This window comes from Balearica regulorum, chromosome 3 (genome assembly GCF_011004875.1).
Source record: "Balearica regulorum gibbericeps isolate bBalReg1 chromosome 3, bBalReg1.pri, whole genome shotgun sequence".
Lineage (NCBI taxonomy): Eukaryota > Metazoa > Chordata > Aves > Gruiformes > Gruidae > Balearica > Balearica regulorum.
In genome coordinates, this window is record NC_046186.1 from 32,846,929 (window position 1) to 32,967,142 (window position 120,214).

The 120,214-nt window shown below is 39.8% G+C and overlaps 1 protein-coding gene across 1 annotated transcript; it reads right to left on the bottom strand.

Annotated features, from left to right (window-relative positions):
* Positions 1 to 1,743: 1,743 nt before the first annotated feature.
* On the bottom strand, positions 1,744 to 77,473 carry COL9A1 (collagen type IX alpha 1 chain). The gene is made up of 38 exons (XM_075750050.1): positions 77,460 to 77,473; positions 77,062 to 77,135; positions 75,595 to 75,672; positions 75,322 to 75,454; positions 66,932 to 67,328; positions 57,454 to 57,531; positions 56,635 to 56,655; positions 55,460 to 55,534; positions 54,838 to 54,873; positions 54,674 to 54,736; positions 52,066 to 52,119; positions 51,437 to 51,472; positions 46,637 to 46,660; positions 46,277 to 46,330; positions 44,537 to 44,590; positions 42,837 to 42,869; positions 42,678 to 42,734; positions 41,790 to 41,843; positions 40,426 to 40,479; positions 38,365 to 38,418; positions 36,922 to 36,975; positions 36,207 to 36,260; positions 35,970 to 36,023; positions 35,789 to 35,842; positions 35,509 to 35,562; positions 34,499 to 34,543; positions 33,648 to 33,701; positions 33,489 to 33,542; positions 24,286 to 24,339; positions 23,452 to 23,523; positions 12,881 to 12,916; positions 12,729 to 12,773; positions 10,908 to 10,940; positions 8,535 to 8,681; positions 8,058 to 8,112; positions 6,892 to 7,080; positions 4,096 to 4,173; positions 1,744 to 2,913 (listed from the first exon to the last, which is right to left on the bottom strand). The coding sequence occupies exons 1-38, from the start codon at positions 77,471 to 77,473 to the stop codon at positions 2,729 to 2,731; spliced, it is 2,760 nt and encodes a 919-aa protein (XP_075606165.1). The 3' UTR covers positions 1,744 to 2,728.
* Between the last annotated feature and the right edge of the window lie 42,741 nt (positions 77,474 to 120,214).

A 120,214-nucleotide genomic window follows, 5' to 3' on the forward strand; every position in this document is an offset into this window, starting at 1 on the left:
TGGATTGTGAAGAACTGGTGATCATTCTGAGGACAGTTGTTAAACATTTTTCTCTTGGTTCCTGCCTACGCTGAAGTAATGAGGAGCTAAAATATTTCTTTCTCTCAGTGCAATATCAGACCTCCAGAATTAGGAGTGGCGATGGAGATCCTGATGGGTAAAAGTGATTTTTCACTAGTCTTTTGTTCAAAAAAAAAAAATCTTATGGCATTTTAAGATGATGATCCAGAGGGAAATGAGAACAAGATTTACTCCAGACTTCACCGAGATTTCAAGGAGCATCTGGTTAGAATGGGAGGCACGCTGTCAGTGGCTTGTGAAACCTCTCAATCAATCTCTTCGCTTTGTGCTTTCTAAATATATTTATTTAAACTAGCACTATTTTTTTCTGTATCACCATATTTGATACGCCTCTTTCAAATTCAAAATCCTGTCCTTGTTTTCCACATCTTTATTTACTTGAATGTGCTGTTACTAAAATTCAGTTCCTGGTATTTTTGGTATAGGCTCTACCGTTCTTTAGATAAAATTTGTCCACTCTTGCACAAGATTTGGAATTGTTAAATCCTTAAGATTAACCAGTGCATCCATGACTTACCATGGGCCTTAGGATTTATTCTGCAGTTCTGTATTTTAAGTTAAATCTCACGAATCAGCTTGAAGGCAGAAAACCTGTCGCAATCTGAAGCTATCCACTTAGACGGATTCTGCATTGAACTGACCCTCAGTGTTGGATTTCTGGATTGTAGTAGTTCTGATTTGGTTTTTACATATGAATGTGTTCTCTCCTACGTGAGTTTCTTTCCCTTGTGGAATTTTATGCATTTTTCAGACTATACTTTTTAAAGCACTTCACATTTGTATTTAAATGTTGGGGGGTTTTTTGCTTCATTTGATTCACTATGTTTATGCATTACATATGGAAAATAATATTTTCATTCTAAGTTGTTTGGGTTTTTTTTTTTCCTTTTTAACAGTTTTACACACTTTATAGGCAAAATAAAAGTTTGCTGGTGAAACTGCAGTTTGTCATTACCACTGATGATTTATTCATTGCGCTATGTATGAGTACTATTGAGGACCATGCCCTAAATCGGTAAAAAACTGACCCAGTTGTAAAATTTTATGGAATACCCTTATGTGCGAACAAGCTAATCACCTTGTATGCAATTGTCTGTATTTGTTTCTTAAGAATGAAATTCTTTGCACTCATCTATTCTGATGACAACTGGTAGGATTAAAGTAGGCGATGTGGGTTTTGAGAGAGTTTGGACAAACTAGAGGTGCAGAAAAACCATTCTGCCTCATGCTGTGCCCAGAGTCTCTGGGGAGGAGGACAGATGCAGCTGGAGCATCAGGGTTGCTTTGGGAAAGGCTTAGCTATTGTGGGATTTTTTTTTTTTTTTCCAATAATTCCTTTTAGAGTATGTGTTATACCAGTACCTTTCCCTTTAGTGTTCTCTTATACATTACACACAAAATGCACAGCTCAAATCATCGTGTTATTTCTTTATATTCTCTCATGGCATACAAGTCAACTATTTTGAACATAAAGAGACAATTAAGGGCTAGGAAAAAAAAAAAAATCAATGCTTAAAACAAGTGTGCCAAATTTGTATTTGAAAATTTGGACGACTAACAATGAAATGAAAGGGAACATTGTAGGATGGTTTCTTTGTTGTCTTTGAGAGAGAATACACTTCAGAGAAGGTAAAGTCAAAACCACAAATAGTTTAATTTATACAGAGAGAAACAAAATATCCACATTGCACATTTTCCTCTAAAAATTGAGTTTATCTAAAAAAGGCAACTTGGAATGTCTAATGGCAGTCTTCTAGCTGTTATTTATTGGTATCAAATGTAACCATACATACAAAAACATACGGGGTTTAAAACATTATTTATTTGGTTTTTGTACAACCACAGATGTTACTTCAAAATCTGTAATGTCTACTATAAAATTTTTCTATTTCTGGGACTTAAAATTCGCTCAACAGTGGCTTCTAGCCTTTTATTTTAATTTCACATAGGAGGAGGCAAGATGGAATAGGCTTCATACAAAATTATGAATGCAACACAAATTGGAGTGGAAACTGAAGAGGTTATTCCACATGGCTTATTCATGAGAACCCAGCAATCACATAAAAGGTGTCAGAGGGGTGGGGGGCAGGTTTTCATAAGAACCGCCTCCCGTCTCTGTTGCTGCAATTGAAGAGCTGAGGGAGGCTTAGTATATCCTGTACAGCACGAACATACAATGAAATGACTGCGTGTGAACTGATGTAATTTGCACAGGAGTGCTCTGGAATTTATTTTATAAGCATAAAAGAATAGCTACGACTGAAGTAAATAAAACTGTTCCTTCTTTTATTTGATGGCTGAAGACACGTTATTTCACTGGATGTCATACATAGGAATTAAGTAGGGGAGGAAGAGAAATCACAGAAACTCTTTATTAAAAAAAAAAAAAATAAAAATAGACAAGTGCCTTTTTTCCCCCCAAAGGAAGAAAGAGCCAGAAGGCATCACCTGTGTATTTCTGTAAGCACCATTGTTCCAGCTTGTGTTGCTAAGTACACCTTTAGAAAGAATGTACAACCACTGTGTTAAAAACCTTGGTTGAAAGGTTTCTCCTTGTTTGTATTTCTCCTTCATTCCTTATTTTTTCTCAGCTGTCTGTGCAGGAAGTAAATTGATGCTGACACTTTGTGGCAGTTGTGTTGCCCACTCATGGCCCTTTCACATTCTTACCAGCTCTCTGTCCAGCCTGCATCCTGCAAGACGATGGCTCGCAGTACCCAGGAGGGCCGGGAGGGCCAGGAGGACCTGGAACCCCAGGCTGACCGGCCACCCCAGGGAGACCTCGTTCACCATCACGGCCTTCCCTGCCATAGCTGGGTTTGCCTGGTTCACCTAGAAAAGTGGATGCAGGTCAAAAAATCTGAAGCATATGTCTTGCTTAGCATACATGTAACTTTACTGAACATCCTGGTCTTAAAAGCTGTATGAAGATGGCTTTTTACTGCTCTCGGTGGATTCCCTGGAGAGGTGTCTACTTAGAGGGAGAGTTTTCCTCCTTTCAGACTGTTTACACATCTACAGCCATACTGGTACAGATTGCCGCTATAAAAAGCTATGCAGTGTAACTGGTTGCAGCCCTGTTGGCGATGCATATGAAGGCGTAGATGCTACTGGTACCTCAGGGTTATGTTAGCGCTCCAGAAAGAGACCTACTGAGAATTTATTTTCGTTCTCCACTCAGATGTGTTGGGGAAATAGATGTATAGAGTGGAACTGCTGAGCACTAATGTATCTTTTTATTTCTAAATCTTCGATGAAGGGATGAATTATAGTGATTTTAGTAAGCCTCATCCAATGATAAATTTCTAAAGACAACTCCAAGTTTCACAGATGTCCTAGGTATCAGTATATACTCAACTGATTATTTTTTTCCTCCTTTTTACAAAGAGAACACATTTTGATAGTTTCTGTCTATATACACACACAGAAATGCACTGTAGAGAGACACCAATGGAACTAGCACGGTTATTTTCATTCACTGGCCACTAGATGCCAGTTGTGCTGCATTTATCAGCAAGAATCTGTCCTGGACCCCTATTACATAAGGCTGCAATTAATTACCACAAAAATAAAGGAGAATTGTATTTTGAATGTCCTAAATTATGAATGGAGATTTTGAAGACTGCTGTGGCTGCCACTGAGATAATCTGGGGTTTGTGGCCTTTTTTGTTTCATTTTATAAATATATTTATAAATATATTTATTTTATAAATACTTAAAGAAGAAAAAGGCTATCACACATATACACACATGTGATTGCCTCTTTTTTTTAATGCTTTCTATACACTTTTCCTACCTTTCCTACCCTGAGATAAATGGGGTGGTAGCTCTTTAGTAAAAGAGCTTTTAATTCTGATTTGTGATTGTTTTATTACCTACAAAGTAAAAATTATGACATACTGCTATTATTGCTTAATGGACATCTTCTACCTTTCCAAGGCAGCTTGAGATAACGGTTCTGAACAAATTTTTACTACATCTTCTCTTCTTTATCCCCATCCTTGTTATATTTACCTGGAAGACCTCTTGGTCCAGGGTAACCTTTCGGTCCTCTGCCTGGAAATCCTCTTTCTCCTCTTTCTCCTGGTTCACCTAAAGCAAATCCATGAAATATTAGTTACAGCCTGCTTGGAGTATTAGTTTCGGTAAGTTCCCTCTCAGAGGTGAACAGCTAATAGGCAAAGAATTCAGGTGGCTGTATATATTCTTAGCATCTTTGCATGATGTCCTGACACGTGTCCTTATAAGAGGTTTAGGGTTTGTTTGGGGGGTTTTCCCCCATTTGAGTTACACTCAGAAGCAGCCATGTTGGAGGGGAAAAAAACCAGCCACCTGGGGCTGGATAACAAGTACCACATGAAATATGTCATAGGCTATACAACAGAAATAAACCAAACTCTCAGAACTACACAGGCTATTTTGGGATACAGACTGAGGTTACGGGCAAATGGCTTTTGCAAGACCACGTGAAGTCTGCTAATAAGTAAAAATTCTCAAATGCTGGTCCTTGAGACAGCTAGAGCAAGAGAAGAAAAGAGGAGCTGGCTTGCACACATTAGAGTGTTCTGTTGACATCCACATAAGATGTTCATAAAAGCAAAACAAAGGACTTTTCTTCAAACTCATACGTTGCTCTAAACAAGAAGCATCTTAATAAGGGAACACTTTTTTTGTTGTAAAGTGCAAATTCTGTTCACTGTATATATTCCATAAAAGTACCTATATCTACCACTCATGAACACCCTATGTAAACTCTTGATTTTATTTTTTTTTTGCTGCAAGTCAAAAGTCACAAGTATATGCCTAACAATGTTTGAATGAGCTTTATTTTATACTTCCACACATTCCTGTACTCCAGTGAGGAGAGTTGGGATAGACTGTTAAGTTTGGGGCTTGCCTAGAACTGGCACAGCAGAAAATGAGGAAGCTATGTAACAGAACACAGGAGTCAGTACCAAAGTCCAGGTTTCAATAAAAGAGGCACACAGGGTACCAGAGGAGGAATCTTATCTCTACACTGCAGACTGCCTAGTCAACAGGAGATTGAGCCTGTCTTTGGAAATGCAGCTACTGGAAGCACCAATGGCAGGTTACCCATGTGTACTGCTGTTTCCAGCTACTGAACACTCTGGAATAGTGTTTACTGCTGGTTACCCCAAACTGCTCCAGCTTCTTATGTCTCATTCTGCCCTCCTTCTCTACCCCAGATTGCTCATTAAAGTCACCATAACCTCCTTCCTTGAGCCAGCTCTTTTTGACTCTGCTGTTGCTGATGCTGTTAAAATCACTGTACCTTTGTATCTTCTGCTCTATCTCATGGTAACACATTCTGGCTTTTCTCTCTCCTCTTCATCATGCCCTTCTAAACTATTCTCAACATCCTCCTCCTTTTCCCTTTTATCATATGTCCTAGGCACCCTTTTCTTCGCACTCCCATCACAGACAACTCCCCAAACGGATGGGGAAAGTCAGTTCATCTCTGTGGAACTCTGGTAACTACTGGGAACCCAAGGCGAAGCAGAGATTTTTTTTTTCAGGGTGCCTGCCATGTACCATCATGATCGCTTTTGCACATGTGAGCATTCACCACTTGTCTTGTATCTGTAATTGTATTTCAAGGTTTACTGTAAGGTAACTCAGAATTTGATGACAATTATGATAGGAAATAAAACATTTTGCTTGTTTGGGGGTTTTTTAATGCTCTGTAGATTATTTTTTTTTAATATTACCACAGTGCAGCCTGCTGTGTGATGAATCAAATTTAGCATATCAGACCACCTTTGTATCTCCATTTTTCGTTGCTTCTGTGAATACAGGTGACATTACATTAAATGAAAACAGTAACAGAGCTTCAGCAACAATGCTGTTAAGGTTTGCTTTGTTTGTATTCTATTCCTTCTCTCAAAGGTTTTCCCAATTGTCCTTTCAAATAAAACTTGAGACAAAAGTAAATGCTCTAATCCAGCAACAGACCAGCTTTGTGCAGAAATACAATTTTTAAATAAAACCTTCCTTCAAGAAAACAAATTGAAACCACTGCTGAATAGAAACTAATACTTACATAGTGGCCATAAGACTTTGCAGAAAATTCTACTATGTAATTCTTTGGAGGTGTATAAACCCCCTCAGTCAGGAACAAAAGCTATTAACTTAGATCAAAGAGCTTTCTTTTAAAGTGTAAGGTTAGTCAATTTTTTTACGGATTTGTTCTTTCCAAAGGATCAATAGATTGTGGTACACAGTGCAATAATGTTAAATGGCTCAGGTATTATACTCAAATAGAAGAGGCTGATCATTATCAGTCACTTGTAATGCGAGAAACGGGATGGACTTAGAAAAGTAGGCTAGAGATTAGCGAATGAATCTGACTGTTTACATTAGCTTTTGGGACTGCAAGTCCCGCAGAAGTGAGGTCCACAACCAGACTTAGTAGAAGAAAGACAGAATCACTGCTGGAACTTCTCAGCATATGAAAAACACAAACCTCAAAAGTCCATGAAAGGGAAAATTAATATTGGGAATCTGACTCAGCTGCTTACTTCTAGTTCAAGGCAAGTGCCTGTCCTTTCTTACATTGTATAAGTGATTTGATGACAAAAAAAATGGATTTATAAACAAGTCTTCCTGAGGCCAGGCCAATGTGCCCTTTAATCACTGGGGCAACTGAGGCAACAGCTGCAGGAAACAGCTAAATCAGGATATTTCTGGACTTTACACATGTACAGTGTACATCCACAACCTGTAATCCAAAGGAAAGAAAGAAAAAGGAAAAAAAATCAACAACTGAAAATTAGTTACAGAATTTCTTACCTTTAGGACCTTTACGACCGATCTCACCAGGGGGACCTTTAAGGCCAGGCAAGCCACGGGGTCCAAGCTGTCCTGGGAAGCCATTTTCACCAGCAGGCCCTGGAGCACCTGGTGGCCCTGGTCGGCCAGGAAGACCTGGAGCACCGAATTCTGGCCTCCTCAGACTGGCTGCCAGCTGAGCTAGTTGTTCTGCAATGAACAGGAGGACAGAATTAAGCAGTATGTGGGCAACTGCTGCCTCTTAAAAGGGCAAACATCTCTCTCTGTTACTACTTCTTCAGCCTTATTAAGATCCATCTTTGAAAGAAGGAACAGCTGAAAAGCATGAAGGAAGTCATCTACATTGGCCTGCAAAGTAAGCGCAGGCCTTCTTTTTTCAGAGGAAAGAAACCACTCAAATTAGTGCTCATCGGCTCAAGTTTGATAAATAACTGAACATTTTATGTTCATCTTTTTTTAAGGTAAATCAGCAGGAGCTTCATTAGGCATAGAATTAACTTGCCATTCCTTGGGTCTAAGTCAGCTATTCCCTTTTCCTTATCCCCCTTTCAGGCCACTGCTCTAACAGCACGACTGCAGACCTCTCTTTGCCCAAAGTTTCTATTCTAGACTTCAAACCCATCTTCCAAGCATGCCTTAGAAATAACTTTCTCTGGGTGCAGCCACACACAACTTAATATGACATTTACTATAAAGTCTGCAAGACTTGGCAAGACTAGTATTTTGTATCCACAACCAAGAAAAATTAAGATTTTTTTACCTGTTTTGCACATAGCTTGTTTGCTGTAATCTACTAGTGTATGAGTACAAACAGCAAAACAAGCTTTCAGTGAAGTGGTGTACTTTTATATATGTAAACACAGCAAGTGATTTCTACACTAAACATATGTATTTCATAAAAACACTCCTGTCTATCACCTGGTTACTATAGTAATAGTGTGGAATCAACAGATATTTCAACGAGGCTGCAAAATATATATAAAATAAGGGACTTCTGTCTCATATTGTGTCCACATTCACATGCAGGAAGATTTTCTGCCAGGTCCTCTGCTTAGGCCGTGCTATTTGTTCTGGATAAGAGTGTGAAAATGTTGGTTGCCTCCACAGCAGTAGCTTATCCTGATTTAAATGCACAAGAAACATCAAATACTTTTCAGCGTATTTACCTTGCATGACTCTCATGCAAACCTGCTTAATGTGCTGATCAGTTGGTTCTTTTCCCTAGGATTAAAAAAATAATAGTTTAAAAAAACAGTTGATATCACAGTACATTTTGTAAGTAAGTGTGCCTGATGTGAAAAATGCTGACCAGTCAATAAAAGGTATTCCAGTCATCCCTGCAAGTGTAACTATACCAGCTAAAGTCAATTTGACTAAGCAAGGTAGATACTATGTGCGCACTACAGCACTAGGGCAGATGTAAGAAAATGGAACTGAAATGAAAGCTGAGGACCCGAGGACCCAACTGTATACAGCCCTAAGATTTCTCTGGTCTACAAATGTGTCTGTTGTGAGGTACAGTGTATTTCAAACTCTACTGTGGCACTTGGGCATGCGTATGCATCTCCTGATGCAAGAAAAGGAGTGGTGTGAGTGACAGCTAAGTGTTCAAAAGATACCAGTTACGTGAAACCAGTACTTACAGCTGGACCTTGGCTGCCAGGCAGACCTGGGGCACCCTGTTCACCCTGCAAACCTCGCGGTCCAGGTGAGCCTCGTGGCCCTTCCGTGCCAGGCAGTCCCCGGCTTCCCTCAGGCCCACGGGAACCAGGATCTCCGGGATTCCCAACCTGACAATGAAAGAGAGGAATTTCAACAGACTGCTACCCTAGTGTTAGACTCAATCTGATATATCAAAATGGTGACAGGAGCTACTCGTAAATGCAAAGCAATGAATGCTGGGATGTAGAGTTGTTGAACAGATTCTTTTTAAATAAGTGGTTGTGTGATTTATAAATTTAAAAAGAGGTCTGTATTCCTCATTTAAAGAGGAGAAGTGGAAAAATAAGATACTCTGTCACATGAGGCAAATCGGCATCCATAGTGACATGCACAAAACATTGGGGTTTTTTTGTCAAGGAACACGTCTCCTACAGTTGGTTTCTACTTCTGCCTTTATGCATGTCACATGCCACTTTTCTAGACGTTAAGTGCTCCTTAAGTTACAAATATTCCAGCTCCCTGCTTGCTCCAAATGCCTTTCATGCCCTTTCGTAGAGAGTACCACAGTATAAGCCTGTATGGTCTAGCCCCAGGCTCCTTGGAAGCACACATTTTTGCTTTGTTTACATCCGTCAGAGCCAAGTCTCACTGCACACAGGTTCTAGTGCCTACACTTGAGTTTGCTGGCACAGGGGAGGGAACATCCTTACACAAACTGATGTTGACAAACTGCCTGAACAGATGCAATGCCAGCTTATTTCACTCAGGGAAGGGGTAGTAGAAAGAGCTATTTTACTGGTATAAGCATCCTGACCCTCTGGGGAATGAAAGGGTTGATTTGACTACAGCAATATGTCCACTTAAGTACATTTAGTAAATAAAGCTATAGCTTCTGCTCCAGTAAATTTTCTAATGGGATTAAATATTATGCAGACACCTATGCCAACAGGCACCACTGAGTTACTTTCAGTACAAGTTATTTTACTACTATTAGTCAATAGTAGTACTAACAAAGAAAAAGAACAATGTGAACCTGCTTTAGCAGGGGAAGTTGAACTAGATGGTCTCCAGAGGTCCTTCCGACCCCTACCATTCTGTGATTCTGTAAAAGCCAAACAAAGCTCCCCCCCAAAAAAAACCCCCAAAACAAGCAGAAAAAAAAAAAATCCTACATACTTACAGCTTCTGAAATCTACTGAGGGGAAAAAAAAAAGACCACCACCCACTGAAAGAGGTGCTGAACAAATTACTCAGCTGTGGTATCAGCTAAATCCACAAGATGGAGCCATTTCAGTTCAGTGCTGCATCTCACACAGCTAACTGCTGTCCCAGTCAGAAGAAAACCCACGGAATGTGCCTCAGTATTAAGACCACAGCAAAATTCCTTCGTGGACTATACAACCAGGAAGCCATCATTCCTTTCTTGCCCAGCCTGGTGAGTTATCAGGTTCCCTGATGGATTACTCATCCATGTGTATGTACTCACTAGAATGACAAGCACTCCAGGGTCTCATCAAGAGAAGAGGATTTTTAAAATCTAGGGGGATAAAACGACAGATGTCTCCTCTACTCTAGCTCTTCCTCATGTCCTTCTTGTAAGATCTTAATCAGCAGTACACACTCTCTAGCTTGCATTTGCTTAGCCTCAGGGTCACACAGACCAGAGAGAACACAGGCATAGCGGGGTTTTTTGTTATGGTCAGATTCAGTTCCCTGTAGGCAGAACTGTTGATACGTTAGTATCATAGCCCAAACTGTCATCTGCTGTAACAATCCCACTCTTCAGTGATCCTGAAATAAAAGAATCTGTTACCTCTCAAATCCTTTTCCTTATGTGACATACAAGCTTCTGCTCACCTTCCACATCAAAGTCATCATTTTGTTATTTCTTTAAAAAAAAAAAAAAAATCTGGGCCATAAATACTTCTGCTTTCACAGACATCACAGTCCTGCTGCCAGCTTTTTCTCAGTGTAAAGATTACAGGCTGCACACAGCCACTGCACTGAGCCTCCTTTCTACACAACACCTACTGTACAAAGAGTGCATTCATTTCCTTATAAAAAAAAAATTAAAAAAAAAAATTAGTTGGCCAGAAAATTGCTGCTGAATGATGCTTCTCTTTTATGGAGCTTAGAATTCAGAATGTGACTTCCTTTCCAAAGCTAATTCATTTTAATATTAACTGTATTCAAAATTTAAACAGAAGAAATGTGTTGGAACTCATTCAATTTAACTGTGATAAGGAGCTCAGCTCATTATTTGCATTTTCTTTTTTCTCATTTAAATCAGAAAACTATCCATTTGATCTACTAGATCTCCATATTTCTTTAACAGTGTTAGTCATTATACTTACAGCTCCCTTTGCTCCTGGTAATCCCATATCACCCTAACAAAACAAGACAAAAAGACAAACTCTATTAGAAGAGAGCATCTGTTATCATAGACATTTCAAATGCAATAAACTTGAGATTATTTTTTCACTATAAAAAAATTCACCTATTTAGTTATTTTACACAAAATTGCACCTCAAATGAATTACGATTCTTTTAGAAATAAAACTTAAATGTCAGGGTTTTTTTTGTAAAATTCCTTTCTCAAAAACATTTCTGTAAGGTGCAAATAAGAAAGCATGTTTATTATAATTGGTTTTGTATTGCTTATCTTAGAATTAGACACATGGCTCTAACTTCTCAAACCACAGTTACAGCACAAGCCAATCTTAGAAAGTAGATTGCTTGGAAACCTTTAGAGGAAGCATTATTTAACCAGGATTTTCTAGTTTGACAGAATTATGGGTATTTTAAGTGTTGTGTTAGCCCTGACAAAACTGCAACAGAAACCAGGCAGGTGTCTACCCAATGTGCCATGAAGAAGCCAAATCCCTAGAAATTCCTGTTCCCAGCAACCTGGCTCCTGGCTTGAACAACCATGAGATCCCTTTATTGCTTGACTGAGAATAGCAGCCCCTATTCAGAAGTTTTTAGTTTTCCCTCTGAATTGGGGGGGGGGGGGGGGGGGGGGGGAATCAAAATCTTGTAATCACCTATGAAATAGATTAACTCTTCTTCTTCAGTGTTTTCATATTACTCTTGGAGAGATTTCTGAAAAGTGTATTTTCCCAGTTCCTAAATGTCATTGGTGAAATAATTGGTTTCTAAAGGTCAGAAAGGCCACTTTGCCTGTTAACGAACATGCCACAAGTGAAATAGAAATAACACCTGTTACCAGTTTAAAAGAGACTAACTGGCAGCACCCTTAAAAAACCCATAGTATTGCTTCCTGGGAATCTGTGTAGTGATGGTAAAGCTGCATTACTGGACATCTAGCCCACTAGGGCTGTTAATTAACTTTAAGAGCCTTTCAGAACTGCAGAGTGTAGGAAGAGAAAGTGCTCATTTCCAGCACACAACCTGGGTACCGTTTTTTAAATAGGGGAGCAGCTTGCTTCCTTTTGGAAGATCAAGTTTTCCTTTGCTGGATGGGGCCCCACAGGAGGTGCTGGACTAGTACATTTCTCTTTCTGTAGGAAAACAAATCCTCTTTACCCAAGGGCACGTGACCCAGGCATTACCCATGTGAATTCACAACATGCCACACTCCTGCAGCGTACACATCTTCCCTCCAGCAATATCGGTGTCACAGCCTCCTCCAGACCATTCTCCCTCTCCCTAACAACCAGCTGCTACATCTTATTTCTGAAGATAAAGGCAATACAAAATATTTCCATTGTCTGAGTTATGAAGGACATTTATTACCTGTGCTCCTTTTTCACCTGAATTAAACTACCTACTCATCCTCACTGCCTCAAACACCAAGAATTTCTCTGTGTGTGTGTATGCATATATATATTTATATATAAACACTTGCTGTATCTCTACATATGTATGTATGTATCTGTCTATAGACATATATACCTACACACACCCCCTTCAAGGCAGCCTGTACTGTATTATACACCCAAAAGAACATATGTATTTCAGAGTGCTTTCAAAACAGCAGGAATGGCATGACCAGGCTAATAGAACTGCTGTGCTCTGCAACGTCCAGTTAGTATAAAACTGAAATGTGACTTTCAATGATCAAACCATATGCTTGAAGCACTTCAACAATATTTTAAAGTTCTAATTTATGACAACAAAATATTAGATCAGGTGAAGAGAAAATAATGTCTTACTAAGTCACCCTTTTCTCCTCCATCTCCTTCTGCTCCAGGTGCACCCTATATCAAAAAAAGACATACTATCAGCCTTCAGATTTAGTCAACGTAATGTACTGCAGCATTTGGTAGTGTGACTTGAAAGTACCATCACCTGCAACATGACTTACTTGTTCACCCTTAGGTCCTGGTTCACCCACTGAACCCTAAAAGGTTAAAGATTTAAAAAAAAAAAGAAAAAAAAATTCAGAATTTGAAACTGCAGGTTCAAAAGCATACTAAATTATCTTCAATCCTCCCTATCATCTAGCACTAATGCAAGAGACCTTTAAAGCTGCAAATTTTTAAGAATGACAATGAAAGCACTTAAATCTTACTATATAATTAAGGTGACAGACTGAAGGCAAGTAATAGCATAGAACATATAATCCACTGCCACGCTGGATGGTACAGATTCTGACTGTCAAACGGTAGTTCTCCCCTTTATATGGCAGATGTTCTTGCAGCTACTACAACTCTGCTCTGCAAATTGGTTAGAAGTTATAAGAAAAAAATCCAGTAAGCGTATCCCTTTTTCTAGCCTTTGTAAGTATTCTGTATTGACGTAGGCCATACTAGCCCTGCTAACACGCGATAAGCACACTGAGACATCCACAAATTCAGTCACAATCTTGTCTTGCTTGCTGTTTAACTCAACATTTTTTAGCAGAACTATCTCTAGAATTTTTGATCATTACAGTCAAAGCTGAATGGCTTGTATCATAAAGTTGATATTCCTTTTTTTAAAAAAAACCCTAATATTATTATGTTTCGTCTTAGAATCCTGTAACAAAACATACCTGTATGGACAAGCAGGAACCAAAGAGGAATAAATAAATGACCTGATTAATTTCAAATATATGTAATTTGTTTCTACAGTAAAAATATTTCATTTGCAGAACAGTGTATTATTTAAGAAAATCCTAGTATTTCTGTTCTGTTCTGCAAATGTTATTTGCAGTCTGTGCACATTCAAATCTATACATTCCAAAAGAACTACAACTGTCCATTAAAAAAATACTTCTAAAACAGATGGAGATACAGCATTTTTCCTCCCATTTCAGAGATCCATTTAATTCACATAAGATATAAGCACACAAACCAGTGTAACATCCACAATTTAATGAATTCAGATTTGTTCTCATGTTCCTGAGGACAAAGAGCCAATACTAAATTATCCACAAAGCTAAGCAGTGGAAAACACAGACCTAGTTAACATTCTGACTTTGTCAAACAACACTGAAACTATTTTTGCCTGAAGTGTTCTCAAAATTGTGCCTTATTACGGTTTTCCAATTACTCACAAAAAAAGACATTGACTTTCAACCTAACATCATTTTGGGGGTTCTTTTTCTCCACTTACTCTTCTTTAGAGTAACAAAACTGCCAATAGCTAAGGTTGAGATGGGAGAAGCTTTCGCTATTGTGAAACATGGCCTGTAATATTATCAAACATAAAAATCACAGCTGAAAATATCTGAATCTATTCTACATTGACTCCCAAAATTTCAATAGGGACAATAGGGTAAGATGTCAAAATATGAAAAAATCCACTTTTTTTTTTATGTACTGCTTATCTATTTGTAAACATCCCCCTCAAACCATGCCCAGAAACTGCAAACAGAACAGCCAGCATCAGTCAAAACTGCACTAGGGACTGCACTAGAGGATATATCCTCTAGTATAAAGGATTGTGTTCCAGTGCCAAGGTCTGGGTCTTGGCCTGGTGCTGTTTAATTTACTAAGATAGACAGAACCAGTGTCTGAAACCAATTCAAACTGTGTGAATCAGAAATAGCATAGGTGGTGAATGCTGGGGTTTAGTCATTCTCTGTAACATATCTACAAAACTACTCTGTAAGATTCACTGAAGCATGATCATAGAATCATTTAGGTTGGAAAAGACCTTTAAGATCATCGAGTCCAACTGTAAAGCTAATACGGCCAAGTCGGCCACTAAATCATATCCCTAAGAGCCACATCTTTTAAATATCTCCAGGGATGGCAACTTGTCACTTCCCTGGGCAGCCTGTTCCAGTGCTTGACAACCCTTTCCTCCTCACTCACCAAGGGCAGAGGCAGAGCAGACCCGTCCCTTGTGTCTCTAAGTCCTCAACGAGCTCCAGCCCACACAATGCAATAGTTCCCCACTTTGGTACAACTCATTCACCCATAGCCAGAGCCTCACATACCACGCAGGGCTCATCATCTGTTCTCCATCCTACTTCATAACTTCCCTTTGGACACCCTCCCCATCCTTACTGCAGTCCAGATCAATGGGATCCACATTGTTTTTCCTATTTTTAAGCTGCCAGCTCTTGCGCTGAGTGGAGACCCAGAGTAATGCCTGATCCCATTAGGGAAAGGTGTGCTGCATTTCACCCTGCTTCCCATTTGCTTCTGCACCCTTTGTGCTTCTCCTTTCCTGTGCTGGGAGGCCTTCAACGCAGAGTTTGGGAAGCACTGCGCACACGTGGTGCTGCTGGCACTGACTCGGTCCCAAGCAGACACTCCCTTGGTGGAGGGAAACAGGATGACTTTCCCTTTTCTGCCCGGTGGTGAGTGTCTCTGGTCAGGTCTGGCTGGTGCAGTGCTTGCAGCTCACATGGTGCCCAGCAGCTGGTGGCCAGGGTTGCAGCTGGCGCTCAGTGCTCATTTGAAGGTCTTGCCCATCCAACTAAGAGAGCATGATCCATCATTGTAACATTGTTTTGTATTATCTTTCCTATAATAAGTCAGGAGTGTGATGGATGCACTCGACTCCTTGACCAAAATAACAGCAGTCTTGTTCAGGCTCCAAAGGAGGTTGCCTGCCACTTCTTCCAAAGGCCATAAACCCTCCTTTTTTCCCTGAGTTCCAGCCAAAACTCTCTGTTCAGCCAGGCCAGTCTTCTTCCCTACTGGCCTCTTTCAGCACATGGGGAGGGCCTGCTCCTGCGCCTTTAAGGTTTCCTTCTTGAAGAATGTCCAGCCTTCCTTTGAAGGGCAGCTCCTTTGCCCTTCAGGACTGCCTCCCAAGGGACTCTGTCAACCAGTCTCCTAAACAGGCCAAAGACTGCCCTCCAGAAGTCCAAAGTAGCAGTTCTGCTGACCCCTCCTCCTCACTCTTCCAAGAACTGAAAACTATTATTTCATGATCGCTATGCCCGAGACGGCCTTCAATCATCACATCACCCACAAGTCCTTCTCTGTTTGCAAGCAACAAGTCCAGCGGAGCACCTTCCCTAGTTGGCTTACTGACCAGCTATGTCAGGAAGTTATCTTCCACATACTCCAGGAACCTCCTGGACTGTTTCTGCTCTGCTGTGTTGTACTTCCAGAGAACATCTGGTAAATTGAAGTCCCCCATAAGAACAAGGGCTAGCAATCGTGAGGCTTCTCCCAGCTGCTTATAGAATATTTTGTCTACCTGTTCATTCTGGTTGGGTGGTCTATAACAGCATCCCACCATGATGGCCTTGTTGGCCTTCCCCCAATTCTTACCCATAAACACTCAACCCTATCATCACCATCATCAAATTCTAGACAATCAAAACACTCCCTAACATACAGGGTGACCTCTAGGCCTCCCCCTCCTTGCCTATCCCTCCTGAAGAGTTTGTAGCCATCCATTGCCATTGAAGCACTCCAGCTGTGCAAGTCATCCCACCATGTTTCTGTGATGGCAGCTACATCATAGTTTTCCAGCTGCACAATGGCTTCCAGCTCCTCCTATTTACTGCCCATGCCACATGCATTGCTGTAGATGCACTTCAGTTGGGCTACCGATCCCGTCACCTTTTTGAGGGGAGCAGCCCTAATTCCTACCTGACCATTCTCAGGCACTTATGTGGTTTTCTAACCAATCAATAACCTTTGTGTCTTTGATGTTGCTTGGCTCTCCATCTCCTACCTCCACTGAGATGGCAGACCAAAGGACCTCACTAGCACATCATCCCATAAAAATTGGCGTGCCACCTCCAGGTTTATCTCTAGCAAGCCTGATTTTATCCCCTTCACCCTTCAAATCTAGTTTAAAGCTATTTCAACAGGCCCCGCTAACTCCTGTGCAAAAATCCTTTTCCCCCTTTGAGACAGGTGCACCCCATCTGTCACCAGCAGGCCTGGTGTTGTGTAAACTAACCCACGATCAAAAAACCCAAAATCCTGCCAGTGACACCAGGCTCAGAGCCAGGTATTGATACACTGGCTTTTCTCATTTCTTCCCTCATCATTCCTTGAACTGGAGGGATAAAGGAGAACACTACTTGTGCTCTTGATCCCTTAACCAGTTGTCCCAAGGCCCTGAAGTGTCTCTTGATTACCCTCAGATTTCTTGTTGCAATTTCATTGCTGCCTACCTGAAAAATCAATAACGGATAATAATCTGAGGGCCGTACCAGGGTAGGAAGCTTTCTCTTCATGTATTTAACCCAAGGCCCAGGGAGACAGTACACTTCCCTAAGAAGTGGGTCCAGTCTGCATATTGGGCCTTCTGTTCCCTTCAGAAGGGAGTCTCCTATGACAATGACCCAGTTTTTTTCCCTTCATGGAAGCAGTTCTGATGCAGGGCATAGGCTGACTTAACCTCAGCAACACCTCCAAGCTAGATGAGCCATCATCCTCCTTATTGTTTGATTCCCCTTGCAGAGCCTCATACCTGTTATGCAAGGACATCCGGGAAGGTGGGGTAGTCACAGAGCAGATGCACTGGGCAGGAACTTGTCACCATTGCCCCCTATCCCTTAAGTCACTGTGTTCAATGAGGCAGAGGGAGGATAGGGAATCTGCCACGTCATGCATCTTGTCTGCCCGTTGGGCCTGTCCTAGGGAAGGTTGGGTGCAATTCCAGCAGTCTGTCTCTCTCTCTCTCGCACTCCCTGATACTCCTCAACCTATTCTCCTCCCGGAGCTCTGTCACTAAGCAGAGGAGTTCCTCCATCTGGGCACACCTCCCACTGATGTGCTCACTGCTGCCCTCCTGTACTGCCCTAAGAGCAGGGCTCACAGTGCAGCCTGACACCTGGGTGTCAGCGTGTTCCCACCAGAGCTCTGTCTCGGAAGCTGCGTCAGTCGTGGTGGTGCAGAGCCTAGAGAGGCCATGGCTGTCTGCCAGGTGGATACCATCGCACCCTGGTTGAGCTGGCAGAGCTTCAGTGCCCTTCCCATGTGAACTGCCGTGCCATGCCCTGACGCACCATGTCCTGTTCGCAGCACTCCCAGTCACTGGCGCTCCCTAAGGGCATTTTTTATTATTATTACATTGGACCCTTTCAACCCTCCATGGGATATCAGTACATCTTCACGGGAGCAGAAGCCATCTCAGGCCTAATTATGGAAACTAAGTATCAGAAGGCTAATGGTCAGAACACCACCAGGGGATTATCTTCTTGGTTTTCAGGTCTACCAGCCCCTCATGTAATCCAAAGTGACAATGTCTCATATTTCTCCGGCAAGAAAGCGCAAGAATAGTAGAAAGAGCTAATGGTCTACTCAAAAAGGAGTCTTAAACCACACAAGCCCCACTAGGATACTCAATTGCCCTGAAGTGAGTCACCAATTGAACAACCGATACAAACTAACAGAGAGCCCAGTCACTCCTGCAGTCTTTCTGTCAGCACCTGACAGACCACCTCCATCAGATGTAAAAGTATATACCACTACCCTTCAACCCAGGCAACCCTTTATGGTGGATTTACCACAAACTGGCACTGTCCCAGTGACACTAACAAAATCCCGTAGCCCTTTGGCCTGGGAAGCAGAAGACAGCAACGGAGCTAAACATCCTATTAACACTAGGTGGATATATCCTAGCCACCAACTGGAAGGAATAACCAGCCCAGAAAAATCCTGCTGAGACTTGTATTGTTTTTTGTTTTCAGGAACGATACCAGGAATGATACCAGCACACCTCCCTTGGAGATCAGGTTAACCATTGGAGGATTGCTTATCCTTCTCACAGGAGTAATCATCATTAGAATGGACAAAATACAGTTCACATGTCAACACGTCCAACACAAGGGATGGAAACCTCAGATTCTTTTGTTTATGCTAATTGATACAGTAATTATAGTACATTCTGCACCATATATGTTTAAAAATGATGGGAATACAGGAATATCAGGAAAACCAAGACAAAATCTAATGATGACAATCACTGGTAATCACACCATGGTAAAAGCAAATAAAAGTCACTTTATTTCTGGAGGCGGGTCAGCTGACAAAATCTCTATTGAATGTAACGTAACAAATTATTCAAAGGGAAGCACCTACATGGTCATTAAGAGCACAAATCAAACTCAATCAAAAGGCAGAGCAAACTGTTTCTCACGCCCCAGTTGTTTAATTAGTTTCCTCTTTAACGACACAACTATAGAAGCAGTACGTCTGTGGACAGATACAGGGAAATATAACTGAAATGGACTATCCTTAAAAGTCACGCTAATACCTCTTCCCAGATCCTCACTCTACACCAACAGCTACCCCTACTGCTATTAGCCTAGTCCCTATTTTATTACTCTCACAACTGACCAAACTATATATCCACTGATTTCTGAAATGGGACTCTATGCTATTAAATATACAGACCAGCAACAAGTACTATTTCATTCATCATAGTCCCTCAGATGAGTGGAACTATCAATGCAGGTTACTATCTCTGCAATTAAACCTACCTGCTCAACATTCCTAAATACATCCTATACAGAATGGTTAGCATGGTTGCACAGGCAAACCTTCACCTCTCCAAAATGAACAAGGAGAGATGTGACCGGCATCCCAGGAACAAGTTTATGAGTATTAAACAGCATAGATGCTGAAGTTTTAGCAAACAAATTAAGCTCAGCAATGAGTGACTTGCATAAATTAGAACATCCATTTTGATCTTCTCACTATGAAGTAGTCAATGGCTTTTATCTGATATACTGCCTAAATGGGAAAGAACTAACAAGAAGGACCATCAGCTAACTGCAGACGCGCTTGGTGTTGCCCTGAATAATGTCTCTGTAGCCCTTAGCTGTATCCAAGCTAGGTTATGGGTGCAATCTACTATAGCAGCAATTATAAGAAACGGCAATGAGGACACCTTGCCCACTGAGATTTGAAAGGTAATTTGGGAAAATGCAACTCAATTCAAAAAGAATTTCCAATCTTGTTGTGTCTAATCAATCTCACTTGTGAGCCCACCAACAGTAAAGCGTTGTTTTAAGAATACGCAATGCTTTGGTATACACATTGTGCTGGGATTAAATCACACTGGAACTGTTCTCTACCCATTAGAACATAGAGCATGGGCCCAACAAAATGGGAACAAATAGCAAACTGGTGATGTGATGCACGTGTCGTATGGGAACAACAAGGAATTATTTGTGAAAGTAATACTATTAAGATCCATGACATTTGTCTTGACACTGAACAAAATGTTTGTCATTTATATTCAGTTCCTGTTACAATCTAACTATACATTGTATCAAGATTTATTACCTACCCCCACTGGAATGAATCTCACACTGGTAAGAAAATTGTTGCAACATGATGACCCATGTCAATTGCTAAAACAAATTTGAAACAACAGACAAAGAACCCTGATTACCATCTATCATGACACAGAGAAGATAGACCACGTCCTAGAAAGGGTAAAAAAAGACGGAGAACACCCCTGGTGGGAAACTCTCCTTGGATGCTCACCAACATCAAATGGAGCTTTGAATTTGATTTTATATCCAGTTGTAGTTTTGTTAGTTCTGACTTTACTGTGTTTATTGCTCATAATCATTCTGTACATCAGAGTTTGGTGAATAATGAAACAAATTCTGTTAATCTAACATGTAAAACATGCAGAATCAGTTGATTGTATATGTGCAATGGTATATAATTAGCATTAATCGTAATGCTTAAGCTAATCAACTCATCAGATAATTGTACCCTTACCACTGATCTGCAATACGCCACAGATTTATGGCATAGAGGCAAGAGGTAATTGTACTACCCCCCTATGAGTCAATAAAGTGGATTGACTGTAATCATAGGGTGGAGTGTGATGGATGCACTCGACTCCTTGACCAAACTAGTGGCAGTCTGGTTCAAAAGGAAGCAAAGGCCTAGGCCATAACTGGGCCAAGAACTTCCCTACTTCCAACCTGTTCTCTGAAAATCCACACAGGAACAGGGTGACATGGTGAACACTGATGCATATGAGCTTGGAAACTGGAACACCAACCATGTGATTAACACATGAATAGCAGGTGGTTCTTCCAAGACTCATTTGTCAAGGAACAAAGAAATTTGTCAGTACAAGGAGTCTCATGCTTACCTTTTCCATCGCAGATAATCTGACTACGAGCCCATCACTTTATTCCATAAATATGACAGATTGAGTGAGCTTTTTTCAAGCCCGCTCTGCGAAGCAGTTGGCTGCATGGCAGTGATCTCCCCTTAAGCTGGGACACCTCTCTCTGAAGGTTACTCCTCGAGGCTGAGAGACCCCTTACCAACTACAGATCTTTGGTAAGCAACTGACACCACGCATAACCTTGCATTATGGGTGCACTAAGATTTCATGTTGGTAACTTTGAATCATTATTATATCCTCTGCAATAAGTAATAGAGTTAACCTTGCCATCAAACTTTGTGTCACTTTTACAACATCTTACTTCAATAAAACCACTTTTGCTGATATCTTCAGCAGTGGTTCTTTAAGCGGTCAAAATCGCTCACATGTGACAAGTTGATAGTACCCAATATCTAACAGCTTTGGGATCAAGAATGACTACTGAAATACGTTTTTTTGTGAATTCTACTTGGCTTCTGGTTGGTCTTTACATTAAATCTTATCATGCATATATGGGCTTCATAACAGAACTTTATAGGATCCCTGTGTACAAAACCATGAAGTTTTGAAATCAGGATGGGAAGAAAGGTTACTTCAGTCTGGAACTTACTGATAGCAGTGGCTGACCCAAAGACTAGGGTTAACAGGCTACAGAGATACCTGTTTCCAAACCCTGACAAGGATGTTTGGCTCTGTATAAGACAGATGTAGTTGCAAGTTGAACAAGGTAGAGAAAGGATAGAGTGGTACAATGCTCTCTAGGCTTGTGACATGGCATACATACTGCAGATCAGCACTGCTGGCAAAGCTGCAGTCATGTTAAGCCTGCCCCAGAAAATTCACTCCAGCCTCTATGTGACTGAAGAAAAAAAAGGAATCAAGGATACAAGTGGATCCAGTTGACACTGGTCTCAAAACAGGAAAGCTAAAAAGCAATCGCAGGATGAGGTAATTGCTAGCATAGCTTTTTGGACTTTAAGGTATTTGCAGAGGGCATTAAACTGACCCTAGAATTTAAAAAAGCTCCAGGCATAAGAAACTGTCATCTGACAGTTATACAAACAGAAACCTCCTGGGTGTAGCCTGAATCTCATTGGGTCTGTTTACTGCATCCACATTCTGCTCTTATCCTAGAGGTCCACATCCTTTATATGGTAACAAGAAAATCAGGCACCTTTGGAAGGAGATTGTCAGCACTGCGACGAATACTAGTTATTTTCCTTCCAGATTTGCTTCCTCAGGTAACTTCAATCTCCCTCTGGAAAAGTCTAAAGTATGAATCATTACCAATCTAATAAAAAGAGACTGCTTTTTGTCAACACTTACATTTGACTAGAAACATATGTTCCTGATATCAGCATTAAAAAAAAACCAACCCACCTAAGAAATACCTCAACAACAACAAAGACTGTCTTAGAAACTTTTTTTAAGTATCTGAGCAGCTTTTAAAAACTGCCAAAAACAATTGCAAGCTCTATCTAGCCACGCTATGACGTATACAGGGAGCACACCAGGGGCAGGATTCCTCTGTTCAACTGAAGACATCTACAGCAGTGATACCTATGTCTCACTAACAGTCCTATGCTTCCTTGGTTGTCAGGGGAAAGTAAGAAGCACTTCAAAAGTGCAATTCATTTAAAACTGAAGTATATGTTTCAAATAAGAAGGATGAAACACAGTGTAGAACTGACTATTTCCATAACAAAGATGTCTGAAGTTTGGTGAGTGAATTCCACTTTGTAGCTTCCTATAAGCAAGAGAAGATAAGGAACATGGTGGGCTTTATATATATATATATATATAGTCTTCACTGGCATATATTCAGCAAAGCAAGGTATCTTCTGCAGGTATGTGAGATCCCCAGGGCCCAGTTCTTCCCTCCTAACAAAATACTAGAAGAGGTACTTTTATTCTGTAATTGTGCACATATGCACAGGTATCTCAATAGCTGCATTTGCCTGTGCATTTCCATAGCAGGTCCTAACACGTACATAAAAGGCATTGTATCTACTGTAGACCAGGGCTGAAGTTCCAAAGCTCTTTAGTGACCAGAGACCCTGACTTACAATTTCAGAGTTGGCTGATCAATGATTTGCAATATGATTTAGGCCTTTAAATGTCAAACTAAAAGGAAAAAAAAAAAAAAAAGGAAATATTTATGCCAGTAATCTTATTTCAGTCCCTTAAGTAACACTGTCAAGATTTTTCCTGTATATTTTATGAGCTACAAGTAGTTAATGGGCACCTAGAGCACTACTTTCCAGCAGTTAACAGATCTATATACAAAACAAGAAACCAGATATTAATTCACGTAAAAACTGCAAACAACGTTCAAATTACTGTATTTACTCCCGACACCAAACTGCAGTCTGTATGTATGAGTACATTTCTTACCCGGTCACCCTTACCACCAAGTAGGCCTGGAGGACCTGGCAGTCCAGGAAGTCCAATATCACCCTGGGGACCCTGTGAAAATAAGTCAAGGGAGTAAACTTACCCAGTTTGTTCAAGTATGAACAACTAAGGGTCACACCCTGACAAGCAGATGGGGCAGAACCTTATTCCCAGAATAGTCCTAACTTGATGAAAGAGGATTATCTGATGAAAATAGAGATGACCCAAAATACAGCTCTTTAAACAGCATCTTATTATGATTTTATTGCTGACAAACACAACAGAAATGGCTTACAGGGCTTTCCACTCTCCAGTCCCTCGACAACAGTCTCGTTCTCTTAAAACTGCTTCCTAAGATCTTGCACTCTGTGATTTGCACATTCCTCTGTAACAGCAGGCTCTTTCAGCCAAAACCTCCCCAGCTATGCTTCTGACTGTTACTGTGTAAATACTGCTGGAGCACTGGTAAAAGGTGGCATTCATAATCTGCTCCATTCATTAGTTTCACATGGCTGTTAGCAGAAAGCCAGTCTTTCACTGCTCCTGTTCCCCAAGTACACACAGCCCACACAGGAGTGCGAAACCCAACTTTGCACATCACAGGATTTATGGGTTTTTAACAGAAGAAAAAGTCCCACACATCTCCATATACTTTAAAACAGTATTTGCTAATATTAGCACAGTCACAGAGGACTGAAAAAGAAACTCAACAATCACTCATTTCAATGTTATTTTCAGTTCCTTGCATGGATAAATTGGTAAGTGTAGTTCCAGATGATACCATAGCTCCTTGAAAGTAAACATGAGCACTGAATATGGAAATAAATTGCTTACCCATTTCCCTGGTAAACCTGGAGGACCCGCAGGACCTGGCTCCCCTCTGCTACCCTTGTAGGAAATAGAAGAACATCATTACTTCCTGAAATATTTCCTGTGAACAGGGAATAAAGTATGATTTTTTTCCTTAATGTTCAGTGAATTACACTACTTAGCAGTTGGCTTTAATCAAGACTTCTGTTTATTAATGCAAAATTATCACATGTATTAAAAATAGTGAAACTTCCTGAGAAATGAAACATTTTTAGTTAACAATGGCATACAACATTTAGTTGGCATTAAATGATTCAGTTAATCAAGTCCCCTTCATGGGATCGCACCTCAGAGTTACCTGTCACGAACACATTACTTCACTAAGACAACTCTGACACACATGCTTAGCTTTAGGCTTTTGCTTAGTTTCATCAGCTGAACTCTCAAAAGACCAGATACTTAAAAGCCCATATTCCCACATGAACAATGGACAAAAGTGAAAAGTGTGTGCAGAAGTCATGCTTAACAAACTCATTTAGGCTAAAAAAAAAAAAAAAAAAAAAAAGTCTAGACCTTTAAAAATCCCCATTCCTAACAGTGATGAGTACAATTATGCTTTTTACTGGATTTTTACATCTTTGCTTCAGATGTGTTTATCCATTCAGATTATCATATTCACATTAGTGTTATAACTCCATCTCTTAATGCAGCCATTTGAATATATACTCTGGGTAAAGCTGATATTGAGTGAAATTTTCCAAAGTTTTTAAACATTTTTCGAACTAAAGTCCCTTTCTCAAAAGGGTTTTGTTTCTTATGATTAAGCCTTTCAGAACAGCTCAGTAAGTTTTATACATTTACCTTCACTTGTACAGATAAATTTAAACACTGTCCCAACACAAGTCTAAGTCTCCCTTGAGACACTTTTCTTTCTTACATTGTGTGAATACATAAGGGGTACTTGCTATAAAAGCATGATATAGCATGATATAAGTTCGTAAAATATCAGGAATTGAAGTTATTAGATATGTAACTAGATAATAACTTGTTATCTACAACTTCAAGAATTTTGAGTAAAAGCAGATCTAAGCATTCTAGTGCTGTATACAATAGATAATTTAAAATATAAATATTTTCTTCATAATAAGAAAAATATTGTGAAATATTGTGACATGCAGAACAACAAAAGGAGATGGCAGACACGGCCTCTTACACCTGGTCATAAATGCAATGACAACTTCTCACAAAAGCTTAGGAAAAGTAACTCCACAATTCAAAAAATAATTAGGTATCCTGGAGAGATCACAGAACCAAACATAAACAGATTTTTCCATTCCTTTCCTTCAAAATATCCTATGGTGTTAAAAATCACTCTCCTTTTTAAAGCACTCTGTATAATTTCTAGAAGCTTTTTTATGTTAAAAAAAGAAAAAAGAAAAAAGCTCCTCAAATCACCTTCATCTTACAATCCAGAAGATCATTAACCTTTTTGAAAATCTGTTATTTAATCACATAATTCTGTACTACATCTCTGACCTGGAATAATACTACATTTCTGATGCAGGAAAGAGAAGGATTAAAATTATGATCAGTATTAGAAACTTGTCTCCTCATATATGTCAAAATACTCATGTCTGATTGCTATACAGCTATAAAACAAAAGCAATGTCACCTTCCATAGAGTTAAAATCCTAAATAAACCTCTTAAGCACATCAAAGGTTCTGCTGGTCATACAGAATGCAAGAAAAAACTTCTATTTTATTTTAAATGCAAAAAATTCTTTTGTCAAAGAATTTTGACACTGCAGGCCCTTTTTCAAACACCAATGCTTTTCTAAGGTGGTAAAAAAGAAGGTTAGTATACAGAAGACTGGAATACAAAAAGATAGTATTTCCCATAAACATTGAAGCAATCTGTCCTTACGACATACTGTCAAACTAAGGGCCACGACTGCAAGATCTGCAGGAGTTGCATTTTAGCAAGCAAGAAGAGAACTATAACCCAAAGAACAATCAGGAATTGGTCTGGAGAAAAGGAGGCTGAGGGGAGACCTTATCGCTCCCTACAACTACCTGAAAGGAGGTTGTAGCCAGGTGGGTGTTGGTCTCATCTCCCAAGTAACTAGCAACAGGACAAGAGGAAATGGCCTCAAGTTGTGCCAGGGGAGGGTTAGATTGGATATTAGGAAAAATTTCTTCACAGAAAGGGTTGTCAATAACTGGTAAACTTTCCTGACCTACAATGAAGGGAGGCAGCATGCAGATTGTCACTGCAAATGGCCCCTGAAGTATTCCAAAGCTTGGCCACTGCCTAGAGATTGTTTCCATCAATGATAGACAGTGTGGACCAAAACCATGTCCAGGACGGCTCCAGTACTTCAACAGTATAGATAATTGAGTTCTGTTAGGTATGCTATCACTTAGCATGCAAGTACTGCTGAGGATAGGGTCATTCTCCCAAAGGACGAGAAGGCACACGTGAAATGGTAGGGTGTGAAATGATAGTACAGCACCACACTACTGCACAGTACCAGGATACAGCCCTTCCACAGCCGATGTGCTAGACTGCGGTTACAACAAAATCTACCTTTCCTTTGTTCCAAGGCAGGATTGCTGGACCAGTCTATACATTCACATGAAGATCTAATGTCTGTCTCTCGCTTCTGTTAGATCTATATTTAGCCTTTGAATGTAACATGCATAAGGGAACATTACAGGATTTACAGTAGACCTTCCTTTAGGTTGTCTGGGATAGTTTTCATCCTCACTGAAATTTTGAAGACTTGATTCTTTTGTAGAAGTCCCACAAGCAGTTACAGAATGCATTCTCATGCTAAAACAGCTTCTTTCGCTGGTTTATTGATCTCCTGTTGATCAATTGAGTGGAACCATAAGAAGAATGAGAATACTCCCTAGGTAATTTGCATCTGACTTTGCCCAGATAATGGAAACACTAATTAGAATCTCTTGACAGGTAATTCACAGCATATACTGTAATAAACTCTTATCTACTTAAGAATTTTGGGTTTATAATATATGTCATAAAAATTTTAGTATATTCAATAACAGTGCCATAGAGAATTCAATCTGTGCAGAATAAAAAAGAATAAATCAAGTACATTTTGGAATTAACTTTTTTTAACTCAGTATTCCAAAGTCTTTTGCAAAATGTAACCCATTTATCAATTATATGCTTGCAAGACTTTAACATACCATAATTTTTTCTCATCCAAAATCTCAGAGGAATTATTATTTTAAGTTCAAGGGGTAATGGTTTTAAACTAAAAGAGGGTAGATTTAAATTAGATATTAGGAAGAAATTCTTTACTGCAAGGTGATGAGGCACTGGAACAGGCTGCCCAGAGAAGTTGTGGATGCCCCGTTCCTGGAAATGTTCAAGGCCAGGTTGGATGGGGCTTTGGGCAACGTGGTCTAGTGGAGGGTGTCCCTGCCCATAGTAGGGGGGGTTGGAACTAGACGATCTTTGAGGTCCCTTCCAACCCTAACCATTCTATGATTCTATGATTTATCCATGGAAGCATCAACAGGACTCCTCCTTTGACCTGCAGTGTAGTACCAAAAAGCATCCAAAAATATAAACTATTATTTACTAGAAGAGTAAATATACAGCAAACTTTCTCTGATATTTTAAATGTACCTTTGCACCTTTCTCAGAGTAATAATTAAATTGTACTGCTCAGGATAACGGTAAGAGTTAGGTGCAGCATGAACATACCTTCCTCTTAACTGCGTTATGGTTTGGGCGCAAGCAGCAGCCCCATAGCTGCCATTCTCTTCAAGGGGGATATTGTGGCTAAGTATAAAGGACAGAGACCTTTCATCCTGGCTGCTTCTACAGTGTTAACTGAAGTCTAGGACAGCTTTAGGACACTGACTCCACGACAAGCACATTTTTTACCCAGGTTACTGTCTACACTGCTTAGGAGAAGCCAGCATTGGGATATCTGCTGACATCCAGAGGTCTAGCAGGCTCAAAAGTCAAAGGAAGCTGTTGTTGGAGGTGGAGAGGTAGAGAGTGAGGTAGCAGACAGGAATCTGATCATGCAGTTTGGAAAGACAGGGATGGGTAGTATGAGAACTGGAGAGGCTTGGAGATACTAATCAGGTTTGGCTGGGATGTGTAGTCTATGAGTGAAACAGGAGGAAGTGCTACTCTGTACAAACCATGGTGCAGAATTATGCAAGGTCAGAAAGTTTAGTCACATACATCTAGAGGTTTAGGTTTACTGGATAAAAAGCATACCTAGCAGGATGGAAATCTAATTCGTTCTTTTGACTCTGCTATATTCTGTGCAATGCTAACCCCTTTAGCTGTACCTCAAATGTAAACTATAACTCACCACTTGAGGAACACCTCTGAAATTATATATCCAAAACATGTACACTAATATCTAAACACATCATATAAACTGAGGCAAGGATATTTCATCCTATCACACTACCAATACCACTACACCAATACCAGCTATGGAAAATGAGCCATTATTTCAGTTGGAGTCACGGAAAAAGAATTTGATAGAAAAGCTGTATTTTAGTTATAGTTCTTAGGGTAACTAAAGATACATTTCAGGGCAGGTAAGACAAAAATATCTTCAAAGAGTCAGAAAGCTATTTAGCTGAAAGCAATTTAAGATGCTGAAAACAGTATTCTCATTTAACTTCAGGTTGTCTGACATTTTAGTACCAAATCCAAGGTACTCTCCAGGCTCCCTTCTTTAAAATGAGTAGAGAGACAAAGGCACCTCCAGAGAGCAAGTCAGCCCAACCAACCACAGCCCCTCAGAAGTCTCGACGGGGGGTTACGGTATCAAATCTTAGGCAGCTAGATACTTAACCTCTGTTGCTAAAGTTAGGAAAACATGTATTGCATCCTAAATCCTTAACAAAGTATATATGCTGGCCTGCATATAAATCGAGTTTGCTCAGTTTGCTAGGCAAGTATTGAACTTTAAGTTAAATGGTTACTTAAATGTTCTAAGGCCTCTTTTCACTGCAAAACCACAGGATGGGATACATGTTCTCCAAATGTTAGCAATTTAAAGGTTAAATAGCTGAAGAAAAACAAGGGATGAAAAAAGCGGGGCAAGGGTCAGTATTTTCTGCAGACACAATATGAAAAATTAAATCTTACTAAACCATAGCAAATAGGAAAGAAAATGGTTAAGCAGCTTAGGGAGTATAGTTAAATTCCACTGATTAGGAATGACACTCTGATGTTTGAGAATTGCTTCCTTTGGGCCACCTGCCATGATGACTGGCTTAGAAGGGTTTAAATCACAAATGAGTTTGGTAATTACTTGGATTGGCTAGCATAACATAAAGCAAACATAAGGTTAACCGACAAAACAATTAGAGAGGAACAGAGAATATGTTTGATTTAGAAACAAAAGACAAAATTTCCATGTTGCTCCAGTTGCTTTTCTGTTTTACTGAACAGATGAAAAGTAAACTAAATAAAGACAAGTAAAACTTTTTTTTTTCCACTCAGTTGCCAACTTAAGTTTTCTAAGGAAAAGCAGTAACAGACTAAAATGGTACTTTTGAAAGTAATTTTGTCCGAGGGTGATTTGTCAGCAGTGAGATAAGAGTCTCCCAACACATGAGTTTGCCTATTTTTAATTAGAGCTAGTTATCTTGTTTTCAACCATTTAATATCTTTCCTGTGAAACTGTAAATGTTTACAGGCTTGCAAAAGGCCAAAATTTGAATCTGCTGCTTAGTAACAATACTATTCCAACTACATTCCAACAGTTGTTTAATAGTGAAAATAACATTGAAATAACATAGTTTATGCCAGAGGATGCTACAGGCTATTTGGTAAACAGTATAAAAGGATCAATTTGTCCCACAGAGTCATTGATGATTGCTTAATAGCACTCCATTGTGTAACTCCTCAAAAAACTACACACTAGTTGAAATGAAAATTTTCTCTCAAAAAGATGTCTTTTGCAAGTAGCTAAAGCTGAAAAGTCAGGCAATTTTTTAACATACCTATATTTCTGTTATATTATTTTCACCTAGTGCAAATACCAGCCTGCTGTCCATATTAGCAGAGTCAGTCTTGTTATTCCCCAACGAACTTTCACTGGAGGTCCTTTCCTCTACAGTTCCGGCCCTCCTGGAGCTACCAGCCGTGCTGTCTTTCTCAAGTAGTGACGTGAAGAACAGGGGTAAGTGAAATGGGAAAGTAAAGAGGATCTCTCATGTGACTGCTGCCATGCAGCAATACATTAAGGGACTGAAGTTCTCCATATCCTACAAAACATCAAAGTTTTTTCCAACTTCAAGGAAGAAGCTCAGCCCCTCTTGACTTCTACCTTAGTCTTCTATTACCAAGAGTGAAATGGAACAAAGGGTAAAGAAGAAAGAAAATAACTGAGGTGAGTGCTGAAGAGGATAATTCAAAATAGGAAGGAAAAAGAGAAGAAAAATAACTGAATACTAACCATAAAATCCTCAGGCTTTGAAAGTGTTTGGTTATAAAACTTTGGTTAGAAACTATCAAATGTTAAAGTTATGAGAAAATTTCAAAATCTGAAAAAATACAAAAAATATCACAACAAAAACTCTCTTTGGAGCAATTATAAAAGCTTTTCTCAGCTTATTTTCAAAATTTCTAGTTTTCAAAGTTTGAAAATCATGGTGTGTAGAATTATTTAACCAGCAGATTTTTTTTTCCTGGAAATGTAAGGGCAGAGTCTTAAAAGCTGAGGCTCAAATATATCTACTACACGTACATGCTGCAGAAGACAGAGAAAACAATCTCTGTTCTGCCCTGAAAATAAACACAAACTCAACTTGGACCAAAGCTCACTGAAGTTGAACAATACAACCCTGTGTCCTTCCTGAAGAAAAAGTGCTGATAATTCAAGGTTTTTTTGTGTAGAAGCAAAATGTTTTTTCCAGTGTTCCCAAAAAGAAAACACAAAGCCATTCCAGTCAGTCATATGATGCCTGTAGTCTCAAGCAGAAGGAAGCTAAACACTCAAGGCTCTTTATAGCTTTAAAGGAACTATAGATCAGAAGTAGATTACTGTTTAATGTTCTACATGCAAACTTACTTTATTATCAATAATTTACTTCCTTTCTCCATTTTGTATTGATGAAAAGTTTTTTCTTTCTATGCTTTTGTTCTAATGTTCACGTTTTCCAAAATGAATGCACTTTTGTAAAGACAAAGAAAATAAAGGCAAGATATCTTGCAGATGTCTTGCTGGTCTCTAGAGTGATAAACAGAAAAATCATTGTATTTAATCTGCATTAAGTATTTCTGTCCGACTACAGGGTTACTAATAATTAACCTTGAGTGTCAACTCCTGTTCTATGGACTGCTGATTTTGTAAATTCATGTTCACATTGAAAGGATTAAAAGCATAGTTTAGCAGATTACAGTGCATTATCAGAGTGGGCAATTACATTGGTCTGATTCAATTATAACTCTTGTTCCTGTTACAAGTATACCAAATACCAGCTGAAGAAGAACAGGGCTGAAAACTTTTTCTCGTGCACCCAACACTTCTAAGCACAAACAACAAAAATAACGTTTTGCAAGTTGGGTATATGGGAGGCAGAAGATACCGGTATTCCATCCTAGTGAGTATATGCACATATAATTGCCTTTTATATCACTCATAGGCATCTGTGGGCACAGCACTCACACAAATATTCAGTCTAAAATAAATGTGACTTCATGCATTAATGCATATAGCACATGATAATGCAAGCCACAGAAGAAAATAGAAGAAAACAAAATCTGTTATTTGGCTGATTGCTGCTGTATGTCTAAGAGTTAATTCAGAGAAGATATTCCTGACCCATGAAATACTTTTACAAATATATCCCCATCAGTAACTCTCTCAGCCCTGTATGAGGATAACCCTACAACTGCATGAGTAGAACTGTTATGTCACTGTATGATAGCAGAAGCTCAGAAAATTCCAGGAAACTATCCCTAGGGTATCAGTGCAAGAGAGAAGCTTGCAAGAGCAATTGGTTACAGAGCCAGGAGCCTTATCAATGTCATCAGACTGAATTTTGGTATGTGAAAATTTTCTTCAATCACTGACCCTCTCATCCCTCACAGAATGATTAACAGCAAAGGGAAATTAGATCAGCCTTATGTAACTTCAATCCATGCCAGGCCCACTCTAGAGGGAATCAGAAATCTGTTCCCAGCAGACTTTCTGGTATTCCTGCAGCAGGCTACTTTCTCTAGTCTTTCAAAACTTTCTAGTGTTAAGGAGAATCTCCAGTGAAAGAAATTACAACGTTACAACGTCAGTGTTTCCAAGTAGAGATAAATGCAATACTTCATGTCACTACAGCTATATTCACAATGCCAACCAGAAAGGGTCAAGCCACAGGTCCAACAAGTATCCCACCACCATCCATGAGAAATGGTTAGCATGCTTTTGTCTCAGGCAAACTGGACTTTCCTAGATAATACCCAAGAACAGTTTTGTGAACACAGGCAAGAGATTGTTTCCTGTATGCAACATGTTTGCACCCAGCCTGCTCTAAGACATGAGAGAGTGTTAAGGGAGTTGAGCAGTATGAAGACAAACCACACCATGCCAATTGACCAAGGAGGCTGCAGTCTCTAGCCATTTTCTTTACTAGTAGGACAGACAGCTACCTTTCCTTTATACCTTCCCTCACTTCACATTACGTGCATTAGAAATAGGTCCTAGCAAAAAAAAAAAAAATCATGCTCTGAATACTTCGTCCAAAGTTCAAAACCTTGTAATATATAGCTAAGCCTTGTAATGTACGGCACAAGCTTCTTTGAGAGGCTGAAACAGTTAAAGAAAAGAGCAAGTGATCTACTGACAGCTAGTGAATTTAAGGTTTCAACATGGTGGGAGTTGACTGTTGCAGTGGAAGGACAGGAGTTTGGTTCCAGCTTTTTGTCACAAAATACATTCCCTCAGCATATTTAAAAACAAAGATCAGAAGGATATAAACAAAAGTTTAAAATTTAATTTATCACCAAAGCCAGAAACAGTCACAGGACATGTGTTTCTGGATTTCTGTGTGATGATGCACATCCACCTGGTACAGAAGGGGGTTAAAAAACACTTAGTCTTTACCTTAAAAATTAGCACTTGTGGTGAATAATATTTTTACCTCATGGTTAGCTTCAGCAACCATCACTTGAGACACTGCAATATTACATACACTCAGCTAGGAATTTATTCAATACTTACTGGTGGTCCTCGGGGTCCTGTTGGACCTGCTTCTCCCTCTGGCCCCTGTTCACCCTGTTTTGGGGATAGGAAGAACACAACAAATCTGAAAAGTGATTTTTTGCACAATGCAAAACTTTTCATTTTTCTAGATCTTTTGAATGAGATAAATGATCTTACCGGTTTACCAGAATTTCCCATCAAACCTGGCACCCCAGGGGGACCTCTATTACCCTGTTGGACAAAGAATGAAAAATATTAGCCAAGCCAATGATTTACTGTTCTATTTTAAAACAAAAACCAAGGAAATCAGTAAGGTCTAGGGGGGGGGAAAAATCATTCTGCATTCATTTTTTAACTTCCATCTTTATTTTGGTTTTTGTTTAACTTTCACCTAATTTCTTCTACATAATTTTTCAAAAGTCAGATTTCAGTTCTTTTGCTGTTTATGTACTGACAAAACCCAAATAGATTTGATTGCTGCTCTCAAATCACAGGTTAATATCATTCCATATAATTTCAGAAGAAATTTACCTCTCAATCTAGTTTTCTTTTTCAATTACTTAAAACTAAATTCAAACATTATTCTCTGAAACATTCCATAGTCTCAATCATAAAATACTTTTTAAAACTTACTGGGAATTCATGCTGCAATTTGGTGGTATAAAGATTACAATCTCTGTGATTCAATCAACATAGTGCAGCTATAAATCTTATTACTAGATCCCTCATTTCAAACTGTAGCGAGATACCTATGTCACATGCCTCCTCTAGCAAGGACTTTCACAAATTTAAAAGGAAATGGCCTTTTTTAGGTGTTGTTTAATACTTGGAATCATGAAAACCACATCGTGGCAAAAGAATTATGAAAAAGCACAGGACTAGAGTTGATAAAAGAATATATTTAATTCTTTCAGCCACAGGCTTGTCTCTTACCACAACGGAAAGTTAATATAATTTCACTGAATACTTTAGAACTTGATAAGCACAAATACAGTATTATAAGAAAGTCAATACTCAAGATGATTTACCTTTGGGCCAGGAATGCCTTTCATACCTGGAGAGCCTGGTAAACCCTGAAAGAAATAACATTTACAGTGTTTATTTGTTGTTAAGGGGATTGGAAATGGTGTTAAAAATCATCTTTTTTATATTAAAGTATTTCTAGTCCTTTTACTTGATATTGAAGCACTTTCATCCAGTAACAGACCAAGATTGAATTCTTTCTATTTACAAAGTAACAGATAAGGAGTATTATTCCTACTTCATAAATTAGCAAAAGGAGCATGGAAAAGTGAGGAGTTGTGGCATTTTCTGCCAAGCTTAAGAGCTCACTTTGTATTACGAATGTACTTGCTCTAATACAGCTCCTTCACTATATCCTCACAGCAATTACTCCTATCGCATAGTGTGTCAAAGAAGTTTCTATTTAGCTTTTGACAATTGGCACAGTTTTCAAATTCATTCAGTTAATGTGGGAGGATTACCTTCTAAAAAAATCCATAAAGCACTATTGATTCCCCATAACTTCACCACAGGGGATACACTAGAAAACTCGCCCCCCTGCAGAAAGAAGCATGAGCATGATGCATTCCAGATGTTCTGAGCCAGTAGAATATCAAAAGGAGATGATTGTTCATCTAAGGTATGTTAGACTAGCAGGTTGGCTCTTCCAGCTCACCCTGGGAATCAGTTTGGCCCTAGTCAATACAACGAGACCAGCTCCAAATAAATGTGGGGTCACGCCATAATATCCACAGGGTCTCAGATATGAGAAACCTTAAAAGAACTGCATACCAGCCACAAACATTTTGTAAGACTGAGTTCCTCACTACGGTACCATAAGGAGATCTAGGCTTTTGTGTAAAAGTTTTGGATGCACATAGCAGAATTTCCCCTTGCATTATACATACTCTTCCTGGGCCTTTTGCCCAGGTTTTCCCTTAAGTTACTCCAACATCAGCATGAAACTAACCTATGTATGTCCTTTCTGTGGTATGAAGTGAGCCTAACTTCCAAAGGTAAAATACCACATACTTACCGGCAGTCCCTGAAGCCCTGCATCACCTGGAGCTCCGGGTTTTCCTGGTTCACCCTGAAAAATACTTTAGGTTGTAATTTATGCAAATCACACAAAAGGGAGAATTCTATTTCTGGAACACAGAGCTGGAGTACTTTTGGATCTATAGGATGGGAAAGTTCATTCAATTACCCTAATAATGTGCATAAAGCCATAGGGAGCACCACAATAAAAAAACCACAAATGAGTGAACAAATCTAGGGCATAACCAAAGCTTAGATATATGCCAACTGTGCCTTACTTTTGCTCCAGGCATTCCAGGGATCCCTTCCCGGCCATCGACTCCTGGTAAGCCCTTGAAGGGAAAAAAAAAAAAAAAAATTAAAAAAAATTAGAATGTACTGTTGGAGATATTTTACCCAAGCACTCTGATATACAAATTAGCACGGCATGGAGCAAATGAAGAAATGAAATATACATACAGGCTCTCCTTTAGGTCCAGGGAGACCATTTATTCCTCTTGTACCTTGAGGGCCCTAAGAATAATAATAATTTTTAAAAATTAAAATAAACACATCAAAATGACAGATGCAAAGGATGTTAACACATATTCATTCAGATATGCATTACTTTGAGAGGACCAATTATGCTGTAAGTTTATATGCTATAAATAACCAAGGTTTGCAAGTCAACATGAGCTGAAATTTATCTGTGCTCACCCTTTCTCCCTTCGGACCTGCCTCTCCCAGCGGACCTCTCTGTCCTTGATCCCCCTATGAGAAAAAAAAAAAAAAAAAAAGATTATTTTAGCAATAAAACCAGAATAAACTTACTTGTATTATTAGCTAAAACCTCTAGTAAATCAACAACAGTACAATTCATGCTTGGTTGAAGTGGACATTTTAAACTCATACTATATTTAAAAATGCAGCTGATGGCTACATTTTAAAAAACACAGCTCAAGCCATCTCCTAGGTATCCAGGAGCATCTAAGCAAAGGATGTTGAACTCACCTCTTCAACCCATACAGTTACTGGCTATTCGAAGCATAAATCCCAGCTTGGGGGCGGGGGGGGGCAGGGACCAGGGAAGAATTAAAAGAAGAAGAAAAGAAAAAAGGGGGCACAAATTACAGGTTTCATTCTAATGAACAAATATTTTCCAGTTTAAAACCTGAAAAATTCCAAGCCACCCAATGCACAATAGCAGTCAGAATGAAGAGGTAACAATAACACACTAAGAGGCTAAAATGTGCTCATCTACCCCATAATTCCTTGGGGAGAGTAAGAGATTCTGGAGTTGACATCACTGTCATATCATTTATTCATCTGTGGGGAATCAGAGGCTTTTCTGATTCACAGCCACAAAGTTTCAGGACCTAGTATCTAACTGGGTAGACCCTGGGAAGTGTTTGGTAACACACACTCTACTTACAGGTGCACCAGGAAGACCTTGAGGACCAGGTTCACCGTCAAGCCCACGAGCTCCCTGCAAAACAAGCAGATAACACAAGACATTAAAATGAAGTGCTGAAACACTAACAACTTATGCTCCTTCCTGTTTTGCTGAGCACTGCAAATTCTCTACAGCTGAGGGTTTATTATTGCTCCAATAACAAAAGAAAACAAAAGAAGGAACTTTGGGAAACTTTTATTTTAATCTATCTTGTTTTTCTGAGGAGTTATGAAAGCTAGTATTTTTTAGCTATGGCAAAATGTCATTCAAAAAATGACATTCAGTTCATTCTCTAGAAATCCATACTGGACAGCAAGAAGGTAGACCTTTTCATGCTACTTCAGAAAATGTCTGTGTCTTCCTTAATAACAATATATCCTTCACTACATCATAGAATAGCATCAAAATGTGAACAGAAATCACCAAGTGCAGTGCAGCTATTTTTATCACATATGTTTCAAGGAAACAATGCAATTGCTACCCTGTAAGTAATTTTAAATGGAGGGAAAAAATGTTTTCAAAAAGATTTACAGAGATACAGTAAATATTTCAAACAGACAAAACAGTACAAAAATGCAGGCAAATAACTAGGAAGAATTAGAAGATACAAAAAGGCCAGAAAACCAAAGATAGTAATAGCTTAGCAAATATGTCCGAGAGGTTAGGAAGGAACACTCATGAGAAGATTCAGGACAAATTTGATGTTGTTTCTGAACAAAGATGATCACAGAATAAGGTTTCCATGATTTCATCTCTGGAGAAAGAGACAATGGCATGATTGATACATTTTACTCCTTCCAGTAATTTTTACCATATAGATTTAGCAAGATCATAAGAATAGAAATGTAACAGTCAGTTTTGAAATAACAGTTAGAAACACTTTCATGAACAGCAGGAAAATTACCCAGCAAAGTCAAAGCCCATATAAACATGAATCCTGCTGGCAGCAATTTAAGACGCAGAAGATGTAAGAGACAGAAAGAATGGTAAAAGAATAAACTCTCAGTAAAAAAATCCTGACAAAAATTGGGACAGTGGAAGCAAAAGGCTTCAGGAAAACACAAATCACAGGAGGGGGACTACTTAATAAATTTTAGGTTTAAATAAAATATGCTATAGTTTATAACTGGTATAACTTGCTATCTTGTTAACTACATACTTGCACACATGTCAAACTACTATAAATCCAAGGATCAGAGGGAAAGGTGTGAAAAGGACATGTACTTCATTAATAAGAGTGACCAATCTGCCTTTCTTCCTAACCAGAAGTACAGTAGCTATCGAAATACAGCTGGCAGGAGAGAGAAAATGGTAGGGGGGGCAGGTAAAGGAGAAGGAGAAATTTAAATAAGCTTTAAAACATTCAGGGGTTTACATTTTTTTCATGCAGGCCATTTTATGGAAAGAAAGGTTAATACTCACTTTGGTACCTTTAGGTCCCATTATACCAGTTATACCTCTGATACCTAGGATGCCCTGAAAATGAAAAGGATATACAAATTATGCTTAAATCTTTTCATCAGAACTGTCCTAGTTTTCAGACAGAAGAGTCAGAGTTCTACATGCTTTCTTTATACTTATTTTACTATTTTCTTAGTATAAAAGGAGAAATCCAGCTACTTCTGTATTAGAATATTTAATGTATATAACAATTTGATATTTTACTAATTTAAGACTTTTTAAAAGAATAACAAAACTATCAGGTTGAATGCTACAACCACAAATATGCCTTAAGGACTGAAAAAACTGCTGATTTCTCTTCTTGATTATCAGAGAGTTGAAGCATTCTCCCTGCACAGCCTGTGTGAGAGGAACACATGAAGGCCAGATTTGCAAAAGTGCTAAGTTGTCTTTAAATGGGGCATAGGACAGATGCAGCAGAAAGGCACCATCAGACTTTATAGAACTCTAGAGGTAGACAAAATTGAGCAAGGTTTTTGAGAATACAAGTCCTAAGTTTCTATGCCCACCACACCTGAGAGGCTGGACTAAGCAGATATTGTAGTGCAGCAGGATGTATCGTAACTATCATCACTTTCCTTCAAAATACAGTCCCGTGGGAAATTTGGCTTCAATTTTTTCCTCTTCCTGAGAGACCCAAACTACATGACATGTATCCTCTCTGCAGAGAGACCAAACCCTCAGCCATACTGTGTTGTCCTGCAACAAGAATGCACTACAGCTGTGTAAATGAAACAGCTACAGGCACTTCAACACAGCATAAGCAAACCTACTCCTTGAACAGACTCTAGATGGGCAGCCTTTTTACTTGCTTCTAACAAAGTTAGATGGAATCTTGCACAGAATATTTAAAGCTTTCTCAGCCAAAAACATGAGAAAAATCATGATAATGCAACAGTGACTACAGCAGCCCAACAAGGGACAGACCCACAGTCTAATCCTTGTCCCAAGTTCAGAGATGGAAGTAGGCACACTGTGGTACTCACTACTGTCTATAAAAAGCAACACCTCTCCCAGAGGTGGCTATCTTATGCAAGTCTTCTTCTCAATGCATTACATAAAAGCGTTGGATTGCAGGTGCTGCTGTGGAGACCGGATTCCTCATCCCTTCTATAGATCTGAGACTTACATTCGTTTATGTAAGAAGCATACAAGAAAATACAACAGAGTCTACAGCCTCTCCATCTGTGCGTCCAAGGCCTCATCTATCCTCTTTTCCATAGGTTGTCTATCTGACATGACTTTCTGCATATTATGAATCCTACATTTTAATAAGAAACAATTATTTTAAAGCTTGTTTTAAGGTCATCAACTGGTGAAACAGCAAAGTGAAATGAGTAATGCATTAAAAAGAAATAAAATAAGGGAAAGGAAAGTCAATCCCTAATTGGTTTTTAATTCTACTGTGTTATTTCACAGTCATTGAAGAACTTTACCCAACTGAGTTAAACAAATTGGTCCCCACAGGCCCTTTGGACAGCAGAAGCTGCATCTTGCACAGCAGAACAAGAAAGTAATTCCAGAATCATAGCTGTGATTGAAGGATGCTTCTTTGACATGGAAAAGGGCAAAAAACTTTAAAAAAAAATAAAAGAAAAATAAATCTGTTCTTCAGTGGCTACTACTCCATCCTCAAGTCTTAGCTAAGCCTAAATTTCAGTTACATTATCCATGTTTTAAACAAACACTAGCTTTGCAAGGATGAAGTCAGAGTCATCATAATCATGGAAAGGAAGGCCAAAGAAAAAAAACAAAAAAACCCCAACTATTTGCACAATTTAGGACATGAAATACTTTTAAAAATGAGCCTTTCCATAGAACTATTTAGAGCTTTGTGCCAAGTGATAATGTAGGTCTTTGGAGGAACTTAAAAAATTCTACTTTCACTCATAGATGATATGGCAGAATAGAAAGAAAGGTGTGTGGAGATTTTATAATACCTGTTTTTTTAGAATAATAAGGAAAAAAAGATATTACATAATAAAGCAAATGGGTAACACTATTTAAGAGGAAATACTTTACTGGAGGGCCTTGAGCTCCCACTTCACCACTGGGTCCTTGGTCCCCTTCTTCACCCTGGGAAAGCAAAAGGAATACATCTGTAGCTAATCCACACCATGCATATTGCTTTCTCATTGGTACATTTACTACTCACTGTTTTCTGTCAACATGTCCTGCTTGCAGAAAATCCAAATGAAGTCACACTACCTCCTCAGAACATAGACTTGTTTAGATTCACATTCCCTTCAACTGTTAGTCAAAAGGGTAATTTTAAAGCAAGCCCAGTATAAAGAATGATATCTTACTCTTAATCTGTCATTCTTTTTTTTCTTTATGTTAATCTCTTTAGGTTTTCTTGTTCTTTTAGTGTAATGAAGGTATATGTGAATGGACTGGATGTGCTAGTAGCTCTGCATCACAATACCACATTGCCCCTCAGAATTTTTTGAAAATTAAAATAGTAAAATGCCTTATCTGGTCAAACCCCTATTTGATGAGATGATAACCTCTCATGCAATGATAGTGCACAGTATGGAACGACAGTACTTACTATCAGTCTAATTTGCAAAATGGGATTTTGGAGCATAAGACAACTGGTCAACATCCGGGAAAAAAATAGGTGAGCTGTTTCTAATAAATTAATATTCTTTTCTATATGCTTAGGAATAGAGAGCAGGGTTGGGGTTTTTTTTAAAAAAAAAGAACAACTTTTCTCTGATTTTTTTCCTCCAGCATTGAAGCATGGACCAAGGCAGTGCAAATCTTCTCAACTTTTCTTATAAATATTTCAATATTAAACAAGGTTAATTCAAATGAAACACCTTAAAGGAGTTCACATTTCAGTCTTCCAAGCTGAATCAGACTTGGCCTCTTTACTATTGTTGTGGTTTAGCCCCAGCCAGCAGCTGAGCACCACGCAGCCACTCACTCACTCCCCCCGCCCCATGAACTTATACTGTGTCCCTTCCCTCTCAAATACATTTTTCCCCTCTCATTCTTCCTGTTACTACTCATCTGTGTCACAAAACTATTTACCTGGTAAATCCACAAAATTCTTCTGCATTTAAATGTTTGGAAGTTTTCCAATGAATAAATTTTACTTCCATTTTTGCTATGAATTCCATAATAATTAAATTGAATGATGAAAATAAAATGCAAGAGGACTATGACTTCATAATCTTCATAATGAATACAGAGTACAGGTGAATGAAGAACAGATATATACCTTTGTTACTCTGGAGCATTATGATATGTAGTATCTCTTCATGCATTCTGGTAAAACAATTAATAGTTCTAACAAAATACAACACAGTTTTTGAAGAACAGGTTAAACTACTATTAGCTTGCCAAAACACAATAGCAGGTTTTCCTTTTTTATTTTTTACCTTATAACCTTGTTTTCCTGGTTCACCAGACTCTCCTTTTGAACCTTTCTGTCCCTAAAATAAATGTAAAAACCAAAATAAATAAATAAATGAATAATTAAATAGCAATTATTCAAAATTAAAACCCTGAGTTTTGCAAAACCAACACAGAATCCTCAGAACTATCTTGCTGTTCCCTCTGCAATCCCCATTCACCACTGCTTCCATACCTATCTAGTTAACACCACATACTAAGTACCATGTTCAAAAAGATTTGCTCCTGCATCTAACAAGGCTGTTCTAGGCAGGCTAGTATCTCTTCTTATGTTACCCCATAACTATTTCCTCAGGCCAACTGTATTCCTAGAATCATAGAATCACAGAATGGTTTGGGTTGGAAGGGACCTCTAAGATCATCTAGTTCCAACCCCCCTGCTATGGGCAGGGACACCCTCCACTAGACCAGGTTGCCCAAAGCCTCATCAGGCAAAGAATACATTAAAAAAAAAATCTTAGATAAAATGAGACTCCAGAAGCGTTCATTTCAATTTAGTATGTTATAGGTCTCCAAAGAGAGAAAGAAGGAAAAAAAGACTAAGGATTTGGGGTACATTTAGAGTTTCTGCAGTCAGACTACAAATGGTCCAGAAAGTGAATGAAGAGATCCTTCACATACTCTAATCCTTTCAGGACCACAGAGAAATTTTACCCTAAAGATTACAACAGCAGTAAGAGACTTCAACAAGAGGTTATTCTGGCAGTCAAGAGTCAAAATAACCCTAAGCATCTATACTGATGCAATGTTTTTTGAAATTAACAGTGAACTGCCCTTCTCATGAGCCAGCAATTACCCTCCCTATTGCTTTGAGACAGTATCTTTGTAATGAATGCTTGAACAGATTCTCTTACCTTCATTCCCATTAAGCCAGCATGTCCTGGGCGGCCAGGTGGACAAGCATTGGGACACTGGAAAAGCATCCACAGAGTTACTACCACATAGGCTGAGTAAGGTTGTCTGAGATTATTTGGGGGAAAAAAAAAAAAAAAAAAAAAGGCCAACTATCTTACCAATGGGTCACCATCTTGCAGGCCAATTGTTCCCTAAATGAAATTAAATTAATAAAATTCAGTAAAAGAGAAATAACCAGACCTGACTTATCAGACAACACAGTCATTAGACAAACCACAAAATACTACTATCTAAAGCTGGAATCAGAAGTATAATCAACCAAAGGATCTCTGACATGGAAAGCACATAAACTGTAGGATTTTACTGTAGGATTGCAGGTACCTGCCAAATCCTGTCCTCTAACATAGATCAACTTTACTGAAAAACAGAATATTTCTTCCGGTTTTTAAGCTACCTAAAACATTTTCTATTAAATATAGAGCATATTTCCAATAGAACTCAAGACAATTTCTGTAATAAGGATAACTTTCACTTTTCCACCTTGTTACCATTCAGCAGAAGATTCAGATCTTTACAGAGAAAATAATCTTCCCACAACACAAGTATTGATAGACGAGTGAGATGTCTGACAGTTAACGGAATTGCAATGAACTAGAGATCAGTGTACAACGAGATGGACTCAGTGGGGGAAAGGCCGTTCCTCATGTTAAATACTTGATGGAAGCTAATGGGAGGCTTATGAGGCACAACAGGGAGAAATATGACTTCACAGCAGCAGCTGGATTCTCTAAAGCCCAGTGAGAGGGAGCACACTGTTTCAGAGAGAAGCACAGCGGAGTTTAAGGAATCATCTGGTCTCCTTTTACACAGAAGGATTTTAAAAAAGCTGAAGGTATGTTTGGGTCCATAATGTCATCAAATGGAGTGAGATTGTGGCACTTCAGAAATCTAAAAAGGACAAAACTCCCAAGAAATAGAAGCAGCATACGCTATCATTGAAAATTAATTTTTACTTGTTTCCTAAATACTCTTCTCCACTTTATCATTCACATTTTTTACAATGCCTCTGCCAATTCTCTGGCAACTTTCATGAAAAGAAGAAACATTACATAAATAAAACATATGGATTTAGACTCTGTCCAGCAGACGGACAGTACAGCTTTTTAAAAAACATTAGTATGACACATTTCCCAGCAGTTTGCATTTCACGGCACCCATCCTCCGATGTGTCTGCCAAACACTCCATTTTATCTCTTTGGGAAGGTAAATAGCCACAAGACAAAGGCATAACACGCATCCCTCCTCCCAAGAGGCTCAAAGAAGATAACCATTCCCCTAGAGAGACAAAGCACTGGTGTAAAGCTTTCTTCTACCCCTTGCAAGTAGCAGGCCTGGAAGCATATGTTTCTGGCTCAGGAGCCAAATATTAAATTTTTCTCCTCCTAAGAGAACAGTCTACCTCTGCTGAAGTACTACTGGTGAGGCCCAACAAAGACTACATCTACAGTAACACTAGAATGCACAAGGAAGTTTAAAATCTGTCAAAGTTACAGTTTAAGACCATTTGCAGAAATGGGAAGACATCATGACAGAAGTTACATAGTTTGCATTTCAATCTTTTATAACCATAAAGACTAGAAACTTGTAAATGAAAGATCAAATGTTGATATGACTAAATGAGTTGTATCTCAGGCTTTGAACACAAGCCTCTAAGACATGATGAATTTATATAGCCTGCTGAAATCCTAAAGTCGGTACTCAGCTGTAGGACTCAGCTGTATGACTTGAAGAGAAGTTTTGTTCAAGCAGCAACAATACATAATTCAGACATTAGCACATAATAAAGGCAATCACTTACCCGAGGACCAGGTGGTCCTGGTGGCCCTGGTGGCCCTCTTTTTCCTGGATCTCCCTGCAAAAGGGTAAAGTAATTTTGTTGATTCATAGTAATAATGAAAACCAGCAGTTACATATTTATACTACACAATACCAGTGAGAAATGAAGTAGCTACAGAACCTAGGTCCACAACATGGCTCCCATAGTAGAATGGGAAACTGATATTTTAGTAGAATGGGAGCCACGTTGTGGAATAGGAGTCACAAAAAACCAAATAATTTTTAGCTGCTTTAGAAAGCCATAACATCTGCCCACAGGATCATCTATGCACTCCTCTATCTTGTAACTGCAAATTAAGTTCTGAATTAAAAGAATCCTACACTGCCTAACTGGCAAAAATGCACAAAGCACCGAGAGGGAAAAAAAATCCCCTTTTTCACAGCCCAGGATGAATTTACCAAGTTAGAATCTTCTCCTGTTTGTGAAGTTTTGATGTCCAGTGTTTTCAGAAGTAAAGATAACACAGAACCTCTGCAAATTATTTTTTCTGAATGCTTTTAATTAAAATAAATTTAATATATTGACAGGGACTACCTTTTAACTTAATACTGTCATTTCAATATTATGTTTGATAGGTTATTAAATCAAAAATGAAATGAACAAGATGAATATAGAAAAATTATTCACTAATTCTCACAATGCATGAGCTATAGAGCCATAGGTTTAAAAACACTAAAAGGAATATTTCTTTTCCATGCAATGTATAATTACATTGTGGACTCATTATCACAAACTTTTGCAGAGGCCCATGATAGAAATTTATTCAAAAAGGGACTGACTACATTAATGGAGGATAGTGTCATATACAGCTTTTGAAAAAGGCAGCACAGATGCAATTTCTGATTCAGGCAGTCTCTGAATTGCCAACTGCCAGAATGTGGGACAATATGACAGAAAAATGTCATTTTACAAATAGCCCATACACTTTCCTAGGTATCCATTATTGCCCATGCTACAGACAAGACAGTAAGCTACATGGATAGTCTTCTGAAACAAATTGGCAGGTTTTAATATTTTTTTTATATTCATTTATATGACAGATTGCAACACACAGGGAGAGGTATGCATTAAAAAGTAAGCTTCATTAAACAAAATTTTTTAATGCTATTTCAGAGTTCAAGTAAAAAATTAACAATTTATTTCAATTTGCATGCCAGTGATAAAGCATGGAGTCAAAATATGAGTGTGCTGAAAGTGAGTGCACAGTAAGGTCAGTAGATGGAGTCACACTTAAAATGAGACTAAGAAGAACTACCGAATTGCCACATTCACTGATACGTAAATGGAAAAGAGAAATAGTATGTGGTCATGTACCATAATGTATATGTGAGAAGACAGCAGTAAAGCTAAAGTTTTGCATGTAATGTTAAGTTTTACATTTACTGTATTTCTGGCAGGTTTGGTTTTTTATTTTAGCTTTCCTTGACCAAGAGGAGAAGTAGAGTATGGGACACTATATGAAACATAGAATTCTAATCTAATGGGTGGCCCTGACTTTGTGCTATTAATTGTTCCTTATTTCCAATGAGCTTCAAACAAAATCTGTCCTCTACCAGTGATCACTGCAGAGAAAAAAAATGTTTTCCAGTGGCGCTATAACCCAAATAGTGTTTAGATAGCATGGTGATTATTCATTTTTTCTGTAAGCACCTTCTAGCAATTGAATAAACCTACATTTTTAGCAAACATGGTAGTACTTACAGGTGGACCTGCACGACCTACTTCCCCAGGAAGTCCTGCTGCACCAGCTGGACCCTGTAACAACCAAGTTAAATAGTAATTTTAGATCATACAATACCACTACAACAAGCATCCAAGGAGTGAGAACATGTAATTCTCTCAAACAACAAACTGTGCCTTCAGACACCAGTATTCTTGCCCCATATACCTAAGCAACCTCAGTAGTAGATGAAGAAAGCATACATAATAGACATAGAACATCAGGATTAAAACAGTCTCTTTTTTCACTAAATTACTTTTTATTACAGTATAACAGCTTTATTGAATATTTAAACAGATTCATTAAACAGCATATTTATGAATTGTAAAAATGATACTTACAGGTGGTCCAAGAAGCCCCTTGCCCTGTGAAATATGAAAAAAGGTCAGAAATGTAGGGAGGGTTCCACACCAAGTCAAGCTGTTTGCTAAGAACAGTTTTGGGGATAAAAAGGTACAAAAAACCTGATGTTTGATTCTGCAAAATAATTTTGAAAACTAGTTTAACTAATGTTAAATATGAATTTTATTACTAGGTAATTGATATCAGGAGAAAAAGTAAATTATTGATTACATTGCCTTGCAGTAGCATTTATTTACACATATTTACAAACACATGTACTTCCACAAAGGAATGAAGACATTGAAGCCTTTGGGTTTACCGAATTATCAAGTACCATGACAAACACATGTATGCTATAATCATTTCCTTCTAACAGTGCATTTAAATTGATAATAAAATAGAATTTTTTAATTTTTTTTTTTTTTTTGCCACTGCTTCCCTGAGGTCTAAATCCATTAAACTAATGCTTTTTGGTAATCAGAAAGAACACCAAACTGCTCCTGTTTACATTTTCCATCAGTATTGCTCTGAATCTTTTTAATGAGAAGTGTCCAACATACAAATGTGTTTCTGCCTGTTTGGACAATATACTCCCTCTAATAAAACAGATCCCTCAGTCTTGCATTACTAAAGCAAATAGATAATTTTATGGAGAACAGTGTCAATGATGTGTATGAAACACTGGCATATAAAATCACAAACATACTTAAATCTGGGGCTGCAGCACCTGGGCTGAGTGGAGTTTAAGAGTCACAGAATATCATACCAGGACTGTATCTGCAAGGTCGTCTTTAGAAAACTTGGAATAACACAGGGAAAATTTCAAGCATTTATCAGAGTCATTCCATTTTAACCATTTAATACACAGCAGAATGTAAACTTTTTCATCTTGCATAATCTACATAATTCCTCTGCTATTACTGAACATTCCTTTGCTGCAATTCATTATATTATACATATCTATATTTGACTATACAAATTAAACTTTCACTGCATCACATATCCGACATTACAATATCATCTGCCTCTGAAAGAAGGAAACCAACTACTTGCAGGTTCCCATTGGGGTATCCTCTTCCTAACGCACCCCTGACAGTGGCAGGGAAAGTCAGTGATATGACACCAAAAGAAGCAACTACAGCTACTGTGTCCAGCCCACGCACAGGCCCAGAAGACAATCCCCCCACCACCCTTTGCCCATTCCATTGCATCTCCTCACCCTCCTAATTAGGACCCCCAGAAGCAGTCTGTTGCCCAGCAACCCATGCCTCCCCTCACCCAGCTACTCCACCCTTCTGGCCATGAACTCCCAGCAAGCAAAGCTGGCAGAGTTGAGAGCTCCAGTGCAATCAGCCACTAAGGACCTACACAGAGCAGCTAATGAGCCCAACCAGCTGCGCATGTTCCTGCCTCTGCCTGGTCCCTAAAGGGGAAGCCTCTCCACACGGCTTGGGACTGCGGCCTTACATCCCCAGATGCCTGCTTTGGAGGTGCTTACCTGACCCACAGAGCACACGGAGTGCATGGGTGTGGGCAGTAACCCACAGTCTGCAATCACCTGGTTCAGAGACACTCACCCTGTAGATCTGGTAAGTACCTCCATGTTGTCAGCACGGACCTGCTGCCATCTACCATGAAGAGTCACATACCAGTATTTGTATGTGTACCCTGTGCCAGAAGCTGTACTTTAGTAGACCTTAAATATCTTCAATTTCTCTATCGCTAAATACACGCAATCCTACTCATATGTCAGATCTGTAAAACACCGCAATGTATCAGCTAACAGAAAAGTTAGAGGGAACTTAACAGAGAGAACGGACTGGAGGGTGCAATACATGCACTGAATGTAGCAGCCCCAGGTCCATTTACAAAGGCCAGATCAGAGACATCAACATATTTGATGGTAAATTACTTGAATTCATCAGAAGTATTCTACTGATTTTGTAAATTTGCTATTTGAGACAGTATCCACAAAAGAGATGAGACAAAGAGAATAAATAAAACTAAATGATGAAGTAGGAAAAAGTAGAGCAAAGGGAGAGCAAAAGGAGAGCAAAAGAAGATAACTGAAGATTGCCAGTATATGTTCTGGGGAAGAATGGATGACAGAAGCAGAAAAGCAAATGCTGCATATAAAACTGGAGATACTTAGTATTTTTTCTTTCAGTTACCCTGAGGTCTTAACTTGGCCAATAAATTCTACTGGATGAGCTTAAAAAACAGTGATAATAATTTAAAACTAACTAATGTTGTAGCCAAGACTTTCTGTTTGCACTGAGTATTTTAACAACTTCAGCAAGGGGTTTTTGTGAGAAATGAAATCTTTGGATAACCATCCAGAGACTACTCCACTTGCAGAAGGCCACTGCCTGAATTCAAAGCAGTGCATAATTATATCTAAATACTCAATTAATCATGTAACTAGTACGCAGACTCGTAAGTGTGGTCACTGTGTTTCTAGTAAGCATGGTCTTGTGGATCAAACCAAAGACCTGTGAAGGTTAAACAGCCCCACTATTCCACACTTGTAGTAAGAGCTTCTCAAAAAGTCTCTGAATCTGAGAATTAGAATCATCACACTCCAGCACTACCACTCCTAGCCACCTTTTTTTTTTTTAATTAGGTTTCATTACTCTAAGTTTAATCTCACTAAAGGTGAGATGATTAGTATAGACCATTTTGAGAAACTTGCACTAACTGCTCTATTTCTTCAGCAGCTTAAAGGCATTCATCAAAAGGAAAGTCTGTATAAATGGAATTTCCCCAAGAGATTTATTTTGAGCATTAAACTTTCCATATGGATTCAGCATATACAGGTTAACAACCATGGAGCTAGAAAATCAAACACTAAGCTTCTTCCTAAAATATGAGTTCTTAACCTTAATTACAAGGGTAATGACATGAGGTGACTAAGTATACCCATCTTTTCTTTACCTTTAAATAAATAGGAATTCTCATTTCCTCATTATAAATATTCCTGCAGATTCACCTTTAAATACAAGGTCCAGTTGCTTATTAAACAGAGGCAGAACAACTGCAAAGGCAATCCCAACTGAAATTCAGTGAAGCCTTATCACCGTAAGACTGAAAGTCTCAGATCCAGCAAAAAAATCACTAAACTTTGAACAATGGTCCAAAAATCTCATGAGATTTATTGCTTTTGCAGTCTCAAAATATGGTCACACAAGACCTGAATGAGGTAAGTGCTGCTCTGAATGTAATCAGCATTCACCTTGACAAGTTGGTCCAGTTTGCTGCTTTCCCATAGTAACATCTCTACTTCTAAGTTGAGACTAACCCTCTTTATATATATTTTATATACCCACTTTTTCTGAAGGCTTTTAAAATTATTATGTCTCATATTAGTCTGTGAGCAATGAGATAAAATCATGTGTATTTTCCCTAAGTCAGTTTTTATTTGAGTCGACAGGTTTTTACTACAGTATTTTAACCTCCAATATTTCAGTATTTTGGTTTTAATTCCTCACCTTTTCTCTCATATAGTGGTTATTTTCATGTGCACTTTTTCCATATCATCTGAGTAACAAATCTGACAGTTAACTTGTCTCTTCATTCCAGCTAAACATTTTAAAATGTATTGCAGATGACCCAGAAATTATTTTCCCAACTATGTGAGAGCAAAAAATGAAAATGGAAAAAAAAACCCAAAACAAAACAAAAACCCCCACCTTAGGCCCTTGAGTCTACCCAGAAGCTACCTCAGTTTTGTTATTTTCTGTAACTATATTTAGCTTGTATATTGAGTCCACAGATTGACTAGTCATTATAAAAGTATTACCAATTTAACTCAGGCTCCAGATTTTCAGGTAAGAAACAGCATCCGTGAAAACGAAACACAAATGTCCAGATAGAATGATTCATCTTAAGTTTGAACATGTCTATAATGTAACCTCTTCAAGAATAACATTATAATTTCCTCTCTGGCCAAATATCAAAATGACTGTGTAATACAAATTTAGTAAAAGTTAATGGGACAGGATCAAAAATACAAAAATATGGTCAAAGATATAGGATTTCACAGCAAGGAGTGCTATATCAGAATACAATGCTTCCCCTATTTAATCCCAACAATTTCTCCAAAAGGAATCTAATTCTTAGTTAAATTTTACTTATGTGCAGCCCTATTACAATTTTATACCACTCATGTTGCTCCGTTATTCATTTTCCTTGAAGCTTTCCTGATTTCCCGTATAATCTAAGTTTCTACATGCCAACCATCATTCACTTCTCCAACCCCGTAAAAGTCCTGAAAATCACAATTATTTACAGCCCCCAAATACGGCTGTTAATCCATCTGCATGCCAGTTTGAGCAGTACTCTTTGTATGTCCTTGTTCCTATTTTGTCTTGTTTTCATGTGGAACAGCACAGAAAGTCCTATGTAGCATTTACACTTCTGCAATCCCGTTTAAACACATGGCAAGGAGCTGAAACAGGAATAACTGTAGACTAATTTATACAAATAAAACACAGGCTCTCCTGTCTCTACAGCATTTTCAGAGATGGAAAACAATGGTATGCTTCCAAAACTTGTGACCAAATCACACACACTCCTTTCTTTTTACAGCATACAAAGCAAATATGTCCCCTCCAGTAATATCAGCATACTTTGAAATAAAGACAAAAAGGTTCCTTAATGGACTACTTCAATATCTTAAGAGTTCTTTCAAACTTCAGAAATCGTTTCTGGCTTTTCTTCACTTCAATGAATGATAAGAATCCTTCATATTGATACCCAAGGTCTAAAAAACCTCTTCATCTACTAAATGTATTACTTACCGGCAGTCCACGAGCACCTGGCAGTCCTGGTTCACCCTTCAGAAGATAAAAATGGAGTTTTTCAAGAGGTATTAGCATAAAGATTTGTAAACAACATACAGGAAGATGCTCTCCCCTTTTGGAGGGTATCATTTAGTGGACATATTCTGCAATTATTATTCACTTCATTAATGCTACGCTGGTCTCAGTGAGACCTGAGAGAAAGGAAAGACTTTCTCAATATTAAAAATATACAGCCTGAGGCCTTTTTTCCCTCCAAAAAAAATAATTCAAATATGCTCTGACTTCTGATGTATATTTCATTGGTCTGATTGCTGATGAAGTCAGGTGTCACTGTTCTGGTTTCCACAGCGTATCCCTATGACACAATTGCAGCACAAGATGGAGAGAGCCTCACCGTTACTGAAGATGCTCAAATTTAATGTCATCAATGTAATGCCACCATTCCTTACTGCTGGCAGAGGGAATGGAAGTTGCTTTGTACTATATGAAAAGGACCCGGTGGGTCTGTATTTTATAGAGATTTTAATATTGCAAGAAAGGCTGCAGCATCCCATTAGTTGCACAGAGACAAATAAAAATCCTACTTAAAAAAACTCCCGTAATTTCATGCATAATTTTGTTCTTACCTTCTGTCCTTTTGGTCCTGTGGCTCCACGTGAACCATCAGGTCCTGTGAATCCCTTTGGAAGTAATGTATGCAGTGTTAATGCAAATGTGGTTTTCTTAATCACAACAGAAAACATTCTAAAACATAGAATAATGAAGCTATTAAATAAGATAAGTAACTGCAGGAGACTTACAATTCAAATGCCTATTTACATGTACAGATAGAACTGCCCAGATTCAAAGTACTAGCTTCTGGTGACAAACAGCAGTGCTTGTGATATGCGTCCTTCAAAAATTATTCCATTCAATCACAATTACACTAAACATGTGATCTCAAATTATCTTATTTCCTCTCAATGGGAGATTGATGAATTTAGTTCATGGCTCAGGTTAAAAACAAAAACTATCAGCGTTTTCCATTTCAAATAAATCATTAATTGACCAACAAAAAAAAATGAGTAAAGTTGCTAGGCTGGATTTGAAGTTAGTCTTTGAATCGTACTTGTCTATCTGGCCCAAATTAAAAAGCAATCATGGTATTATAATTGCAAATTCATTTGGAGTTCTTCTGTTTCCAAATTTTTAACCAGCTTATATGGCTTAGAAATTTCCAGATATCTATAAGAAAAGCCTTGCTTTTTCATTTGTCCAATACTTTTCTTTTTTGGTACACTTCCAGCAATTCAGTGTTCACCCAAGGGGATGTTTTCTCTGATAATTTGCTTTCAGAAGCTTACATGATCATTACAGGCAATTACTGTACAGTATCTTTATTCAGTCTATTAAACCTGACACTGAAATAGTTTGTGAAAGCAAAATGAGATTTAAAAAGTCAGAACTGCCTCACCAATTAAACATGGCAGAAGGTATTATAAATCTAAAACTCCAATTAAAAGTTGAATGCACAGTGGGAGTACAATAAGGTCCCATGTTTTGTCTTCAACTGAAAATAAAAAAGGTTCACCGCTTCAGAACACAGTATTCAAATATTAGTTTCACTTATCCACTGACATGAGGAAATATGCAACTGGAAACAAATATCAAAAGCTGAGCTGAGTTTAAAATGTTCTGTTTCACCTGATTGTATTACCATGAATTCTGGCAAAGAAAACAAAACCATGCCTTAAGTGAAAATTATAAAAGGCAATGATTTTTTAAAGATCTGCTTATGGGTTTTTGACATGTACAAATGGGTTGTGGTCCTGTACTGTTTTCAGGAAAAAATGAAGTGGTATGAGATACCTCTAACAGATTTGAAATTCAAACAGTTTACCCCCATGAGTTTCAGCTCCATGTCCACTAAATCTCTTTTCAAAAGCAAATTAAAAATTAACCACTAACAGTATTGCAATCTTAATAAACATTAGGCTTTTTCATTTATGTAATTTGCAATATTGTCTAATATACTAGTTTGTTGTATATAATCTTTATTTTGAATGTTTAAAATTATGAACATATTCTACCACTTACATAAATTAAACATAAGCTTGTCTGCCTCCTGGCATAAGATCTAAGTACTAATGTAACAATACTGCTTCACAGCAAGAAATGCTTTCAAACACCGCTCTCAAGAGAAATATGAAGAGTTGCCCAAAAATGTATGAAGATGCTTTTATTGCCACTAACTTATTCAAGAGAGACAACCTAACAGGCTGTCAACACTAGATGATATTGAAACTTTATTATTTGGTATTATTTTCCACAGAGAAAGGAAGACACATTAGCAGGTATGGGCTCTGCAGTGGTTGAAGTCTGGGAGGTTTTTGTTTGGAATAACAACTATATGTAAATCACAGTTTTTCCTCAGAAACTGAGTTAAAATTCATTCTTAAGCTTCAATTTAGTAAAAAGGTAACTGTTCACTTTAACACCAGGCCTACACGGGTGAACGAAATTTTTTTTTTCTTCCCATTTCCTCAATTTTCGGGAAGGAGATACTAAGGAGACCTAAAATGACTAAAAGGAACCCTCCCCACAGCTCCTGTGGGCATTAACCACCAACTGCCCGGAACAGGCCTACCCGCTCTACCGACCGGCGGCGCTGACCGTGAAGGAACAGCGGTGACCGTGAGGGAGCAGCGCCAGCCGCCCCTTGACGGGGGCAGCGGACCTCTCCGCTCCGGGCCGGCCAGCCCGCGGCCCGGTCTCTCGGGAGCTGGTGGTGCCCTCGGCCGCAGCCGACTGTCCTGCCCAGGCCTGAGCTTGGATCCTCCTCTTGTCCTGGCTGCCCTGCTGTCCTGAGGCTGCTTCCAAAGGACTCAGCACGGCCTCTTCCCCGCAGAGCCGCTGCCCAGCGCCCTCTCCAGAGCAGGGTGGCAGCACCCAACAGCCCGTGCGCTGTTCCTGAGCTGCTGCCCCGGTCGGCCGCCCGCAGCCCGGCTGTGCTCAGTGAAGAGAGAATCCTTCAGGTCGGAGAAAAGCGCCTGCCACTGGCACTCACTGGCAGCTGTGAGGAAGCCAGAAACCTCAAAAGGAGGTCATGCTTCTACAGAAATAGACTAAACCCAAGTATTTTTCCTGAATTAAAAAACAACAACAACAAAAAAAACCCCCAAAAAAACCCCAAACCAAAAACCCACAAACAAACTCATGAAGAGGAGGAAATTCCAGAAAGTCAAGTGTACTCACATCAGCTCCTGGCTCTCCAGGAAGGCCAGGGGATCCCGGTTTGCCTGCATCCCCATCTGGACCCTTCAGGATTTAAACAGACATGTTTCAGAGAGGGAGGCAGAAATAAAACTCAAAACCTCTCCTCTTGCAGGAGTGAATACAAAGTAGCTGGAATTACTTACCAGTGGACCAGGGGGGCCATCAGGACCTCTCTCCCCCTAACAAGGTATGAAAGGGAAGGTATTAGGCCTACAGGGACTTTTCATGGTCCCTCATAAAAAAACAAAACAAACAAACAAAAAACCCAATGACACACTGATTTACAGATAACCAGGAATAATGCCGAACCAATTTTATTGTAGGAAATTAATATTAAACCCACGTGATCCCTATTATACACTAACAGAAATAATGACAGAAATTTCTGACAGGAATTGGGGGAAAATACATAGTAGCTCCTATCAGGAATAATGCCACAAATCCTTACCATGCTTTAGTATGAGTGACACTACATAATCCCTTTTGAGATTAGAATTATAAAACTCCTATACCCCATTTAAGGCAAATAATCATAGCATATGATGGTGATTACGTAAAATAAATAATCCTATATTTTTCATATCAGAGATTATCTGAAAGGCCAGCTTCTCCCCCCGCCCCAGGGGGGCTACAGGGTATGAAACCCATCAATTCCTATGTGGATCTGCAGCCAAATTCAAACACTTCAGGGTCAAATGCTGACAGTGAGAACAATGCAGGTACACCTCCAGGCATTTCCTATTTCATACGCAGGGAAACACTTACATCAATGCCATCAATACCGGGAACTCCTGGTGGCCCTGGCGGACCCGGGGGGCCTGGTGGACCAGGGAGACCTCTCTGACAGGGAACAAGGAAAAAAAGAAAAATGAGTAATTAGACCCTGGCAAACCTGCGAGAGCCAGTGTAGGGGGGACTGGCATAATGCAAGGGGGCATTTATGGGTTGGTCTGGGGGGGGGTGTCATAGCTGATGAGGAAGAGCTGTCCTCATAGCACAAGTGTCAGGACCCCTGAGCTGTCGCAATAAACAGCAATGCTCCTCTCAGAGTACAGTGTAGATGAGGTGTTACCCCCCGCTTCCCAAGCCCTGCCATCCTCCTGCACCCCATGATGCTGACAGGGCCAGGGCAAGGTGGAGGAGGCTCAACTCCCCAACCCAGGAGGATCTGAATGCCATATGGCAATGACAGGGTGGCAGAAACAAAACCAGTGATCTTTGCAAATCAAACACTGAAATTCAGTAAGCTACTCTGCTCATTCAGCCAACACAAAGGAGACAGTCTTCCTAAGAGTTTGTGCTAGCGAAGAAAATTTAAAACAACCCTTTCCCCTGTTTCCTCAGGATTACATTAGCATCTACAGAGGTGCTTTCTCAAAGCACTGGGCTCCCAAGAGGGAGGTGGGAGGCGCCGCCAGCGTGTGGAAACTGAGAGAAAGGCTTTTACAGGTCTCCCTCCCTATAATGGGGGGCTCTGTTCTCCTCTGAGCAAGCTGCGGCCAGCCACAGCCCCACAACGGTGCTCTGTGAGCGAGAGGCTGGCCCAGGCCTTGCTGGGGCCCTGAGCCTGGCCCCTCGCTCCCCACAGCACTGCTGCTCTGGATGGCTTTCCTCTCTGCACCAGTCTTCCCAGTAAAAATCCATCCAGCGGTAGTTGTAGACGGAGCTCACGCCCCGCCATATAACTGGGTGCCTGCCTGATGCCTGCCATGTAGCATCATGTAGGCACACATGGCACCCCCCGCCCTGCGGCCAACTCGCTTTCCCCCTGCAGAAGTGCCAGCGCTGTGTCAGAGTCAGATATAGCTATTACAGGGGAGAAAAGGGTCAAAAAACCTCCAGCGGGTCAGCGCCAGGGCATGATAGAGAGTGGCCTTCAGTCTCTCTTCACCTGCACCTTTTCCCTGAACACACAGTACCGGCCCTTCTCTCACACTTACCTCGATTACTGTCTGGCTTATCTGCGAGGGAGAAAAAAAGAGCCAAAGTCAGAATAAACTTACTTGAGCCAGGCAGAGGCAAACAACCTGCAGGAAAAGCCCCAGAGGCAGGAGGTCCCACAGAGCCCGGGCCATGGCGATGGAGGGAGCGACCTGTGGCTGCTAGGGCAGGCGGCTAAAGGTGAGCCCCGCTGCTGCCCCTCAGGGCTGCTTGCTAACGCCTTGGGGAGGGTCGCGGGGATTGGAGGAAAGCTGAAGGCTGGGAAGGGGAGGACTGAATGCCAGCAGCGCCTTAACCCTTTGCCCTGCTGCTGTTGCTTTGGGCACCGACCCTCACCTTCTCTCGCCCTCCTCCCCCCCCCCCCCCCCCCCCCCCGCCCCCGCCAAGGGTTTCCCGCCGTCAGGCTCCCCGGTAAGCCGGCAGCTGCGGGGAGGCGGCTGCGAAAATCCCTCCCGTCTGCAAGGCACAGCGTTCAGAAGTCTTCCACCCAAGCAGCGGGTGAGAGGGGGAAGAAAGCAAGTCATGGAAGGGTTAAAATGAGACTGCTGCTACGCTGGGGCGGGGGGTGGATTTCTAAAGGCACCAAATTCCAGGCAGGTATGGTAAAAAGCAGGCATGTCGGGCCAGGAAGGGGGGGAATGAAGTTCCTGTGGCGGCAAGGCAGGGCAGGGCAGGGCAAGGCAGGGCAAGGCAGGGCAGGGCAAGGCAGGGCAAGGCAAGGCAAGGCAGGACAGGGCAAGGCAAGGCAGGGCAGGGCAGGGCAAGGCAAGGCAGGGCAGGGCAGGGCAGGGCAGGGCAGGGCAAGGCCGGGCACTCACCCGGGCCGGCAGCTCGCCGCAGCCTTCGCGCTGGGGTCGCAGGGGGTCGCAGTGAATCACCATCCACTGGATTTCGAACTGGCAAAGGAGATAAAGATGACGTTAATTCGGGTCAGGGGTTTCATACTGGCTTAGGGTGTAATAGGAGGAACACCGGTCAGCTAATGGCATGTTTTAAAAGGTAGGTATTTAATAATAGCTATGGGTGTATCGGAGAGCCCAGTCCAGAGCAGACCTCTACCCTGTGCTTCCCCAACTGCGGAGATCTTTTAAAGAGGGGACATAAACCTACTGAGGGATTTAAAGAGAAGGAGAGATTCATCATGTGTCGTTTTTTTACATGTTCTTTATAAGCACAGGCATTTTTCCTCATGCTATGTGGTGGTTTTATTAAAGGACAGACAAAAAGATTTTCTCTGAGTGGATAGTTGTGTGCATGAAGAATGGTGGGTGTGAGGACAGAAACGCGATCTAAGTGTGAGAAGCTCAAAAAGCAGGATCATATGCACACTGGCAACAGTCTGCAACTGGGTAATACACATCAGTGGAATTTCACATCTTCTTTGAACACTTGTATTTGACACTGGAAAATATCACAGGAGTAAGACAAACCTCTTTCAGAAACTGCAACCAAGACTCGCTTGATGTGCTATATAGATTAAAAAACATACCCTCTGCTGAAAGTTACTGAATAGCTCAAACATACAGCTTCAGATGTATATCTGTTGATATATAATGCATCACATGGAATTTTAAGTACCAGAAGCATATTAAATTGTACATATTTATTGTATCTAAGTTTTAAAGTCTTGGGTTGTTTTCTCTTCCCATCACACATAGTATCATCTTGGCTTAGGAATCACTAATGAGTGGTTTATCCAGAGATTTCCCAGTTCGATGATAAAATTCAGAGGCTCCTACTCCTTTCTTTTCATTATGGATGGCTGAGGAGTTAGGGGGAAAATAAAGTTTTGGGGGTTTTTTTCTTGTTACAACACAGAGGCCTGGTATGGAAAAGACTCTGATTTGTTTTTTCTGAGAAGCTGAAAATAGAAGTGAGTGTCCAGGGGCTTTCACTTCGTATTTCTTTATTACTCTGAGTCTTTCTTCTTATTGTATTGAGTTAAAGTATCTGCCCACCATCCCTCCCACAACATAATGTCTTGGTGCTTCCTGGCTGCCTTCTGTGCTCCCTCTGGGATATCTCATTGCTCTCTTCAGTCCCAATCCATAACTGATAGAGAAGGTGGACTGTCATTCTGAGATGTTTTCTTCTCTTGCCACCATCCTTACATTCACTTAATTGTATACTGACTGCTAGAGCTAAGAAATGCTTTGAGTCTGAAGTCCTTTAGATCTCTGCAAGACACCTACATATCAACAAGGTGCTTGTTTGGTTTTTTGGTTTTTTTTGCTTTCACCTTCACCACTTCAGTGCTACCACTCCTGAAATCCTTGCTATCACATCTCTACTGTTCTGTTTACTTTGCAGTCCTCAGAGTTTCCAGAGTGCTGAGACTGGTTTCTTTCACCTGTTATCTGACACCACTATCAGTGAGTCAATTCTTTACCTCCTTTATCCAATTCTCATTTTTAAACCTTTCCCAGTCCTTAGTAATAGACAACTGAATGTCATAATATACATATAAAGAAACTGAATGTATACTATAATTTTATACTACAAGGCAGCCATACAATAATAAAAATAGGAGGGTATCTCGTATCTGAAGATGAGGATTCATAAAAAGGGGATCAAATGATACCTATATGATAATTTATTTCATACCATACAACTAGATTCTGAGTCCTGAGTCTACATTATTCTGAAGCTCACTTGCAGAGGGAAAGAGATCCATAACTGGCTCTAAAGCAGTTTATCATCTATTTCTGATTTAAATAACAATCTCTTTGTGATTTAAATTAAGATAGGCATGGTTTTAAGTGACAGAATTTCTAAGTTTTGTTTTTCTGTTTAAATTAAAATCATATTAACTAATATTAAAATTGACAAGTCATCCATTCTGTAATTAGGAAATACCATAATTAAGGTTGCCTGTACAAACTTAATTTGTATGTAATCTGAAAGTGTGTAATTCCACACTTCTTTCTTTAGAACACCTCCCTCATTCACAAGATTGAATGAGCAAGGCTGTGGAAGTGGTTCCCATACTGCAGAAACTGTAAGTTTGGAAGTAAATGAGGTGAAAGGTGGTAAAAAAAGAAAGGATGGCTTTGTGGAAAAGGCAGACAGATGCCACTGAATGAGCCTGATTTTGCTTCATAATTCTTATATAGTGGTGACAAATTAATTAAAGCAAAATAGCCACATTAGAGAGCATTCTGCATGGGGTGGGAGGAGGGAATTGGATGCCTGAAATGAAGTATCTGGGTACCGGGTATGCAAAAAGGCTGATCAGTAACAACTGTAACTGAAATCAATAGTCCTGAGCTGTGCTTTTAACTTATAACATGGTACAAAATCTGTAAACACTGAAAAAATTACTTTTAAGACACAACACCAGCAGCCAATATCTGCATCAGCACATTCTGGGGGTTTTATGTCGATAATCATTGCCTCTTTTTTTTTCTTTTGTGTGTGTGTCTGGTTTTTTACTTCTGTACTAAGGTGAAAAAGATTTGAGATGATAAAATGCTAATTACTGGGTTGTGTTAGACTTTGATGAGTGACTGTCCAAGCGCCAATATCTGTGTCTTAAGAGAATACTACTAGCAAATGCATATACATGAAAAACCTGTTTTTTCAACTTTAAACACCATCAATATTAAAATAGAGATAAATTTGTTAATGAGTTTATAAGATGTGATTGCTTGCTGCAGTGGGAACTTGACTCACTGAGCCAGGAAATCCTTTTAGTGTCTCATATGTTTTCTTCCAATACTCTCGAATGGCCAACCAGTCACTTTGTTTTGTTCAAGATGGGATTTGAGTGGTGAGCATTAAGTAAGGCCTGGTACTCTCACAAGTTTAAGACATTAAAAAAAAAAAATCTCAGTAAATAAGGCAGGCATCATATGCAAAAAAGTACCTAGCATTATTTACAAACAGTGTGCCATAATGTGAATGTAAAAGGAATTGAAATATTTTGAACATGCAGCTTTAATTTGACATTTCTTAGTTCACAGTTGCTTAGTCAGGCGGCATTATTTTTTTAAAAAATAAACCGTGGCTGCTTTGTAAATTTTTTACTTAGAGCTTTTGTTACTGTTTTGAGGCTATATAAAGCAAAAACTGACATGAAACCTATCTGACTTTTTTAAAATGAAAAATAAAACTCTTTTGTTGGCAAGGTAGTAAAAGGTGTTACTGGCTTCCCATCGATTTAGGAGAGGTGAGAGAAGGGCAAATATGTCCTAGCCTTGCTGTCAAAGGTACCTTTTCCCTTGACAGTATTTCACAGTGGTCTTGTTAATTATGTTAAGCTGATTTACAGGACGCCACTATTTTCAAGATGTCTTATGTAGACGTTCTATCGATATCAATGCAAGGTGTCATTAAGGATGAAGTACAGGCACAAAGTTCTCAGAAATGAACCTCAGATAAGTCAGGGATAGTCATAAAGCAAACTTATTAAAATGTAATCTTTGAAGACCCATAGGTGTTAAAGACCCATAGGTCAATATTTCTGAAATCTATTGTCCGAGATTCCTACAGGATTTCAGTTTCATCTTAATTTCTTAGTCAGCACAGGTATAATTGGATTAGCTATGTCTATTCACTGTTCTGTCCTCTTAAATTCTATGGAAATGCCTGTAAATGCCCACAGCTTTGCATATCTCAATATCAGCTATGCGATTTAGTATTCTTATTAGTGCTTTAGATGAGAGGGGTGAAGGTTGAGTAAGATGTAAATGAGACTTAATACTAGTAGTAGTATTTTCAGTATGGCATCAGTCACAGGGAAGCATTTATCATTACCAAAGGCTTTAAGGAAAACTATGACTCTCAGAACACATTTGTACGTCCCTTCTGGGAGAACTGGCTCCCTGTGCCCCACTGGACTATTGTTGCCTCGGGGATGATTCAGGGGAAGACATCCCTTCAGGGGAACTACAACTCAGCTAAGCAATTTTCAGGTGAAAGTTTTCTACAGTTTTTCATCGATTATATCTATGTTTGTTCTAAGGGAAGTTTGCTATCAACTGTTTGTACATTTATTAAGTAACCAAGAATAAGCTACACATATTTAAACAGATCTCATTATAGAGCTATTTTAAATATGTTTTATCCATCTTCGTACATCTCTGTAATGGGTTTTTTTAGACCCTCACTATCCTTGCATCTTCTTTCAAAGTCTTAGAACAGTACAGCAAATTCTGCTGTTATTTGACTTTCCATAGCAAGGGTTCAGCCTTCTGAATCAGATTTCACAGGGTGAAAAAAACCTGAGACGTGACTTTTTACAATACATGGACACAATCTGGTTTATGGTGTAAATTAATCCCTGTTCAGCAAATATTGATAAGCAGCTTCCTCTTAAACATTACAAGTCATGTAGCTGCTCTGAACTAGTTAGCAGCATTAAATGTCAATTAAATAATGACCAGGGATCACTTCTAGCAAAGTGTTTAGTGTCTTTTATAAGAAAATCAAAGTAATGCCGCTGAAATCACAGAAACTAAGGCAATTTATATCATCTCACAGCAGTATAATCTTTGAGCAGTAAGAAATGAATGCCCTTACCTTTCTATAAGAAATGTGATTTAGAGAGTAAGTTCCTTTTCAGTTTTGAAATTATGATATATCTTGTATTGCTTAGATTTTATAGTGGATTATTTGAATTACTTTTAGATAAAAAGAACTATTTTCTTTTTTATCAAAAAAAAAAGATAAAATGCAGCTGTAAACCTGTATAAAAATTTGCCCTCCATAAAACGTTCCAGAAATTGTGGAATAAATCTTTGTAAAGGCTCAAAGGCAAGCCATAGTTTCTAATGGAACTCTATTACTCTCCTAGGCAATCATAGTAACAACTAGCAGTAAAGAATCTCTTTTAAAATGACATGTATTACAGTGCACCTATAAGAAGTTGACCTATTGTGCAAGATAAATAGAGCACTCACAGAATACTGCAAAAAAAAAAGAATAGAAAACACATAATTTATGTCCTTTAAAGGACTAAAAGGAAGTAATATACTTTAACAATGCCTGGAAATAAATTAGAAATCATGCCTAGGATATATTAAATAACCAAAACTGGTGAGATGTTTAAATTGAGTATAGTCAAGCAAGTTACAGGATAAGCCTAGAATATCCTCAACCGTAGATTTATTTACTTGATTTAAAGAGAAACTAAATGCACAGGCTAAACCAGAAACTTGTGCAATATAAACAGCCATTTCAAAATTATTAGTCCATTTCGTTCTCATAATTTCAGAGAATATAGTCTTTCTAAATCTACATTTTCATAATGTCAGCTTGGACCACTACGATTGTCAGTTTTGGCTTCATAGCAGAAGCCATGCAATTCAATCTAGTGAGTCCTCTGTCAAACCGAGAGTTCTGTCTGAATTAAAGTGTATTTTTAGACATCCAAACTCAATTAAAAAAATGTAATGTGATACTTACCTTCTTCCTTCCCTGATAATTTGTTCTGGTGCTTCATTATTCTTTTTGCCAAAAAATGTGCATCATATTCCCGTTTTAAGGCCTGCCTTACGCAAAGATTTGATTTTTTTTTCATAAAATACACTAAATATGACTGAATCTCCCCAGAAACATGCTAAAGCTGTAAACAAATATTTTGCACAGTGAGTGGTGAATTGTAAAAATTACTTAATTCCATTTTGTCCTTTCATCCTTGAAGAAGGGTGTCCTATACTTAACGTAGCTTCACACTAGTGCCTAATGTGCTTAAACATAGGTAAGGCAGAACTTAATGCTCTTCCCCCCCACCAGATGCCTGAAGAGCCTCGGGTAACCAGTGCTCCTCATTTGTACACCTTGCTGAAAAAAGCAAGTGTCTGAAAAACACGGGCTGGAGAGGAAGGGGGATACAATTCCAGATTTCCTCTGCTGCTTTTCCTGACTCCTTTAATCCTAGCCAAAGGTCAGCCAGAGCACCAACAGAGAAGAGGGAGAAGTCCGAGCTCTTACCAAGATGTCCTTAATACCACATCTCTCTCCTCGTTTGTAGGCTGCCATTTCTAATCCTTACTTCAACAGGCAACAGGAACCCTCCTCGTTTTTAAAGGAATGACTCTGTGTCTAACTTGAGGGAACAGTTCACTGTACCACTGTATACTAGGTGTTGTGATACTATTACATTAATACCTGTAGCACTCTGTGCATTTAATCTAACAATCTTGCCAAAGAGGAATGCAATATTGGGGTAAAATTTTTTTCATCCCAATAACGTGCATAGAATATATAATCTTTTCATAATTCTATCCACCCATTCATCCACCAGTATCCCTCAAACCAGTTAAGAAAGCTAAGATATGTATGCAGCTAATTGTTACATTATCAGCTCCAGCTTGTTACTTTTGAATGACATTTTCAAAGACTAACTTTTGTTTTCAACAGAATGGATATACCTTTTTGGCTATTGACATTTCCTAATCCACCTCTACAGCAACATACTAGATAGCCACCTTCAGGCACCTGAGGCAGCTTTCTGTCATCATTTTTCAGGTAAAACTGATTTCTATCCAGTGCAATATAGTAACCTATACATACAGAGGTGATGAAGCATGAGATACTTCTTTTGTTGCAACATTTCCCCTTTCAAGTTTATACAATGCTCATTATCCTGTGGCTACATTTTTTTTCAAATAAAATGAAATATAGTTGGAAGATTATATGTCACTTTATTTCAAAATTGATGCAAAACTTCGGTGCAGGGATGTGGAAAATTGTTACAATATATTAAGTATCTGATTCTCTTTTGCCATTCAACTTGTTTTGAAATGAGTACCCTGTAGATGTATGGGTATGTTGCCATTCATATTATATGTTCCTAACACACTTAAAGAGGAGCCTTGGAAAAGGAACAGGATAATATATGAAACTTTGCAACGTTTTCTGCAATGTTTTCAACTGTGTATTGAAACTATTTGCTTTTAATCTACAAAGTGAATTCAGAAATAGCCTTCCCAAAGTCTTAAATGTCATTTAGTGCCATTGTGGGACAAAATTGTTACATTATTCAGCATAAAGTGCAGTATAACTCAGTAGCTGAAAAAACACTAGCTGAGAAAACACTTTCATGGATGTCTGAAAGGCAAAATGCAGATGTGACAGCTACAAATTTTTTTCTGTCAGAAATTACAGGCATGTCACTTTGTGTGTGTGTGTGTTTTATATTAATCATTTGTCTCAGAAACTAAATCAGATAATCAAATAATAAAATCCCTGAGGTTTTTCAGATTCAGTTTTCTTTGTTGAAGGGCACAAAATCATTTGATGTTTACCATATGTCACCCTCAAAGTTATTTTCTCCATCAAAACAACTTTCCTTGCAGTATAGTAGCATGAAGAGGATATTTTCAGCATTAAATCCACTAACGATATAGAACAAGCATTTCACTGCCTAGTCTTGCTATACAGAATAAATGAGTACTCCATAGTGAATTTAGGTGTCTACTATAATGCACAGGGAAAGTTAAATATCTGACAAAGGGATTCACAGCAGCCATGGTATGGGGGGTGAGATGTCCTCAGCTAGCCAGGAGAAGGTATTGTGGAAATGAGTGGGCTTTATGTCTCATCTCTGCTGGGCCTGTTGCTTGAATTGAATCTAGTCTCTGATGCCACACTTAACCCTCATAGAATTCATAAACAAGAACCTTCTTTAAGAGTTCACTGTCTACTCCAGGTCAGTCTTTTTCAAAAAACTCAAGCTAGTTAAAGAAGAAAAGTGGCTGTTAACATGATCGTACCGGGTAGCACAGTGATTAGAACAGTCTCCTGAGGTATAATGTACTTATTATAATCTCTGCTTTAGTGCTGAGATTTAAACGTGTCAAGTTCTGGGCCCCTCAGTTCAAGAAAGACAGGGAACTACTGGAGAGAATCCAGTGGAGGGCTATGAGGATGTTCAGGGGACTGGAGCATCTCTCATATGAGGAAAGGCTGAGACAGCTGGGTCTGTTTAGCCTGGAGAAGAGAAGACTGAGAGGGGATCTGATCAATACTTATAAATATCTAAAGGGTGGATGTCAAGATAATGGGGCCGGACTCTTCTCAATGGTGCCCAGTGACAGGACAAGGGGCAACAGGCACAAAATGGAACACAGGAAGCTCCATCTCAGTATGAGGAAACACTTCTTCACTTTGAGGGTGACAGAGCACTGGAACAGGCTGCCCGGAGAGGTTGTGGTGTCTCGTTCTCTGGAAATATTCAAAACCTGCCTGGAGGCGATCCTGTGCAATCTGCTCTAGGTGATCCTGCTTTAGCAGGGAGGGTTGACTAGATGATCATAGAATCATAGAATAGAATCATAGAATGGTTTGGGTTGGAAGGGACCTTAAAGATCATCTAGTTCCAACCCCCCTGCCATGGGCAGGGACACCCTCCACTAGACCAGGTTGCCCAAAGCTCCATCCAACCTGGCCTTGAACACTTCCAGGGATGGGGCATCCACAACCTCTCTGGGCAACCTGTTCCAGTGTCTCACCACTCTCACAGTAAAGAATTTCTTTCTAACATCTAATCTAAATCGACCCTCCTTCAGCTTAAACCCATTACCCCTTGTCCTGTCACTACATTCCCTGATAAACAGTCCCTCACCATCTTTCCTGTAGGCCCCTTCAGGTACTGGTAAGCCGCAATTAGATCTCCCCAGAGCCGCCTTTTCTTCAGGCTGAACAATCCCAACTCTCTCAGCCTGTCCTCATAGGAGAGGACAGAGGTCCTTTCCAGCCCCTACTGTTCTGTGATTCTCTCTCTTATTTGCTGTGTGAACATCAGAGTAAATCAAAAAGGACCTCCATCAAACATCTCCCTTGTAGGAGATATTCCCTTTGTAGTAATGATTTAAAATACTTATTCTGCCAGAGACAGATTCAATTATCTCTAGCTGATGGTTGGTGCACGCATATGAGAGAGGGGTCCCAGTTGTTGCTCAATCAATGTTTTGCTCTCTTTGGTGTGAGGTACAGCCCACAGATCCATGTCCTGAGACTTTCTTCTAGATCAAGGTCCACATGGGAGATGATAAGCAGAGAATCATCCAACTGGTACATCCAGACAGAGCAGAATCCAGTGACAGAAGTGTGGATGTCTGAGAAATTTCACTATTGAAACTTAGACATAACCTAGGTTATCTCTTACCTTACACAGTATATATACATGCAAAATTTAAAAAAGCAAAAGTAGTACTTACCTGCCAAGGAGTTGTTATTTTCTGCCCTTTCTGCTTTCAGAAAACATTTGAAGATACATTCCACAAAAAAAAGATTAAGTATAAAGATCTGACAAAACACTTTTTTGCAGTAATAGAAGATTTTGGAACTTACCGGAACTGAAATTTGAGGATTATTTTTAAGTTTTCCAAGCACAGCGAAGCCATCAACACTGATTTTCCCTTTCGGTTTTATGTTTAAAGTTTCAATTTTAATACAGTCAATAAAAAGTGTGACACTGTTTGCTTCCACACTTATCATAAGCTTGTGCCACTGGGAGTCGAACAAGAAAGGCAAATGCAAAAATGATGCAGTTTGGAGATTTCCATCCACTCCTTTATAAGAAAACTCAACACTTTTCATTTGACCATTAAGATTCACTCCGACTTGTTCTTTTCCTGAAGAATCCTGAATCTGCCAAATAGTCCAGTATTTCTGAAGTGTGGCCCCAGTCATCCGAAAAGTAGTTAGAAAGGAGTATTCATCAGGCAGTCCATTGGAATATATGGCACTGTGTAGGATCAAAATACAGCACATTTGTTGTGTGTTTGTTTTGAAAAGCTCTGCATATCACCACAAAATAATGAGAAACACTTACTCAGTGGAACCCTGTTTCAACCATGCTTTTATTGGTGCTCTTCTGCATGCAGAGTCCCGAAACAGGATGTTCTTTTGAGTCATTAGTGTTGCTAATGGCAAAACGAACTGGTTCAGAAAGGTGGGTTCTTCCAACATTGTACAATATTGATGATAACCCTTTCTAAGTGTAATGGATGGAGCAACAACAGACTCCTACTTCAGATTTAGAAAGTATATCCTACAATTATGCTATTTCCTACTATTAGACTTACAAAATCAGTCAACATCATAGTGTGACTTCATCATTGGCCAGGCAGATAGTCAGTGCAGTTGTGATTTGGTTTTGAAGACATAAGAATGTCTTTTGCAAACACATTTTCTTGTTCAGCCTCACAATAACCATTTTGTTAATGTATTAGCTATCACTTCAGCAGAAATCATTCAACAAATCATTCATTGACAAATATACACATAGTAAAAATGCATTATGTCCAGTGACATTCAACCACAAGACTACAAGTAGCAGGGAACAGATTTGCCACCTATAAAATGTTTCATTCTTTTGCAACTTCTATAACGTGAGATTTGGAAATGCAAACAAGTACTACTGGCCGTGTAACTGTGCAAAACAGTAATGTCATTTTTTATCTCAAATATGTCAGTAAATCCAATAGAATATTTAAAATATATGCTTTTTTATATTCTATGGATCGTAAAATTATAGTGTCATAATCCAGTCAACATCAATACATTATTTGCTATCTATCCACATTTAAGAATTAAGGGTTTTTTGAATAAATTTCTTAAGTATAGAGATACACAGAGCTATTTTGTCACCAGCATTCATTATAATAACTTCTCAGACAAGTAGGCATTTTGAACAAAGATTATTTTGGAGTGGCAGACCAACCCTATCTCAGCAGGAATTTAGCCAGTGTTAGTGAACCTCAGGCTCTAGGCTGGGGGGGAGGGGGAAATGAAAAAAAATGAAGGAATTAGTTCTTATTCTGCATGCTTGATGACTACTGATTTAGTAAGAGAGTCTCTACAGTTCATTGTTTGGTGTTAAAGTGTCCAAAGCTGTAGTGCAATCATATTCCAGCAGGCGACGGCACAGCCTCAGCATGATTTCAGTGAGGACCGGGACAAGCCTGGCAGCAGCAGCAGCTTCACCTTATTAATACACTACCCAAACTGCTGGTGTTTCTCCTCTTTCCCCATGAGCCTTTACATGCACCTGAAAGCTGGTGTATGAGGGAGGGGAATGTTTAGCTAGAAGATTATCTCATTGCACAAAGTGTGGAGATATGCAAAGGTGGGACAGGGGGTTCCTTACCAATATCTTTAAACTGCCTGTGGTTTGCTATGACTTGTGTCTCTGTTGATTGTGGATGCAGTAGTCTGTCCCAGCTGGCTTTGTCTGATAGGAATTTATCTAACTTGTGTTCTTTTATTGTTTTGTTTCAGTTTGTATCTTGCCATTTTAAATGCAAATGACAATGCATGGACATTCCACCTTTCCTCCTGTTCTGAGCACTTTCCAGTGTATGCTGCTGTCCCCTGTCCTTTGGTTAGGCTTCTAGCTTACCGAATATATTTATATATTCTTTCCTGCTCCAGGAACATACTCCCTCTCCCTATCCAGACACATATTAGACTCTTGTTAAGCTTCTGATTCAGTTCAGCACATCTTTTATGGCCCTCAGTGTCCTTCATCCTCCATAATATCTCTTAAGCAGGTATTTCAATGTCCTCTGCTGCTAAAACCTTAGGTCAGCTGAGGCATTTATCTCTTCATTTGCTGAATCCCACTGTCTGTTCTCGCACAAGAGCTGGTTTTCATACTACCTCATTGAAGGTGGTATTGTTGGGTAATTTTTTAACTAGCCTCCATCTGACATTCCACTTTCTCTCTGTCAAGTTCAGTGACTCTAGGGAAATGATGCGCCAAGCTCTGCAGCTGAAGGAGGTATTGCTAATCCCAGATCCTCTGAGGAGAGGTTTTCATTCTTTCTCTGCGCTGATAAGTTTTGCTGTCATGGCAATACTGTTTAAAATATCACACACATTCTCACCCTACCTCAGCTGACATAACTATACTGTGGGGAAAAAAAACACAAACAAACAAAAAATAGTAAGCAAATATAGTTACACTTTTTGATTAGGAGATTGTTTATGCCAGATTGGCAAAAGGATTCTTTGCACCATGTTTAGCTATAGCGTTAGTCCTTTACAAGCCATCATATGGGTCCTCCTTCTTTTTAGAAATTAAAATAGAAAAGAAATATGTTAACTTTTTCAAGTGATATACAAGGAAGAGAAATTATGTAAGAACTTCTGTCATTGATAAGAGAAAACTAAATTATAAGAAACTTATATAGAACAGTAAAGATGATAAAAAGTCAGTACACAAGCCTTGACAAATAGTTACATTTTAAAAAACTTTCAATAACCAATCAGAATATCTGCTGGCTTTAGACCAAAGACTTAGTATCAGAAATGTGAGTCAACATAACTAAGCACAACATGACCTATCACCAGAAAGATACTCTGCAGGGGGCTGTTACAAGATTTGTACCTATAATTCTACAAATAAAGCAGAGACAGATTCTCATCTCACTTACTCCAACAGTAACAAAAAGCAATTCCATTTGCTTTAGTGGGAGCAGTGTATTTCAGTACACAGTTTTTCCCAAAGCCTGTGATCTTTACATAGGCAAAAACCCTACTGAAGTCAGCAGCTTACAATGCTAAATGTTTGGAAGCCATGGCAAATTTATCGTGATATTAAAATAGACAATTGTAGAGCAGTTATTCTTTCATCTCACTGCAAAGTGAAGTGTGCTGGATTCTGTAATCTTGAACAGGTGGTAGCTATACGAGCATTTAAATTATTTCCATAAATTATTTTTAACATACATGTTTCCAATTCCACTAATTTATGGAAGGAAATCAAGCAATTTTAAACTTAGAATCAGGCGGATGAGCAAAGGAAGAATTAATAATCAAAATTATTTCAAGTATGCAGGCCAAATTAAGTCCCGACCTATTTTCTACCCCCTTAAAATTGCCAGGGATATAAGCCATTAAAGCATTTTTTTTTAATTCATTTTTGTATCTTAAGTTTGTAAGATAGCAGTCTAGTCTTGCTTTCCTTGTGTATTCAGAACTAGTATTAACTGCTTTAGGCGTGAAATGAGTGCAAGATCAGGCCAATATTTTATAAGATATTTGAGTCCTTGGTTAATTTTTTTTTAAATACAGTTTGGGGGAGAAGGGCGAAACATTTGTAATCATCTAAGGGAACTTCTGAAGCACTACTGTTTTATTTTAATCTTTTTCATAAATACCTAAAAGTCTTATTAATCCCATACCTTGAGTGCTTACCAGCAAGATTTCTTTAAGATTTCAAGGCTAAGTCCTACCAAGGCATCAATATATCAGAGACGAGTCATCTGGCTTGGTGGTGGAAGCCCTGAATAATCCCACTGACTTCAGGAAGTCATCAAGAGCAACAGAGTATTTTAAGAGGTTAACTATGTATTGATTTGAATACTACAAAATAACTGCTTATTTTATTAAACCTGTTTTTTTAAGAGTTAATTTCTTAGGTGAGCTCCATTGCCACTGAGATAACTTACTGGTTGCTAAATGAAGAGTTTAGAAATGTCAGTGCAATCCACTAGAGGTGGCTGTAGAAATTCCTCTGGCCAGCCTAATGATAATGCGGTATCATACGCCCACGGGTGTGGGTTCCTTTGCTGAAGGTGGAGGCACTTGGGTCTGCACCACCTGAAGCCTCCTAGAATCACAGCTGACCTGGCAGGCACTATCTGGCAGCCATCAAAGAAGCAATAACAATAAAAACTAGCTAAGCATTTTTAAAAGCAACTGTCCTAAGTCATTAGCCAGAAGTCATTTGCTAGGACTCATTACCCTCAGCTGGTCTCTGTTCTTCAGAAACATCCAGTTCTGAGCTAATTATTTCTCTTATGAGCTAATTAGCCTTTTAGCTGTATTTTGTCTTTTCCATTACAATGTCATCATCAATATCAATGGAGCGGTACTATGTAAGATAACTTACTTGTAATGCAAAAGGAAGAGCACCTTAAGAACTTTGGTGGCTGGATGTAGAAAAGCCAGACCTTCAGGCATATGCATTTGAGGAGCATTACTTCACAGAGAAGCATTATTCCCAAAGGGAAAAAAACCCAGGAAATCAGCCTATCGAATTCTCTGGGTGTTCCAAGCTTACTGATAAAGCTTTATAAACTTATTATTTTCATTTTAGAATTTCTTATTGTAATGTATTTGTCATGTCATTTGTTAAAGTGGTTTGCAGTACACCACTACCCCAAATATAAACACTGTTCAAAAGACAGCTTCAATTTTTATGTTGCTCTGCTTTCTACTGAGATGAGGATGCAAGCGAAGAGGTATCATTTCTGGATTCATAGGCTGCCTCCACGTTACTAAATTCAGTATGCCCAGGACTGTTCTCTGATACTAAGTTCAGCTGTCATGAAAAAGTTTAAACCTGCTTAATTCCAAAATATTACACTATATGCAAGCTGCTTATTGGGAATGGTCCATGGCCTATGCTAACTGCCAAGCTGTGCCCAGGAATTGTTTAAAGAGTGCTAATTAGTCTGGACCCAAATCATGCCAAAGTCTTGTTTAATATTTTAACAGTATAGATGATTGAGTGTGAATGCCTTGGAATGTTCCCCGGCATTAATTTATCCATGTGGACACAGGGGCCTTGTGATGTGACAGCTGCATTTGTGAAGTCAAAGGATTAAGATTTCATCCAGCACATAAAGATAGCTTTTCCCCAAATAAAAACATATCATGAACATATTCCTTTGTGCTAATTTTTTTTTAAAGCTTGCAATTAAAAATCAATACGATTATTATCCAAATTACCAGTATTAATTTTGTACTTACTAACTGGTGGACACCTACGACAGGTACATAGAATAAATTGAAAAATGACAGGTTCGCTATGTCAGAGACAATGGCCATGAGTCATGGCCGTTTCACAGGTTCTAATTACACGAAGAACAGTTGACTCTTCAGCAGATTTTATGCTAGAAAAAGCAATGGCCAGTGGGAATTTATGTGGATGATGGGAGAAGCTTAAGTCAAGGCTTGTATGCTATCATTTCTGTTCATTCTGGGATATACTTCTGGATATACCTCGGCAAGTATGCTAAGCAGCAAAAAGACCAAGCTACAATTTAGTAGCGTTTTAAGGAAGCTATGTAAGCTTTTCAGGGCATAAGCTATTGTTATAGCAAAGACCAAATAAATATGCTCAGCCATGCCCATCTAATTGAGCTTTCATTCCCATTCCACAGCCATTCTAACATGGGCTTGTCTGCATTAGTATAATGATCATATGCTAGTTTAAAAAAATATTTTACTATTTTTGATAAATACTGACTGAACAGTGACAGGCAAGTCCTCTCTGCTGATAGTGCAATTGGCTTGCATGCCATTTCTACGTATGTGCCCACCTCCCCACCCATTCCACAAAAGCCTGGAATGCCTTACATAGGGGAACGGGTTTAATTAGGGTGACCCCCTCCCTATTTTGTAAGGCAAGAGAAGACATTGTCCATGGCTGTTGGGTTACTGGGTACTAACATGGCTCAACGAAGGTGTGAGGAGAGATCTCTGCAGTGGAGCAGGCACAGAGCTTGCTGTTGCCTGACGTGTTTATCGAGGGTCCCTCCCCAGTGCTCCTGTAGCTCTTGTGCCTTCATGCCTATGTCAGCCACCCAGATCGGGAAAACAGCGCTGCCTATTGTTTCCAAGCTCACTCTTGCCTCCCTCACCTCTTGGCGAAGCAGGAGCTCACAGCGGTGGAGGGATGAACCGGGGGGTTATACCCTCTGTGTCCGTGACCGGCGACAGCTACGGCGGCCCCCGTCACCCCCCGGGGCTGCCCCGGTCCCCGCGGTGGGGCGGTGTTTCAGCACCACGGACACGGACAGCTCCGCGGGGGGGGGCGGCTCTTCCTCCCTCCTCTCCCTGCCCTCCTCCTCCTCCCCTGCCTGCAGCCGCGGGATGCAGCTGCTGCCCGCTGCCACCCAGGGAAATATTTACATTATCGTTAAATACTCCACGTGTGAATAAAGGATAGCGGGGGGGTGGCCGGAGGGAAGTGCAACAGGAGTTCAGGGTTGCTGCAATGTTGGGTCTTGGAAAGCCAGAGCTATGCCCGTGCCACTGAAAATGCTCAGCCTTGCTTGAGGTGCTCTGCGTAATTTACTAACTCTTGTTATGCTTCTCAGGCATTTCATCATTGCAAATTCGTACCACCTACCACGCCACATTATAAAGATAACGTGGAGAGTTCTGGTTTTTCGAAAAAATATTGGAAATGGCATCAGGTATGCCTCTCCTGTACTGTTAGCCTCAGCTGCTTACTGCCAACTTCACTCCTTCTGAATTGGCTTACTGAGAGGGGCACGCTGTAAAATAACGCTGGAGAAGAGCAGCAGGATCAGGCTCAGTGACAGAGGAGCAGCACGCTGGGACAAGACACTCGGCTCAAGTGCAGGTGACTTTTTAGTTTGAGCCAGGGCCCAATTTCAGGTATGCCATGAGGTAGCATTGCAGTGTAACAGCACAGTGTTGACGGGAAGTACCAGTCGGTGTTCTGAATGTGGTGAATTCATGATACTACAGCACCATACCCAGCCAACAAGCCCGGTGGCAGTAGTCAGCTCAGACGCCGTGGTGTATTAATACAGCTGGTATAGGCTTGGTCAGGGATAACTTGTATATATGGAGCATATATCTCACTAGAGCCATCTATAGCAATAAGTCTTAAAAATTTCTTAAAAATTAAAATATTACCACTTTGATAGCTCAGACTGTTTCTGAGCTAAGAAGCATGAGTTGAAAATCTGAGAATCTCCAACTTTTAGTGAAATGAAGATCCCATTTACTGTCTGTGGTTGGATTCACAATTATGCACTGGCAGCCTTGATTTGCCATTGGGATGGAAAGTAGCCATGAGTCCAATGTAACCAACCAGTGAAGCTCTAAACTAGCTTAACCTGGTGGCTAAAAAGGTAGAAGCCAGGGAGGACTGCAGCAAGCAAATGTTGTCAGTGATAGCCAGAGTATGACAAAAACACTTTGCACTCCTATTATTCCTAGTTGAAACAGTAGTCCAGTTAAAGGTCTTGCCAGTTAATTGCTAAGTAAAGGCATTCTTAATTACATAAGATGCTGGACCAGAGTACAGACTTGCCTAGGTTTGGCAAAGGCATCTCTGCCCTGCTGTACTGTCTCTATTCCCTCACTGGCAGCAAGTCTGGCCTGTAAAGCACAAACACAATTAGATTCCTAAATCCTGGCTCCTATTGCAACTTGCCTGTGACATGCTAAATAATAGTTTTCATCTTTTATAGATTAAGTGACCATAAATCAGCCAGGAACATGTGTGTACCAGTTATCCAAAAAGGAAAAATAAACCCCCTTACCATACAATCAGCTTTTATCCTACCATGTCTCTGCAATCCTTACATGATCAGCAGAATCCCTTTGTGTCAATGCTTCAAGAAAACTTTCCCCACTCTCCTGTTATCTTTTCTTCGCCTCCCTATCTCTTTTCAAGTCATCAAGAACTTCTGGCTTCACTTCCTAGAAGTGAATCCCTTTCTATTGGCAAATCTTGAGGCACCCTGACCAATATCATTGGTAGAGGAAAGTGGAAGTTCCTGAAATTGCTGTTAAAGAATGAGTCTGGCCTGGTGGTGGCAATGAAGGGAAAAAAAAAAAAATTAACTCCTCTTTCACCTTCCGAAAGCTTCGCAAATGAAGTGATCTAGCTGGGGAGAGGATCTATCCCTTAAATGATAATATTGCAAAATACGTGTATTTCAAAGTCAAACTACAAAAGGCATTACCTGGTTGGGATCCTGAAGTCTACATTGGGTCCCAATTTATAAGCCACTTGTAGAGAAGTGGAGCCCACTACTCTCTGGATAATTCCTTGAGAAGCAGCTTTTTCTATTTGGAACTGAGAAATCAGGTCAAAGCCTACAAGAAAAAATATACATGTCCAGAATGTAACTTTCATTTTAATTTAATTAGACAATTGTGCAGTCATAGAGCTGAATATAACCTGATAAAGTTTCTGAAGAGCAGTTTTTTTCTGAAAAAGTTGGAATGCTACTTGCCTGGTAAGTCATCTTGGCCAATCCTGATTGTTGGGCAGAGATCAGTTCTCTGACTGGCACCCAGAATGACTGGTAGTCCTGCAAAAAAGGGTGAATTTATTAACCATGTGCCTGCACATTGCCTCAGATCACATTAAAAATTTAAGCAAAGCAACTGTAAGAATATTATGAATTAAATAGTGCTATAAATAATAATAATAATTAGATGTATATAATAATCAATTTAAACTGTACTCAGTGAAGTCAGAGATGTAAGAAAATAAGCATCTCTTTCTAGAGAGCTTCAAATTTAAAATTATAACTTGACTGATTATTTGAGGGTTTTTTCCCAAGAATTTAAATGTGAGCGTTATAATAATTCTTCTCTTGCAGAGCTATGGAGAAATAGTTGTAGCATAAGAAGGCCTGCTGTGTAAGGAGTTTTTGGTTTGGAACTTCTGGTGGTTTAAGCAAACTTTGAAAAAAAAGTCAGTTACCTAAATCAACAGTGTCCCTAGTTCCAAGGAAACTTAAACAAACCTCATGCCAACTAAAGAGGCCGTTGAGAAACTGTTGGCAGCTTTTCCACCCTCTCTGGTATTCCAGGTGTTCCTACCTTCCTCTGTGCCACATCTGATCAGAGAATGATCATTCATGAAATATAGGGTGGAGGCAAGAAGAACTTACAGATCTTTTTTGTTGAGCCAAAGAAGAATGTAGAAGAAATTTGGTTGAGGAAACCAAATTTTAAAATCTAATTTTTCAGAATATTATCTGTCATTAAGCCTTGTAATGAGCATGAAAACCTACCAGATTCCCCTAATTCCCCTAAGGAAGGAGAAAGGAAAAATAAACATTTATTTGAAGAGTTTAAGAGTCATGTACAAGTCCAGTATCAGGTCAATCTGGAAAATGTTAATAGATTCTGGATGGGGAAGAATGAAGCATGCAAGTTGGAAATAGATGCATTTCTAACCTACAGAGAGCCTCTTGTGTGCTGCAAAGGCTCAACCATAAATGTGGGTTTCCTTCTGACAACATAAACTTAAAGGGAACATTCAGCTTGACATGTTACACCTCAGAAACAGCCTCATTCTATATTATTTGATGAGACATATGGCTGACATCCAGCCATTTACATTTTATGCCCAGCAAATAAAGTAGAACCAGTTTGTTGCCACACGTAGAAGAATTTTTAACTAGGAGCACTGAAATTTGGGGGGAGGTTTGTGTCCTGTATCTACCACTTATATCCAGCTTTTAATCCTTACCTTAAAAATACATCTAATAGTGAGTTTAAAATAACATACACAGCTCTTGCTTTTTCCTCTCTTTCTCATATGCATCCATCCATCCATCCTCATAGACAGTTCTCCCTTTCTGTGATGGCTAGCTAGAGAGGATTTTAATTTTGAACAAGCTCAGAATAATTCTTTTGACAGTCAAAATTACAGAGAGATGAAATGCAGATAAAGTCTGTCTCCTTACTTGATTGTTGCTGGATGGTGGCTGAGATGAAAGACCACAGAAAACTACACACGTAAAAGGAAGCTGTAATTTTCCTGTAAACAGAAAGAAAACTCCAGTATGAATGTATAGTTTCTGACAGATTCTGTTATTGACTTTCTCCTCAGAGCCGTGCATATTAAATGTATAAAAACCCGAGTTAAGGATTTACTAACAGATTTGACAAGACGATTTCTTTACATGAGAACTTTTTATCTTTGCCTTATAATAAAACATGTCAATGAAGCTCTTTCTATTACCATTTCCTTCACATAATGCTGTCATAAAACCAAACAACAAAGGCGGCAGCTGGCAAGGACAGCTTTAACCGTTCTAATCTCTTATTTACAGATTTCTCTAAATCCCACTTGTTCTCTTACCAGTTGCTTTTCATCTTCACTGCTGGCGTTCTTCACTTCTCTCATGTGAATACGTGGTGTATATAGTCACACTCCCTGCTTCCCTCTCATTAGTCCTGTTGAAGAGAGCAGCAGTGGGTGCAGACAGCTCCTCCTGCCCCACGCAGGACCCAGCAGGGAGGGAGGTGCAGGCTGCTGGGTCTGTTTTAATCTTGTGAAGGGAAGGAGGTGGAGGCTGGACAGACATGTGTGTCCTGGCGGGCTCTGAGGGCGGATCTCTGGAGCCAATTGAATATAAAGAAGCCAAGAGAGCAAAGAAAAGGCTACTGCTCCCACCGGCATCAGGGCAGGGAGATCAAGAAAACGTGGGTTCAGCGATACCAGTCACTGAATGCTGGGTCTGCTCTTCAGCCAGGCAGATGAAAGAATAGTATGTACCAGAGGGTTCGAGGAAGCTGGTGGCCCTGATGTGGTGTTAAGACTAAAAGCTTTGAGAACAAGGGAACACCGGTCCTGTAAAGAAGGCATTTCCGTTTCTCACTGATTTACTCATCAGGTGGCCTCAGGAGAAGCCTAGCTGGTGATGTCCCAGTTGTTTCTTCTGGATAAAAATGATTATATAAAAGGGTTTTCATTGCTTAAACTCAAACCTTTTCAAGGAATACACATAGGCATTACTAAGCAGACTCCTGTTCTTCTGTTGTCATTGATAAAACACTCACTTTCCATACACTATTACACATTTGGACATACAAAGATATTTGTTCATATTTGTTCACATGGATGTAAAAAGAGAGACTAAAATCTGTATGCATTAAAAGACCAAGGAAAAGACGTGAACAGCCAGAAGGTCTCGGTAGTTACCAGAGTCAAAATTCATGTATGTATGGAAAGGTATGGTAGGTTGTGCTAATACATCGCACTTGTAAGGTTCCATCTTCTCTTGATTCCTAATATTCCAGGGTAGTTTAAATTTCCATTTTTTTTTTTTTTTTAAGTGTGGGATATAGAAAATGCATGATCTCTGCTGTCTGCTGAGAGTCTGAAGCAATAATTGAGTAATGAACTACCCCATTTGTCCTCATTTGCTGTAACTCACATTCCCAGTATTGGCAATTCCAGTATTAATGTTGTTCACACTTTTATGTCTGTTGTTAGAAAGGGAAAGGCTGGATCATAGACACGAACAATTTGCCATGAATAATGTTGCATTTTAATGCCTAAGCAAGCACATCTAGAATGATACCACTTTTTCCCCCTTCAAGGGAAAGGTACGCTCAGGGAGCCTTGCAGTCCAGCGTCATGATGGTGAACATATGATATCTGTGCCAGAACTGGCACATGAAACCACTGTCAATAAAGAAAATTAAAAATCAGAGAAATATTAATTTGATTTCACAATAAGTTTGCCCAAGTCACTGCACACCTGAGTCACTTATCCCCCATGCAGATACTACCGTTGCGTCATGCAGTGGTATCTGTAGGGCATAAGAGGAGTCTATAAGGAACAGGAGGGAGAGCAGGACATGGAAGTCACCTGAAGCTATAAAGAAGGGGAAGGACATGGGAATGTGGCATGGGATGGAACAAATGAGAGCACCTGGGGCTTAGAATGAGCACCAGAAGATTTGTGAGGGAACAGAAAAGAGCCACCAGGTGCCAAACCATCTCTTTCATCATATATAAGTTGTGGCATTAAGTTTGCCTTTGAGACTGCTTAGTATTGCCAATTTATTTGTGGCAGCATTAAGGAAGAAAAACCCATCCCTGTAGTTAGATATGGAACTAAGTGGAACCGTCTTTGAGTAAATTAGCAAATATTTTTGGCACATGACGTGAAGATGTCTACCATTGCTTGTGTCTGGGGTTATTGACACCCACATTATTCTCTCCAAAGAGTGGGAGCCTTGTTCAGAGAAATTTGGAGAACACATACTCTCTTTCTGAACAATCTATAGTCTATTTTCATTTGCATTTCATTGCAGCAATTCTCATCCATGGAACTTCTTTTATGCCTGGAGTATTTTTTCAATCCAGGATCTGCAAAAGCCATGCTTACTGAAAAAAACCCATGGGAGACACTATGTAAGTAAAGCTTGGAACAGCCATAAAAATTCTTTAGAAGACACTAATAGGCTCTGGTTGTCCTGTGTGCATTTTGATGTCTTCATCTTGAAACAAAACTCACAATCTATGATGAAATTCCTGATTTTATGTTCTACTAATAATTATCACATTATCTTCAAAGAGCCAGACAAATATTAGCAGACAAACTAGTGGTAGATGATTTATTAGCCCCATGATCTAGTCAATATTATTCCCATGTAAATGTAAGCTGAGATAGATGGAGTAGGTATCTCATATATCTTGCTGGGGGTCACAGAGAGTCTCCGTCCAACTAGCACTCACATTTAGATGAACTGACTATTTTGATATGTGTCTAGGCTACTTTGTATTTTTCCCTTTTTATGAATTTGGCTAATATAGATTTTTTTCAGAAAATCCCAGTGCACAGTGATTGCTGTTTAGCCATTTGCTCAGAGGTGCATCATCTAAGCACTAACTGCTTAACTGTTTAAAGTAGATTAACTAAACAACATAGAACATGATTCTCCAAAAGGTCTCTGTTCTTTAGCTAAGGTGTGGTGACTTTGTTCAAATACTGTCTCCTGAAAACAAGCTATATAGGAATGTCATTACCTCGCTAGCATTTTAAAGTGTGCTTACGCATCTGACTTCACATTCCTCTCCTCAAATATCTGATTCCATATTCCTGTTCTTCTTTGTAGCTTGGGTTGGAGAACATGTATTCGTACAGCTGTCTAGTGAGACTGCGGCTGGATTGGAGGGAAATAGCAAATAAATTAGGTGGACCCAGCTTCTTTTGTGGATATAAAGCTTGCTCTCTGTGATGAAAAAGGTTGCAGTGAGATGGCTGTAGTTAGACTTTCAGAAGGCACAATCCAGCACAAACCACAGAAACCGACATTTGGCTCAGAAGGACCCATTAAATGTGTCAGAGAAGAAGGTTCCTCAGTTCAGGCTTGGGCTGATGTCAACTTAGGATGGCTAAATTAAGCCATCTCCTGATGTTTATTGTTTGACTGGGCTTGAAGGAGCTCAATGCCACTGGCTTGTACTTTCGAGCAGGAATTTTAGGAGGGACTAGGCAAGTTTGTTCTTCCTCTGAAAAGTATTTGCAGCATATATGCAGGCACTGAAGGCTCAAGAACAGGCTTTGGGACTGGAGGAACAAAAGTCCAATTTGCTGTTTTAAAGTGGGGCCTCTGTCCATGTAAGTGGTCTCACAAAGAAGCAATGGTTGGTGCCCCCAGCCCTAGACCGCTCTTCCACATGGCTGGAGGGGAGAGCAGCAGCAGGGAAGACTGGAGGGAAGTCACTTCTTACTTATTTCAAATCTCCTGGAAAGTTACTTCTGTCTCATGTGGTCTTCTCTAAATTGTGCCTTCCATCTTTTTGTTTAAGTCCAGCTTCTTACGGCCACGTTCTCTGTTGAGTTTAAATAATAAATATCTGCTTTATACTTTTCAACCTTTGTTATCCTTAGCTGTAGTACAAAGGTCACTGCTCTCTTTGTAGTTTAGCAGACTCTAGGATAAACGCATACCACTCACTTAAGTGGTATGAGTTTGTTGTTAGGTTGTGTTCGGCTCTGATAGCTCAAGATTAACTGTGTGTGGCTGTGAGTGATGGCGTTTCTGAAAGATCTGCTCTTTATTAATCACTCTAAGAGTTAAAACAACTTGGACCTGTGACTGATCTCATTGACATCAGGGGCAAAACTTGCACTGACTTAAGCGCCTTTTAATTAAACCAGCAACAAATAATTAAACCAGCATCCACAAGTTTAGGGTAATTGAATTGACAGCAAAACTATAATCCTTGTCAGGCTCCAACATATCATTGGAATTTAACAAATAATTTATTGTCCAATAAATTCTTACCTTCATCATAAAAACATACTTTTCTGTCCAAAATTTTATGAATTTTGGCATGGGAAGAAAAACAGCTTTTCTTTCCAAGCTGTTGGATGCCATTTTCTATAAAGACCAAACAGCTTCTGTCTAGGAGAGGTCGCTCAAAGAAACCTGGGAATACTTGGGGCCAGATTCTCATCTCCTCAGCACAATATTCTTTCCAGGTGAACCTCACTGTAATGCCATTGCAGCCAGTTTGTGAACACCCAGGCTGTCCCAGTGTAGTCTCCAAAATTCAACAAATCCCTCTGGAGCATTCTTGAAGCACAAACTTGGATGGTCTATACACGGGGCCAGGCAAACCTGCACCATATCTCCACGTCCCCTTGCCACAATAATGCTTTCTGTGAATGAGGCTTGCAGTTCCCCTTACCTTTGGATGAAAGTCTAGATTGTGGTATCTTTCTTATTTTCATTTCTTTCTAGGTCAGAAGATTTGTACTTTGTCTCCAGGGGTGCCAGACAGCGATTATCCCCACATGTTACAGTCAGTGATTCCAATTATCTTAAATACAGGAGAATTTATTTTCTAGTGGGATGGCAGAGAAAATCAAAAGAAAAGTTAAGCAGACTTCAAGCAGAACTATGTTAATATTGCAATGAACACAGTTGTGTTTCGGAAGAAATTAGGACTCTAATCTCACTTAACTTACATCTGTGTCCATCTACTGATCGCACTGATTTTACCGATTCTCAACAACTGAAGTAAGATCAGAAACTGGCTCTGCCTGTTTGTGTTAGTTATTTGTTGAGCATAAAATGTAGTGAAGAATTTCTCACTTTTAATAACAATTAGTATTACTAATAGCAGGGTCCAAAATTCACAGTTGCATCTATGTAAAAACAAAAAAATGCCCCAAATTTGGAAGCATTTTCAGTCACCGTTTAATAAGTCTTGGCGATCTTCTTTTATATTGGTCTCTCTTTCTATCACTGCACATTCACTGAATATTATGCCAACCCACTAGCACACCATTTAGATGATGACAAACATGTTCTTTCATGTTTCAACAGAACATGATAAAATATAATAAACCTCTAAATACATTCAGATTCTTTCTGAGTCAAAATTATGCTACCTGAATGCAAATTTCAATTCTTAAAACCAGAACTATTTGTAACTGTTGAACTTAGTTCCACTGATATTTATCTCTAAATACTGCAACAAGCATAATTTAGTTTATTGTCATGAAATACCTTTTGAGAGAAATCATGTCCTTGCTGACACCAGTAACAAAAGGTCCATTGATTTAAATGGGATCAGGATTTCCTGCTCTCACACAAGCCTACATGCACCACAACACTGGTTCATAGGTAAAAATACCCATGAAAATAACATTAGTGTATGTTTACTTTGGTCAGTGACAATTTGAAAGGCCAGACTTTCTCCAGCACTCCCTGCCTCGCTGCCTGACTTCCCCATCCGGGCTTGGCGCCCTGCCTCCTACCCTCAGCCCGGATGGGCTCCAGCTGCCTGGACCCAAGGATGGTGCAAGTTTCCTCCAGTCCGGAGGGCAGAGGATGAGAGGTTCTGACAGGGCAGGGAAGGAAAAAAATATGTACATCTGTCTACTTGTTTCCACAAAAGAGCAAATTCTATGGCACAAATTCTGATTTCTGTGGCAGCTGGGAAAAAAGGCAAATTTCACACTGTTGAAGACCATGAGGTTTCTGTAGCACTTTTTTTCCTAAAATGGTGATCTACAAAGTCCCCAGCTCTCCCCAAAGTCATTTCAGGCTTTTTGCAGACTTAGGGCATCACTGTATAGATTCTCGCTTATTCAAGGACTGTCTGAACAGCTCTGGGATGGGGAGAGTTAGGTGGTCAGTTTGTTTTGTAATGAGAGCTGGGTTTCAACAAAGTATGGTATTAGGGCAGATTCCAGGACCACAGAAATCTGGCACAGACAGACATCTATACAGAATTTATGACATTTAGAATATGTATTTTCATCTGCAAGGTATGTTGTGTATCAAAAGAACTGTGCTAAAATTTAAAACTTGCTGTTTTCTCTCTTTTGAGAAATATAAAGGATATAAATATGTAAGAATAACACAATAATTAAATACCATGAAGTATAATTGTAGCAGTTGGGAAGTATTTAATTCTTTATAACAAGGTTGACATTTCCATTGCACTGATTTTGCACTTCCACTTGCACTTGGCTATTGAGCTCATCAGAGCTACTGGGTTGCGAAAAATGTTCTGACCAGAAGTTCATTCAGACAAAAATAAGACAACAAAAATTTGTTAACATTATTCCTTCCTTCCCTCAGTGAATCCACCGTTACACCACAACTGGCAGCTTCTGAGCAGTGTGCCGTCAAAATGACAACCATGGAGTAGAAAACAAAGGGTAGATTTAATGATCGCTTTCAAAGCAGAAGGTGGCTTATTAGTAAAGGCCCACAGAGATTTGTACAAAGGCCTGCACCATTCAAAGTATTCGTAAATGTGATCTGGAAGGAGTGTAAATGATGGGGAGGTAACATCTGCAGATACAGGGAAGTTATCTGAGCAATAAAAATGAAGACTGAGGGTGTAAATTGTGGGAAGGTTCCAAATTACCTAGTAAATGTTTGATAAAATAGTAGGTGAAATTCCATATAAATAAAGAGGAAATAATTTGCAATGAAAAAGCAGTCCTAAATTTATGGCAGCTTCTACCCTTCTAGAAAGGTATCTGTCAGCTGTAATAGGAAGAGCTATGAAAACGTATCTCAGTGCTCAATAGTGGGCAAAAAGCAAACTGCGTGTTAGGAGCAATCAGGGAGACAATAGTGAGCAAAGCAGAAAGCATCAAACTGCTGCTGTATAAAGCATGGTCAGCAGGGATGATCAAAGGTTAAGACTGGTTTCGGTATGAAAAACAATTAAATAGATGAGGATTCTTCAACCCTGAAAAACTGAGATCTAATGAAGTCTAAGCAGCATGGAAAAAGTGAATAAAGAACAATTGCTCTCTTGCAGAACAGGGACTGAGGTTATCAACTGAAGCTGCAAACCAGGAGATTCAAAACAAGCAACAGAGGGCACTTCCCCACACAATGTGCAGGTGAGCGGTGGGATTCTTTTCTTTTCTTTTCCACCACTTTTAGCATTCACCATTGTGAATGCCAGAAGTTGTACGGAATCAAAAAGAGGCATGGCAGATTAATGGAGGAAAAACCCGCCAGGGACCACCTCCAACTCACAAAGTCCCCGAGACCACAAATCACTGTAGACTGGGAAAATACATAGGCGAAGTGTTCCTATGTACTTGTTCTGTTCCTACACGCTTCTCTAGGCATCCACTATTAACACCTTGACCAGAGAAAGTATGCTGTACCAGATGGACCTTTGGTCTGACCTGATGCAGCCGTTCTTATCTTTTAATTCTTAAAAAACTTGTAATACTGAAATTTCAAAAAGGAAAGACTGCCCTTGTAATACCAGAACACATTTCAGAGGACTTAGACCTAGCAGCACTCCTAAGAAAAAAAGGCAGCCATGATCTGAGAAGGAAGGGAGTTTCTTTCTGACATTTCCTAATTTTTTCAAAATGCAATACACTGGGGTGGAAGTTTTGTTCTCGTATGCAGAAAGGACTCTCAAAGATCACCTCACAGACTAGATGTTAGAAAAGAATCCAAACACCATAGAAGCATAGAAAAATTTAGACCAGGGAGGACCTGTGGAGGTCACCTGGTCAGACCTCCTGTCAGGCAGACTTGTATTTCAGAGTCAGAGCAGGTTCCTTAGGGTCATTCCAGGCTGGGACTTGAGTATCTCCAAGGACAGAGACTCCAGAACCCCCCAGGGCGACTGCACTGGGGTGTAGCCACCACCATGGTGGCAACTTTTTCTGTTTCTTCAAGTAGAATTTCCACCACTACAACTTATGAACACCTCAGTACCTGTGTTTGTTAGCACTCAGAGCTTCTGGGCCTCGTTCCTCACTCTCTTGCCCTTGAGAATGAATGTGAGAAGGACATTCACTGCCAGGAACAAGGGATTTGATAGTTACCTTCTATCTAGTTTGTATATCTATAAGTAGCTATTTGTGCTGCAAGAATGTGAAGAATCAAGTGCTCAGATAGTTTAAGAGCAACATAGAGCAAGATTGCATGAATTCAGAAAAGAAAAATATCTTACAGTGATATCTGGGGGACATTTCTTCTGGAAAACTACATGAAGAATTTTCTTAAGAACAAAACCACCAAAAAAAGAGACTGAGCAGGAGAGTGTTTATCATCTTGATTTATATTTTAATGGTTGGCTTTATGAAAGATTGGTAAATCTTTTACTGCAGCTCACTTAAGAAGGAATGTAATGTGCCTATAAATAAGTCCATGTTGATTATCTAGTGTCATAAGCTTCTCTGTCTCCCATGTTACTGATGCAATGCTCTGAAGTGTATCTCATCAGATATGATTAGATATTTCCTGTTGTCATGTGTAAATTAGTCACACACTCCTGCAAATGTTACAGAACTTGTTTTGCTGCTTTCTCATTTATTTTTGTACGTCCTATAGTTGGATTGCCCAAGACACCCTTTGTTACTACTATTTTTTTATTCCTTGGGGGTTTTTGCCACTGGTGGGCTTCTTGTACAACGAACCTGAAGTCTTATTAGCCAAAGAAACACTTTCTGGGTGTTATTTAGCTAAATTTATGTAAGGTTGAAGAATGTATTTTTAACAATAAAACTCATTGTTAAAGATTTTTCAAGATTTCTCACCTTTTCTTACAGCTGAGATGGTACTTGTATTGATACGCTTTCCTAAAACTAAGTACTTTACAGTCAATTGCCAGAACTTATGTCCTTATAAATTATGGATTGAGAAATCTGTAACATTTATAACATATGGCCAACTATAATTTTTGTGAGGGAAGATAATTTTTTTAAAGCCAACATCAGTTAAAAATAAAAATCTCCTGCAAAAGTATTGGGAAGGTGATCATGGAAATTTTGGCTGACAAATCCAGAATCAGGTGACTCACCATGAAAACCAAGTAGGAATGTCTCCTATGTACAGCATTCTCATCTCCATCCATGGGAGCCATGCACAAAAAATGGGAATAAAAATAACCTAACTAATTTCAAACATGTTTCCTCCCCAAATCTGTGATCTCACTTGGGTTATGCGGACTGCATTGCATGATGCAGCCACTCTGGAAAGCAGCCAGTTGCTGCAAAGATTTACAGCATACTTGAAATAGTTGAGAGGGAAAGATGTGTTCAAGGGGAAGGCAGTGGTGCAGAGGATTAGCAGTGGGAGAGGACTTCTGCCACTTCTAGGTCAGTGCTCTGAGTCAAGCCTTGCTCAGAGCCGAACAAAAGTTGTTACTAACTCATGTCTGCTCATCCGTGGGAAATGAGTTAATGATCACTGGCCAAGCCTTGGCAGACAAACATCCCGCCACAAAATCATTCTCCCTTCTGGAAGACTTGTAAGAAAACCAAGGACTAACTGGGCATGGAAAATGAACTACCTTGTCTCCTCTAACCAAGGTCTTTCCAGGCTAAGGATGAAACAGGTGGTGGGGAAGGGTGAGCAGGCAGCTGCTTCCCTGGCACTAGCAATTTTGAGGATAATCAGAAGACTTTACAGGAGTGCTAAACCAGCATCTTTCAAGCCCTTGAAAACCCAACTGAAAAACACAGCTACATATGAGCAGCAGTCTATTTGGTACTATATTCAGTATTTGAGACAGATAATTATGTTTGAATTCTTAAGAATATTTAGATTCATTTTAAGAATTTGAAGGACCATTTTAGGTGTGAGTTCTCTTGAGCCAAATCTTCAAAAAATTAAGGTACTGGATTGAAGAGCACAAACATCCTACTTATGTTGGGGTGTACTGAATTTATCAAAACTCTGACAGAGAGACTCCTGTACTAGTTCAGCTCTGCAGAGATTTCTGGAGGTCCTCTGGCCCACCTCCCTTCCCAGCGCAAGGCTAACCTCAGGTTGCTGAAGACCTGTCAAGTTTTGATTATCTCCAAGAAGGGACAACTTGTTCCACCATTTGATTACTGTCTCACATGGATACTTTGTAAATATGCTTATTTACAGTGTTCAAACTGACCTAGTTAGCAGTCCTGGAGCACAGAAATGCCAGCAAAACTGCTTGACACAATCAGCATATAAATATGAGTGAGAACCTTTTCTACACGCACTGTCACTCAGGCTGTCTCCTGTACCTCTAGGACATTTCTCAAAGTATTGCAGATGCTTTGATGTAATTGGGAAGAATACTCCAGGGCACTGAACACAATTTTCAAGGTAATGCAGCTCAAATTTGACACACAGTGTTCTCTGGTTCTGTGAAATTTCAATACTTTTTTTCAGGAACTTTCCTATTTTCAAGCTATCTGTGTCTTTAAGCCTCCTCCGTAATCCTGTTTAATGCCGCCTATGGGAAACGTTTTTTTTAGGATGAGTTCAGGTCTGTATTGGAGAAGCCTTTCCTGGCATAATAATGACAGAGTGTGGGATTTCTTGTGACATTTTTATACTGGAAAAGTCCTGGTATATATATACAATTATACTAGATAAATGGGCTTTCATCAGCATAATGTATTTCACTCACTGAACTGGCATAAGCCAGTCCAGGAAAAGAAGAGCTTCATTTGAAGGAAATTATCTAAATTGAGAAATCTTTTTCCAGTGTGAAGAGGGCACAAATAAGCTGTGTCAATGCGATTAGTGAGCTGACTTTTCCGTCCGACAGGTGGAGTTTTACAATCACTGATGCTCAGATTCTCACGGTATGCAGTTCAGTCATTACAAATTGAATTAGTCCTAACTATGTATTAGTACTGTTTAATATTGATAATGTGAGATGTATGTATGCATAGATGAATGAATTATTGGCCTTTTCCATCTTTATGTAGCATGCAGGTTGTTAAGACACCCAAAGTCAGCAGTGCTTTTTCTATCTTTAGTTATATTGCTGAGATATTCAAGAAATGGGATTTTTTAATTTTTGTTTTCAAGCACTCTAACATTACCTACAAGACATATAACTTGTTTAAAAAGAACTTTGCTGCAAAAATATCAGAACACTTTGTTCTATCAAATATTAATAAGCTTTACTTTCTTGTGTTATGTTGCCTGTTATCCATCTGATGTAAATGAGCTTTCAGTCTTTTCTGCACTCTCTGCATCTTTGCTAGAATTTGTAACACACATGTGAATGATTGTCCACCTTTTAATTACATAAAGACATTTTGGTAACTTCCTCATTGTGATCCCATATTTTCGATAAGGCGACGTCTCATTTCTGTATTTGCTTAACACTGTGCATTCTGCAGAGTTTTCTTTCATTTTGCAACGCAACAATCCTCTTACTGCAACGGTAAAAATACCTGAAAACAAATGCAACCACAACAGCCAGGAGAGTGATCATGGACTGAGCAGGGAGGGATGAAGAGCTGTGGACTGACAGCTGTTTCCCAGCCTTATCAGAAACTTGACCCATTCCTTTTGGGTTTAGTTCCAAAATCTCATGTTTAAGTCATGCTTCTTTATTGTATGCTCTCCTGACCTCATGAATCTTGTATCACTCTCTGCACATGGTGTAGCCAGGAGCACACCTGGAATGGTAGGACTTCAGCCAGTCTCAACAGATGGGAGAAGAAATTGAAGCTTGATCTCACATATGATGTACGTGTGTGCAAGCCGGTTTGTTACTACATGCAAAATAGGTGTGGCGGTACCATTACCTGTAACCATCCTGATCATTGTTGATTTGAAAAGGTTGTGCCCTGATTATTGTTTCCAAGGTGAGGTGCAGAGACCTGATCTCCAGGGTGGACTCCATGTTCTGGATCCCAGAGACAGGGAGGAAACTTCCTGAAGCCTTGAGTCAGGTACTTGGGCTCTAGGTGAGGATTTTAAGCATGTTCCTGTACCTACCGTTTCCTGTTGGTTCCCCATTTTTGGGGAGTAGGCCTTAAGGTATGCTTACCTCTCTCTGTGCTCTGTGTAGGAAGTGTAGGTGACTAATTCTATGACCTGAATTCTGTTTGAGGAGACCCCTAAAATTAAAATGTTGGTTATGCATGCATTTAAATCTCTTGTTTAGTCTAGTCCATATTTCTTTTTAAAAAACTTGCTGGACATTTCAATCATTATATAATCTTGGCATTTACTCTGGGAATTGCCTGGGAGAGTTATCTTTTGCTACATTTTGTGCAAATACATTAAGCTGATGTGGAAAAATGAAAACACACTGAGATGGGCTTGACGGAACACATCAGTCCGTGTGAGATAGAGCCTCTAGAGTTTCTCAACACTGTCTGTTGAATTAATCCTAAAAATTTATTCAACCAGATATTACAAAGCACTAAAAAAGATAAAGAGAAGAAGGAATTGACTGGCATCATCCATTACTGACCACGTCTTTCCCTTTTGCAACCGAGGTTGAGAAACTGCAGCTTTAGCAGGTTTTTTTCTTTGTGGGTGTTCTCTTAAACCAGGTATATCGAACTGGATAGAAGCCAAAGGTAGAGAAGTCGGTGAATTATCACATGTTCCAGAGCAGTAATAATTTAGGAATCTCTCTGACATTCAGAAGAAGAAAATATTACTTGGCTAGAAATTTGTATCTCATAGCAAAGAGGCCAAGAAAATACTGTAGATGCTGTAAGCAAGAAAATTAATAAGCACATACCATGCTGTATGCACATTCAAATGCTATAGTCTGGCATGTGGTTAAAAGTAGTAAAAAGGAGCTAGAATTAGGTTTTCTTCACTGCATAACTGCATTTATTAATATTTATATAATCTCTCAACACTAAATGTCAGGGTTATTTGGATGTTGAGTTCATCATTACTCAGTGGAATAACATGTTGATAACTGAAGGATGCCCAGCATTCTGAAATGGTGATCCATAATATTTTTCTTGCTGGGTAAATATGGATTTAGCTGAACTGGTGAAATCAAATCACCCATAGGGCAGTGTCTGTGAGAACCCGGACTGACTGTAGAACAAGAATTACCTTCAAATGTACTTCAGGATCATCATATTCTTATGTTGGATCTCAGTGAAACCAAGACAGGGGAAGCACACATCCTACAACAGTCCAAAAGCAGGGGATGCTCCAAAGGCACTGATCATCCCTTTCCTTGCCCTAGGCTTGCTTATGGGGACAGGGGGTTGCTGCCTTTGTCTCTTAGGCTACCAGGCACTTAAACGACCTGTGCCAGCTTTGTGCTCAGGCTGACCACAAAATGCACCTGATGTTGCTACAGGAAGATGCCACAGGCTCTTGTGGGAAAGACCTAGGCCATCCTTTCAGCCCCACAGTAGGTGTCACAAGTGCAGGCAGGATATACGTGGCAACCTGGCAAACCACTGCAGTCTTGGCACATCTACGCTGTGGGTAAATACGCACTCAGGCCTAGTGTGTGTGAGAGTTTTCTCCAATATTTCCTGAAAGTCACTTTTCTACCATTGATAAAGATGGTGGAGATCCCGACAAAGTGGACAGCTGGCATTTAGGATAGGACATGAGTTTGTGTTCACACTGCACACTGTAGGTATATCACGTGAATCCCCTGAGCACTGGTACACCTTCATCTTTCACCCATGTAGCTGTATAAAAACATTGGACAGCCTTACAAATTCAATGGAAATTCTTCCTTGCAATGTTATCAGCCACCTTAAAAAAGATGTTCCAAAGAATAGACAACAGTACAGGATTCAGCCAAGATTTCTATTTCTGTGGACACACTTCTGGAAGTGAAGTGAAACTGATATGTATTAAATGCCAGACCATGACCTTGGGCTGCAGTGCTGAGCCCAGAGTGCTGAGTGCCAGACACAGATGGGAGGACTATGGTCTCCAGAGGGAGCAGTCCCCTTCCTTTAGGGAATCTGCCCATATCTGCACCAGCAGGACTGAGGAGAGTCATATCTTCTCTTACTCTTTAAACACTCAGGGCTAGAACAAATTTTACATTTATCATTTAAGCTAAGTGCTTTGTCGAAACCACATAAAATGCAACCTCTTTTCCCGAAGGCTAAGATTAAAAAAAGAAGAAAAAGATTGATGGTGCTGAGTGTTTAATGGGTTGCAACTTAAGAGATCTGATTTGGGGAGGACAGCCACTTAATACTGTTTAGGGAGCACAGCCTTCAAAGGAGCCTGGCTGGTGTAGCGAGGGCTGGCAGCATCCCGTGGTCCGCCGGGGCAGCAGGGCAGGGTCTGGCTCCGCTGCAGCATTGCTGGGGCAGGGACCGATGGCCCCAGGGGTCTAACATGGGGTCCTGGGCCAGGACCAGGGTGGGCAGAGGCCAGGCAGGGGCAGTATGGCCCCATTAGTGGCCTCAGATTTTCAGATGATATATCCAGAGTCACCAGATTTTCCTGAAAAACTTGGTGCCCAAACCTAAATGACAATTGTAACATGCAAAGGAAGCTACTCTACCCACGGGGAATGGCTCGTCTAAGAGGGACTTTGGCTGTGGCTATACCAACTCATTTTAGCAGGCAATACCTCGTGAGAGTTTGCAATCTTTTTGATGTTTAAAGCCTGGAGAAGAAGGAGGAGATTTAAGTTGGCATGCAGTTCAAAAAGCAACCATGGCAAGTAACTCTGAAAGGGGCTGGTGTTCTTGAAGTGAAACATGCAGCTTCACCATCTGTCCCAGATGGTGGTGAAAGGGCTAAATTTTAGTATCAAAAAGACTAGGAGATTGAAACAGTGGAATCACACAAATGATCAGATTAGGAGATGGTAGATCTAAAAGAAACATTTTTTTTCTAGAGAAAAAAAACCACAGATTTTTGTCAGAGCACAAATATGAGAGAACTAAGAGAGACAGACATTAAGATAATCCCTGGGATGTGATTCATGCTAGGGAACAGAGCTTTGGAAAAAGGGTATTTACTCTGTGTGGAACTTCTTGAGTTTAAGAAGTTGGTGTGCTACCCAGACTGTAACGGAGTCACTGTCTTAGAAGAGCATCTTGGGCAGTACACTGATGTCCATGAATTGCCTACAAAACAATGCGGACAGAAATGAAGCTCTGAGGGATGACAACAAAGATTGAAAAAATAACTGGGAGGTAGAAGGAGACCCATCTGAACAGCCTGGAAACTGTGGGAAGACTGAACATCAAGGTGCAGAAAACAATCCAGAGTATAAAAGTCAACAAGTATGAGAGGAAGACAGCATAAAGCACTTGAAGCCTAGCCGGGAAAATATGTATTCAGAATCTTTGCACTGTTTCTGCTGCAGTGAAAAAATACCAATTTCTGGCAAAACCAATCCCATTGACAACATTTATACAGAGTTATACATTTCAAAGAATACAGCTAGGCATTTCAGTACTGCTCTCTTCTATTCTCTTCCCAAGTTAGTCCCCATGATGCCTACAGAAATCAATGGAAATATTCCCAATTTTCAAAGATGTAGACAAGGCTGGGATCTGCCCCAGGAACATGTATTTCAACATAGCTGATTGTCACTAGGTATGAAAACCCCCTTGAATAAGTAACTCTTTCAGTGTGCCTGCTTGGTCTGTTTGCATCCTACCTGCTGCTTGCAGAGCAGATGCTCTAAGAGCTGCTAGAGGAAAGACAGAGACAGTAGACAACTAAGTTGAACATAAGCAGTGACACTAACAGGGCTTGGGCAGCACCTATGCAACCAGGCCGTTAATTGCTAAAGGCGCTCTGCTGTGAGACAAGCTTATTTCTGCCCAAATTTTTTCTCACTGCACATAGAGATATTTTAGAATTTGTTACGGTGTTCCCATGGAAACTTTCCCTATGTCACACACATTTTCCTTGCTACAGGTCACATCACTTCAGTCATTATTATTATTAATGTAGACAGTGGTTGCTTTATGACTGCCCTGCAGCTCTATAGCTTGCATACTCCTAAGACCACCCTTTAAGATAAAGATTTAATTGTTCTAATTGTTAGGATTTAGTCTGTCACTTGCTTCCTGTATACGTTACGGCAAGGAAAAGATTCCTCATGGGCTTTGTTTTCCAAAGCAAGCAGGCTGTTTCAAGTAAAATGTTCTAAAATAGCATCTGATGTGGTTTGCATAGCATATTCTCATTCCAATGTCTATAATGTTCTGAACCCCTAATACAAGTAGTAAAGGGTCATTAGTTGTAGCTCTAATAGTCGGGCCTATTATACAGCAATATCCACAAGACAATTTGATGTTTAGTGTTTTAAAACTGTATTTAAAAAAAAAAATGGCCAGTTATGGGTTTGGGTTTTTTTTCATTTTGACGAGTAACATTCTAGCTGTATACATTTTCAGACCGATGCTCCCGTTATGATCTTCTTTTTTCCATATATTCCTTCCAGAAATTTTTATCTGTTGGTCCCAGGTCACTGTAGCCCAAGATAAAGCAATTTTGGATCTTGACTGAGTCAAGAATACATACATAGATATATATATATATGTATGTACATATGCATGCTTTTAAATAGCTGCAGTTCTGCAATTACTTGGCTAGAAAATTGGGTTTTAGCGAAATAGCCCTCAAAGAGGAAAAGTATATGAATGTGTTGATGAAAATCATTTTAGATCTGGCCAAGTTACAGCTTGCTGAAAATAACACTTTGCGCAAAAGCAATCTTTTTTTTTAGAATGAGCACTTAAAATTGAAAAAATACTGCACATGAGCGCACAGCTAATACAATCACGTATTTTCTCCGGTAACAGCTGTTTCTCAAACAACTCACTGTAACACACAGCTTTTTGCTGAAGCTTCTTCCAGTTCTTTCTAATAAAGTGTTCTGTGTTACCATATGCCATGTGCACCATATGTAATAAAACAGAAAAAAACCCTATACATTTATATTTAAGATACAGAAACAGTGTGTCAGTGTGTAGCTGTGCGATCCTAAAGAGCTAATGGAGCAGGCGGAGATTTGGTCAGGACTGATGCTCCATTTCCTCCTGTTTCTACAGGAGGATTTACCCTGGCTCCTTTATAACTTTGAGAGGATGGAAAACTCTACCTACCCCTATTGGCAATGAGCTATTCAAGTGTCTGCCTGGTTACAATTCCTTATCGCCCACAACAGAGCACGAGAAACTTACAGGCAGGGAGTAAGAAGTTAGGCAGCTACTCCAACGATGCTGCTTCCCCTTCGGTGGACTGGAAAGGAGGAAATTAAATAGGGAATTGTCTTCTTGTTCTTTCACTATATTAGAACAAGAGGAGTCCTGACATACCTCCCTTTTACATGTGCTTTTAAAATATTTTTTATCAGGTACCCTTGTCTTCTTGGTAAAATATGCAGTGCCAGTATTTCCAGCCTCCTTTCAGTGCAGAGAGACATTGCTGCACCTTTATAATTTTCCTGCTACTTTTCTGAGCTTATATAAGGTACCGTCTCTCTGAGCTAGATCGATCTGTGTAGTACAGCATATGCAGGTGAAGCTGCACCACTGGTTTGACTATTGGCTTCTCATCTTTTTCCTCCTACATCTTAACGCGGTTTCGTTTTTCAGTGCCTAGCTGTTTGTGAGCGTGATAGAGCTTTTGCTACAACTTGTTTTCTTCCCAATGAGATATTGGTCTCTTTTGCTGGGTTGATAGGAAGCAGAAGGCAAACCTGTGATTGCAGGAAGCTTTTTAATATCCAGGCACAGAAGAGGGCATCCATATTGACAATGCACCCTTAATTCTAGGTGGCTTTATTGTCATTGTATAATTCTAGTGTTAAAAGTATTTTTGAAGCAATACAGAAGTCATCACAGTGGAAGAAAAAAAATCTTGAGAGAAGTCTGTTGGAATTCATGCTGTATTGAAAATATCAGAATAATAAGATCAGGATAAGAAACATCTCTCCTCCCAGCATTTTGTGGATCTCCTCCTCTGCAATAATGTCAGTTGATCTTCAATCAACTAGCTGATTTTCTGGGAGCATTTTCATTAACAGAAAGGAAGGATGACATATCCCATCCTCTTTTTGAAATTGTAATAAAAATTAATATATTTTTTTTAAAAAAAGGTAGTTCAGCTAAAAAGGAGGCAATCACACTTGACTCATTCTGTAGGTTTTAATCTCCTAAAGCAGTGACTGGAGAAAACACAACACCTTTGCTTAGATCTAAGTCTCTTTCTGACTGCAGTAGAAGATTAAGCCTTTTAAATTATTTTCATATCTCTTAAGTGTTGCAGAGAAACACCCAAACATACTATCTCTAATTTCCTCGGAATATAATGAAAGAACATGAAAGTGTGTCCTGTGTTAGGGTGCACAAGCCATCATGCAAGATAAGACAAAAACATATAATTACAAAATATTCTGTTCCATTCTGCACAGCTGTGCTACCTTTAAATACTCTTCTTTATTGGGAAATAAGACAAGATTGAACAAGTTAGCTACAGCATTACTCCAGTTCCCACAGATCCCTCCAGTATTATAAGAGGGATTTATTGAAACAGAAACGTTATCTCAAGCCTCCTGCTTTACTGCTGTATCTGTACTCTAAATGGAGACCTGGGGGATGCAAATCTATGCCCTGTTTGAGGTGTCTCTTAAACTTACAGTTTTGCAGCTATGGAGTGAGTCAGCCTACAACAGACCATGGGTGAGGATAGTGTCCAGGCAAGGAAAAGATACTCAGAAATAAACTGCAGTGATTGTGAGAACAATTTAACTTAATGAAAACAAAAAGGCTGCTGAGGCATTTTACTTCCATAACTCTAATTAATCAGAATGATTTTTTTCCTCATTCTCTAATGTGTTTAAAAGTCAAATTTTCATTAAAAATATATTTTCAATGCCACTCTATTTATCTCAGATGCCCAAAGTCTGCCAGCTCTCTGATTCACTCCAGATCCACTGTGGCTGTATCCATTGATACATACAATACGTCAGGTTTGGATTGTAACATCCTCCACTAAATTTCACAAAAACAGTTTGCACAAACTTGCACAGCCCCAGGCCCTTATCATCTATGCATGACCATCTAAGCTAATTTTAACTCACAGAGTTTCTTGAATACTCTGCAAACCTCCGGTTGCCATGGAAACCCCTGCACCTCGGCATGCACGGATAAAACTTCTGCAAGGAAAACCACACAGGGAAATAGTGCCTGTTTTCAGGTTAAAGGCTAGTTAGAGTTTAAGAATATTACATATCTCTAAATCATCAGTATTGATGCATTTCAGAAAAATGACACAGTTTCACCCACAACAGAATGTACAAATGATACCGGTTAATTGTCCCAAAAACCAGAAGGAAAAGTGTGCTTTGCGATTGTCAGCCTGGACCAAAAATAATAAATTTGCAAAATTTTCATTAAAAATTACCAGATAAAAGTCAGCTTGTCCACCCTTATCATGCTGAGGATGAGAACTAAAAAGAATAATGATGTCTTCACTTGTCCCTAGAAAAAATTACTTCTCCCAGGCAAACAGGCAGTTGGAATTTTGAAATGGAGTCTCAATAATAAACGCTTCAATAAACTTTATAATACTAATCTGAACAAAAATCATTAGCTGAACTAAACAGTGCACACAGAACCACATTAAAGCATTAGTCAGTGGCCATAAATGCATGCTATTTTTGGTGAGGTTTTTAGCAAGGGAAGGCAAGCGATAAGCAAGAGACACATACCACAGGAAAGGGGAAGAGAGAAGGAATATGAGCCAACCGAAATGCTCTTCCAGATGTAGCTTATCATGGGGCATCATTAGTACCCACTTTTAGTGCATGTTGATTCTTTCTGTATTGATTGCATCAAATGGTTAGGGCTGGGGTTTTTTACCTTCCCTTTGTATTGGAAAACACAAAAAATATATTTTAAAACATTAGAAGTGGAAAAAAATCAGTTAACTAAAGTAAAGGTCACAAAGGATATCCTATATGCTTCCACTTCACTGGTTATAGCTAATGCTGTTTAAATTGTTTTGCCTTTTACCACCCCTCTGGACTTTGCCGTTGTTGTAGCGGGTTAAATCTAGGTTAGAATTGAGGCACGCCTGATTTCTGTTCCTGGTACTGACACTTTCTGACTGTTTCAGATGGTTCATTTAATCCCTCTCTCTTCGGTTTCCACATTTGTGTAATGGGAGGTCACATTATCTATTTCCAGTGGGTACTTTTAGTTTCAATTAATTATATAGCATTGCAAACAGATAAAACAATGTCTATACTAAGCATTACTGTTATGCATATAAATATTATGGCTAGATTGAAAAATGAAGGAAAAGAATGGTATCAAATGAAGAAGTCACATATAATTTATAGTTTATGTGGTTCTGATCCCAACTTACATTACTTTGTAAGCTTCTGTATGAATTTTAATCAGAATGGTTATATACATATTTATATAAAGTAATGACAGAAACAGCTGTGGTGTAGAGCTCCCTAAGATCCATTAAGCAGCAACACAAGAGATAATCCTCTATCAATTTCAGTAGATTACCTCTTCCTGATAAAATACTTTTTTATTGATTTCTTGCCTATTAAACTCCACACATTCTTTCCAGAAGGGATGCTTACTAGCTTTTAACTAATAGCATTACAACATCACTTCCACCTTATCTATCAGTAATAAAATGTAACAAAACAAATCATCTGCAATGGAACATCTGCTATGGAATATGAAATTGCTTTGTTCACCTCTGTGTTAATGGACAAAGGTCATGAAAAATGGAAAACTAATCCAAAGTGTTTAGCAATTTTCATATACATCCCACCTGATTTGAAAATTGATTCACTGTTCTGAAAGCATTCGGTATCCTTCATACAGGATGAGTTTATACAGCTGTTTTTCAGTCCATTGGCTGATGATGACATCAAATACAACAAAACCAGAACACACCATCAGTATCATCAGCAGCATCTTTTTTATGATTAAAACTCTTGTAATTCCAGTCTGTAGCCCAAAGAGAGATGTAAGGACAGAGTTATGAGATGCTGAGCATAATACCTGTACATTAGGAGTTAGACTTGGCTAAAAGTCCTTACTCAGGTCAGGTGCCCTCTTTACCCTAATGCTACAAATTCAGTCATCCAGCTGAAAAGACACAATGTGTAACAGAAATATAAACTTTATAAAGTTCTTTTCTTTTTAAAAAGCATATTTTAAAAAATTTAGCATATGCAGGCCTGAATCCTGACTTGGTAAGGGTTACACTTGATTTCTTTGCTATTAACCATCTAATACAAGAGGGTGTCTAGCATGATCCCAACAGATTCCATTTAAGACCCAGGAGGGATTTTAAAAGCAATATCAAACCACAAAAGTGAAATGTGTCAGGGAGGTGTATTTTATTTTGGTTTTACAGATGGAAAAAATTAGGGAGATTACTGTACCAAAGATCAGACAATGCATCAACTATGAAACCAATACAGAAGCCCAGAGTCCTGACAGCTTGAGTTAAGAGAACAGTAATTTGCAAATTCATAGCATGGCCACGTAGTTGTGAAGAAGTAGCTGTGTTGAATAAAGCTATGAAGATGCCAATCACTATTTTCTTAAAACAAGGTGTTAGGACTCCTAGCTTCTGTGCTGAAGATGCTAACTTACTGAATAGTTTGAAAGGTTGTTAAAGTCAGAAAAATACACTGAAGAACATGTCAGGAGATATCTTAGTAGCTTGTGAACATAAAACTATTTTTAAGTGATGGGAACATTGCTCTTGGTTTTTCTCATGTGCCTGTGCATCAGACAGGATCATGTTGCAAAAGGAAGATGGCGGGTGAGGAAGGGGAAAGTTCTTCTCCCATAAATGTTTATTTGATCCAGTAGGATGAGGTTGAAAGAGGAAGTGCGTGCAATATTCCCTCTATGAAGGCTATTTTATTAACTTTCCTAGTCTTTTTGTTAATGGTTTCTCAGGTTTTTGCCTGTTGGTCTTGGGATATTTTTTTGGTTAAATCACTTCGGTAGAGGTGGGGATGGAGAGAAGGAAGATGTCAATGGAAACCATGTTATTGTGCTGTATTGACTGTAGGTGCTGTATCGGACACTTTTTTGCTGAGCTGAGGCCAAAGTGGATCCATTTGGAGGATATGATCTTCATGTTTTGACAAGCAGCTACACTGCTGCCAATACCACTTTGAATTTTAGTGTATCGGTTTATGCTTAATATCTTTAGCTATACGCTTAGCTACTTAAATTTGGATATTTTTTCACTGTATGCATAGACTGTTTCGAACCCTCAAACATCTCAGCAATTCTCTGGTTGAGAAACAGTCACGTGCCAGATAGTATTTAATAACTGCAACCACAGGATACGTGTCACGGGGCATCTAAATCACCTCATTATTTCAGCCTGCAGTGCTTGTGAAGCTCGTCCCAAGCAAAGGTGGGGAAGTCGGGGTGACTGCACCCAGGGCAAGCCAGGCATGAAGGAGAGCCGGCTGCATAGCCAGACCGTGCCAGAGGAGGGGAGCAGCATCTCACGCCCGCACCAAAGGCAGCAGCTTCCACACAACTCTTCACTTCTGCACTAGTAGAGAAAAGTCGCTCTTCCCACTTTTTCCACAGGAGCTTTTTTATGTGCTTTGCACCCCGGTGATGAGGAGCCATGTCACCAGACTTTACAATCAGTCTAGACTGGAGATGTTTTTCTCTACCTTTCTCTCTGCTCAGTGATTGATCACTCTAACATCTTCATCTTCTCTCGTTCCTTTTTCGTCCCTTCCTTCCTGGTTCTTTCTTTTTATCACCCTTCTCCATGCAAAAATAAAACTGTTTCTTATTTTCACATTGTTAAATCCTCTACCCTCAGCTCAAGCCTCTATAATACGTTAAAATTTCCATTGCCCAAAGATGACCAAAAAAATCCCCAAGCACTAGCAAGACATTTTTTATTCACAACCAAATCCCTCCATTTGTATGTTGTATAAGGTTTCCTCATCTTTTCTCCATCATGCCTGTTTAAGGGTTAAGGTCCCTGACGCAGGAGTTGCTCATGGGTGTCCCGAGCCTAACTGGGAGGATCAGTGCCACTCTAAAACTGGTGTTAGAAGTACATTTGTAACAGTGATACCTCAAGATTGTAATTGAGTAAATTTGTTAGTGATTTGCAAACATAATACTGGGGGGTGGAGGGGGGAAGGCAAGAGTGGCAAAGCTTTAAAGCTTAGAACTACATGCTGAAGCCACCTTTAAGTTGAAAAAGAAAGGAATAAAAAGATTCATTAAAATCCTGGATAATTTAAAAAAAAAAAAAAATACAGCATAACTGACAGCACTGGGATACTTAGTTAAAACCCATACTGATATTTCTCATTAAAAACTTTGGTAGTCTTGTAATAAAAACTACCTCAAGCAAAAGTCAGCCTAGCAAAAGCCTGTCTCTGAGGAGGAAAAACATTCCTGTCAAGTCTAGTGAGGCTGATGAAGCTTAATTGTGACTTCCCACAGCAAATAATCTCTATGAACTGAGACGTGGTGAGCTTGGGAGACAGTGGATTAGATGGGTGAAGCAAACAGTTTGATTGTTATCATGTGTACACTGCTCGCTCAAAGAGCAGGGCAGCTCCTTTTTAGCAACTCATCATTTCTACAGCAACTCATGATTCCTATACCTTCTCTACCTGTTAAGTAAGTGGAGAGGAGAAACAGCAGGATGCTAAGCGTAGTTTACTGTTACTGCAGTAATTATTTTAGACATTCAGTGGTGTTTCTCATGCATCAAAAGCAAGTAATGACACACAGAAGATCAGTGAATTATGTCCTCAGAAACTACATGGGTTAAGATTAGCTTTAATCACAAGTATTTGTTTACTTGGCATCGTATTATACTTCAAACCCCAATCTAAAGCATTCTCAGCAGCTCTGATGTGTCACAGTCTCACTTGATCGTAGATGCTTGAAGAGGAGCATCCCTTAATCCAGATTCTAACTTCTCTACTATATTTCTCTACTCCTTCCTCACAGTCTCACTGCACGGCCTCACTCATGTGCCCACATGATTCTCCCCTTCCTTCTGTCACAGATTTTGAGTCCTTCAGCCTCAGTATTGGACTGGACTCGACCTGACAGTGCCATGGGAACAACTGGGCCTAGGCAGGAGCAGCCAGTCCCACCCAGCAGGCACTCCCAGCTCTGGGGCATAAGGTATGTGCCACATGGGCTTGTTTTGGAAAAAAGAAAGAGTCGAAGGGCTAGAGAAATTCAGCTGTGTGTGAGTAAATATAAAGAGCAGCCTCCCACGTGACACCAGGAATGGCATTCAATATTTTTGGTTTTCCAAAATTGTTTCCATTTTCATGTATGCTGACTGTTCACTATAAAGCTTTCCAGCAACTTCCTTCACATTTTCTTCAACTCCACCTCAGTTCAGCTGCCCTCAGCATGTGTTCCTTCCTTCTTGCCTTCCTCTCCCCTGGCCTATTTCCCCATCTTTTTTTTACTCTATAGTTCTCTTTCTGTCCACTAATTCTCTTTAAAAAAATTCAGCTCCAGGAGCTACAGCATCCTTCCATTTACATGGAGAACTGAAAATCATGGAAGTAGCAGGATATTTCACACAGCCCCTCTGCTTGTAGGATTTATCCTTTCCTCAGATCCTTTCTCTCTCTTGACTATTTTGTTTGTAACAATTCCAGAAAATGTGAATTTCATTATGGCCTCTTTTTCCTTGGGCAGTCTGCATGATGATGTTATTTTGTGATGAACAGCCATTCAGGGTCATCTATAATTCACTATAATAGGGTCTTCCAGTTGCACCTTTTCAACAATGCAATTCTTAGAATATAAGGATTATATTAGATATAACTAAATGCAACCTATCATAGAGATCACTCCAGCTAAGAGGTGATGAAGGTGTGAATAAAATCCAGCTTATTGCCCGTCAGAGTGGACAGAAACTTTTAGCCACCTGATGATCACAGAAAATGTTAGTCATTAATATGTGGTATGTGATAAGGTGATAGTTTAATACATGTTGTTGCTCTTTGTAACATCCGATCAAGTCATTTAGAGGATGCAAGTAGATGTTGAAAAGGACCAAGAAAACATGGATGTTGACACTGAACATCTGTACATTGTGTGTTAATTGGTGAATGTAAAGTTTCCAACAGCTTTCATTAGAAGCATTCCTCCAAACTATTTTGTTGCTTTCCTTCTTATTTCAGCTTCTGTGAAACTCAGGGAGAAAGGATTATCCATCAATACCAATAAATTAAATAAACCAGTAAGAATGGGTGAGAGCTTTCCTTATATGAACAGATGATCATCAGAGACTTTAGTGAAAGCAGTTCTAATACAAAAACTCCAAATCTGTCCAGTTGCTCCAGGGCTGGGCTCAGTTCTGCAACTCCCTTCCGTCTGCTGTACACTGTCTCATATGCAACAACATAATAGCCATGCTCCTGTTGGATTTCAAATTGCTGAATGGATACAGATTTGCAAAAAAAAGCAAGGAAAAAAGCACAGTGACCATGGGGTGCAGAATATACAGCATTGCTAGAGATGGGTATTTTAAGCGAAATCATAGTGCAAAAGCCAGCTGCTGCATGGTGCAGATGGCAAAGCCGGAGTCAGAGTTCAAGTTGCCTTTGGTGGCAGCTGTCACACAAAACTCTGCAGCTTTGCTTACTACTCCAGCTTCTCAGATTATCACTGTCCTCTTTGAAGATGTGCTTGCATTGCCCAGCTGATAAACATCTTTAGTATTATGGAAAAAAAGCAATTATTTGTTTACAAGGTAAGACATGTTTTGAAAGTCTGTGTTCAGTAAATTATGACGTGCCATAATCTGTTTTGTCATACTCTGGTTTTGTGGTTAGAAAGTAAGTTTTGGTAGCTAAAGAAGAACTGTTACAAAACAGCCCTGTTAAGCAATCATGTATTCTGATGACTGTACAGAGAGAGACTAATTCCTGTTTAGATTTAGTTAAGTACATATGGTGAAAGAATGCCATTATCTTAGGTTTTCATGTTTTTCTTACTCTGGCAATGTTGTAACTTCAGCCCACAGGAAAAAATGGGGCACTACTTCTATCATGCCAAGAAAGCATGGCAAATAAGTGGTTCATGCGGTGCTTACTGTCTGTTTTACTAAATAATTTCATGCTCAGATCTGCTATAGATCCAGAGATACTAGCCTATACTATCTGCTTGGCTGATATAGCACACGGTTACAGATATTGTAGATTCCATATACTGTATTCCTCCAAAGGCAACACGTATTTGCAGTGCTTGTTTTGCTATGTACACACATATATAGCACTCTAATGCCAGGAAGTATCAATGTGATAATAGCTACAAGTATGTAATAACATTTAGAATGTAGAATATGTCTGCATATTACTAAAAAAAATAACAGACTAGCTAATACATTCTTTCCTCCATCAGTCGGAAGATATTAAACAATATGTTGGTGGTTACCATTATTCTGCAGGCTATTGGAAGATCACATTTAATGCCTTTGCTAGCTCAAGTAGAGCCTGATATCGGTTCAATACAGTTTGCCTTTCAGGCATTTCTAGAGATACTTACAGTCTCCGCACATATATAATGCTTTCTGTCTGAAAATGAAATCATTATCACAGTGAGTTCTCAAAAGTGCTGAACTCAGACATCTGTGCAGCCTAGGGTATTTTGAGGAAAAGACATACTATACTTGTTCTGCTTTTTTTTTTTTTTTGGTAAGAATTGTGAACAGTTCAGCAGAGTTTTTGTGAACATTGAGATACACAACAGGTATCCGAGTATTTGTAATACTCAAAATGTTGTATACGTAAGACAGACTATAGACCATATGCTATTTTCTCTTTATTTATATGGTGTAGAATTATATTTAGGATTTTTGTTAGCAGGACTACAGTTAACTTATAAAGTGTTTAAATCAATGTGATAAAACAGCACAGATATTCTGTGTTGTAAATCCCCCCCACTGGGCCTCCTATTCTGTTAGTTTATTGGGGGCATAAAGGAGCTACAGAGTATGTCAGATGATACATAGCATGATTTCTATAGTTTTGCGAAAACCACCTGTCAAACAATAGGATGACCTATTGGTATTGCTGTCATTTTGTATTCTTTCTCTGTTACCATGACCATAGTTCTGCTATAAAAAATAATTATTTGCATGAAGTACAAGAATTTTTGTAAAGGCATGATGGACATAAATGCATGTTGTTTAGATCCAAGTCTCCTTTTTGCATGGTGCAATATTCATACATACAGGATCTGTCCTAAAGATTGCCAACCACCCTACTCCTGCCAGATACTCTTTTAATCTTGCAATTCAGTTACACTCTAAAGCTTCCTTTATCATACTGACATTTTACATGCACAACTCATGGCACTGATGTTCTTCTCCTTTCCTTTAAGGTAGGCTATCACAGTATGCTGTTGATATACCATAGCAGTCATCCATCAGATCTATATTCCCCTTATCTTTGGAAGAAGGTTTCTCCCCATTTTTAGAATTCAGATTTGGCTGACAGTCCAGATCCCATACAGTATCTTTCAGAAATGTTAAACTCATGTCAAACACTGCCATCAGTTATCAATTTTTAACAAACTTATCCTTTTATCTGGCAGCTCATTGCATGACCTGAGAATTCACTACAAAGAAGGACCTAGTGTTTACTAGGGATTTGAACTCTGGAGTCTATGAAAAGCATGAAGGGACATATTTTCTTTCCTACTGAGAGGGATCCTTATGCAAATCACATGGTAAACAGAGAAAAACTGAAAAATGTCTGGTTTATTGGAAAAGACTTGGAGTGATTTTCCACTACTACTAATCTTACTCTCTATGAAGCTTTTATACTCTTGATGTTGGCATTTATATCACACTGTTAAGGGGTTTGAAAGTTCTGTTGTGGTGTTGCTCATATTCCATAATATGCTTTGGATAGATGATTCCCACATGCCTAATTCATTCTTCTTTCTCAAAGAAAGAGAGGGATTACCTGCTTCAGCCAAAAAGGATATGCAGCACAAAGATGTTGGAAAACAAGTGATTACAGAGCTGATGATCCTGTTAGCGTTATAATGAGCTTAGTATTACTGCTTTTACCTAAGCCAAGAGGTTGAGATTGTTTTCTGTAAATTGAGATGAGAAAATTCACGGCCTACATTTATGGTCCAAATATAGAGACTTTTTTCCAAGTTTGCTTTTTAAGTATGTAATTGCTAGGTTCACCCATAATAACCAGAGATTAATTAATTTGAATATAAATGCTGAGACAGTGGGTCTTGGAGCTGGAAGCTAGATTTATTGAAATTGCTGCCCCAGTTATTACAGAATTTGTAGCTGACATGTTTAGTGTGTCTTTTGCAGTGGTAAATTACCATTTTGCTTGGCAGTGTATTGAAATTAATCTACTGCATAGAGAAGCCTGTCTTCTCATTTAAATAATTATTGACCTACTTCTTTCTTTTTTTTTTTTCTTTTAGTGAACCTGACGGCAAAAACTGCACACTGTCAGTAACACAGGGTTATCTTTCTGCATAAAATGACTGACTGCGTTTTAATCAAGCAGAAATGAAAAGAGTTCAGAGGTAAGTGACAAAAATAATTAGACTCAAGGAAAGAATTCCATATGAATAAGAATTGAAAAGTTTAAGTTAAAAAGGAAATGAATAAGAAGAGACATGAAGAAGTAGACTGTTAATGATAGGGTATTTGCCAGCTGCAAGCTGTGGGGATTCTCCCACCTTCCTTCCTCTTAAGCGTCTTTGTGGGAACCCAAAAACTGGAAAAAATGTTCAGTCACTTGCCTAACTCTGCTGTGTCAGTCCAAAATTTGCCTAAGTCCCCCTTAATGCATACACGTGCTGCACCTTTTACCCCACAAAATCTGGAAGCACTTTCTTACCCCCTTCATAAACTTTTCCCATGTTTTAAACATTCATCATCACAGTTAGTCAGGGAGAACGGATGAGCCCCCATGGAAGTGTTGGGCAGAGCCCATGGGCTACATCAAACCTGCCTGACAAGTACCAGCTGAAGCCTTCCTAAAGGCTGCCCTCACCTCCTTTTCCTTCAGCTATACTTCAAGCTGATGCCACCAAGAAAACAGGCAGAAAAAGGGAGACATGGGCCCCGGCTTGCCGTGTTTGGAAAGAGCCCAAGGACCTTTCCTCCTGATGCGTGGACATGTCCACCACTTTCCACTGCCTATTCCCCAGTGCTGTGGAGTAGTATCACATGTCTAGTAGATACACGGGTAGGAGTACTGAACCTTCTTCTTAGGAGGGCTTCATTGTGAATGTGGCATGGGATGACTGAAGACGTATGCAGCTAAGCTACAGCTTTCTGCATCACATATGTCAAGTATACTGCTCTCCTTAAGAGATAATGTGGATTATCTATTTTTAGATAGTTATTGTGATACTTCCATGCAGGCAGTTTTTATTTTCTGAAAACTGTTGCACAACGCTTCTTTCACTTGGATTATACAAATGACATTTAAGGACATACTCCATATGAAAAACTGAGGCAGTAACACACCAGAACACTGTTTCAATCTACTATAAAACTCAGAAAATGAACTTTCTTTCACCAAAAGAAAAGATCTTTCTGGCCTGAGCTATTCCTTTCAGACCTACCTCAGTGTGGATGTTCCTGTTCAGTCACTTCATTGGTGCCAAGAAAGTACAGAAATCTTTTTATATCAGCATTTTGCTTATCTCACCAAAAAACTATGTGCTGTGCAAGAAAGAGACTATTTAAGAAAATGGACCATAGAAAAGCAAGTGTGCAAAGATACGTGTATGAAGGAGGTGAGCATCACTCCTCATCCCTATACTGTCAGCATTTACACTTTTTCCGTGGTCTCCATACCTGCTCTGTCTCCATCAGGATACCATGCCCCACTGCACCATGCATATATGTATATGCATGAATAGGTGTGCCTGCCTGGATGTCCAGGAAGCAACAAATACAAGTAGGACAGTTGTGTCAATAGTAATGGTGGGTTTGAGTGGGTGAAGGTAGATGTACTGTATCTTATAAACCCAGGACAACAGGAAACAATGGCTCATTAAAGCCATATGTAAGAAACAGACAACTCATCTATTAAGTCATGATTGATTCATGTGCCAAAGCCCCCATATCAAACTTCAGAGTAATTACAGTTGAGTCATACAGACAAGGAGAAGAACTCAGAGCTGGCGTAGGTATTGCCAAGACATGATACAGCAGCAATCACCTGGGGTGGGGAGAAGGGAGGTGCCACTTCAAAATCTTGGCCAGGGCCCAGGGCCACATGGTGAGATCAAAGTATCAGTGTTTATTTTAAAAAGAAAATGTTCTGTCTGGATATAAAGAAAAGCTTACAAATATAACAGGCTACCTGTTGCTTAGTGTACAGCCTGAAATATTAGCTTCATTAGGAGTACACTGTCCTGCTGTGCCTCTGTGAAATGTGTTGCCAGCTAAAGGAGGAGCATGTACTGTGGGGGCGAGGAGGAGCAGAAGTGAGGAGAAGGTCAGCCACTGCAGTTGTATGCAAAGCTTGGCCTTTCTTTGGCCCCAAAGGGGCCCTGTATATACTGGCTGTGATCTTCTTTATGAAAAAACTATCCGTTCACATTTTCTGGCTCCCCTTTGCATGGTGACTCCGTGTAACTATGAAAACATGATTTATGCATGAAGTACAAGAGGGCTATGAGTCACAGTCAAGCTGTACAAGTTCATTCAATGAAGTGTTCCACTCTAGACCAGCTATTATTTGAATCCACTACCCTGGTTGAAGATTCCTCCACTGCTTCGCACAGTAAACAAATAAGGCACGTAGTTAAATAAGCCACATGCTGGGAACAGAGCCATGCGTCTTTAGAAGACTTGCCCTGATGCAGTGTGGCATCAAATAAAGTGCACTTTGGGGAGATGGTAGCCTTCAGGAGAGTTCAAAGTATGAAAGTGTTCTGTCAGCACTGCCTAATGAATCAAGTACTTCCAGGCATCTAGTCCCCATGCAGCAGAGGTGCAATGCTGATGTGGTTGCAAGGGAGTGAAGTCTCACTCTCCGGTTGCAGAGTGCTGAACTTGTTCCTTGGCCTGTTGCCTCTCTCAGAATGTTCCTGTGTACCAGGATGGAGGCCACCACTGCACACTAGGTTTTTACAAATCTTCAGCCTCTCTTCTTTTCTCTAGTAGAAGTGTGCCAATGCTGTTGTCTATTTAAACCAGTATTGATAGACAGCCAGGTTTCTCCTATGTGAGTTTATTGTAGTGGCTCCCCACTTTCTTATTTAAAATGTGCATAAATTTATAGAAATACATACACCCTGACACAATCCTTTAAATAAAAAAAAAATCTTAATAATCACCAAATATATAATATATTGGAAATACAAGAGATTTAGTCAGATTTTTGTCTAAATTATTAAATGTATCTTTTGGTAATGAATTTCCATTATTACTTTTAGAGAAAAATTAATTATCTATCTCAGTCACTAGCTAAAATAAAATTGGCATTGTTATTTCCTAAGTAATTCTCACTCTGCATTCTTTGCTCAGGGAGCATGGATTTGAGACTTTGAGAATCTGGAAACGGAAAAATTACAAAATAAAACAATACATTGAGAAATGCTTATGATTAGCTTTCCTTTAGTTAACACAAATATAAATATAAATACAAAAATAACGTTGCCAACTTAATAGCTGCACTGTGTTTCATTCTGTGCATTTTGCCTTTCTGGATATACGAATATAGGTATAATGACCATCGATGAAAAAATTGCAGAGATGTCTTTCAGTACTTGGACTAGAACTAAATTCACGTGCTGGGATGAATATGAGGTAAAAAGGGCTGTTTCATAAGAGCAAAAGTTACCTAAAAAGAGCTAAAAATACATAGTGTAGAGTAACAAAAGCGGCAGGCCAAACTGGAATTGCTGCCCTTGGAGGCTGTTACCTTGAGCTGGAGACTGGTTTGGTCATGTTGGTCTGCTTGTTGGACATTAGGAACTATCATGACTGGAATCAAGGGAAATAATCACCTTTACTAATAATGACTATTTTATTATTAGCAAAAGAAAAGGATAATTCAGGAGAAACAGCAGTGCAAGGAGTAAATAGTTCCTTCTTGTCCATGTCCCTCTATAGGAAGTTTAAGCTGATGATGACACCTTTGAGAGTGACTATGTTCTTGGAGAGGCCTAACAAATCTTGGTCTCACAGGGAGATGGGAAGATAAAAGCTGTAAAGCTGAGGGTGGGACAGAAATACAATTACTGGTTACTCTAGAGGGCACTTCTAATCTCTTTGTTCCCTTAATAAAAAGTCCTATTTTAATGTAATACAAACACCTGAAACAATGTGTAGAAGGACTGGTAAATTCTTCTGTGGAAAGATAGATCTTGTTTGCATATTACAGATAATCTATGCAGTTTATTACCTGTATACTGTCTATTAACTGTGGAAGTTATCTATGATACTGATAAGTGACAGAAATTAGGAGGATCAACTCTTCTCTAAACCGCCTTCATTTAAACTGCATTCCAAGGAGCCAGGTTTTATATTTTGAAAATCTGTTTCAAATAAATCCAAATAATACTGCTCATGCAAATCTTTAATCTCACTAAATTAATGAAGGGTTTCTGACTTTTAGGTAGCTATTCAAGAATGTATTATCTTGTTTTCATAATCTTTTTTCTCTTAAAAGAGTGGGTGTCATGTGAGTCATTTCTTTTTGAGTTGCATAAGCCAAAGGCTTGCGTATGACAGCTGGCCAAATTAACTTCTCAATGAATATAAATATTCTAACATAAATAGCTACTTTTCTTAGTAACCAATGTAGCACCTTGCTATACTGCACATAATATACATTCAGACAATAAGGGCACCAAATAATTACTATCTGGCATGTGTTAAGATATACAACATTCACAGCTGTAATCTTAAAAGGGAAACACTGTCTCAAACATTTAAATAAATAAGGTTTTCATCCAAGAAAGAGAAGGCAAATTATGTGGTGATAATGAACAACCTTGGTAGAAAATTTTGAACGGTCAACACTTGTTTCGAGATGAAAGCATTCAAAATGTTCCCAGCAGAAAATATTTCCAGTAAGAAAAAATTCAGCATCTTTTGAATATATTTAAATGGAAAATGGGTGCTATGAAAGGAGTCATGGCCCTGAGGGGACTAATGGACCTGACTGTCCCTGCCCACCCCCCTGGGGTTCCCCACACCCATCCCAGGACCCCATGTCAGCCCCCTGGGGCCGTCAGCCTCTGCCCCAGCGATGCCGCAGCAGGGCCAGTCTCCAGCTCCCCATAGCCCTGCCCTGCCCAGCCATGAACCTTGCTGAGCCGGGCCCACCCGCAGGCCCATGTCCTGGCCCGGCCTCATCTCATCACTGTCCCCAGGGAGGTGCCTGCTGCCCAGGGCTGGGGCTGCCCTGGTGCCCCCCGGCTGCCCAGCTCCTGGCCGAGGCGGTGGGACGGGCCCTGGCTGCCAGGCCCTGCCCTGACAGACCCCACAGGGACCCCCTGCTGCTCCTGGCCCCCAGCCCCAGGGAGCCGCCCTGGGTGCCCTGGCAGGAAGGCCACTTTACACAGCTGCTGTCAGTTCTGCAAAAACATACCTACATCCTTCCATGAAATTTCTTTGCAGTGTTTTATTAATCCACAAATTTCTGTTTAAAACATAAATACGTTAGAAAGCCTGCCTTCTTTAGATAAAGAGCATATGAATGCCAAAGCTTGAAAGGCAGAGATTTTCCATTCTTCCCTTCAATCAGAGAAACATTGGTTTTCAGATTTTATGGACTGCTTCTTGACCAAATAGCTTTTAAAATGTATTTTTAACTTCCAACTGAAGATTTCCAGTAAGAATGTCATACAATTCACAATGCCCAAGGCTCACCTAGATTTTCTAACACAGATTAGAGAGAATGATATGGAAAGCTGAAGCAAGTAAAACCTATAAAATACAACTTTTATACTATCACAGTTTCACGAGGCAATTTACACTGGAAGGGAGCTCTGGAGGCTGTTGAGCCAAACACCCTGCTCAAAGCAGGTTGCTCAGGATTTGTCCAGTCAAGTTCTGAATTTCTCCAAGGATGAGGATCCCACAGCCACTTTGGATGCCTGTTTCAGTGCCCACACACGTTCACAGTAACGGTTGTTTCCTCAGGCCTAGCTGGAATTTCCATTGTGGCAACTTGTATAGGTTGTCTCTCATCCTTTCAGTGTGCACCTCTGAGGAGAGTCTGGCTCTGTTTTCTCTATAACTTTGGGCAACCCAGTCTAGTGGAGGGTGTCCCTGCCCATGGCAGGCAGATTGGAACTAGATGATCTTTGAGGTCCCTTCCAACCCAAACTATTCTATGATTCTATGATCCTCCCCCCCTCGCTGTCCCCATTATATATTTGAAGACAGTAATAGGATCCCCCCCGAGTCTCCCCTCCTCCAGGAGGAACAAGCACGGCTCCTTTAGTCTCTCGTACATTATGCCCTCCAGCCCCTGACTATCTTCGTGTCTCTCAGTGGACTCACTCAGGTATGTCAACAGCTGCCTTGTAACAAAGCGCCCATACCGGGACACAGTACCCCAGATGCAGCCTCAGGAGTGCTGAGTGGTTGGATTCTCTCCCACAGCCTGCTGTCTGTGCTCCAGCCAATGCAGCACAGTGTGTGGTTGGCCTTCACCACATGTGTGAACTTCTGACTCCTGTTCAACTTCTTGTCTGTGAGGTCCCCTTCTGCAAAACTACTTTCTACCCAGTCAGTGTCCAGGCTGCATGGTTGCATGGTATTTTCACATCCTAGGTGGAAGACTTCACCTTTGTCTTTGGTGAACTTCATGAGGTTTCTGTTCATGAGGATTTCTCCAGCCTATCAATGTCCCTGTCAAAGACAATCCTGTCCTCCAGCATACTGACTGGTCCCTCCACTTCTGTGTTATTATACTCTATTATCCACGTCATCAATGAACATGTTAAACAGTTTTGACCTCTGTTTCAGTCCTTGGGGAACATTGTTTAGAACTAGACACCAATTACACTACCCTTGGGCCCAGTTTGTCACCCATCTTACAGTCTACCCATCTGGGACAAACGTTCTCAGTCTGGCTATTAAAATGCTATAGGAGAATGTGTCAAAAATCTTGCTAAAGCCAAAGTCAATGACATCCGCTGCTCTCCCATTGTCCGCACACAGGTCCAGCATTTCATCACAGAAGACAGTCGTGCTGATCACGCATGATTTGTTGTTGGTAAATCCATGCAGCCCATTCCCAATCCCTTTTTCATCCTTCATGCACTTGGAAATGGCTTCCAAGACCATGGAATCATAGAATCATTCAGGCTGGAAAAGACCCTTAAGATCATCGAATCCAACTGTAAACCTAACACTGCCAAGTCCATGACTAAACCATGTCCCTAAGTGCCACATCTACACATCTTTCAAATACCTCCAGGGATGCTGACTCAACCACTTCCCTGGGCAGCCTGTTCCAATGCTTGACAACCATTTCAGTGAAGAAATTTTTCCTAATATCCAATCTAAACCTCCCTTGGTGCAAGATAATTTGCTCTATAACTTTCCCAGGAACTGAGTTGGGGGCAACTGTCCTGTGATTGTCTTGTAGATATGCCTTCCTTCATGCACTTTTGAAGATGCCTTTTTCCAGTCTCTGGGTATCTCCCCTGACCACCATGGCCTTTCAAAGTCAATAGAGCCTGGTCCCACAATACTGTGGCCAGTTACCTCAGTATGCTGTCTGGACCTACGGATTTCTTTACATCCAATGTGCTTAAGCAGTCCGTAACTCAATGGTCTTTTATTATGGGCAGTACTTCTCTCCCCCAAACTCAATCAGTCAGTACAGAGACCTGGAGATGCCTGAGGAAATACCTACTCAGTAAAGACTCAGGCAAAGAACGTACTCCTTTGTGTTTTCTGTGTTCTTTTTCAATCACCCCATTCAGCTGATAGCCACATTTTTGCTGATCTACATTTTGCTGATGAGGTACCTATATAAGACCTTTTAACCTTTTACATTTCTCACCAGCTTCAAATGCAGCTGAGCTTTGGCTTTTCCCTGCACGCCTAGGCAATGCCTCTGCATGCCTCCTAGGTAGCCTGGCCCTGCTTCCACCTTCTGTACACTTCTTTTTATTTAGGCTCAGTGACATGCTCTCCTTTCAACCTAGTTGACTCCCAGTCATGCCTGCTAGAATGTCTTCTTAAATATATTTAGGATTTTCAGAAAAAAACCATAAACCTGTTATATACTCCAAGTATCTTGGTTATAAAATGTGTAGATATTATCAATAGCTATTTTGAATAGCTTTGATGTGCATGAGTCAAGAATATATCTCCTTCAACATCTAGATTAATCCATAAAAATAATTTTAAAAAATTGAAAATATCTATCAAAAATTTGTCTTCTTCCTAGATTTATTATACTTATTTCTTACAACCAAGTCTCTAGCATTGTTTCCTACTTCCCTTCTGCACAGATGTATGAATAAAGTAACATGCCATAAGCTTGTATATTTATTGTGTGAGTAAAAGAACATAGTAAGTCATCCAATAAGTAACACTCCTGTACAGTAGTCATCTTAACTATTTTACTATTGGAAATTCAAATTGCTTCATTGTTATATCTTTATTAGCCATCTATTTAATTTTATTATTATTATATTTAAATGTCTTTTATTCTCATACATCTTGTATTCTAATACATCTCATGCATCTTAAAATATCTAATAGTAGATACTAGGGCTTTCCTCCCAAAAAGGTGACAGGATCAGTAGCCCAACTGAAGTGCATCTACACCAATGCAGGCAGCATGGGCAATAAACAGGAGGAGCTGGAAGCCATTGTCCAGAGGGAAAACTATGATATAGCTGCCATCACAGAAACATGGTGGGATGACTTGCACAACTGGAGTGCTGCAATGGATGGCTACAAACTCTTCAGGAGGGATAGGCAAGGAAGGAGAGGCCTAGAGGTAGCCCTGTATGTTAGGGAGTGTTTTGATTGTCTAGAACTTGATGATAGTGACGATGATAGGATTGAGTGTTGAAAATCAGGGGAAGGCCAGTAAGGCAGATATCATGATGGGATGCTGTTATAGAACACCCAACCAGGGTGAAGAGGCAGATAAAATATTCTATAAGCAGCTGGGAGAAGTCTCACAATCGCTCACCCTTGTTCTCGTGGGGGATTTTCAACTTACCAGACATCTCCTGGAAATACAGTAGAGCAGAGCAGAAACAGTCCAGGAGGTTCCTGGAGTATGTGGAAGATGATAACTTCCTGACACAGCTGGTCAGTGAGGCAACTAGGAAAGATGCATTGCTAGACTTGTTGTTTGCGAACAGAGAAGGACTTGTGGGTGATGTGATGTTTGGAAGCTGTCTTGGGCATAGTGATCACGAAATGATAGAGTTTTCAATTCTCAGAGAAGTAAGGAGGAGGGGTCAGCAGAACTGCTACCTTGGACTCCTGGAGGGCAGACTTTGGCCTGTTTAGGAGACTGGTCAACAGAGTCCCTTGGGAGGCAGTCCTGAAGGGCAAAGGAGTCCAGGAAGGCTGGACATTCTTCAAGAAGGAAACCTTAAAGGCACAGGAGTAGGTCTGAAAGATGAGCTAGTGGGGAAGAAGACCAGCCTGGCTGAATAGAGAGTTTTGGCTGGAACTCAGGGGAAAAATGGAGAGTTTATGGCCTTTGGAAGAAGGGGCAGGCCACTCAGGAAGACCACAAGGATGTCATGAGGTTATGCAGGGAGAAAATTAGAAGGGCCAAAGCCCAGCTAGAACTTAATCTGGCTACTGCCATAAAATACAATAAAAAATTTTTCTTTAAATACATTAGCAACAAAAGAAGGGCTAAGGAGAATCTCCATCCTTTATTGGATGTGAGGGGAAACATAGTGACAAAGGATGAGGTAAAGGCTGAGGTACTTAATGCCTTCTTTGCCTCAGTCTTTAGCAGTAAGATCAGTTGTTCTCCAGGTACCCAGTGCCCTGAGCTGGAAGACAGGGACAGAACAGAGCAGAACAAAGCCCCCATAATCCAAGAGGAAATGTTTAGTGACCTGCTACGCCACTTATACACACACAAGTCTATGGGGCTGGATGGGATCCACCCAAGAGTACTGAGAGAGCTGGTAGAAGTGCTCACCAAGCCACTTTCAATCATTTATCCACAGTCCCTCTAACTCGTGACGTCCCAGTTGACTGGAAGTTAGTAAATGTGATGCCCATCTACAAGAAGGGCCAGAAGGAAGATCCAGGGAACTACAGGTCTGTCAGTCTGACCTCGGTACTGGGGAAGGTTATGGAGCAGATCATCTTGAGTGCTACCACATGGCACATACAGGACAACCAGGTGATCAGACCCAGTCGGCATGGGTTTATGAAAGGCAGGTCCTGCTTGACTAACCTGATCTCCTTCTATGACAAGGTGACTTGCTTAGTGGGTGAGGGAAAGGCTGTGGATGTTGTCTACCCGGACTTTAGTAAAGCCTTTGACACCATTTCCCACAGCATTCTCCTGGAGAAACTGGCTGCTCGTGGCTTGGATGGGCGTACACTTTGCTGGGTGAAAAACTGACTGGATAGCTGGGCCCAAAGGGTTGTGGTGAATGGAGTTAAATCCAGTGGGCAGCCGGTCACAAGTGGTGTTCCCAGGACTCAGTATTGGGGACAGATCTCTTTAACATCTTTATCCATGATCTGGACAAGGGGATCAAGTGCACCCTTGGTAAGTTTGCAGACAACACCATGTTGTGTGAGAGTGTTGATCTGCTCAAGGGTACGAAGACTCTCCAGAGGGATCTGGACAGGCTGGATTGATGGGCTGAGGCCAGCTGTATGAGGTTCAACAAGGCTCAGTGCCGGGTCCTGCACTTGGGTCACAACAACCCCATGCAATGTTACAGGCTTGGGGAAGAGTGGCTGGAAAGCTGCCCAAAGGAAAAGGACCTGGGGGTGTTGGTCGACAGCCAGATGAATATGAGCCAGCAGTGTGCCCAGGTGGCCAAGAAGGCCAACAGCATCCTGGCTTGTATCAGACATAGTGTGGCCAGCAGGATGAGGGAACTGATCATCCTCCTGTACTTGGTTCTGGTGAGGCTGTACCTCGAGTACTGTGTTCAGTTTTGGGCCCCTCACTACAAGAAAGACATTGAGGTGCTGGAGCATGTCCAAAGAAGAGCAATGAAGCTGGTGAAAGGGTCTAGAGAGCAAGTTCTACAAGGAGCAGCTGAGGGACCTGGGGTTGTTTAGCGTGGAGAAAAGTAGGCTGAGGGGAGACCTTATCACTCTCTACCACTACCTGAAAGGAGGTTGTAGCCAGATGGGTGTTGGTCTCTTCTCCCAAGTAACAAGTGATAGGACAAGAGGAAATGGCCTCAAGTTGTTCCAGGGGAGGTTTAGATTGGATGTTAGGAAAAATTTCTTCACTGGAGGGGTTATCAAGCACTGGAGCAGGCTGCCCAGGGAAGTGGTTGAGTCACCATCCCTGGAGGTATTTAAAAGATGTGAAGATGCAGTGCTTACGGGCATCGTTTAGTGGTGGACTTGGCAGTGTTAGTTTTACGCTGGACTTGGTGATCTTAAAGGCCTTTTCCAACCTAAATGATTCTATGATTCTATGCTTCTAATACATCTTAGTACAGATACAACAGTCGTGCTCATAAAAACTATTGAATCACAGATTGGTAGAATCATGCACATTTTTATGCTTCATTACAACCATTGTAACTCATAGACAATTTACCTCCTCTCATTTACTGCTTTAACTGCCACATAAAATGAAGAAAAATCATGAAGAAAGTTACAGGAAAAAAATGGAAATTACAAAGAACTTACTTACAAGTGTTGGAAAAATCCTTAGAAACCAAATCATATAAATCATGAGATAACACATAATTATCTTTCAGCTCTGTTACTGTCTGTGTTTATGGCATGAAGATTATTTACACTATGAACTGTAAAACTCTTTAACCATGCATTCTGCCTTCCATTATCTCCTCACATCTCACAGACTGAGCAAGAGGAGGATGTGTCACTGCGCAAGCTACCCAGGTAGTATTTAGGTAAGCATAGCAACTGGGAGGATTAGTTGTTCATACGTGAAGTGTGGTGACTCAGTGCCTCTGGATGGAAGAACTCCACCTTTGAGATGAGAGAATGACAAAGAAATCCTCTCTCCCGTCGGAGTGCCCATAGCACATAGCTTCACAGTTATGATCAGACTTGCATTCTGCTTTTGACTCTGTCACACTGGCCCCTAATCCTGACAGTCCCGAAGGAGTAGAGGAAGCTCTTTAGCCTAACCACCTTGTTCCCATGACTGACACAGATTTATTAATGTGTCATATGTAATTTCTTTAAAAGGTACTTATGATATTTAGGTTGCAAAATGTTACAAAACCCAGATACTTTCACAAGCTAAGCTTGTACCTGCAAGTCAACTCAATGTGTGAGCTAAAAGAGATATGGATAAAAGATTCAGCCTTCTGAACCCCCTCTGCTTACATCAAGGGAGAGTCATTGCCAGTCAGCCTAAAGATGCCTCATTTGGATTCCCATTGCACATCTTGAGGCATTAATGTAAACTGTTTAGTAAATGAATGTTAGTAAATCCAGTCTTTCACCCCTGGATGTGCTTTGGTAAAGATTAAAGATGTGTAAAACACAGAGATAGAAATGGATTATCATGAGATGTATTAATGGCTGACTTGTTGCAATGAAAATTTAAAAAATTAATGAAGAAAATGTGTTTGTGAGCTGCAGTGGGTATCTGATACCTGTCAATAAGGACAAGATTTTTCATATGCACTCTGAAAAAAACTTACGAAGAAATTATTTCTGGAGTGTCAATTATGAACTGCTTCTGTATTTGTATTTATGATTATAGCTAAATCACTCTGAAACATATTCACATATTTTCCAGATCATACAACAGAAAAATCATATGTATTTGGACAAACACTGATAAGAAAACAGACAAAACTGAGGCCACCAAAAATATAGGCTATGTTCACCCACATCTTTCTCTTCTTGCATGCATAATGATGTATCCCAGATCTTGTCAGCCACTACGCACACTGCTGTGGTACATCAGCCCAAGCTGTGGATTCTCCTGGAGGAGTCAAGGACCTGAAGGTTCAATGTTGCAATCATTTCCCAGAAATCATGATCCTAAACAGTGCCACTGATTGCTTTCAGAAGCAGAGGGTAGATCTGTATTCATGTTAAGAAATCTCAGAGCAAATATACACATATACATACTCCAGCAGGAAGCTGGATCTGTTGAAGATGCATGAGGTAGAAGTAAGGCAGATTTCTAGCCAGGCTCCTGCTTCCAGGATTAATACTCCATTTCTTCTTCCAAGTATTGAAGTAGGATAAACTGTTGACAGCAGATAAAATTACTAAACTCTTGAGCCCTTCATCAAGAACTTTGCAGGTTTTGATCTGCAGAGCTTGTGCTGGTGTAGTTCATTGAAGGCTGACAATGAGTCATTGGCACCTTGCTGTGTCACGTGGGGATGGAGCTGGTGCAGGTGGGGAGCAGCTGCCATGGTGGCGCATGGAACCCAAATGCCTGGAGCCTCAACATGCACCAGCACATGCTTGGCATTTCGTCCTGCTGCTACTCTGCAGCAGGACAATCCTCAGTTCCTAAAATTGACATCTGATTTCCATCCTGGACTCAGTGGTGCTCCACATTGCTCAGAGCACCTACTGCTTGCAGGGAAGGCTGATCCTGCTGTGTCCGTGCAGGACCAAGAACGTGCACAAACAGTAAAGCTGCTGATCCCAGAAAGTGCCAGAATGATGACATGCACAATTAGCTCATCCGTTTGAAAGAGAGATGATGGTGTGAAGCATCTTGGCTGGGATGGTGCTGTGCCCTGTGGCAGTAGGGCCAAGGGCCAAGTTTACCTTGCAGACTGACTTGCACAGTGGCTGAATGGCCCCAGGGACATAACCTTGATACTCATCAAGTACTCATCAGGAAACACATTTATAAAGAATTCCATAAAATTACACTCTTTAGGACACAAGTCAATTATTAAACAAAGAAAATAAGAATAATCCCTGGCTATTGGATGTTAGGGTGCTGCGTAAGCTTTTAAAATTCTCCTGCAGTTTTAGTGCGTGCCATTTGCTAACATTTTCTGAGGTATAGAGGAGGTAGGAACCCAAGTCTGAACCCAAGGCTGGGTGCAAATAGCAGTAGTTTCTAGAATTTAGGCTAAACAAGTTATGGACCTTAAATCTGCTCAAAATCTATTGGAAGTTTTTCTTTGTTAGGATGCCTTAAATTCCCAGTAATGCCAGTTTCTCTGTGTTATCTGCCTGTACACATTATTCTGAAGGATCCATTTTCCCTACTCCGATTCTCTTTTGCAGGGGAGTTCCCCTGACTTGGAGCTTCCAAACCAGTTTGTCATTTCTCTCAATTCCAATACTAACTTAGTTTTAAGGGTAAGTCCTCTGCAAATAAAAATATTTCATTGTAGGAATAGAGAGGACAGAAAGTTGCTGAACCGGTTCCATCATTTTCTAGAACAATCACTGCTTTTGGCCTGTCCTACAGGACAAGTCCCTCTTTAAAGTGTTCATATGCTTATACTCACCTCCAATGCTCCTTGTGCTTACCTCATGCTTGTGGTGGTTGTTTCCATCTATGCCACCCATTCAGAGATTATTGGGTTTTGACTTGACTGTTCAGATGTGGTTAATAAGGATAAACAGCATGTGGTAACCTCAGAAAGAAATCTAAATACTCCTTGGTGCCTGAGGAGAATACCTTAGAGAGCTTTGGGTTTCTCCAGAAATTCTATATATTTCTTCCACTGGGCCATAAAAGTCTTTGAGACAATGCAGATATTTTGA

Bases quoted from the DNA above. Each gene is read 5' to 3' on its own strand.
- COL9A1 (XM_075750050.1), bottom strand. The intron at 67,329-75,321 runs GTAATGCCTTTT...GATCCTACACAG, and splicing joins GACTTCAGGATCCCAACCAG to TGCCATATATTCCAATGGAC. The intron at 52,120-54,673 runs GTGAGTACACTT...TTACTTCCAAAG, and splicing joins CTGGAGAGCCAGGAGCTGAT to GGATTCACAGGACCTGATGG.